Source organism: Triticum aestivum, chromosome 5A, assembly GCF_018294505.1.
Source record: "Triticum aestivum cultivar Chinese Spring chromosome 5A, IWGSC CS RefSeq v2.1, whole genome shotgun sequence".
Taxonomy (NCBI): domain Eukaryota; kingdom Viridiplantae; phylum Streptophyta; class Magnoliopsida; order Poales; family Poaceae; genus Triticum; species Triticum aestivum.
This window is the reverse complement of record NC_057806.1, coordinates 219195820-219339998: the sequence shown is the minus strand read 5'-3', so window position 1 is coordinate 219339998 and position 144179 is coordinate 219195820.

The following is a 144179-nucleotide window of genomic DNA, read 5'->3' as shown; positions in this document are numbered from 1 at the left end:
GCGCAGCTGGGCCTCGGCCCACTCGATGGAGGAGGGAGGCCGGTAGGTCGCGCAGCTGGGCCTCGGTCAACGCGAGCGCTCTCCTCGCTCGCTCGATCTGGCAGCGACGCGAGCAGAGGCACGAAGCAGGGGAAACTCGGCGGCGAGGATGGCAAGAGACCGGATCGGCCTGGTTGACTTGGCGCAGCAGGTCCACACGGCACTCGACAGGGTCAACACGGGGATCGGTCAGAGGAGATGGTTCAAAGATGAAGCAGACAAGGCTGGCGGGCGAGGCAGAGGTGCCTTCAACGCACGGGCGATGCAGGAGTACTTGGCGCTACTCCGGCGAGATGAGGGCTCCGGCGGGACGGCAGGATGGTGAGGGATCGGCACGGGAGCTCGATGGTGTCTGGATCCAGGGGCGAGAGGTTTGTGGCGCTCGAGCAGACGGGAAGGAGCGGGCGTGAGGGCTTCCTCCCTGAACAGATGTGTGAATGCAGAGGCCCGGCGGCAGTGGGACATGGCGAAGACGGGGCATCTCCGGCAAGGCGAGGAAGGAGAGGACGGCCATGGCGAGTCTACGGCGGTGCTGCAGCTTCGAGGCGTCGAAGCTCCCTGTACGAGCAAACAGAGGGAGAGAGATGTGAGGGAGGGGGAAGAAGAATGGAAGGAAGGAGAAAAGATGGGCGCGAGGCACTCATCTCCGGTACGGCGGCGCTCCAAACAGCGGCGGTGGCGCTCCTGCTGGTTGGAGGAGGAGCTGGGTTTAGTTGGGGGTCTCAGGCGGGAGGACGAGGTGGATCTGGAGGAGTGGCTGGTTCTAGTTGGCTGGGTGTGCAATTCGATGAGGGAATTTTTGGATCAGGGATGAACCCGAGGAGGATTTGGAATGCGGCAACGGCGATGGGACAGACTACCGAAAATCTAGGGTTTTGGCTAGATTAGGTGAGATTGGGCTATAAATATAAGGGAAAGAGGGAGTTTGGATCATCCGATCGAAATCGGACGGTTCAAAAAGAATAGGCTAGGGAGTCCAAATAAGAAAACGGTGACGTTTTATAGACGTTTGGGGATGATCCGGATCCAACGGTGACGACTGTCCGGGTCGGGTCCGGGACAACTTTTCGGACACGCGCGCGAGGGGGTTTGATGCACTGAGCAGAGAGGGTTTCGGACCGTGCGATCGCATCGGACAACTCCGGAAGAGAAGAGGGGAAGGAGGATGGACTAGGTGGGTTGTGGCGAGACTGCGAGGGGGAGAAGAGAGAGAGAGGGCCCGACATCTGTTTCCGGAGACCGAAAACGTCCGACGATAGACCGGCTATAATGCCGCTATAGTTTAACGGTTGGGCTATCAAACGAACTCTGAATGCGATGAAACTTGACAGGCGGTCTATCTACACTATAATAAGACCGCATGCCAACTTTCAACCCAATCCGAGAACATTTTCTGGCCACTTATAAAATACTATTTCGGACATGCCGCGGGCGCGTGCAAGTGTGTCTGGGCTCAGAACGGACACGGACGGAACGAGGAGACCGGGACGGATGCAAGTTTTGAAAACATGATGATGCAATGCGTATGATGACATGGCAAGATGCAACACGCAAGCGAAAGACAAGGCAACAACAACGAATAACTGGAAGACACCTGGCGCGTCGGCCTCGGGGCGTCACAACACTCCACCACTATGAGAGGATCTCGTCCCGAGATCTAGAATGGCACCGGAGGGACAAACGGAAGAGAAAAGAGAAGAGGTAAAACTAAGTTGCTTCTTTGACAAACGAGTGAAACCAATGAACCTTGAGAGGTTAAACAATTTGAAAGAAGAATACAACGAGATGAACGAAGTTGAAAACACTCCGTTAGAAAAGAGGAACGAGGAACATTACTAGAATCTTGTAGGTTGAAAGACATAAGAAAAGGGTTACAAAGGACAAGAAGTACATGCAAGCACTCCAGTTAAAATAAGATGTACAAGGAACGATAAAGATCAATTATGATAACACTCCAGTCGAAAAAGGAAGGTAAAGAATATGAGCTTGGCAAAATGAAAGCACTTGGATGAGAGTCCGGTTAGAAGAGGAATGATAGCCACAACACTCCGGTTAAAACGAGATAGAGAAGGAAAAAGAATGATATAATTTGGGCAGCACTCCGACTGTAAATGGAAGGAATTGAACCTGAACTTGACAAGATGAGAGGATACTTGATGAAATCCACAACACACTAACTCCGGAACTATTGAAAGAATGGCACAATGGGTAAAAAGATTTCAGACAGCACTCCGGTTGAAAAGGGAGGCAAAACTTGATAAGATGAGAGAACTTGAAAAGAGGGCATGCTACTCTGGTTAAATGGACAAGCACGAAAAGAACATGATATTTGACAAAACGAGATGATGGGTGAATATAGCAACAATACAAAGCCTCTGGAATGAAATGAAAGAGTGGAATGGAATGAACGGAGGGAAACAAGATCTTGAGATAGCGCGCTTACAACAGATGCTAGAACGGAGTTGTTGGATTATCAACAACGAAAGCATAAGCTTGATGTGGGCTAATGGAAGACATCTCAAAATTATGAGGTGACCACCTGCCACTCACGGGAAAAAGATTTGATTGAGAGCTAGAAAAGATAGAAAGCTTCTCCCACCGAGGTGATAAGAAAAACTTGGATCATAGGTAATCATCACAAAGAGCAACATTCCCAATGGAAGGCTTTAGGTGAAATCTATACCAAGATAACCTCCAACGAAGAAATTGATGGTTTGCAAAGGATGTCATGAACGAATTGAAAATGATGGGTTTAAAATATGTCATTTCGGCCAACTTTTTAATCATGAAACATGAAGGGAGCCGTCAAAATGACATAACACCACCTCAAAAGATAAGATAGAAAGAATTTCACTTCAGAATGCAAGATGAAGAATGCTTGAACTCCTCAAAACAAGACATGTGTTGAACACCATGTTTAATTTTGAGTATAGCTTGGCAGATCATATCATTCGAGAGATATCTTGAAGAGCAATTGAAGAATGAAAAGAATCCTTGATGAACCACCATGTAGCCTCCATGAAGAACTCTGGTAATAAAAGAATGATCAAAAGAAGTGAAGGATGAAGAGAATAAGATCGAAGCCTTGCAATGATTAGATGGAGCTTTGAAATGATATAATTGAAATAACTTGGAGCTCCGGAAAAGAAAGATGGACAACTTGAATCGAGAATTGATACCACGAATGAACTCCGGAGGAAAAGAATAGAATCACCTCAAAGAAAACAAGAATAAGATTTACTGTATGTTTATCCTTCGTCAACTTAACTTGATGACAAGCAACGGATTTGGCATACTACTTATTCTTCTTGAAAAGATTGAAAAGATATAGCCAAACTTGAGGAAGGTCTTCAACGAACCACCGGTAGGACTTGAAAAGAACAAATGAATTGATGTGATAAACAAGGAAGAGAAATCTTGAACGAACCACCGTAAGAATTGAAAAACGAACGAAGTAAAGGGATGAATCACCGGTAAGAATTAGAAAACGAATGAAGATACTTGAGGGGATTTAGATACAACTGAAACGAAGAGATCATGAGCTGATTAGAGAATATTGAATGATGCACCGGTAAGATTTGGAGAATGATAGCTGAAAACTGGAATGAATACTTATGAGATGATGGGCTCTGAAGAATCAAACTGAAAAGACTCCTGAATTGCTCCCGAAAGGATGAAAAGAATTCTCTCAATCGAAGGCAATTATGAGAGGATGGCAACAAGCTAGAACCATGAATCTTGAAGAGAATGAATAAGATTGAGAGAAAAATCTTCTTCGGTCTTCAAATCTGAGAATGACGACGAGAAACACCACCAAATTGTTGAGGCACTCCGGAATGAATAATGGAAAGGTTGAGCCAACGATGAAAAAAAATGAAAAATCTTCGAGAAAGGCATTTGACTGATGACAATTCATTCTTACGTCAAACTTCGAAAATAATTTGAGAATAACTCTAGGAAAATAAGAAGAGTCAGGTAAGATCCTGGGAAAAAGACCTGTGGGTTAGGGCCCACTCAAAAGAAAACACCGTTGATATGATTACTTGAAAAAGGAGATAGCACCGGTTGAATTAAAAGACTTGAATGAGATAACAGACTCGAGATATCTTGAACACTCTGGAACAATTGAATAGCGAGAAGTGGAAGATTATGAGGTGCACCGGCATAAGAAAGCATTTGAAACGAGGAAATGATATGATCGACAAAACTTGAATTGAATCCACCGGAAAAAGAAAAGAATGAAGAATGATGAGCGTGTAGAGCATCTTCACGAGAACCACCGGGTAAGAATATTGACAGAACAGAATGGGAAGACTTCATATCCATAAGATGGATGCTTGATTTAAGAAATCCGAGTCCTTGAAGTCAAAGGGTGGGTGGGCGGGAAAAACAAAGACAATTTGGGACGGATGAAACAAACACCGTTGAGAAGATGTGATAATTGATCTTGCGGAAGTTGAAATGATCGGATCCACTTGAAGAGAAGCACACCGGTTAAAAAGGATTGACATGACAAACTCGATTATCATGAAGGATTAGTATTCACATGAGAACACCGCTTAGGAAAAGGTATGGAATCAACATTTGACTTCGAAGCGACTCGAATCCCACAACTCAAAACAAAACAAAGGATTGGCTTGCAAAATAAGCCAGAACAAACATATGATAGAGATTTCGTCCGAAGTTTTCGTGGTGGGGCCTACACGGGCTCGATCGTACAGCACCATCATGTACAAGGCAGTGCACATGACATACGAAGCGTCCCCGAGTCGGCATAGCCAAGGACTCTTTAAGACACAACGAGACCACTGTAAAACCAACCGTGGATAGGCGGACCACTAGACGTCGAACCCCAATTTCATATCACACATCTGTCGGAAAGATATCCTAAGAGCTACTTGAATTCCCACTTATAAACTCCCGAAACTTTCCGGTTATGCAATCAGGTGTTGGGGATACAGGGGAAGCATAATATCTCACCCAAATCTAGCAAATCCTACATCCAGCTGTATCCATCCTTCAACACATAACCGAGAAACCTTCGGAAATCATTTACCTCAACCTTCGAAAAGCATCCGTTATACGAGTTATGGCAATACTCCCGAACTCCTGCCCCAGTACTGGGTGGCGTCGAGGTTATCTCACCAACAACTACATAAAAGAGATTTTCGATGTCGGCGAAACTAAACTCAGGTATTCCAGAACTGCAACGATAAAATTGTGACGACAACACCTCGGAGCTCAACTCCCCGGGACACTGCCACAACCCCTAAATGTCAGGAGGCACCAAGAACAATGTTCTCGTCACAAAACCATCAGAACGATTCCAAGATACCCGCGTGATCCTAAATTTTTTTAGTGAAATTTGAGAAGAGAAGAGTCAAAACTCTACGTCAGGATGCCTTACCAGAGCGATGAAGGGACTGGGGAGTAAAAAGAATTCCTAACTCTCCGATATATATAATCCTAAATGACTCAAAACATTTTTCTAGACTCAACAACGCCAGCTATTCGATCAGGCAGGGGGCTCCTAAGGTCGGGGAAGGCTCTGATTACCAACTTGTAACGCCCTCGATGCGGCTATATCTCCCACGTGTCGAAGCACGACTTAGAGGCATAACCGCATTGAAAGCAATGTCGCAAGTGAGGTAATCTTCACACAACCCATGTAATACATAAGGGAAAGAGATACATAGTTGGCTTACAATCGCCACTTCACACAATTACATGAATAAAGCATTACATCATCCAGATACAAACAAGGTCCGACTACGGAACCAAAATAAAAGAAGACTACCCCAAATGCTACACAGATCCCCGATCGTCCCGACTGGGCTCCACTACTGATCAACTAGAACGAAACAACATAAAGGACAAGATCTTCCACGAGCTCCTCCTTGAGCTTGGTTGCGTCATCTGCACGGTTCAACGACACCTGCAAGCTGGTTTTTGAAGTATCTGTGAGTCACGGGGACTCAGCAATCTCACACCCTCGCGATCAAGACTATTTAAGCTTATGGGAAAGGTAAAAGGTATGAGGTGGAGCTGCAGCAAGCGACTAGCATATATGGTGGCTAACATACGCAAATGAGAGCGAGAAGAGAAGGCAAAGCACGGACGAGAAACTATGATCAAGAAGTGATCCTAGAACAACTTACGTCAAGCATAACTCCAACGCCGTGTTCACTTCCCGGACCCCGCCGAGAAGAGACCATCACGGCTACACACGCGGTTGATGTATTTTAATTAAGATCAACTTCAGGTTTTCTACAACCGGACATTAACAAATTCCCATCTGCCCATAACCGCGGGCACGCTTTCGAAAGTTCAATCCCTGCAGGGGTGTCCCAACTTAGCCCATCACAAGCTCTCACGGTCAACGAAGGATATTCCTTCTAGCGGGAAGACCCGATCAGGCTCGGAATCCCGGTTACAAGACATTTCGACAATGGTAAAACAAGACCAGCAAAGCCACCCGAATGTGCCGACAAATCCCGATAGGAGCTGCACATATCTCGTTCTCAGGGCACACCGGATTGTCCAAACTTCCGGTAGGCCAGCCCAGAGTTGCCCCTGGTGGCCACCGGCGGCTGACAAGTTGGACCAACACTCAGAGGAGCACTGGCCCGGGGGGTTAAAATAATGATGACCCTCGGGAGTGCGACTCCCAAGGGAAAAGAAAAGGCCAGGTGGAGAATGGTAAAACCAAGGTTGGGCCTTGCTGCAGGAGTTTTATTCAAGGCGAACTGTCAAGGGTTCCCATTATAACCCAACCGCGTAAGGAACGCAAAATCCGGGAACATAACACCGATATGACGGAAACTAGGGCGGCAAGAGTGGAACAAAACACCAGGCATAAGGCCGAGCCTTCAACCCTTTACCAAGTATATAAATGCATTAATTAAATAAGAGATATTGTGATATCCCAACAAAATATCCATGTTCCAAACATGGAACAAGCTCCAATCTTCACCTGCAACTAACAACGCTATAAGAGGGGCTGAGCAAAGCGGTAACATAGCCAAACAACGGTTTGCTAGGACAAGGTGGGTTAGAGGCTTGGTTCAACAATATGGGAGGCATGATAAGCAAGTGGTAGGTATCGCAGCATAGGCATAGCAAAAGAGCGAGCATCTAGCAAGCAAAGATAGAAGTGATTTCGAGGGTATGGTCATCTTGCCTGAAATCCCGCAAGGAAGAAGAACGAGTCCATGAAGAAGACAAACGGACGAAGTCGAACGAAACCTCACAAACGCGACGTTATCGGAACCAACCCGAGCAGCAACACCGGAAAGAAGCAAACAATCATGGTAACAACCATCACATAAGCATGACATGATGCACAACCAAGTATGATGCATGTCCGGTTTAAAGAGGCATGACATGGCAAAATGCACAAACAAAACTACAAGTTAAGTGGAGCTCAATATGCATCGGGATGCATATTGACAAAACACCACATTCCATTATTTAGTTCGATCTCGTTATGTACCCAACAATATTAAATGTTCTTAACATGGCAAGGGGTGAAGCAAATGAAAACTACCTATCTAGGCAAGTTTAAATGAGGCCGGAACAACAAACAACAAGTCTGGAAACTCCTCGTGTGCATATTTTAGGTTTGGTACTGTTCTTCCCTAGTCACAATTTTAGAGTTGTTAAACATGCAAAGTAAAACCACCATGTTAAACTATGAATTTTTCTACCCCATTTACATATAAAGTTTATTTAAAACCGAGCTATGGTTGATTAGTTATGAATTAAATCATTTTAGCATGGCATTAGGTAAATTATGAACAAACATCATTTTAAACATTTTAATCATGGGTGAAAGTGACATATTGTGAAACTAGACACAATTTTAAGCAAGTTTCATATATAAATTGTTTTAATCCGATGCACAGTTGTGGAGATATTAAATGCATGAAGTTAGAGGGTTTTTCTGCAAACAACCGTCTCAGGAATAATAGCTAAATTCCTGGAACCAAAAAAACATCCGCTGGGCGGAAACTGAACTGGCCCAGCAGTAAGAAAAAAAGGAGGGGGCGCTTGGGGGCTGCTCACCGCGGGCCTTGGGCCGGTCGGTGGTTAGGTGAGGCCGGAAGGGGGCGCAGCTGGGCCTCGACCCACTTGATGGAAGAGGGAGGCCGGTAGGTCGCGCAGCTGGGCCTCGGTCAACGCGAGCGCTCTCCTCGCTCGCTCGATCTGGCAGCGATGCGAGCAGAGGCACGAAGCAGGGGAAACTCGGCGGCGAGGATGGCAAGAGACCGGATCGGCCTGGTTGACTTGGCGCAGCAGGTCCACACGGCACTCGACAGGGTCAACACGGGGATCGGTCAGAGGAGATGGTTCAAAGATGAAGCAGACAAGGCTGGCGGGCGAGGCAGAGGTGCCTTCAACGCACGGGCGATGCAGGAGTACTTGGCGCTACTCCGGCGAGATGAGGGCTCCGGCGGGACGGCAGGATGGTGAGGGATCGGCACGGGAGCTCGATGGTGTCTGGATCCAGGGGCGAGAGGTTTGTGGCGCTCGAGCAGACGGGAAGGAGCGGGCGTGAGGGCTTCCTCCCTGGAACACTTTGTGAATGCAGAGGCCTGGCGGCAGTGGGACGGGGCATCTCCGGCAAGGCGAGGAAGGAGAGGACGGCCATGGTGAGTCTACGACAGCGCTGCAGCTTCGAGGTGTCGGAGCTCCCTGTACAAGCAAACAGAGGGAGAGAGATGTGAGGGAGGGGGAAGAAGAATGGAAGGAAGGAGAAAAGATGGGCGCGAGGCACTCATCTTTGGTACGGCGGCGCTCGAAACGGCGGCGGTGGCGCTCGTTCTGGTTGGAGGAGGAGCTGGGTTCAGCTGGGGGTCTCGGGCGCGAGGACGAGGTGGATCAGGAGGAGTGGCTGGTTCTGGTTGGCTGGGTGTGCAATTCGATGAGGGAATTTTTGGATCAGGGATGAACCCGAGGAGGATTTGGAATGTGGCGGCGGCGATGGGACAGACTACCGAAAATCTAGGGTTTTGGCTAGATTAGGTGAGATTGGGATATAAATATAAGGGAAAGAGGGAGTTTGGATCATCCGATCGAAATCGGACGGTTCAGAAAGAATAGGCTAGGGAGTCCAAATAAGAAAACGGTGACGTTTTGTAGACGTTTGGGGATGATCCGGATCCAACGGTGACGACTGTCCGGGTCGGGTCCGGGACAGCTTTTCGGACGCGCGCGCGAGGGGGGTTTGATGCACTGAGCAGAGAGGGTTTCGGACCGTGCGATCGCATCGGACAACTCCGGAAGCGAAGAGGGGAAGGAAGATGGACTAGGTGGGTTGTGGCGAGACTGCGAGGGGGAGAAGAGAGAGAGGGCCCGGCATCTGTTTCCGGAGACCGAAAACGTCCGACGATAGACCGGCTATAATGCCGCTATAGTTTAACAGTTGGGCTATCAAACGAACTCTGAATGCGATGAAACTTGACAGGCAGTCTATCTACACTATAATAAGACCGCACGCCAACTTTCAAGCCAATCCGAGAATATTTTCCGGCCACTTATAAAATACTATTTCGGACATGCCGCGGGCGCGTGCAAGTGTGTCTGGGCTTAGAACAGACACGGACGGAACAAGGAGACCGCGACGGATGCAAGTTTTGAAAACATGATGATGCAATGCAGATGATGACATGGCAAGATGCAACATGCAAGCGAAAGACAAGGAAACAACAACGAATAACTGGAAGACACCCGGCGCGTCGGCCTCGGGGCGTCACACTCTTTTTCCTAGAACAGCACCTACAACACAATCACTAGCATCACACATAATTTCAAAGGGTAAATTCCAATTAGGTGGCTGAACAATAGGTGCAGAAATCAATGCTTTCTTAAGTATTTCAAATGCTTCTACACAATCATCACCAAAGACAAATGGTATATCTTTTTGTAATAAATTAGTCAGAGGCCGAGAAATTTTTGAGAAGTCCTTAATGAACCTCCTATAAAAACCGGCATGACCAAGGAAACTTCTTGTACCTTTGATGTCCTTGGGACATGGCATCTTTTCAATAGCATCAACCTTGGCTTTATCAACTTCAATACCTCTTTCAGAAACATTATGCCCCAAGACAATACCTTCATTAACCATATAGTGACACTTTTCCCAATTCAAGACAAGATTAGTTTCTTCACATCTCTGCAAAACTCGATCAAGGTTGCTCAAGCAATCATCAAAAGAAGATCCATAGATGGAAAAGTCGTCCATGAAAACCTCACAAATCTTTTCACAAAAGTCAAAGAATATAGCCATCATGCATCTTTGAAAGGTAGCAGGTGCATTACATAAACAAAAGGGTTTTTATCATTTATGCCACTAGTTGTGTCCCACTACTTAGTTTTGCCATTAGAAGTTACAACTTCTCAAAAACGCCATCAATCCGTGAGATGCTTGCTTAAAAATGCCATTAGATATCTCAAAAATGCCATCGTTCTATTTGATGTTTGCTCAAAAATGCCATTAGACATTGTTATTTTTACGTCAAAGCTGTTGACCATGCTCTATGACAAAAATAAGTCTAGACCCACATGTCAGTTCTCTCTATCTCACAATGATATGTGTGGCCCCACTTGTCAGGAGTAACCAAGCGAATAATTTTACAGGAAAATAAGAACGCTGTTGGGATCAAGTGGGCCCCATACTTTATTGTAGTGAGATAGAGAGAGAGCTGGCATGTTGGTTCATAGGTATTTATGTCATTATAACATGGCAAAAGAGATTTGAGATCACAATAATGGTGTTTAGTGGCATTTTTGAGCATGTGTCTAATGAAGCGATGGCATTTTTGAGCAGTTGAAATTTCTAGTGGAAAAATTGAGTAGTGGGACACAACCGATGGCATAACTGATAAAAGCAACCAAAAGGCATATGTCTATAAGCAAAAGTACCAAAAGGGCATGTAAAAGTAGTTTCTGATTGATCTTTGGCTGACACATGTATTTGAGAGAAACCAGAATAACCATCTAGAAAGAAAAAATGTGTATGTTTGGACAATCTTTCTAGCATTTGATCGATAAAAGGTAAGGGGTACTGATCTTTTTCAGTAGCCTTATTTAATTGGCGGAAATCAATTACCATCCTATAACCTGTAATAATTCTTTGATGAATCAATTCATCTTTATCATTAGGAACAACAGTAATACCTCCCTTCTTAGGGACACAATGGACAGGGCTTACCCAGTGGCTACCGCAACAGGATAAATTATACCTGCCCCAAGGAGCTTTAGTATCTCCTTTCTTACCACTTTTTTCATTTTAGGATTCAGCCGGCGTTGATGATCACGAACTGGTTTAGCATCTTCTTCCAAATTAATTTTATGTTGACATAGAGTTGGGCTAATGCCCTTAAGATCATCAAGAGTATACCCAATAGCAGCACGGTGCTTCTTCAGAGTTTTCAATAATCTCTCTTCTTCATGCTCCGAAAGGTTAGCACTAATAATAATAGGATATATCTTTTCCTCATCAAGATAAGCATATTTAAGAGTATCAGGCAGCGGTTTAAGCTCAAACACGGGATCACCGTTGGGCGGAGGAGGATCCCCTAGGATTTCAACAGGTAAATTGTTTTTCAGAATAGGTTCCTATTTAAAGAATACTTCATCTAATTCCCTTCTTTCATTCATAAACATATCATTTTCATGGTCTAGCAAGTATTGTTCTAAAGGATCACTAGGAGGTACGGCAATAGAAGCAAGACCAATAATTTCATCCTTACTAAGTAATTATTCTTCACGGTGTTGTCTACTAAATTTAGAAAAATTAAATTCATGAGTCATATCATCTAAACCGACAGTAACAACATCTCTTTTGCAATCTACGGTAGCATTAACAGTGTTTAAGAAGAGTCTACCAAATATAATGGGACAAAAGCTATCTTGTGGGGAACCAAGAGCAAGAAAATCAGCAGGATATTTACTTTTCCCACACAAGACTTCAACATCTCTAACAATTCCCATTGGTGAAATAGTATCTCTATTGGCAAGTTTAATTGTGACATCAATATCTTCCATCTCAGCAGGTGCAATATCATGCATAACTTCTTGGTATAAGGAATAAGGTATTGCACTAGCACTAGCACCCATATCACATAAGCCATGATAACAATGATCTCCTATTTTGACAGAAATAACAGGCATGCCTACCACAGGTCTAGGTTTGTGTTTATCACGGGGTTTAGCAATTCTAGCAGTTTCATCACAGAAATAAATAACATACCCATCAATATTATCAGACAAGAGATCTTTAACAATAGCAATATTAGGTTCAACTTTAACTTGCTCAGGAGGTGTATATGTTTTAATATTGCTTTTACGAACTACAGTTGAAGCTTTAGCATGATCCTTTATCCTAACAGGGAAAGGTGGTTTCTCAACATAAGAAGTAGGAACAACAGGATCATTATAAGTGATAGTCTTTTCTTCAACTTTAATAGGTGCAGCTACTTTTACTTCTATGGGAGGATGATATTTAAACCACTTCTCCTTGGGGATATCAACATAGGTAGCAAAAGATTCACAGAAAGAAGCTACTATCTCAGAGTCAAGTCCATATTTAGTGCTAAATTTACAAAAAATATCGGTATCCATAAAAGATTTAACACAATCAAAACTAGGTGTCATACCTGACTCCTTACCATTGTCGAGGTCCCAATCTTCAGAGTTGCATTTAATTCTTTCCAATAAATCCCATTTAAATTCAATAGTCTTCATCATAAAAGAGCCAGCACAAGAAGTATCAAGCATGGTGCGATTGTTACCAGAAAGCCGAGCATAAAAATTTTGAATAACCATTTCTCTTGAGAGCTCATGATTGGGGCATGAATATAACATTGATTTAAGCCTCCCCCAAGCTTGAGCGATGCTTTCTCCTTCGCGAGGCCAAAAATTATATATATAATTGCGATCACGATGAACAAGATGCATAGGATAAAACTTCTGATGAAATTCCAATTTCAATCGTTTGTAATTCCAAGACCTCATATCATCACATAGCCTATACGATGTCGATGCATCTCCCCTCAAAGATAAAGGGAAGACCTTCTTCTTAACAACATTACACCTGTAAGCTTAAATAATCCACAAACTTCATCCACATATATCAGATGTTCATCAGGAAGTTTTGTTCCATCTCCTAAAAAAAGATTAGCTAGCAGTTTTTCTATCATACCCACAGGAACTTCAAAACAAGCATTTTCATTTTCATTTTCAGTAGGTTTAGTAGGTTGAGGAGCAACTCTTTGCTCTACTGGCCGGGGTGAAGATACCCCGAACAAGCCCCTCAGAGGATTACTTTTCATAGTAACAAATGACAGTAAATTTCAGCACACTATATAAATTTTTCCTTACCAAATTCCACCTACCCAAAAGGCGCTTCACTCCCCGGCAACGCGCCAGAAAAGAGTCCTGATGTCCCACAAGTATAGGGGATCTATCGTAGTCCTTTCGATAAATAAGAGTGTCGAACCCAACAAGGAGCAGAAGGAAATGATAAGCAGTTTCCAGCAAGGTATTCTTTGCAAGTACTAAAATAAGTAGTAACAGATAGTTTTGCGATAAGATAATTTGTAATGAGCAACAAGTAACAAAAGTAAATAAGGTGCAGCAATGTGTCCCAATCCTTTTGTAGCAAAGGAAAAGCCTGGACAAACACTTATATGATGTAAAGCGCTCCCGAGGACACATGGGAATATTGTCAAGCTAGTTTTCATCACGTTCATACGATTCGCGTTCAGTACTTTGATAATTTGGTATGTGGGTGGACCGGTGCTTGGGTGCTGCCCTTACTTGGACAAGCATCCCACTTATGATTAACCTCTATTGGAAGCATCCGCAACTACAACAAAAGTATTAAGGTAAACCTAACCATAGCATGAATCATATGGATCCAAATCGGCCCCTTATGAAGCAACGCATAAACTATGGTTTAAGCTTCTGTCACTCTAGCAACCCATCATCTACTTATTACTTCCTTTGCTACAAATAATGGTGAAGTGTCATGTACTCGACGTTCACATAACACCATTAGAGGAGAGACAACATACATCTCATCAAAATATCGAACGAATACCAAATTCACATGACTACTAATAGCAAGACTTCTCCCATGTCCTCGGGAAAAAAAGTAACTACTCACAAAGCATAAACATATTCATAATCAGAGGGGTATTAATATGCATATAGGATCTGAACATATGATCTTCCACAAATTAAACCAACTAGCATCAACTACAAGGAGTAATTAACACTACTAGCAACCTACTAGCACCAATCCCGTACTCGGAGACAAGAATTGGATACAAGAGATGAACTAGGGTTTTGAGATGAGATGGTGATGATGAAGATGTTGATGGAGATTGCCCTCTCCCGATGAGGGGAGTGTTGGTGATGACCATGGCGATGATTTCCCCCTCCGGGAGGGAAGTTTCACCGGCAGAACAGCTCCGCCACAGCCCTAGATTGGTTCCGCCTCGTGGCGGCGGAGTTTCATCCGAGAAGATGGCTTATGATTTTTTCCCATCGAAAGACTCCATATAGCAGAAGATGGACACCAGGGGGGCCACGAGGTAGGGGGCGCGCCCTAGGGGGTAGGGCGCGCCCCAACCCTCGTGGGCAGGGTGTGGCCCCCCTGGTGAAGTTCTTGCTCTCAGTATTTTTTTTATATATTTGGAAAACATCTTCCATGAAGTTTCAGGACTTTTGGAGTTGTGCATAATAGGTCTCTAATATTTGCTCCTTTTCCAGCCCAGAATCCCAGCTGTCGGCATTCTCCCTCTTTATGTAAACCTTGTAAAATAAGAGAGAATAGGCATAAGTATTGTGACATAATGTGTAATAATAGCCCATAATGCAATAAATATTGATATAAAAGCATGATGCAAAATGAACATATCACCGACAGTCTTCACTTGGCGACCCCTTCTCCATGTCCTCGGTATTTAACTTACCGGCCTGTTTAAAGACCCAACAGCTTCTGTTGGTATGATTGGCGGGTTAATCGGGGGTGTCGTGGAGCTGACATGGTCGATTGAGTAATCGGTCCAAGCTGGATGAGCCCGAATTGTTTCTTTGGAATGGCTTCTTCCGCTGACCAGACTTGGAGCCACTGAATCCGGCGTTGATCGTCGTGTCATCAGTATTGTCACCTTTGTTTCGACGCTTGTGCCTGTCGCGTTGGGGCTTGCCGTTGCTATTTCTGGCTTCGGAGGGGCCAGGTTCGCTTGCAGTGTTGCTGCTACGGGCTAGCCAACTATCTTCGCCCACGCAAAAGCGAGTCATAAGTGCAGCGAGGGCTGCCATGGACATCGGCTTTTCTTGGCCAAGGTGTCGGGCGAGCCATTCGTCACAAATGCTATGCTTGAAGGCCGCTAGGGCTTTTGCATCCGGGTAGTCGACGATCTGGTTCTTTTTAGTTAGGAACCTAGTCCAGAATTTCCTAGCCGACTCTCCGGGCTGTTGAACTGTGTGACTTAGGTCATCGGCGTCTGGAGGTCGGACGTATGTACCCTATAAGTTGTCGCGGAAGGCGTCTTCCAAGTCCTCCCAGCTGCCAATGGAGTTTTTTGGCAAGCTGTTTGACCAGTACCGAGTTGGTCCTTTGAGCTTCAGTGGGAGGTATTTGATGGCGTGAAGATCACCGCCGCGAGCCATATGAATATGGAGAATAAAGTCCTCAATCCATACTGAAGGATCTGTTGTCCATCATATGATTCGATTGATAGAGGTGAGGGTCCCGATCTTTTGTTGAGATGGTGGATATCGTTTTGCAGGAAGTCGACTTTGACGATCCTACTACGAACGTGCGAGGACGTCGCGCCTTAGCAATCGCTAAACCAACTCCGAGAGGTTATTGACCACACCGGAGCACGATCAACCTGACCACGAAGGTCTGTTTTCTACAGGCAAACGAAGAACAAGCAAGAAACTGAGATTGCAATCTGGATATTGCGAATATAAGAGGAAAGCTTTATTGATCAAGGTGGGGGTTCTGTGACACCTTTGTCTGGTTGTTGAACACAAACGAAGTACGTGAAGTTGTAGCTATGGCGAACTTTAATCTAAACAAAACCCGAAGTCTAAATGACACCCTAAGGGCTGTATATATGGAGGAAGAGGGGCGTGGCCCTTGGAGGAGGGGTCCAAAACCAACCCTAACTCTTGTTTTCCAACACATACGTACTCTAAAAACAGCCTATACTTAAGTATTTCGAAGATACATGGGCCTGGCCCAATAATAAGGTGACGCAGCACCTGAAATAGCCTCTGGACGAAATTTATGAAGTGGCATCTTGTATATTTCGTCCAAGGCTTCATGCACTCCTTATGGTCGCTACAAAGTCCTGAAATCATCATGTGTAACTCCGTTCTTGATCCCCTTGCGCATGCCATCATCTCCATGCTTGGTCTTGCTCCAGTGTTCATCCCTCTTATCCAAGCTAGGCCCTTCATTTGTAAGCAAAACAAATGTATCCAATTTAGGCAGCATCATATTCTCATGAACATTAGAATCATTACCAAGAAATGAAAGTACCTGATAATTTAATTGGCGTGCACGAGCTCTAGTAATTGGTCCATTATGTATAGTAGCAGGGGCTGCGGGTGTAACAATGGTATTGATGTCCTCATCATCCTCCCCTTCTTGAAATGAAGTCGTCCTCGACGAAAGCTCATCTTCCGCACCCAAATAAGGCTTCAAATCTGCAATGTTAAAAGTGGGACTAACCCCAAAATCTGCAGGGAGCTCAAGTTTATATGCATTATCATTTAAATTCTCTAACACCTTAAAAGGACCATCAGCACGTGGCATTAGCTTTGATTTGTGCAAATTAGGAAATCTATCCTGACGCAAATGTAACCAAACAAGATCTCCAGGTGCAAACACAACAAGTTTCTACCCTTATCTCCAGCAAGTTTATATTTAGCATTCATACGCTCAATGTTTTCCTTAGTTAACGCATGCATTTTTAAAATCAATTCAGCGCGTTCTTTAGCATCAAAATTAACCTTCTCCGAAGATGGAAGAGGCAACAAATCAATAGGTGCACGAGGTAGGAAACCATACACAATTTCAAAAGGGCACATCTTAGTAGTAGAATGCAATGAACTATTATAAGCAAATTCAATATGAGGCAAGCATTCTTCCCACATTTTCTCATTATTCTTCAAAACAGCCCTAAGCATAGTAGACAATGTTCTATTGACTACTTCAGTTTGTCCATCAGTTTGGGGGTGACAAATAGTACTAAAAAGCAGTTTAGTCCCCAACTTAGCCCATAAACATCTCCAAAAGTGGCTAAGAAATTTAGTATCACAATCTGAAATAATAGTATTTGGCACACCATGCAAGCGGATAATTTCACGAAAGAACAAATCAGCAACATTAACAACATCATTGCTTTTGTGACATGGTATAAAGCGTGCCATTTTCGAGAATCTATCCACGACAACAAATATTCTATCCCTCCCCTTCTTTGTTCGAGGTAAACCTAAAAAAAGTCCATAGATATATCCTCCCAAGGAACACTAGGTACAGGCAAAGGCATATATAAACCATGAGGATTGAGTAGTGACTTAGCTTTTTGACATGTGGTGCAGCGAGCAACAAAACGCTCAACATCCTGTCTCATCTTTGGCCAAAAGAAATGTGTAGCAGGTATATCCTCCGTCTTCTTGATGCCAAAGTGTCCCATTAATCCTCCTCCACGCACCTCCTGCAACAACAAAAGACGAATGGAGCTAGCTGGAATGCATAGCTTGTTAGCATGAAACACAAATCCATCGCAAAGAACGAACTTGTTCCAAGTTCTCCCTTCCTTACAATTCTGCAATACATCTTTAAATTTAGCATCATGCACATATTGATCTTCGATGGTCTCCAAACCAAATATTTTAAAGTCAAGTTGTGAAAGCATAGTATAACGACGAGACAATGCATCAGCAATAACATTTTCTTGACCCTTCTTGTGTTTAATGACATAAGGGAAAGTCTCAATGAAATCAACCCATTTAGCATGTCTACGGTTCAGTTTTGCTTGACTTTTAATGTGTTTCAAAGATTCATGATCAGAATGTATAACAAATTCCTTGGGCCATAAATAATGTTGCCATGTTTCTATGGTCCGAACAAGAGCATATAATTCTTTATCATAAGTAGAATAGTTCAGACTAGGCCCACTCAATTTTTCAGAAAAGTATGCAACAGGTTTGCCATCTTGTAATGACACACCTCCTAATCCAATTCCACTAGCATCACATTCAAGCTCAAAAGTCTTATTAAAATCAGGAAGTTGGAGGAAAGGAGCATGTATCAATTTATCTTTCAATACCGTGAAGGCTTCTTCCTGTCCGGTACGCCAAACAAAAGGCACATCCTTCTTTGTAAGCTTGTTGAGAGGTGCAGCAATGGTGCTGAAATCTCTCACAAAACGCCTATAGAAACCAGTGAGGCCAAGGATACTCCTCACTTGTGTGATCGTTTTGGGCTGTGGCCAACTCTCAATAGCTTTAATCTTGGCTTTATCTATTTAATATAATATTCCAAAATTTATAATTTTGGGATGTTACACCTTTTGGGTTTCCTCTTGATGGAGAAGACTCAATTGGAGTTCAAGTCCTCCTTTGGAGAAGATCCCTACGGATTCAAGACCCCCTTGAGGGAAGGATCTATCTAGATCATCAAGCCCTCATCTCCTTCATAGGATTTGGGATGAACTCTACCATGTATCTTGTTTCCCTTTGATTGTTCATGTACCTTATCGATCTTGTGTGTTTGTTGGTCTAGTGGATGTGTGATTGGACTTGTTCTTGAGTGTTCCTCTTGTTTTCTCTCTTGTGCTCATCTTGTTCTTGGGGATTCCCCCTCCAATTCGTGAAAGATCCCCACTTAGGGTTCCACCCTACAACATCTTGGTATCAGAGGCACGTGATCACAAAATTGGAGCTCCCCTCTTTGTTTTCTAGCCTAATTTTGCTTGCTCTTGCCCAATTTTGAAAATTCCTCACAAAAGAGCCATACCAAATTTTTTGTGATTTGAAGTCTTTGTGAGTTTTTGTTGATTTTGATCCGTGGATCTGATGTATAGCAAGTAGATCTACCCCCTCTTGCATCCCCATACACAAAATTTTCTTCCCCCCCTTGAATTTGACCCAAAAAAAGCGAAATTTCCACCTACCCTGTGCCCACGGGCCCCCTGCATAGTCCTAGGTGAACCTGTGCCCTCGGTATGTGTACCGTGCACACGGGACCCCGTGTCCACGGGCCTTTGACCCCGTGCGCACGGCCCTCCCTGAAACAGCCGCGTGCACTTTATGTTTTCGGTCATAACTTCCACTCCCGAACTCCGATTTGGGTGTTCTTTGGCTCGTTGAAAAGCTAGCGACGTGCCCAAGCTGCTCATCTTGGTTTGACCACCATTTGACTACATAAAATTTTGTCCATTTTAGCCTCTTTTGCTTAGGCCATTCGCCATAACTTTCGCACCACCACATAAAACTTCCGCAAACCAACCCATTTTGGTTCCTTTGGTATTTGTGGTTGTTGGAGTTGTGATTTGAGTCTACTAAGGTGTTTCAATTACTTAGGGACGGTTACATATTCATCCACCACCGGTGACTTATATCGGTCCATCAACTACATCCACCACAAGCTTCCACATCGACGACGACCATCCATCCTTTGAGACCATCTTCAACCGGAAGCAAGGCCTGTTACCCACCGACTTCGTGAAAGGTTAAGTGTGACGAAGGTATCCATTCTGTCATAAACTTTTCCTTCCTTGCCATTACATCTTGATAGCCCCACCATCTATCCGAATACCCTCATACCTATTGAGACTTGCTATCCGAGTATTGCCGGGCTTCGTGAAAACTTGTGCAGCATAGTGATACGGTATAATATTATTGCATCATTGGACATATCATATAGTCCAATTTGCTTGCTCCCGTGCATATCTTGTGATACTTATCTCATGTGTTTGGTTGAGGCTCATTAATCATAGTGGAAAGGAAGAGGAAAGTCCAAGAAAAAATCTTTTAAGCAAGAAAACAAAGATCATAAGCTTATAAGCAAAAGAGAGTTGAGCATGAAGAGAGATACTTGTGCATGAGGATACATGGAATAGGGAACATTTATCTTGCATACATATAGGTTGGTGACAATTGGTGAATCGTGCCAAAGTGTGCAACCAAGCTAGTGCTCTCCTAGTGTTTGTGCAACATGAGCTTAGTCTTCGTTAGGCAATTTTGAAGTGCTCATACCTATAGTTGCACAAGCCCCATTATCCCACCATGTGTGTTTATTTATTGCCCTCCTCTATATTTGTGATCACTTGCTTTGCATTTTGAGTCATTTGGATTTATCTCAACATTTACAACATCTTGGACTTCAATTTGCATGAAATTTGTGCCACTTGTCCTAACCAAGCCACTCGATAAGCTTTACTTTGTAGGTGTGAGTGAACAAGTCCGGTACCAATTCCACTATTCTTTCATTTCACATTGAGTGATACAAGATACATCCTCAACTTTGGGAAAAAGTAGCTTGGTATTGTTTATCTCATGTCCTACTCACCTTTGCTCGAGTCTTGTGATGGATAGGCAAAGCACATCATCTCCGGTCTACAACAACAACGACGAGTTCGATGCTATGAAGAACTTCATCGACGCTAAGATGGAGAAGCGCATGGAGGAGATCAAGGCCCTCGTCAAGAACTGCAAGCGGTCTTCCTCATCTTCGAGAAGACGCTCAAGTGCAAAGACTCCCGAGCTACCATCTCCGGCAAGTACACACAAGCATCGACATCGATGTGACCATGAAGAGCGAGCTTTAGGACACGTGTTGGTTGCTCTGCCAACCCTGTGCACACAGGCCCTCGACCCCTGTGCACACGGCCTCCTGCACCCCCATGCACATGGGCTCTATAGAACCGCGACATCAACTACAAGGCTGTGGCTTCTTCAACACCTTTGGCATCTTCGCCAAGTGACTTCAAGGCATCTTCTCCTTCGGACGTACGACATCTTCGCCTACTCCACGAGCTCAAGTCTACTACTCCCTCGACCCACTATGACTTCGACATCGCGGATGAGATTCCATTCTTTGGGACTAATGACCCCGACGAATACCTTGAGTGGGAGTGCAAGATGGACGACTACCTCAAGCTACATCAAGCACCCTTTGAAGTTCAAGTGAAGTGCGCCACAAGTACCTTCCATGACTACGCATTGATTTGGTGGCTTCACACACCTTCGAGGAGCTTCGACATGAGTTGGTCCAAGACAAAGAAAACGATGTGGCAAGAATTTGTGCCTTCCACCTCCACGGAACATCTTCAACGCCAATTGGAGAACACCATACAAGGATCCAAGTGCCTCGACAAGTACTTCAAGAACATGAAGGAAGCCTTGTGACATGCAGGCGTGGACGACCCCATTTGGATGAAGTTCTACTTCATGATGGGATTGAACAACGACATCTCCAAGACTATCTTCCTCGAGAACTACAAGTCCCTCGACGACAACTACATTAGTGCTCTCAAGGCGGAGCAAGAACTCAAGAAGGCCGAGTCTACTCGACTCCGAGCTCACTTCGCAATGACCACGCTACAAGACGGTGAGAATGATGATGTGCCATCTTCGGCCTTCATCCACGACGAGAGTGATGATGTGCCATCTTCGGCCTTCATCCACGGCGACGACAACGAGATGGTTGAGCATGGGATTTTCCCTTCGACCACGGCGACGTATGATGACTTGAGTGATATTAGCCACCATATTGAGAGTGAGAGTGACTTCACCACTAGCCCCATATATGATGAGTTGCCACAATTCCCATGTGAGGAGAGCCACCACCACCACCACTTGAGTGATTTGAGTGACTCCACCATATGTGACATTGAGTGCACCTACCTAGAGGGAGTGAGTGAGCCACCACCACATAGAGAGAGTTAGGTAGTTGATGAGGCATATGACGCCATTTCGCTTTCTAACAACTTAACCTCTACCTCTATGGTGTCTTCTCCTTTGGTGCTAGGTCCCATATATGATGACGTGCTGATCTTTGAACACTTCGTCCTTCCTTTGGACAAGACGATGGCCATGGTGGAATATGATGCACCCCCCACATGGTTCCATCCCGATGATGACGATGACCACCATTTGGTCTTTCCCACCTCACCTACACCATATGAGTGGAATGAGAAAGGTAACATAGGTGAAGGTGATGCTCTTGTCTCACTAGTGGATGTTCTTTATATTGATTGCTTGCATGATGTTGATCCACCTATTACCATGCTTCATGCTAGTATGATTTGCCCATGCGATGATTTACCCATTTATGATGAGTTTGATGATTTCCATGAGGAGTCTATTAGTTGTCATGCCATGTTACATAGGATTTCTTGTGATAATTCTCTTGGTCATATCATGTTCGACAATCTGCTTTCCTTGTCATATGCTATGCATGAGATCAATCATATATCTTATTTGCAATCTCATCATAGTGACTATGCATATTCTTATTCACCCTAGTACTCTGTCCAGGAGTTGCAAATAGTTTCTGGTGTTTGTAGGTTATGTGTTGGCGGCCGTGCGTAGCGCTAATCCTAGGGGTGGGCTATGTTGCGGTAGATACACCGTGGCACGGTGTACCAAGTCGCCCGTTTGGTGTCTCAAGAACCCTGTTCACATCGTTCGGGGCCGTATGTGGAAACCTCGGCCGGACTCCCTGCGGATGGAACCTGGATAGGCGATACACCTGGACTAGAGACTTGAGTGTTTGGGTAGGCCGTGGCCGACACCCTCGTTGGGCTTCCGCTTGAAGGTTGCCGAGTACATGTCGCGTAAACGGCGGTAAGTGGTGAAAGCGTGTATGAAGAAGTACACCCCTGCATGGTATAAAACTATTTGAATAGCCGCGTCCGCGGTAAAGGACTACTTGGTTGCCTATACAGTTCATAGACAAGTTAATGGTTACTACTAAAAGACTCAAGATAAGTGTGAGTACCGAGGATGGCCCTCTCGTAGGATGACGAGGGAGGATCCCCGGTGGAGTATTGTGTTGGTGAGTAGTGGACTCGTGTGCGAAAACTATTTTACTAGTGGAGTTCCATAGGATAGCCTAGCCAAGAGTCAAAGCTGGCTTGCTGCAATAACCCCACCACCTTCTTGAGAATGAGCATATATAGTAGGTTTTGTTGTAAGACTTGCTGAGTACCTTTGTACTCATGTTTGCTTAATTACTATCTTCAGACGACAACACCGCCCCCTCCGATGGGTTCTACGTAGAGCTTGATGTCGACGAGTGACTAGCCACCCAGGTGGTGATCCTGGCCATGGAGGACCCTATGTAGATAGACAGGCTTCGAAAGCCTTCTTGCTTTCTAGTGTTTGTACCCAGACTATTTACTTCCGCTTGTGCTTGTATGATTGTATGACTTGAGTGTTGGGTCATGTGACCCCTACTTGTATGAACATGTTATGTATGGCTCTCTGGAGCCTTTAAATAAAGTACTTGAGTTGTAGAGTTTTGTTGTGATGCCATATTGTATGTACTCATATCGGGCATATTGTGTGTATGATTGAAATGCTTGGTATGAGTGGGATCCGACAATCTAGTTGTTTATCCTTGGCAGCCTTTCTTATGGGGAAATGTAGTCTAGTGTTCGTCGAGCCATAGTAGTCCGCTACAGCCCGGTTCACCGGAGTCCTGCTAGCCCAGCACTACTGCTCAGGACACTTGACTGGCCGGCATGTGTTTCACTTCGTTCCTATGTCTGTCCCTTCGGGGAAATGTCACGCGGTGACATCCGGAGTCCTGCCTAGCCTGCTACAGCCCGGGTTCCCTAGAGTCCTGTTAGCCCAGTGCTACAGCCCGGAATCACTCGCTGATGACCGACATGCTGGATGTGATTCATGTATGCCTATCTCCATAGGTCTGTGCCGCTTTGGGTTCACGACTAGCCATGTCGGCCCGGGTTCTCTGTCATATGGATGCTAGCGACACTATCATATACGTGAGCCAAAAGGCACAAACGGTCCCGGGCCATGGTAAGGCGACACCCGTGGGATACCGTTCGTGAGGCCGCAATGTGATATGAGGTGTTACCGGCTAGATCGATGTGACTTGGAATCGGGGTCCTAACACCACAAAGAACAAAGAGATAACTCCATTCGAGGAATGGGAGAAGAAAAGGTTAAAACTCTCTTATCTGCGAACATGGGGTTGTGTGGCGAAAGTCAATGCTCCAATTTCAAAGAAGCGGAAGCTTGGACCAAAGACTGTGGATTGTGTTTTCCTGGGATATGCTTTTCATTGCATTGGCTATAGATTCCTGGTTGTAAAATCTGAGGTACCTGACATGCATGTCGGTACGATCATGGAGTCAAATGATGCAACTTTCTTTGAAGATATCTTTCCCATGAAGGATATGGCTACCTCATCTAATCAGGAGATGCCTAATTCATCGAATCAGGAACCAGTTACAATTACCGAACCTACAATTTTGATGGAACACTTTGAAAGTCCTGTGGAGGAGAACAATGAAGTTCCTATTAGGAGCAAGAGACAGAGGACTGCAAAGTCCTTTGGTGATGATTTTCTTGTGTACCTCATAGATGACACTCCCAGTTCTATTTCAGAGGCCTATGCATCTGAAGATGTTGACTACTGGAAGGAAGCGGTTCGTAGCGAGATGGATTCCATCTTGGCAAATGAAACTTGGGAGATAACTGATCGTCCTTATGGGTGCAAACCTATAGGATGCAAATGGGTATTCAAGAAGAAGCTTAGGCCTGATGGTACTATTGAAAAGTACAAGGCTTGGCTCATGGCTAAGGGTTATACACAAAAGAAAGGTGAAGACTTCTTTGATACTTACTCACCTGTGGCTCGACTGACTACTATTCGAGTTCTACTTTCACTAGCTGCCTCGCATGGTCTTCTCGTTCATCAGATGGATGTTAAGACTCCTTTCCGAAATGGAGAGTTCGACGAGGAAATTTATATGGAACAACTAGATGGGTTTGTACTAGATGGTCAGGAAGGGAAAGTGTGCATGTTGCTGAAGTCTTTGTACGGACTTAAGCAAGCACCCAAACAGTGGCATGAGAAGTTTGAAAGAACTTTAACAGCTGCAGGCTTTGTTGTGAATGGAGCTGACAAATGTGTGTACTATCGCCATGGTGGGGGCGAGGGAGTTATCCTGTGCTTGTATGTTGATGACATACTGATTTTCGGAACAAATCTGAATGTTATTAAGGAGGTCAAGATTTCCTATCTCGTTGTTTTGAGATGAAGGATTTAGGAGTGGCTGATGTCATTCTGAACATCAAGTTGTTGAGAGACGATGATGGTGGGATTACATTGCTTCAATCTCACTATGTGGAAAAGATCTTGAGTCGCTTTGGCTATAGTGACTGCAAGCCCTCTCCAACACCATATGATGCTAGTGTGTTGCTTCGAAAGAATCGAAGAATTGCTAGAGACCAATTGAAGTATTCTCAGATTATTGGCTCGCTTATGTACTTAGCCAGTGCTACAAGACCTGACATCTCTTTTGCTGTTAGCAAACTGAGTCGGTTTGTTTCAAAACCAGGAGATGTGCATTGGAAAGCTCTAGAAAGAGTTTTGCGTTATTTGAAAGGCACTGCAAATTATGGAATTCACTACACCGGGCATCCAAAGGTGCTTGAAGGGTATAGTGACTCAAACTGGATCTCAGATGCTGATGAGATAAAGGCCACGAGCGGTTATGTATTCACTCATGGAGGTGGCGCTGTTTCTTGGAAGTCTTGCAAGCAGACCATCTTAACGAGGTCAACAATGGAAGCAGAACTCACAGCACTAGATACAGCTACGGTTGAAGCAGATTGGCTTCGCCGGCTCTTGAATGACTTGCCGGTTGTTGAGAAACCTGTACCGGGTGTCCTTATGAACTGCGACAATCAAACTGTGATCATGAAAGTGAGCAGCTCAAAGGATAACATGAAGTCATCAAGACACGTTCAGAGAAGGTTAAAGTCTGTCAGGAAAATGAAAAACTCCGGAGTTATTGCGTTGGATTATATCCAAACGTCTAAAAATCTGGCAGATCCTTTTACCAAGGGTCTATCACGTAATGTGATAGATAATGCATCGAGGGAGATGGGTATGAGACCCACAATATGAGTTGTTCACAGTGGTAACCTATTCTTTGTGATCGGAGATCCCGTGAATTAGATGTGGAAGACAAGCTGTTGGTCAACTGAGAGGAGAGTATCCTTACTATTCACAATACCACTCCATGAAGATGCAATACTCTCCTAATCTGCATGGCAGGTTGATGTATATCTTAATGTGTTCTAAGTGGCTTATTTAAGCAGAGATGTTATCCTGCAGAATATCTTTCGAAGAACACACCTATATGAGTCTGATTGTCTAACGTCACAATCTATGAGAGTAGGGTTCTCTCTAGTAAACTCATGAAAGGTCACGGAGTATGACGCATAAGCTCCACCCGCGGGGAAGACCCACGGTAGCCACGTATCGGTCAAGGCTTTATGTGAAGCTAGATTCGCAGAAAACTGGCAGTTCAAGGCCCAGTCCACAGTTCAAGTTGCTTACTAGTGTAGCATAGAGTTCTAGGTGAAGTTCAACTTAATAGTCTCGACTGCAGTACCGGTATATAAAACAGTGTTTTCGAACCAAAGGCAAATTTCTGTGTGCCTCTGGGATCTGGTGGGGGATTGCTGGAATTTAGTCTATTTTGGGCAGCCCAATAACTATTTCAGAAATTCCTAATAAATCCTAGAGGCCCACTTAGCCCATTTGTGCAAGGCAAGGGATACTACTAAAGTTTAGTCCGACATAGCTAGTTTAGTGGGAGTTGGACCTCCTTATAAGGGAGGTTCTTTCCCCACTTGTACGAGCATGAGAACAAGAGGGATATCCACGCGCACTCCTCCTCCGCCGCCCGCCTCGTCACGACGCGCCGCGGGTTGCGCGAATGAGCCGAGCCGATATCTAAATTTTTGCCACGCACGACGGGTGTACGAAAGGTCACGTGGGAGTTGAAACGTTTTCTGTAGTGGACACTGAATTCGAACGGCGCGCCTCTTCGGCCGGTGCCTGTTCACTTCATCTGCCTTCGTTGCTTCACCTCCTGCCATAGCCTCTTCGCGTCCTTCTCCTGTGCCTATATAAGAGAGGTCGCTCCTCTCCAGAGACACACAACAGAAGCTCCTCTTCCTCTCACCACAAAGTTCCAACCACTGCGTTGCTGCTAAGTTCTTCCCCATCCCGTCTTGCGGCGTGCACCGCAGGTCGGGACAGTAGGCCTCCAAAACCGCACCTTTTTAGTCCTGTACGGGAGAAGGGTGATAAGGTTTTTGGGGAGCGCTCAGCGCGACTACTGGCTGCTTCATCATGGACGATCCGGTCGCCGACGACTACTTCCCCGATGACGACTTCTTCCCCGACGTCCACGACCTCCTCGACGACATGGCAGGCGAGGACACCGACCCCAAGTTCAGCGCTTCTGCTGCTACTGTCCCGTACATGTTCTTGTCTTTCCTGTTAAAGGTTCTGCCGCAGTTCCTTGTTCTAGTCCTTGTCCTACACATGATAGGTTCTCCTTCATATATGCTACTTGCTATACTGTCTGCTTTAGATATGATAGGCTACGGTTCATATATGCAGAAGTTATTTACCTTCTCTTTGTCAGAACACATGACTTGTTTTATTTCTACTATATTAGTCATGCTTTATCTAGTATTTCTGTTAATAAAATCATTTGGTAAATTGCTCATTTTTTCAACAATCCAAAAACCTTATTATAGGCAATTTACCCCAAGTGGTTTTGCTGCTTCCATGAGACCTCCTATGTTTGAGGGTATCCACTATAAGAGGTGGCGCGTGAGAGTAGTCTTATGGTTTCAAACCATGAGTTGCTATGATGCCACTCTCAGCAAACCTGAAGGAGAGCTTGATGCTCAACAGGCACAAGCTTTTCAGAAAATGGATACTCTGTTTAAGGCTGCTCTCTTGAGTGTTCTTGGTGAGAACATAGTTGATGCTTATGCGTCAATTGATAATGGAAAAGATATGTGGGATGCACTCGAGGCCAAATTTGGGGTCTCGGATGCTGGCACTGAGCTGTACATCATGGAGCAATTCTATGATTACAGGATGACTGAAGAGCGCTCCGTGGTTGAGCAAGCTCATGAGATACAGTCATTTGCTAGAGAACTTGAGCACTTTAGTTGTATGCTACCGGACAAGTTTGTTTCCGTAGGTATCATCACTAAGCTTCCCCCTTCATGGAGGAACTTTGCTACCTTGCTGAAGCATAAGAGGCAGGAGTTTTCCGTCCCGGATCTCATTGGCACTCTTGATGTGGAAGAAAAGGCGAGAGCAAAGGACACACGTGCTCGAGGTATTGAGGGAGGATCTAGTGCCAATGTGGTACAGAAGCAGAACTTCCAGCCCCACGAGTTCAAGAACAAGGGAAAGTTTGATGAAAAAGCAAAGTTTGATGGGAAGAACAAGGCTGTGCAATACACGAACTTCAAGAAGAAGAATGGCAAGAAGAAAGGTGCTTGTCATGTGTGTGGGGATCCTGATCATTGGGCTCCTAGTTGCCCTAATCGCTATGACAAGCGTCATCCTGGGAAAGGCGGCAAGACCGCTAATGTTGTCATTGGAGACACTGACATGAAGGATGCTGGGTATGGTATATTTCCCACTATTCTTTCAGTATGTCATTCTCCTGACTGGTTGATTGACACGGGTGCTAATGTGCATGTATGCGGTGATATTTCCATGTTTTCGTCTTATCAGACCGCAGGGACTTCAACCGTGCTGATGGGCAACGGTTCAAGTGCTTCTGTTCGTGGTGTTGGCACGGTCGATCTGAAGTTTACTTCGGGGAAGATCGTGCGGCTGAAGAACGTGCATTATGTCCCCTCCGTCAATAAAAATCTTGTTAGCGGATCTCTTCTGTGTAGAGATGGCTACAAGCTTGTCTTTGAGTCGAATAAATTTGTAATATCCAAGTATGGAACCTTTGTTGGTAAAGGCTATGAGTCAGGAGGCTTGTTTCGTTTATCCTTATCAGACGTTTGCAATAAAGTTGTTAATCATATTTGCAACAATAGTGAATCCAATGTGTGGCATTCACGTCTTTGTCATGTTAACTTTGGTTGCATGTCGCGACTAGCGAAGTTGAACTTAATCCCTAGTTTCACCACCGTCAAGGGATCTAAGTGTCAAGTGTGTGTGCAAGCTAAGCAACCTCGTAAGTCTCACACGACTGCGGAAATAAGAAATCTTGCACCACTAGAGCTCATACATTCAGATCTATGTGAAATGAATGGTGTGTTGACAAAAGGTGGAAAGAAATATTTCATGACGTTAATTGATGACTCCACTAGATACTGCCGTGTGTATCTTCTGAAATCTAAGGATGAGGCTTTGAACTTTTTCAAGATCTATAAAGCTGAAGTGGAAAACCAACTTGATCGAAAAATCAAGAGGCTTAGGTCCGACCGTGGTGGAGAGTATTTTTCCAATGAGTTTGATGCTTTTTGTGCGGAACATGGTATAATCCATGAGAGGACGCCTCCCTACTCACCTCAGTCAAATGGGGTGGCCGAAAGAAAGAACCGTACTCTAACTGATTTGGTTAACGCCATGTTAGACACATCGGGTCTCTCCAAGGCATGGTGGGGGGAGGCGATATTGACAGCATGTCATGTCCTGAACCGAGTCCCCACAAAGAACAAAGAGATAACTCCATTCGAGGAATGGGAGAAGAAAAGGTTAAAACTCTCTTATCTGCGAACATGGGGTTGTTTGGCGAAAGTCAATGCTCCAATTCCAAAGAAGCGGAAGCTTGGACCAAAGACTGTGGATTGTGTTTTCCTGGGATATGCTTTTCATAGCATTGGCTATAGATTCTTGGTTGTAAAATCTGAGGTACCTGACATGCATGTCGGTACGATCATGGAGTCGAATGATGCGACTTTCTTTGAAGATATCTTTCCCATGAAGGATATGGCTACCTCATCTAATCAGGAGATGCCTAGTTCATCGAATCAGGAACCAGTTACAATTACCGAACCTACAATTTCGATGGAACACTTTGAAAGTCCTGTGGAGGAGAACAATGAAGTTCCTATTAGGAGCAAGAGACAGAGGACTGCAAAGTCCTTTGGTGATGATTTTCTTGTGTACCTCATAGATGACACTCCCAGTTCTATTTCAGAGGCCTATGCATCTGAAGATGCTGACTACTGGAAGGAAGCGGTTCGTAGCGAGATGGATTCCATCTTGGCGAATGAAACTTGGGAGATAACTGATCGTCCTTATGGGTGCAAACCTATAGGATGCAAATGGGTATTCAAGAAGAAGCTTAGGCCTGATGGTACTATTGAAAAGTACAAGGCTCGGCTCGTGGCTAAGGGTTATACCCAAAAGGAAGGTGAAGACTTCTTTGATACTTACTCACCTGTGGCTCGACTGACCACTATTCGAGTTCTACTTTCACTAGCTGCCTCGCATGGTCTTCTCGTTCATCAAATGGATGTTAAGACTGCTTTCCTAAATGGAGAGTTGGACGAGGAAATTTATATGGAACAACCAGATGGGTTTGTACTAGATGGTCAGGAAGGGAAAGTGTGCAAGTTGCTGAAGTCTTTGTACGGACTTAAGCAAGCACCCAAACAGTGGCATGAGAAGTTTGAAAGAACTTTAACAGCTGCAGGCTTTGTTGTGAACGAAGCTGACAAATGTGTGTACTATCGCCATGGTGGGGGCGAGGGAGTTATCCTGTGCTTGTATGTTGATGACATACTGATTTTCGGAACCAATCTGAATGTTATTAAGGAGGTCAAGGATTTCCTATCTCGTTGTTTTGAGATGAAGGATTTAGGAGTGGCTGATGTCATTCTGAACATCAAGTTGTTGAGAGACGATGATGGTGGGATTACATTGCTTCAATCTCACTATGTGGAAAAGATCTTGAGTTGCTTTGGCTATAGTGACTGCAAGCCCTCTCCAACACCATATGATGCTAGTGTGTTGCTTAGAAAGAATCGAAGAATTGCTAGAGACCAATTGAAGTATTCTCAGATTATTGGCTCACTTATGTACTTAGCCAGTGCTACAAGACCTGGCATCTCTTTTGCTGTTAGCAAACCGAGTCGGTTTGTTTCAAAACCAGGAGATGTGCATTGGAAAGCTCTAGACAGGGTTTTGCGTTATTTGAAAGGCACTGCAAATTATGGAATTGACTACACCGGGCATCCAAAGGTGCTTGAAGGGTATAGTGACTCAAACTGGATCTCAGATGCTGATGAGATAAAGGCCACGAGCGGTTATGTATTCAGTCATGGAGGTGGTGCTATTTCTTGGAAGTCTTGCAAGCAGACCATCTTAACGAGGTCAACAATGGAAGAAGAACTCACAGCACTAGATACAGCTATGGTTGAAGCAGATCGGCTTCGTCGGCTCTTGAATGACTTGCCGGTTGTTGAGAAACCTGTATCGGGTGTCCTTATGAACTGAGACAATCAAATTGTGATCACGAAAGTGAGCAGCTCAAAGGATAACATGAAGTCATCAAGACACGTTCAGAGAAGGTTAAAGTCTGTCAGGAAAATGAAAAACTCCGGAGTTATTGCGTTGGATTATATTCAAACATCTAAAAATCTGGCAGATCCTTTTACCAAGGGTCTATCACGTAATGTGATAGATAATGCATCGAGGAAGATGGGTATGAGACCCACAATATGAGTTGTTCACAGTTGTAACCTGTGCTTTGTGATCGGAGATCCCGTGAATTAGATGTGGAAGACAAGTTGTTGGTTAACTGAGAGGAGAGTATCCTTACTATTCACAATACCACTCCATGAAGATGCAATACTCTCCTAATCTGCATGGCAGGTTGATGTATATCTTAATGTGTTCTAAGTGGCTTATTTAAGCAGAGATGTTATCCTGCAGAACATCTTTTGAAGAACACACCTATATGAGTCTGATTGTCAAACATGTCAATCTATGAGAGTAGGGTTCTCTCTAGTAAACTCATGAAAGGTCATGGAGTATGACGCATAAGCTCCACCCGCGGGGAAGATCCACGGTAGCCACGTATCGGTCAAGGCTTTATGTGAAGCTAGATTCGCAGAAAACTTGCAGTTCAAGGCCCAGTCCACTGTTCAAGTTGCTTACTAGTGTAGCATAGAGTTCTAGGTGGAAGTTCAACTTAACAGTCTCCACTGCAGTACCGGTATATAAAACAGTGTTTTCGAACCAAAGGAAAATTTCTGTGTGCCTCTGGGATCTGGTGGGGGATTGCTGGAATTTAGTCTATTTTGGGCAGCCCAATAACTATTTCAGAAATTCCTAATAAATCCTAGAGGCCCACTTAGCCCATTTGTGCAAGGCAAGGGATACTACTAAAGTTTAGTCCCACATTGCTAGTTTAGTGGGTGTTGGACCTCCTTATAAGGGAGGTTCTTTCCCCACTTGTACGAGCATGAGAACAAGAGGGTAATCCACGCGCGCTCCTCCTCCACCGCCCGCCTCGTCACGACGCGCCACGGGTTGCGGGAATGAGCCTAGCCGATATCTTAATTTTTTTCACGCACGACGGGTATACGAAAGGTCATGTGGGAGTTGAAACATTTTCTGTAGTGGACACTGAATTCGAACGGCGCGCCTCTTCGGCCGCTGCCTGTTCGCTTCATCTCCCTTCGTTGCTTCACCTCCTGTCATAGCCTCTTCGCGTCCTTCTCCTGTGCCTATATAAGAGAGGTCACTCCTCTCCAGAGACACACAACATAAGCTCCTCTTCCTCTCGCCACAAACTTCCAACCACTGCGCTGCTGCTACGTTCTTCCCCATCCCGTCTTGCGGCGTGCACCGCAGGTCGGGACAGTAGGCCTCCGAAACCGCACCTTTTGAGTCCTGTACGGGAGAAGGGTGATAAGGTTTTTGGGGAGCGCTCAGCGTGACTACTGGCTGCTTCATCACGGATGATCCGGTCAGCGACGACTACTTCCCCGACGACGACTTCTTCCCCGACATGCACGACCTCCTCGACGACATGGCAGGCGAGGACACCGACCCCAAGTCCAGTGCTTCTGCTGCTGCTGTCCCGTACATGTTCTTGTCTTTCCTGTTAAAGGTTCTGCCGCAGTTCCTTGTTCTAGTCCTTGTCCTACACATGATAGGTTCTACTTCATATATGCTACTTGCTATACTGTCTGCTTTAGATATGATAGGCTACGGTTCATATATGCAGAAGTTATTTACCTTCTCTTTGTCAGAACGCATGACTTGTTTTATTTCTACTATATTAGTCATGCTTTATCTAGTATTTCTGTTAATAAAATCATTTGGTAAATTGCTCATTTTTTCAACAGCGTGCACGCCCGCGAGCCGGCTCCACGCTTGCTGCTGCACCGCCTCGCCCCTACGCGGCCGTGATTCTCCTCTGCTTTCCCAGGAGTGCCTCGTCAGCAGTTGAACATATTGTTTCGACATAAGTGCATAGAGAACACAGCAGAAACACTGGGTCTGGGAGGTGTCGCAATTGATTGTGCTGAATTTCTGAATAATGGTTTGGACTCGTACATGAAGAACCTGATTAGATCGTCTGTTATAAAAGGAGCTGATGTTTGAAGAGATACAAGAAAAGGGGCGTCGTACAAACAGCGTGCCCATGGAAAGAAAATTAGTGGTATTTAATTACCGAATCAATTTCAGAAGCAGTTAGATGCTACAACTAAACAACAAAAGTTAACATTTGATTTAGGACAGAGATTTTGGTGTAACCATGCAGCTAGACCCTCAACAACAGCTTGGTGAGGACTGGCCAGTCTTCCTTGAGAAGCTATGTATATGGCCTTCAGAGGAAAATGACTGACAAATTCAGTTCCAATTTCAAGCTCAAGTCACAATATTGCAGTCACATCATATAAGATGTATATTTGAGGATCAACGCAAACATCCTTTGCATGCTAGAAGGATCAAAAGGAATTCAACAACAATACTAAAAGGGGATTTACTGATGCTACAATCTGTCACTCATGCTAAGATAAGAAGGGAAGTCACTTCTACCTCTTGATTGAGCCAAGATGAAGGATCCAATGGCTGGTGTTTCTTATTTCTATTACCAAAGTACTGGAGTGACCCAATGGGAGTGTCTGCGCGGAACTAAGAATACTGTACAATTTCAAGCTGCTAAATCATTGCTAGCAAATTGGGAGGAAGCGCTTTACAAAATCAACAGGCCAGAAATAGTATTACAAAACAAAGAACACTAGGCAATTGCAATGATAGTATCGTCTATCTAGCACTGCTCTTTTCAAATCGCCGTCGATTCCATACCAGAACTGTAGTGGCCGCGTTGAATCACTCTTATCGCACGTCGAGCCACCCTCGTGCTGACCCATTGTTTGAGCCTACAACGTTACTTTTAAATTGCCTACATCATCTATGCCTCTGCGGTGTTGAGCCGTCGGGAGTCACCGGCCGGTCTACCTGAACCGCCTGTGTTATGATCATCCATCGTCCGAATAAGACATGTGATATTCATCTAAGTTTATTTTATTGACACATATTTTTTTCCAAAGAACAATTATTCTGGTTCGCAATATATTTTTGCAGGACTATGATATATTATAATGGTGGTTCCATGTTGTGCCTATGGAGTATGCGTTAGCATCATCATGCACTGACGTCTGCGCCTGCTTGCTATTGAATAGGTATGTGCAAGCCGCCGCCCATGCAGCTCGATCCACCTCAACTCGCTGGGACCGCGCCCGCGATTGACTCGCTGTCCGCATGGCTCACAACGCCATGGACGACTCGCCCGTCTGCCCTCGCGGCCGGTTCACACGTCCGCACCAGCTTACAACGCTGCTGCCGACTCTCTCGTCCGCACCGGCTTACAATGCCACTGCCGAATCACCCGTCCGCACCAGATTATAATGCCATAGCCGACTCGCCCACCTGATTCAATGGATAGGGCACGCAAGTCTCTTCAACAACCAGCTAGGATGAATTATTGACGCAAATCATACGAGGCAATTCACAACCCGCCACAGTCGACTTTAAGTTTCCATGGATTCACATTGTGTTATCAATGCCAAGGATATACAATGAGTGTTGCGAAGATCATTGACTCGCCACCTTGCTTCCACCTTCAACATATGACAGCGGTCCGCTATTCAGTTATATGCCGGTTTATATTAGGGCCAAGTATGAAGAATCTCAAGCCAACTCCTCGAGTCGTCTTGAGACTCGGGGGCTATGATGACATGACTCAGTAAATGTTGCCAGTTTGAGCAGATTCAAGAACTCCGAGTCATTGGATGGAAGATAACCCAGTCCCGGAGGCTACCGCCATATTGGTGAAAATTTAAAGGCCGTCAAAAAATTTCTGGCTCAAAATGAAGATTCCGGTTCAAAATCCGGCTCAAGGGAAATCTGTCTCACACAAAGCTTTGAAGCTCTCAATATCTGCATTAAAATTCCGGTTCAAAAAGAATCCATTTCTCGTAAAGTTTGAGTTTTCTGGAAAAATTAAAGGTTACCAAAGAGAACTTGCTGCCATGATGCGTGGTTCAAACATGGGTATCCTGCCTTATTGGCTTATCATATCATTGGTCACTTGGGGGCTTCATGCTCACTGAGCATAGCTATGACTATCCTCTTGATCCGGCTATCAAGCCAATATCTCATATCATAAGAGCACAACTCTGGTTACTTTGGTAATTTGCCTATCAAGCCCATACCATAAGAGCACAGCTCTGGTTACCTCAGTAATCCGGCTATCAATCCCATATTATAAGAGCACAGCTCTGTTTACGTCGGTAATCCGGCTATCAAGCCCATATCATAAGAGCACAACTCTGGTTACCTCGGTAATCCGGCTATCAAGCCCATATTATAAGAGAACAACTCTGGTTACTTTGGTAATCCGGCTATCAAGCCAGTATTATAATTTCATAAGAGCATAGCTTTGATTACCTTGGTAATCCGGCTATCAAGACAATATTATAACTTCATATGAGCATAGCTCTGACCTACTTGGAGGCTTAATGCCCGGGTTAAAGGGACCAAAGAGAGTCTGTTGCATAGTACAACACAAACATAGGTATCCGGCCTTGATGGTTCAAAATACATCCCTTGGGGGCTCCCTGATTCACAAAACATAGCTTTGATAACCCCTTCTTTGTTTGAAACGCCAGTATATTTTGGATTGCGCCATTGGAATCCCGCGCTTATAATCATTGGATGTGGCAATGTAAGCCGACAGTATGAGCCAATTCTATAGATAAAGTATTCAAATATTTAATAGCCAAACTTAGCTGGATTTTCATTATGATATTGAATGCTTGAGGTTTTCATACCGGATTATATTATTCAAATCTTGAATATCCAACATGGCTAGATTTTTGCTATGGTTATCAATAACGAGTATTATGATTGGGATTTCCAAAGTCGCTTTCGCGCAATGGCTATTATTTATCAATGGATATGATTTATTCTACAGATGCAAGCAATATTCCCGAGTCAATGCAGGCTTACGACCCGGCACTTGGGGGCTACAATATTCAAATTGAGATTACATCAAATATGCATGTCTCATGTCGCTGCAAGCATGCACCATGACACTTGGGGGCTAATGCAAAGTCATTTTTACTAGCCTTATTGAAGACCCGACTCATCACATCATAATGAGCCGGCCCTTGGGGCCTACTAATTGCTCATGTTGACAAGTCAAGGTACACAAGTTAAATCCATTATATTGAAGGGTCCATCGCTTAGTTGATAAAGCACAAAGCTCTTAACCTTGTGGACGTGGGTTCAAGCCCTACGATGGAGGCTACATTATAAGATGTTATTTTCATGGGAGTATATATCAAGTCCCAGCTCAGTATTACCTTAATGACCTGGCCCTTGGGGGCTACACATCACTGCTCAAATATACATGATTATATTTACAAAGTCCCTGATCATTATTGCATAATGACCAGGCCCTTCGGGGCTACACTTCTTGAAGTTTTTATGAGTATAAGGCAATTACAAGTCCCAGGTTGCTGACAAGCATGACAACCGACACTTGGGGGCTACATATATGGAGTATTTAGTCTTTATTAGTGACTAAGATGAACAACATGGATTTCTTAAAAGTGGCAATATTTATATTGAAGCAAGTCTTAAGTCATCACTTTGTTTCTGCTCAAGACTTGGGGGCTACATGTAATATGGATATAAGGGATAAAATTCTCCAAATTCTCAGTTTTGAGTAAACTAGATTGACCCGGCGTCACCAATAACTATGACCCGGCGTCGGCAACAATTATGACCCGCCGCTATCAATATTTACAAACCGGATATTTTGGCAATGATAAACCGGCAAGTTCTACAAGCCGGCTGAAAGTCAGATAAGTATTTCAAGACCAATATTTTTGAAGCCAGCGCTTTGGAAGACGATTCAAGTGGATTATTTCTTACAATATTTCTCTACAGGAGACCAATGTCAGCAAATTGACTCTGAAGCTGGCCTATTGACACGGATTTCTCAAAAGAAGTATCTGGAATTTTTACATTGACAAAGTCGAAACATATCTGCTAAGGGAGATTTGTTATGAGATCATGGACATGTAGATATCAACAAGGAAATGACAAGGACTTAACGATGATCAGGTGCCGGCTTAGAATTTTTTTTTACCCGAAGCACAACCTGTAAAGTTTGTTCTTGTGTTTATTTTGCAAGATCAGTTTAACATGGATAAATCCAAATTAAACTGGGGGCTAATGTCGGGGATATACCCCGTGGTATGACCCGGCCGGATGTATGACCCGACCGGACTTGGCGACTCACTGGTGACCCGCCCTGACTTGGCGACTCACTAAGTGACCCGCCCGGATCTCTCCACTCACTGATGACCCGGCCGAGCCAGGTGACTCATTGGTGACCTGGTAAGTGGGTTAGAGGAGCGACAAGACCCGGAGGCCTAGTAGGCGGTTCAAGGAAGGCCGGCTTACGTTATGGTAGGCCGTCTTAAGATGAAAGCATTAGGAATATTCCCTTACAAAGGAAGCAAGACTAGGACTCCACTTGTAATAGAGTAATCTTAATCCTAATAAGACTAGTCATGTAAGCCGCCCCTTCAACATATATAAGGAGGGGCAGGGCACCCTAAGAGGGAGAAGTTTGTCAGGTTAGGTTTAAACAAACAAGTCAATAGCTCTCGAGATAGAGCACCCTTGTAATCGTGAGCACCATGATCAATATCAATGAAGCAGGATGTAGGCTTTTACCTCCACCGTGAGGGGCCGAACCTGGGTGAAACCTTACGTCTCTCGACTCCGACCAACCCCTTCAAGCTACTACATAGATGTGTTGGCCTCACGACTAAGTCCTCACACTAGGACATCTGCCGTGATAATTCCACGACATTGCGCCTCAAGTGCTTGAGCTTCACGTAGTTGTTGTTCTTTGCATTGTGCCTCGGCATCTTGTGCATCTTAGTGTAGGTGTGCTCGCTCTTCCTATTCTCGTTGGCGTTGTCATTGCCATTCTTGTGCTTGCTCGAGAGTAGCTTAGTTCTGATGATGTCGATGTTCTTGTGCACGAGCTTGCTGTTGAGAGTCGTTGTCGTGTAGAGGATTGCGGTTTGTGCGACGATCTTGACACGCGGCACAACGAAGAGTGTTCGATGTCGGTGTACTTGAGCTGGATATGGTGTAATCGGAGTGTCAACTTGAGCGGCTCCGTCTTGATGAGGTCGAAGTGGAAGAAGAGCAGTTGAGCAACAAAGCATGAATCTTGTCCATTCTTGCGTCATTCTCTTGCTTTTGGTCGTCGAGCTTGTTGTCGAAATAGTCTCTTGTATGTTTCTCGGGGAGTCGCAATTCGGTGGAGAGGTTGTCGATGCGTTCACTCATTGCTTGTTGCTCTTGATGCAATGCACGTTGTGCTCCAAAGAGGTGGCTCTTTGTGACGTAGGAATACATGTCGTCGTCTTGCTCGATTAAAAGTTGATGCGGACCATCCTACGATCATCCCCATGGACCTACCATTGTCTGATGAAGTGCCAAGAGGACCTATGGCTCGAGCTAGAGCTAGAGCTCTCGAGACCGAGGTGACTTCTCTCCTTAGTGATATTGCATATGATCCCCTCAAGTCATGGCTACTACCTAAGTCCGAGATGTTGGGCATGATTACGTACCAAGAGGACCCTCCCGAAGATGCATGTGAAGACGGTCAAGCCACCAAGTCAACGGATGAAGAGGAACACCGAAAGGAGAAGAAGGCAGCTCCAGGACCCGGACATCCGGCCCCGAGCGCGGACATCCGCTTGCTGGAGACATCAACTACAGCAGCATCCTAGCCACCGAGCATCTACAGGCCCCGGACATCCGGCCCAGCCCGGACATCCGACCCGGCCCAGAAATCCAACCTCACACCGGATATCCGGACACCACCTATCCAGAGAGCAGCAAGGCCAGCGCCTCCAGCCCGGACATCTGGCCACCCCAGCCAAGACATCCGGCCCCTCATGGAAGCCCGGACATCCGGCCCGACGCCCGGATATTCGGCCTCCCCTGTCTGTGCATAGTGTAAGGGCCAAAGGCCCGTGTACCCCTTCGCCCACCTAGACTATGTATACTCTTCTCCTACCTTTTAGGGTTAGCAAAAGTAGTAGCTCATTAGAGATAGAGCTTTGCTCATCCACATCGGATCTACTCCACGAGACAGACCACGGCCCCTCTTCGGAGAAGATCCCTTTGGATTCAAGACCCCCCCTTTGGGCGGCTCCATCAAGACCTCCTCACGGAGAAGGACCGGCTACCTTTGCATCGTCCTTTTTTGACTGTTGATCGTGTGATATCTTATGTACTCAAGGATCTAGCACATGTGTGATCATACTTGTTGGTTTGAGTGTTTCTCTTGTGTTCCCCTTTGTGATTTCCCCGCATGTTTCCCCTCGTGTTCTTTGCGGGTTCCGCTCCTTTCATGAAAGATCTGCCATATAGGGCCACGTTGATCACGATTTCAGAGCCTCCCCGTAGTGTTTCTAGCCTTGTTTTTGTTGATTTTGTCCCTAATTCGAAAATTTACCCACAAAAATAGCCCCAATTTTTTTTGTGATTAATTGGTGTGATAAAGTTTTGTTGGATTTGATCCGTGAATTTCGTGTGTTCCAGGTAGATCTAGCTTTCCATCCACTTTTCCCCAATTTCCATCCACAAATTTCTCCAAATTTTGCCCGGATTTGACCTCTCCATGCGAAAATCTCTGAGTTCGTCCATGGATCCAGAGCCCGGGCGTCTAGCCCGATAGCCCGGACATCCGTTCCCTGGCAGCAACATCTCCATCCACCGCCCCATTTTCCGTCCATATTTCACCAGATTTTGTTCTGGTGCTCGCATACACTTCCGCATACCACCACCACTTCTGCATAGCACCGCCATATACCACATACACCACCATCGTTTACCACCACCAACACCGACAATTTTGTCCCATTTTGTCTTGAGATTTGAGTTGCGGTTTGTAAGTGCATCTAGTGCCACCCCTAGTTGGTTTTGGAGTATTGACAACAAACCTAGTTGAGGGACTAATGTGTTTGTGAGAATTGCAGCATAACACAGGTAGAAGTCCCTCATTGATTCGGTTTTCCTACCAGAGATGACCCCTAAAAATGTATGAAGACATTGAAGTCAAAGGTGGTATATGAAGATGTTCACATTGAAGACTATGACAAGAGAAGACACCACATGAAGCCTATGGAGCTCGAAGACTTAGATCTTTCGTAGTTCTTTTTCTTTTGTGTTGAGTCATAGGAACCACCGTACTGTTAAGTGGGGTCCAAGAGAACCAGTCAGAATGACTGAAGTGATGCCTAACCAAAAAACCTATGTCTTCGAGTGAAGACTATGAGAGCGAATCTTGTCCAGAGTTGGACAAGTCAGCTTTACTTGTAGCCCAGGTAAAGTTGCCGTGTGAGTTTGAAATCTGACTGTTGGAACACGTGTCAGTTCCTTAGTGACCCAGGGTCATTTCGGACAAATCAGGTCGGGTTGCCAAGTGGCTATAAATAGCCCACCCCCCACAACCATAAACGGTTGGCTGCTCAGATTGAGAGTACGGCTTTTGTCGTTTGAGAGCAACCCACCTCGAAGCCTTTGAGAGAAAATTCCTTGCAAGGATAAAGCCCTAACCACCCAGAGCCAGAGAGAATTGGGCATCACTTAAGTCTTCTTGTCTATGTGATCTGAAGACTTATTACACTTGAGGACTGTGCATCCTCCAGCCGGTTAGGCGTCGCGTTCTGAGCATCCAAGAGACATTGTGGATTGCTGGTGAACGAAGTCTGTGAAGGTTGGGGAGTCTACCTTGAAGACTTACCAGAGTGATTGGGCGAGGTCTGTGTGACCTTAGCTCAAGGGGATTACGGTGAGGACTGGGTGTCCTGAGCTACGTGTTCAGGACTGGGTGTCCGGGACTGTGTGTCCTAAGGTTTAAATACCTAGCCGCCCCAGCCAGACGTATAGTTGTCACAACAACTGGAACTGGTCCAACAAATCATTGTCTTCAATGAGTCACTGGTTTCATCTTCCCTTCCCTTTACTTATTGTTGCTCCTTTTGAAGTCATTGTATGTTTGCACTATCTTTTGTCTTCACTCAGTGACTGCATGTTCTGTATGGCTTCATAATATCTTCCTACCTGATCCTTACTACATTGCTGCTATTAAGTCATTGTGCTTTCACTTCATTGAATACTTGACTATGGCTTGCCTAGTGTAGTCTACCTTCCGTTGCATGGTAATAGGTTTATTTCTATCGTTTGTCTTCATAACTTCCACGTTTTGAAGACTTTCGTGAAAATCGCCTATTCACCCCCCCTCTATTCGATATAACGCACTTTCACGGTTCCGTGTCCTATTGTGTTTCGGCTATTTAGGTACGGTTTGACATCAACATCACCGCCTCTCATCTTCGCCATGGATGCGTCATCAACAATGACCATCTCGGCTATATCATCTTGGTATTTGTGCCACCATTTTGAAACCATACCATAAGCAAGAAGCGATAAACTCATCTTGGTATAGTGATACATCATTCTTGCCATTACATTGATAGCCATCATAGCCTTACTCTTTTGCGTCGCTTACCCATCGAGACTAGCCTTTGAGTATTGCCGGCAACGTGACTTGTGCACATTAGTGATCATACTTCCCATAGCATACATACATATCATCAGTGCATATCTTGGTATCATCTCTTGTCTCACAAGGTTGTCATCACATACACAAGTGTTATCTTGGTTCGTGAAGCATTGCGTGAGAAAAGAACTCAAACAACAAAGAGCCAAACAAGATTTTAAGCAAGTGGGGAAGGTAAGCAAAGAGATTTTAAGCAAGAACCATAGCATCATACAACATTAAGATTGTCATACTAGATCATCTTGGATCATACCATCGGAACACCATACATAGAGCATACTTGGGATAGAAGTTGTTGCATTTTTGCTTAGTAGGTTGTCCACAAGTCTTCATATCCGCCTATTATGCAATCGTGCTAGCGTCTCTCTAGTGTTGTGCAACAAGAGCATTTTCGTGGACTCCACATTTTGGCTCATCCCTGGTTGCGTGACCCCACTTATCTCTTTGCGTGTGTGTTTCCGTGTACCTTATTTTGCTTGGTCTACTTGTTGCATTGCAAACTTGCGAATCTCTTCCAACATTATTGAAGCTCACTAACAATTGATCAAATTTTCTGCCACCATCCTAACCAAGCTCCACCATAAGCTTTTACTTGTGTAGGTGTGAGAAACCGACAAGAATTGGTACCAATTGTGATATTTCCTTGTTCCACATTGGAGTGATCTTTGATCCACCTTTAACTTTCGTCAAGGTACATTTGGTATACGTTCTTCTCTTTCTACCACTCACATATTTTCCTTGGAATGATGGATAGGCCAAGTACTTCTACCAACCCACTCTTTCTCGAGCAAGACCATGACATGAGCTCCTACGTCACAAAGAGCCACCTCTTTGGTGCGCAACGTGCTTTGCATCAAGAGCAACAAGCAATAAGTGAATGCATCGACAACCTCTCCACCGACTTGCGACTCTCCGAGCAACATACAAGAGACTACTTTGACCACAAGCTCGACGATCACAAGCAATAGAATGATGCAAGAATGGACAAGATTCATGCTTTGTTGCTCAACCGCTCTTCTTCCACTTGGTCCTCATCAAGAAGGAGTCGTTCAAGTCGACACTCCAACTTCACTCTCTCCGACTCAAGTACACCGACATCGAACACTCTTCGACATGCCGCGCACAATGATCGTCAAGCAAGCCTCAATCCTCTACGCGACAACGACTCTCAAGAGCACCGACACCGTCAAAACCAAGCTACCTTTGCGCAAGCACGAGAACGGCAATGACAACACCAACGAGAAGAGGAAGAGCGAGCACACCTACACAAGATGCACAAGATGCCAAGGCACAACGTCAAGAGCAACAATTGCGAGATGCTCAAGCTCTTGAGGCGCAACAAGCCCTCTGAGATTCAAGTCGAGCCATATCCAACCGAGGCCGACAAGCTCGTGAACAAGAAGCACTTCGTGAAGAAGTTCAAGTGAGGATTTACCAATCACGTGCACATCTTCAAGTTCCTCAAGTTCGTCCTCGAGCTCGACAAGCCCCTCCACAAGCTCCACAAGAACCCCAAGTTCACCAAGAGCATGAAGACAATGGAAATCCTCCACGACAGTAGCAACACGAGGTTGACAACCCTCCTCACCAAGAGCAACATGAGTTTTCCAATCCTCAAAAACATGGGAATCATCATCCTCGACCCCAACACAATGAAGAGCAACGCTACAGCAAGCTAAAGTTCACCATGCCCAAATTTTCCGGAAGCAATGATCCCGAAGAGTACCTATCATGGGAATTGAAGGTTGACAAAATCTTCTGTTTGCACAACTATGACGAAGAGAAGAAGATCGTGATGGCATCCCTTGAGTTCCAAGACTATGTCCTCATTTGGTGGGAACAAGTCATTGAGCGCCGTGAGGCAAGAGGTGAACCACACATCACTACTTGGGCGCAAATGAAGGATGTCATGAGATCACACTTCATGCGTACCTACTACAACCGTGATCTCTTCAAGAAACTCCAACTACTCAAGCAAGGAACCAAGAGCGTTGAAGAGTACTACAAGGAGATGGAGATTGCAATGATACGAGCCAATGTCACGGAAGATGATGAGCAAATTATGGCACGTTTCTTGAATGGACTCAATCATCCTATCAAGAAGATCGCGGACTTCCAACCATACTCGAACCTCATAAAGCTAGTGCATCAACCTACTAAAGCGGAACGTCAAATGCAAGATGACCTCAAGTATGCCAAGTTCTCATCCAAGTCATAGGGCTTCTCCAACACCCAAGATTCAACGACTCCACCATCTTCAACTACCAAAAGTCATCCTCCTACTACAAGCAACTTCAAGCCGAAAGCTTCATCATCATCTACCCCAAATGATGAGACCGTCAAGACTAGTTCCTTCAAATGCTTCACATGCGGCGGCCGAGGCGACAAGTCCTTTGAGTGTACAAACAAGTCACTACAAAAAAAAGACACATCCGTGACATTTTGGGCCGAACGAAAAAATTTTCTGTCATACATATGACACTTCTATGACGATAATTGTGACAAAACCCGGTATCATCATAGATGTGGTGGGCTCCTACTTCTATGACAAAAAATCATGACAGAAAATGGGCTTTTCGTCCTGGGAGGGCCGGAGACGCAGCTGCATGACATTCTTTGGGACGTCCATGACGGAAAAAACCGTGGTAGAAGCGAGGGGGAGGAAAAATTCGGGGAGTTCGCGGTTACGGTGGGAGGTCAGGGGCCGAGCGATGCGCGTTTCTCTCGTACACGTACGCGCGTGTGTGCGAGGCGTTGGCTCTAACTGAACCCGAGCGAGGCGTTGGGCTCTAACTGAACCCGAGCGATTGCACTGCAGGCTATGCGTTACTGAACCCGAGCGATCGATCGATGGCTGTTAACTGAACCCGATCGAGCGATTCCTTGGCTACTGCTGCTAACTGAAGCCGATCGATGGGATGAACAGTGAGCGTTGCGGGGGGGGGGGGGGGGTTGGATGAACAGTGAGCGGTGGCGTTGCCTCTGGATGAACAGGACCCCGTAGTGTGGTGGAGGGCTGGATGAACAGTAGACGGTGGAGGGGTGCCCGTGGAGGGGTGGATGAACAGGACCCCGTGGTGTGGAGGGCAGGATGAACAGTAGACGGTGGAGGGGTGCCCGTGGAGGGGTGGTTGAACAGGACCCCGTGGTGTGGAGGGCTGGATGAACAGTAGACGGTGGAGGGGTGGTTGAATAGTAGCCGATGGAGTAGCGCGCGGTGGAGGCTGGATGAACAGGAGCCCGTGGAGGCTGGAGGAGGTCGACGGTGGATGAACAGTAGCTCGTGGAGGCTGGAGGGGTCGACGGTGGAGATGAACAGTATCCTGTGGAGTCCCGTTTTGCGGTACGCCACACCCCTCCCGATGAACAGGACCCCCGTTTTGACCGTAGCGCTCCAACACAAGTCCGTTTCCTCCATATTGCGGTACGCCACACCCCTCTCGATCAACAGGACCCCCGTTTCGACCGTAGGAGGTCCGTTTCCTCCGTTTTGCGGTACGCCACACCCATCCCGATCAACAGGACCCCCATTTCGACCATAGGAGGTCCGTTTCCTCCGTTGTGAAGTACGCTAGGCCTCGTTTCCATCGCCTCTTCCGTCCAAGCCCTCCCGATGAACACAACCACGCATTCCGTTCCAACCCATGAACACGACGACGGCGCTGTTTCTCCTTTCCGACCCAGCCATGTACACGACCCCTCGCCGTACATATGCGCGAGTAGGCGTTCGAGACCCCGCCCGTATGTACACAAATGTGGCCGTATTTTCTTTCCTGCACCCTGGCCGCTGTACGTATGTGTACATGCTACTGCGCGCCTCTACTACGACACGTGTGCGCCTCTACTACGACACGTGCGCGCCTCTACATCGACCAGTATGTACGTACACGTTCGCGACCAGAATGTCAACACTACGTATGTTTCGACCAGGTGGGTCCCGACTGTCAGGCACTTCCTTGCCTGCGAAGATGTAGCTGGTGGGTCCCAGCAGTCAGGGGGCGAATCATTTTTTTCCTGGACGCACTTCCTTGCGTGCGAAGATGTAGCTGGTGGGTCCCAGCAGTCAGGGGGGCGAATCAATTTGTTTTTTTTGCCCGGACGCACTTCCTTGCGTGCGAAGATGTAGCTGGTGGGTCCCAGCAGTTAGGGGGGCGAATCTTTTTTTTGCCCGGTCGCACTTCCTTGCGTGCGAAGGTGTAGCTGGTGGGTCCCAGCAGTCAGGGGGAAACGTTTTTTCGCAAAATACGGTGGCCCGTCCGGTGGGTCCCTGCTGTCAGGTGGAGGAATCATTATTTTCCGCGTAATAAGGAGGCACTTCCTTGCTGCCGTCGTGGACCCAGCTGTCAGCCTCTCCACGTACAGTCCACGTCCGATGGAAGTCATTCCTTGACCACATTGACCACGCCGTGCCGAGAGGACCAGGGCGGTGGACGACGGCGAGGCCTAGGAAGGGGACGACACGGAGGCAGGGAAGACTCGACAGTTGTTTCCCATGCGGAGGGGAGTATGACTGTACGAGGGTTTACTGGTTCGTCTGCCGTCACCAGAGAATAACAACAGGTGTGGGTGAGTAGAGGGATGGCTAGGCCAGCGATGGGAGTACGGTCGGGCGGTGAGGCCTTTGCGGCAGCACAGCGGGCCGCGTGGAGGAGGGAGCAGGCAGTCTCGCCGGCGCTTGTTTGAGCGGCTGGAGGAGAAAGAGCAGAGATTGAAGAAGCACGACGGCCGTTGGATGGACATCCAACTTTCAGTGCTTGTGCGTCAACCTTTTTTTAGGAAAGCCTCAATTCTGTGGAAAACGACATACATCCCATCTGCTATTATTTCTAATAATTTACAACCCATTTGCTAATTCTTAAGGTTTTCTTTGGAGCCCATATTCTTTTCGTTAGCATTACAACCCATATTGTGGCAACGGTTAAAAAATATACGAAATTTTGCATATTTTGGTGCGGTCCGAACTGTTTTTAATCCCGAAATTTCGACTCACATTCAAACTGATTTTAAAAATAAATGTATATCAATATAAAATCCAACAAATTCTCCACACATAAAAATTAATGTCATTTAAAATCTTGAAATGAAAAAAAGATATTTGAAACTAATTGCCGGTTTGATGTGTTTTAAAAATGTACAACCCATTTCTCATTACTGATGGGCCATTTTCTCAGCCAGCCGAATGAAAGCTCTCCTCGTCTTGAAAGATTTGCAGCCCAACAGGCCTGACAAAGCGACTTACTTGGCAAATCACAAAAAAACTGGGCTGTGGCTGTGGACCCAGCTGTCAGCCTCTCCACGTACAGTACTCTTCCGATGGAAGTCGTTCCTTTACCACGCCACGCGAAGAGCACCACGGCGGTGGAGGACGGCGAGGCCTAGGAAGGGGATGACGCGGCAGTGGAAGCCCGCGCGGAGAGGACTATGAGGGTTCACTGGTTCGGCTGCGGTGTGAGGCTGCCGTCGCCGCAGGGCCTGGCCGGCGGTGGGAATAGTAGGGGGCGGTGAGGCCTCTGCGGCAGCACAGCCGGCCACGGGAGGCAGGAGCATGCGGCACGACCGGCGCTGCTTTGGGCGGCTGGAGCAAGAAGACCAGAGGTTGAAGAAGCACTACGGCCGTTGGATGGACATCGTACGGTCACTGGAGCTAGAATCGTTCATATTGACTAAGTTGACAAACCCTTCGTCCCCGTCAACTTACTAGGCCCACAAGTCAGCCTCCCAGCAAGGTGGGTCCCAGCTAGCCGGGGGACTATTCATTTTTTTTGTGCGTAATAAGGAGGCACTTCCGGTGGGTCCGAGCTGACAGCGAGGGGAACGTTTTTTCGTGAAATACGGTGGCCCGTCCGGTGGGTCCCAGCAGTCAGGGGGAAACAATTTTTTCGCAAAATAATGGTGGCCCGTCTGGTGGGTCCCCGCTGTCAGGTGGAGGAATAATTATTTTCCGCGTAATAAGGAGGCACTTCCTTGCGGCTGTCGTGGACCCGGCTGTCAGCCTCTCCATGTACAGTACTCTTTCGATGGAAGTCGGTCATTGACCACATTGACCACGCCGCGCCAAGAGCACCATGGTGGTGGACGACGACGAGGCCTAGGAAGGGGACAATGCAGAGCCGTGCAAGACGCGGCAGTGGATGTCCACGCCGATAGGAGTACGAGCGTTCACTGGTTCGGCTGCGGTGTGAGGCTGCCGTCGCCGTGGAATAACAGGGCGTGTGGGTGAGTGGAGGGATGGCCTGGCCAGTGGTGGGAGTAGTATGGGGGCGGTGAGGCATCCGCGGTAGCATAGCCGGCCATGGGAGGCAGCAGCAGGCGACACGACTGGCGCTGCTTAGGGCGGCTGGAGCAAGAAGACCAGAGGTTGAAGAAGCACTATGGCCGTTGGATGGACATCATACGGTTACTGGAGTATTGACTAAGTTGACAAAGCTCTCCGTCCCTGTCAACTTAGTAGGCCCACAAGTCAGCCCAACAATATTGTGGGTCCCAGCTAGCAGGGGGTATTCATTTTTTTGGGCGTAATAAGGAGGCACTTCCTTGCGTGCGAAGATATAGCCTGTCAGCAGGGGGAACATTTTTTTCACGAAATACAGAGGCCCTTCCTATGGGTCCTAGCTGTCAGGAGGAGGAATCATTATTTTGTGCGTAATAAGGAGGCATTTCCTTGCGTGCGGCCGTGGACCCAGCTGTCAGCCTCTCCACGTACAGTCCACTTCCGATGGATGTCGTTCATTGACCATGTTGACCAGGCCGCGCCGAGAGCACCAGGGCGGTGGACGACGGCGAGGCCTAGGAAGGGAACGACACAGAGCCAGGGAATACTCGACAGTTGTTTCCCACACGGAGGGGAGTACGACTATACGAGGGTTTACTGGTTCGTCTGCCATCGCCGGAGAATAACAGTAGTTGTGGGTGAGAAGAGGGATGGCTAGGCCAGCGATGGGAGTACGGTCGGGCGGTGAGGCCTGCGCGGCAGCACAGCCGGCCGCGCGGAGGAGGGAGCAGGTAGTCCCGCCGGCGCTTGTTTGAGCGGCTTGAGCATGAAGAGCAGAGATTGAAGAAGCACGACAGCCGTTGGATGGACATCCAACAGTCACTTCTCTCGTGTGTTGACTAAGTTGACAGGGCGTTGCGTGTGCGTCAACCTTTTTTTTATGAAAGCATACGCGTCAACCTGTAGTAGGCGCACAAGTCAGCCTCAAATCTATGGAAAACAGCATACAACCCATCTGCCATTATTTCTAATAATGTACAGCCCATTTGCTAATTCTTAAGTATTTTTTTGGAGCCCATTTTCTTTTTGTTAGCATCACACCCCATATTGTGGCCACGGTTAAAAAGTATACGAAATTTTGCATATTTCGGTGCGGTCAACTGTTTTTAATCCAGAAATATCGATTCACATTCAAACTATTTTGAAAAATAATTTATATAAATATAAAATCCAAATAATTGTCCACGCATAAAAATCAATGGAATTTAAGATCTTGTAATGAAAAAAATTGAAACTAATTCCCGGTTTGATGTGTTTTAAAAATGTACATCCCATTTCTGGGCAAACCGAATGAAACTCTCCTCGTCTTGAAAGATTTGCAGCCCAGCAGGGCCGATAAAGCAAGTAGGCCTTGTTTGGGTATTTCTTTTAAAAAAATAGAACTGGGCTAGCCATTTTCAGCAAGAAAAAAACACAACTGGGCTCATGATGTGGTAAACATAAATAAAACCCTGGCTAGACGGGCCACAGCCCCCGCACAGCCCCGTTGTTACCCTGATCCGTCGCTAAAACTAGTATAAATAACAACTGCTTGTTCCTCAAAAAAAACTGCGTGACTTGCTGGGTCCCTGGTGTCAGCCGCTCGTAGTGTAATTCTCTCGTTTATTGACTACGTTGACAATGGCGTGAGCCCCAGATGTCCAGCCTTTCCTATGAAAATTTAGAGCCCATTTGATGTGCTAGTTCGAAATAAGTTTGTGGGTGCTGGTGGGGGCTAATCACTTGGCTTCTGTAATGCACAGTGAGCTCAAGCAGCCGGCGAGAGTGATGTTATTTCCCATGGTTTGGATTTGTTACAATATTTCACTCTAAATTAAACGAATGGCAAGCCATTTGCCTTGTTTCAAAGAAAATATGACAGTCACAGCCGAGTTGAAAAGGGCAGGAACATCTAACTCCAGCTTACAAACTGTACAAAAGCACGAGGGTTAATTGTTCATCAGGTTTACAAAAAAGCTAGATTGAAAAGGGCAACAACATCTAATTCCAGCACTATTTTCGGCAGTCATAGTCAAATGCATCGGTCAGGTCCATAGAATGAACATCCTGGGTCGTATAATTTACTGGATTATGACCACAATATGTTGTAAATAGAAGCCCGGCACGTTCAGAAGCTCTTTTGCCCACCTGAAACTCCTTTTTTTCTCTTCGACATACCCATCCGTCAAAACCATGCTGCTGATAAACTTAAGCCTGATGGACAATAGTAACCTCGCATTCAGCAGGAAGAATGTGACAAATCTTGTGTTTGCACGGTTGGCTACATATCGTTCTAGCGTTATTGTCTTCAATCGAATCTCATGAGAAGTGAGAAAATCCCGATGCTTACGAATCCACCGATTGGTTATAACTTTCTTACCCCGTCCTGTTGCCTAAATAGACATGAAGATTGAAAACAGTTAAGGTCTAAAAGAAGAGTGTCGAAAGAGCAACAGCTGAACGGTTAATTCTAGTACACTATATGCGGGCTTCCAATGTGCGTGAAACTATCACCTTTATATACAACTTCTCCAGACATGGAAAGCATTGCAGCAAGCCAATAATCTTGTTCAGATCAAAACTATTCATTTGGATATATAAGATCTTGACAGAATCCAGCACCATTGATAGGCCATCAATGGAGAAACTCTTCATTGAGCATACAACATAATATTAGTACAAAATGTGTACTCCAAGATGATATATAAATTATGCGCAGAAATTTAAAATGCAATTTATGGTTACAAGTGTAGATGATAATATAAAGTACCTGAAGAACTGTGGAGCCAAACACCATATTGAAATGAGCACAGAGATCATGTATTACACCCAAGGTCTCCAGTTTAGGTGCAGAGAGGACGGTTATTTGCAACAGTGAATAACTAGAATCAAGGATCAACCTTTGAAGTGAAGGGGCATCTTGGATGATGAGCTGCCTTCCGTCAAAAGAAATTCCAATTCTTACAAGGTTAGGCGACTTTATTTGGATACAACCGATTCTAACTGTGAAAACAAGCACCAAGCACTCCAGCGCAGGGTAACTGGAGTGGATGATGCTGTGCAATGAGGCCTCCGATATACTAACCCGCACAAGTGAAATTTTCTTGAGAAATGGGAGTCGAAGGTTTAGTACCAGATTGTCTGGTAGGTAGCACTGCGCAAAGGTGGTGGTGTGGAGAGAGGACGAAAACCCCGAGACGGACATTGGTGCTGAGGGCACAAGTTCATGGCGTTCGGTATGTGGTATGTGATTTCCAGGGGAATAGTAGAACTCAAGCAGTTGTAGTTCTATGAATTTAGGGGATTCCAGCCAGGCGTCCACCATGCAGGGCATGGTATGCTTGCTCCGGTAGCATGACGGGATGCAGAGGCTTTGAACGGAGCCCTGGTGGGCGGAGATGATGGCTCTGGGGATTTCAAAATCATTGAAGAGAGATAGCTGACGAGAGTCGTGATTAAGGGGAACGGCGCGCCATAGAGGGCACCACCGAATTGAGAGGATTTGGGTGCGCAGCAATCCTTGGTGGGGAGAAGCGAGATGATCTCCCCAAGGATGGCGCCCGGGAGATCGCTGATGCGGTCCACCCGGGATTCTACGGGTTCCTGGGATCCGGTGGGGGTGGGGTCGCCGCTTCTCCCCGCGCTGTCGGGTGCGGGATCTACAACAGGCGTCGCCGCTGGCGGGAGCCTCATCTTCTTGGCGCTGGGGTCAGCCGACTCCATTTTCCTCGAGGGCGTCGCGTCGCGCTCACGGATTTGAGCAGAGTAACGAATGACGAGCCTAGTTGTAGTGCGAGCGAAGACGAAGGGGAGCTGGGGGTTTTCTGTAGGAGTGAGGAAGAAGGGGAGCTAGGGTTTTCTGTAGGATCAAGGAAGAAGAAGAGCACCCAGGTTTTTTTGGGGAGGGGGGCGGTGTGCTGGGTGTGGGTAGCGCATATCATTCAGTAAATATATGGGTTTTTGAATTGATTTTACTATTTACTAGTGTGGATGGGCTGTTTTGTCTTGGGACCCGAGAAACAATTACTACTAGTACAATGGATAAACTCTACAACTACCCAGAAAAACAATTACTACTAGTACAGTGGAGACACTCTACCGCTTCTGGCTCCCTCTACTGAATGTCGTTATACTTTTGTTCACCGACATTCGGGCCATGCAGCGCGTGGGCCCAAATGCCATCCACCAAATTAGAAGGCAGTATGTAGGCGGAGAGTCACCCCGGTCGTAGCGTGGCAGTAACAAACCGTCGTATCACAAATCCCCACCTCCCTGCAGTCTAAGTTTGACGGACGAACCAACCATCATTTTACTCTTCGCTGAATCCCCTTCTCCCTCACCGTCTTCAAGAAATGCAACACTTGCATCTGCCACTGTTCTTCTCTCCGAACGAAGGGAAGGTAAGCGGATCCGTGATGTTGGTATATTTTCGTTTAGAGGAAAAAAAGGACTTTTGTAAAGCAGTAACCGATCCTCACTCTCTTTTTTGTTTCATTGTCATTGCGATTGTGTTTTCCTTTCAGTGGTCTCCTAGTATTCATCATTTTCATGATGGACCAAGGAGAACCAGTCAAAGATCTACCGATATTGGAGCAGACGTGGGAGGCTGATCCCCATGAGACAGAGAGCTCCAAGAAGATGGAGGCAACTACCGAGGCGACCCCAGATACTGAGATGGTCAACGCCCCGTTTGAGGTTACAGCCCCCATGGCACTTCAGGAGCAGTTTTCCCCCTTCGAGGATGTGTCCCCCCCCCCTCCGCTGAGCTGCCCAAGGTGATTTCCTTCTTTGCCGATCTCGATTGTGGTTAGAAAAGGAAGTATGTGGTGATTAATAATGCAAAATTTTATTAGCTTCGATGCCATGGTATACGTAGTGGTTTAAATAACTTATGTTTCTTATACTAAAAAGTAATTCAGAATTTGTTTGTGTTTCAATTAGAGCCCTGATGCAGACAAGGATTGTGTGGTTATACATGTCACTCGCTATGAGGCGGACGACCTGAATATACGCACTGGGAAAACAGAGTTCTTAGGCTGTTGGATCCTAGAAGCCATTTGCGGTTATACCAATGAAGAGTTGTATTCCAGCCTCACTGTTGTCAGGCGTGTTGTCCAGGGTGTACTGAAGCACAAGAAGTTCAAAGCTACTCCTTCGTTTGTGAGGAATACTGTTCTTGTCAAGCTTACGTAGGAAGATGACGTGGCATGCCTCCACAAACAAGTTTATCAGTGGCAAGGCCACAAGGTTGTCTTCATGAAGGTTCACATGATTGTGCTGCTGCGGGACGTCCTCGATGATGTTCATGGCAAGGTCCGTCTTGTGTCCAGCCGAAATTAGATCGAGGCATGAAGTAGTTGCCCCAGCTAGTGTTTAATAGTAGTAGTTTGGATTGTGTCTAATTATCCGAACCTTGCATGTTATCGACCCCTCTGGGGCTAGTACTCTGTTTGAATCCGTCTATGGGAACTGCTGCTACTTTTGTGTGCCCGTGAATCATGTGAGAACCATCTTAATTGTTGCCGAAACAGATGCGTCATCACTAGTTTTTTCATGAATATGGCATGGTAAGACATAAGTTATCACGGTTTATCATACGAGCAGTGTGTGTTTTGATGAAATAGAGAACTCGTTTGAGAACCGTGTGCCGACGTATACATAAGTACTTGTAAACACTGTTGGTGCTACCCCACTTGTAAGCAGTTGTGCAAAACACGGCACATTGGATCAGCTCGCTTCAACACTAGGCTATCGACCAGCTAACAATCAACAATTTGCTATCTGACATATAAGCAACTATGTATCTTGTTACAGTGGTTCATGCAGTTAATTGAGGCCACAATGTAATAAATTCCAAACGTTCACACGCTAGTCCAGCGCTCATGTGGAACACTCACATTAAACTCGTCTTCATAAAAAACATGAAAAGCATAAGTTCAACAATTTTATACATCTCGATGATTCATAGAACATATCAAACATATACTAGTTCACAGCAAAAGACAAAGTTGTGAGAAGTTTTACAAATCAGGAAAAAACAAGCAAGGCTTCTCTCTGAGCAAAGGGCCTCCCAGCAGGCTTAAATTTCCTGGAGTTCACTCTGGTTTTTGCTTGTTGCCACCATTCAGGGTTAGGTTCCCTCATTCCAGAATAACCAATTATAATTGTGGTCTCAACTGGAATGCTGAACTGAACCATGCAGTGTACTGACCAGGTGAAATTCTTGTGTATTCCACTAAATTTAAGCACCGCTATTTGCAAAAATAAGCAGACCACAATGCCTCTTGTCCGTGCACCTGTCCAAAAAACCGCCGTCCAGCCGTGCCAGCTAGTCCTCGGTCCATGGATGAACTGGTAGAAAGTGCATTTCGCACTAGGATGCAGTTGTTTTCACTCGTCCCTGCACTGCAATCAGGAAGTAAAACGTACGAATCAGCTTCTTTTAGATTGTGTTGGTCATTCTACCTTAGTTACTACCAATGTAAGGATACCTTGAAGACGGGAGGTTAGACGACGGCAACGAGGGATAGCCATCTCATTTTGCGCAGTTGTACTAAAACTGAGGTGTGTGCTTTTGATTGCACAGATAGAAACGATACAGAGATAGACATCCCGAAACGATACGGACACAGACATCCCTATTTGCGCAAATAAGAACTATGGTTATTTAAACAGTGACAGATATTACTACTTTCCCCCGTTTCCTCTAAGAACCAAGTCCTAGATTCATGCTAGAGCTTTCCCACTTTCTTCCTTGTTTGAACCAACGCTTTGAGTCGACTGTATGAAATAGCTTTACTTCTAATAATAGTAGAAGTCTAGGTGGCTTTGGAATAGCGGACGGAAGTAGAAAAGGATCCACACGAAGGGAGCTGGGGGCAGTAGAGCAAGGGAGGTTTCAAAGGAATATATACCTGAGGGTCGTCGGATGTCGCAAAGACGGCGTCGGGAGGCCGCATCTTGGCCACAATAGCGCAGGGAGGAAGAAGGGGTCGGAGGCCCTCCCAAGCCGGCGCTCTCTCGGAGAGAACGTTACGGCCGCTGATCGGGACGCGCGGGCAGCCGTTGGGTGCGACGTGCGAGTCTTTGAGAGGACTCGGGAGAGTCGTGACTCGTGAGGGTGCGTGTGCATGAGAGAGAGGGGGGCACGTATCAATGCAATGCATGTGTCCGTAAATCATTATCCGACAAACGTTCGCCACAAGCCTTTTCCTGACGAACGCCGTAAGAACCGTTAGATCAGCATCCGACAATGTCAGTTTTGCCATGTCATTTAACAGAACAGCCACTCCTCCTACATACAAATCTTCCACGTGAGTGTTAGCAACTGCCGTATGCTCCATCCGTTCCGAAATGCAGTGCATATAGCTTTATTGAAAATTTGAACCTCGCAAACTTTTACCGAGTTTTTGTGTACCAAATTGCACATGTAGAATACCATGTATATGTCATCTCATTCATCTTCGAGAGGTAACTATAAAGTTGGGTGAGGAGTCTACAAAGAAAGACCATCGTATCACCCGCAGCAATTTCAAGCATCCTTTAGTGCCGAGGAATATCATAGGAACTCTATATGATATGATTTTTATAGGATTTTTTCCTTTAGAGCCAATTGGTTCATAGGAATATATTCATATAATCCACATTTCAAAGGAAATAAACATGATATCATTTCTATAGCTTTAGAGCCACTTGGTTCATATGAATGGATTCCTATACTCCCTTAATTTCAAAGGAAAATAAACATTAGCATATATTCAATAGAAAAGTTCCTATGATATGAACCAAATTACATCTCTTTTCTAATCCCTCCTCATAGGAATTGAGATACATGTCATCTCTAGATTCAATAGAAAAGTTCCTATGATGTGAACCAAATGACATCTCTTTTCCAATCCCTACTCATAGGAATTGAGATGCTCCATGTCATCTCTTTCCCTACAACTTCCATGTATACATCTTCTATTCCTAAATAGATAGTACAACCCACTAGTAGATTTTTTCTAAAACATGCAACAATGGCACAAGAACTATATAGTGTGCCAATGACTTTGAAAGATGGTCGCTGGATGAAGCTAACCCGACAGTGCAGAGATAGGCAAATCCAAGCACTACTGGCCGTTGGATATCATGAACATTCCACCAGATCTGCCACATGTACAATTTGGAAGACTCCATGATTGAACTTAAGCATAATGCACAAAACTCAAAACCCAAGCACTTCTCCTTTGTTCTAGAATCTTCTATATCATAATTGATTATTTTTTGTAAATTAATTGCCATTATTTGTTTTTTACTTTATGATTTACTCCCTCCGTTCAAAAATAGATGACCCAACTTTGCACTAACTCAAAGTTAGTGCAAAGTTGGGTCATCTATTTTGGAACGGAGGGAGTACAATGCACAACCCCATGAATCTTAACATTTTTATAAAACTTATTGATTTTGAATGAGATGAACTATAAGAACTAAACGAACATCTATAGTGTGTATTTATTCATAATTTGGTTTCGAAATCTCATGCGTTCAATACATGTGTACTCCCTCCGTCCGCGAATAAGTGTACTTCTAGCCTTTGTTCTAAGTCAAAGTATTAAAATTTTGACCAAATATATACAAAAGAGTACTAACATATATGACATAAAATTGATATATTATGAAATTACAATTCAAAACGAATCTAGTGATAGTAATTTAGTGTCATAAATGCTGCTACTTTTCCCTATAAAGTTGGTCAAAGTTTTAAAACTTTGACTTAAGACAAAATCTAGAAGTACACTTATTCATGGACGGAGGGAGTACCTTACTAGTAGTTTTGAGTAGAGTAGCAAATTTCACGTGGCCCCAGGTATATCAAAATGCAGGGCCCATGCATCATTGCCTTTCGGTCGAACCTACGTCCACAATTTTTTGTACGTACTATATCTCCACTGGTCCCTGAACCCAAAATGCTGCCTCCTTCCTGTAAAACCAAGCGGCCCACACATATTTAAGGCATCGGCTCGAACCCGTTTACTACAACGTGGCCCCGCACGCCGTAGTACTCCTACAAACCCCACCGCCGCACTCATCATCGGTTTTCTTCAAGAGGACGAGGGAGAAGCCGATTTGTAATGGAGGCGCTTTCAAAAAAAAGGATCTGCAGTGGAGACCCCTACCCTAGGCTGCCCTAGGTAGCTGCCGCACGCATCGTTGTTTTCTCTTTTCTTTATGCTCTTGTGCCCTAGAGTGAAATGATGGTTGCTTTGTCCGTCCAGCTCAATGCGGGAAAGGTGGGGCTTTGTGATTTGACCCCTCCTCGCTCATTTTCTACTACTGCGGCGCTACGACCGGGGTGCGTCCAATTCCAACCGCTACTCTGAACTGTAATTTGGTGCATCGCACGTGGAACAAGACGGTGGATGAGCCACATGTCGGCCAAAGGGGTCCTGTTAAGTGTGTCACCATTTCGTGTGCGGACTGACCCTGCTTGAGTTGCTACGCCAACACGACAGGAGCAGCCTACCACTTGGTTTTGCTCCTTGGTGAATCCCGACTATATTGATCTAAAAAGATACGTGCTGAACTACCCTCTCCGTCTCGGTTTTTTATTTTTAAGCGCCTCGGTTTATAGGGCCTGCACGTAGTTCTAGGTCATCCATTTGACTAACTAAATAGGAGTTACTATGTGACAAAAAGTATATCATTGGATTCTTAAGCGGATGTAGTTGTATTTAAAAGTCGAGGGCGGGGCTTTTCCTGCGCGGTAGGTGGCAGGGCAGTTCCGCCTAGTGGGTTCGACAGAGACACGAGAAGACGAGGGAGTAGCTGCTGCAAACGTAGGGCTGTGTGATTTGACAGCGAGTTACTGCTGGTAGGTGGGGCCCCATGATTTGACTTGCCATTATCATTTTAACTGCGGCGCTACAACCGGCGTGAGTCTCCCAAATTCGTGACCACCTCCATACAGGTGCCTCTCCCAATGCTCCACCATGTAGTAGAGGCTGGCTCTTGCATGAGAGCCCACTTCTCCACTTTTTCCTTGCCTCTCTTTCCTCCACATATGCAAAAATGCCATGTAAAGCGCACTATTGTACTTACTTTTACTTGCTCCTACATGTGCTTAAGCTTGCCACATAGGCATAAAGTCTGATGTGGCAAGTTAATCAAGAAGAGAGAGACTAGTTTGGTGACCCAAGGAAGAAACGGTGCTAAGCGCGTGTACCTAGGTGAAAAGACAATTTTGAGTCTATAGCTAATTAAATGAAGCAAACTTAGCAACACCATTTCATTGGAAGAGGTCACTCCTTGGCAAATGCAATAAATACACGCGCTTACTAGCACCCTTTCTTCCTTGAGTATGAAGAAAGAGATAGAGAGGAGTAACAAAAAATACACTTATAGCCAACCTTGTTGTAGTATGAGTGACTAAGTGATGACTATGTATGACATGCCAACATCAGATAGCCTAATGCGCCGTGTTAAATCTCCAAGGGCGCGACTGCGCGAGCGACGCAACGGTCGTGGTAGGTGCGACCATGATACGGGTTGCTGGCAGCCCTTGGATCTGAGATCAAACGGTCGCATGCTAAGTTGCTGAAAATTTACAGAATAACCCTCCAGGATAGGATATTCACCCATAGGTCTAGAATCACGACATGCAACCGTTCAATCTCAGATCCAAGGGCTCTCGGAAGCCCGTATCATGGGAGAATGGAATGCCACTACCCTGCCATTCGCACGCTGGCAGTTCGCTCCTACTCGTCCCCACACGTCCTTCAATACTACAGCGGTTCGCTCGTAGTCGTCCCGTCCATTCACATTACGACAGTTCCACTAATCCTAACCCACCTCCCAAATCCATGGCGTCCCAAATCTCCATGATCGGCGGTGAGTACAAGGTTAGAACCATCACCGGCGATGAGTTCGACGTCATCTACACCCGTTCTTCCGCGACGGTGAAAGGATGCCTTTCTTGCTTCAGACGCATGTTCAAAAACTCAGATGATGAGTGGGTCACTGGGCTAGATGTTGAGTACACCACAGTCCTGGGACGAGAGAAGGATCTAAAGGACGAAGAGAGGAAGAAGCACGGCGTGATCCAGGTTTGTGTGCATGACTTTTGCTTGGTCTACCACATATGCCATGCCGACGTTGAGTGCCAGGATTTTAAGGACTTCCTCAGGAGCAACCTAGTCAAATTCGTTACTGTAGACTTTGGTAACGACAAAGAAATCCTGCGTCAGATAGGCCTCGTTGTAGGCAACCCCTTCGACCTCCAGAAGAATCGGCTGGTGCCCTCTCATCAGCCTTTAATGCTGACCCTGGCAGGAGCCATGGTTCATCCTTCATATGGTAAACTGGTGAAACCTCCATACACGTTTCATCCTCATGCATGGCAGCGGAATTTACTAGATATAGACCACATCCACTACGCTGCAATGGATGGCTACCTTTGCTTCAATATCTACAAGGGTTGGATGAAGAGCAACAGCCAAGTGTGCGGTTCAAGCAAAGAAGTATCGGCCAAGAGGAATAGGGACAAGGATGAAGTCGAGGACGTGGACGAGGACTCTGAGTAAGGTGGCAGTGTCGTTTCTCATGGTGGTTCTAGACTTCTACTTCAGTGTCTACCGGATTAGTTGCATAGTTTAATTTCAGGCGTGCTTAGTTTAATTTGAGGGGTGTGTTGTGCTGAGCCCCCAGCAGAACTATGTTATGTTTCTTCTCGTTACTTTAACTCTTCAGTATGTACATACTACTAGTATTTATTTAATTGAATTTAGCATCCCAATTAAGCATGTACTAGCTTTTTTAATAGTACTATATGCATAATTTGGCGACGAGCGCTCTCTATATGTACCACCTTTTTTTAATTTCAAGTTTTGCTCCATGGCGCAATCCATCGATAGTACTACTATACAAAAGTATACATTTTTAAAAGGCTAGAGAACTGTTCATCACATATATAGCCAGTTAAATTCTCAACCTAGAACGACGTGCATGCCATGTAGTAAACCGATACAGAGGAAGTATAGTAAAAATGAGGTGATTTTACCGAGCGATCGGCGGGGGAGCATGGCCTGTCATGCGGTCCCACGTGTCATGATGTACCAAGGCGATGCGCGTGTCCCTCTTGAGGCAGAAGCGATACTAGTACGTGGTTTGAGATGATGGCGAACCGAAGTGTGAAATAAGGGTTGCTTCATCCGCCTGGGAAAGTGCGGCATTGTGATTTGACGTCTCATTGCTCTTTACTACTACTGGCCCGGTACGAGTGGGGTGCGTCCCCCCTGCTGTTCTGCACTGTTATTTGGTGCTTCACACGTCGACCCGGTTGCTATATGTCCCACATGTCGGCGACAGGAAGTACATAATTCATGAAAGGGAGCATCGATGGAGGAGTATACTACTACAGAATTCATGAAAGGGAGCGAGTTAGTTTTGGAAAATTCTGTTTTTACGGAGTACGTACCCACTAGGGTTTATAGGGCTCATCTAAAAAACATTCGTTTTTCCGTTTGATAAGTCTCAATTCTACTCCCTCCGTCCCAAAATATAAGAACGTTTTTAACACTAACATAGTATAAAAAATGTTCTTATATTCTGGGATAGAGGGAGTACTATACTAGTAGTAGTACCATTACAAGTTGGATTTCGAGGTGCGTTAGATCACCCGACGCAAGCAGTGTCAACAGGAAACTAACCAATGAATGTACAAGTTCATGTAAATTTAGTGGGCATTCATGCATTTGTTCTAATTAATGCCTCGGTAAACACAACTTCTTGAGAAAATCGAGCGTACTAATTACTAGTGCAAACTACGAAATTAATTCGACCACTCACTGTCTACCTTGGTTGGAGAGATTTTGAAATTGAGCCATAAACTGGAAAGGAGGGAGTAGTAACTTTTGTCTCGATTACTATTTGTGGCCTTGTATAGATGCAAAATGTATTTTTTTATAGTGGCCTTGTATAAGTAAATGAAGGGAGTACTAACCAAAGTACGTAGTAGGGACGAGGAGTAAACGGAGGGAGTAGTAAAATTTTCTCCTCGGGCTGCGAGCCACCGCGCGCGTGGGCGAGGGAGCGGGCGTAAGGCGTGGTAAGCAAGCTTCACCTCATCCTGCGAGCCACCGTGCCCGTGGGCGGGGGAGACGGCGTACTAAGCAAGCTTCTCCTCGTTCTGCGAGTTGACGGGACACATCAAAAGTACTCCAGTGTATAGAGCCTTGCCTCTAAGGTAGGCCCCACATGGTTTGCCTCTTTTTTCACTTAACATAACGCGTCAAGTCGCAATTTGTTTGTTCACCCGTGGTAGACGATCCTCCCTCCACCAAGTGGAAAACCAGTACACGTGCCAAATTACCACGTGGGCTGCCTTTTTCGTACAGAAATGAGCTCCACCGTGTACATGTGCGGGTGTGGTTGGGAAAGAGATGGGAGTACGTGCGCCGTGCGTGCACCTCTTCTCTTCGTGCACGTCCCCCACCTACGTGGGTGTGTGTGAGAGAGAGATACAAACCTAGACATAATGTGTCGTCCATCCCCATGCCTCCGCCCAGTCCGACCACCAGTCACCACCACGCCCCACTCCTCCTCGCCTAATCTCTCATCTTTCTCCCTCCATTTTTATATACAAGGGGCCACTATCAAAATTACAATTTGCAGATATACAAGGCCACTAACACTAATCGATGCAATATTAATGGTGTTTGGCTCGTGGTACTAGCAAAGGAGGACATTAATTATCCCTTGCATGCATGCAGGAGTTTGTAAAAAAATGCATCTTGATGTCCCGTGCAATGCACGGGCATCTTGCTAGTCCATGAAAACAACACATGGCAAAATTCCACGATGAACGAGGGATTTGAATCTGTTGGGAGGGGTTGTTTGGATCTTGCCCGGGGTAGCCAAAATATTGGCGACTACTTCGCCATGGCCGGCACCGGCTCAAGTTCATCCTAACATTGCCCTCTTCTGTGGAGCCCATGCGGGGTCGACGAAGGTCCTCGCAACAAAAGGATCTAGCAAGACACCTGCTGTGTACGCCGGCGTCGCCTCCGCGGTGGCCTTCATGGGACCCAAGCGGCGGCGACCTCCCATGTTCTACTTCTCCTCGATGATGGCGGCGGACGCGGAGGCACTGGCCACTGACTCGCCACTCTCCGCGCACCCTGGTTCTGTCGTTGCTTGCATGGCGCAGTCGCCGGCATGGGAGTCTCGGCCACAGAAACGGGAGACGCGGTACGAGCCGGCGGCGTGGACGGCAGAAACGACGCCCGTGCGCCGCTCCTCGTCGAGCTGGCCTGGAGCGGTGAGTTGCTGAACCGCGCGCTAGCTTGGGGCGGCAACTGGCTCCGTCGGGCGAGGGGAGGGAGGTGGATCAGTGAGCTGCGTAGCTCGTATCCGGCGGGCTACCCAGCCGGCTTGGATGCGGAATAACTACTCTTCGTAAGCCATTGTAAGAGTGGACAAAATGGTGGAGGAGATAGGGGAGCGGCGGAGGTGTGCGATTCTTGCCCGGCGTTTGGTCTCGTTTAAATAGGAGATTAAATAGACGACGGACAGGAGGAGCTCGGCCGGCGTTGCGTTTAACGCCGGCCCGGTCATGAACGGACGTGTGTCCAGAGTGGGTTTCTCGGCTTCCACACGGGCGGGTTTCATGGAGGCATTTGAATGCGGCACGGAGGCGTGTTCAGCCGGGCGTGCCGCGAGTGGCGTGCTCGACTCTGACCTAGGACACCACGCCATTCTTCCACTGACGTGTGGGCTCTTTGGGTGCATGGCTTGCATGTTAGTGACCCAACGCAGGCAGCGCATAGCAGAGGAACCTTTGGTGGTCCAGGGCGGTCAGAAGTGGGCATTTCATAAACCGATGATTGTTGATTGAGTGTGACATCATCTTTTTCATGTAGATAAGCCTACTATGTTGATAGCTCGTTCGATACGTTGTGATTCATAAAGACCGCTGCAAACATCAATGTTCTGCTTATCACAGATAAGATTTATTAATACCCGTAACAATCCATGTCCTTAACAAAGGGTTCATGCACGTATAGGTTGAACGTGTGTCTTGCGTCGTGTGTTGTGTGCATGTAGGCGTGCGAGTGTTGCGTGCGTGCAAGGATACGTTTCAGTGTTGCATGCATGGGTGCGTACGTGCGTGTGTTCGTGAGTGCATGTGTACGTGCCAGTGTTTCACGCCAGCATGCGTGCGTGTGTACGTGTCAGTGTTGCACCCCTACATGCATGCGTGTCTTGCGTGCATGCATGTGTACGTGCGGGGTGAGGCTACACGTCAGTCGACTGACTTTTTCATCTCTGGTCATTAGATTTTCCAGTCGTTGGATACGAAATCAAGGGCCTCCAGTTTATCATCAAACTCCACCCCTCAGAGCTGTCAGCCACCACCGGCGGAACCGCCAGCCCTCGCCGCCCGCGGCCGGCCCGCCCTCCCCGAAACCACTCCCCACCGCCGGTCCGCCATCCCTCTACCCCCCCCCCCCGCCGAGCTTTTTCTCCTGGGATCCCCATCCCACCGCCGAATGAACGCTCCCAACCGCCGATGACTGCCAACCAGAGGTCTCAAGACTTCAAATACCCGCCGACCACTAATTTATTACCATTTCTGTCCTTCATATACGCGCTGACGGGTGGGCCCTATGGTAATGTGTGCTGCTGAGTGTGGATCGTTTGACTGGTCAATTGATCGTGTTATCAACAAATTACGGAGCTGTATGGTGAGCCAGTGACCGTACGACCACCCTAAAATGTACTCCTATTTTATTAACACAGTACAGACTCAAACTACCATTTCTTTCTTTCATATACGGGCTGACAGGTAGGCCCCACGGTTACGCGTCCCGATGGTGCAACACTAGTTGCGTCGCGTGTAACGTTTGACTGGTCAATTGATTGTGTCATCAACAAAATATGGAGTTGTACGGGTGAGCCAGTGACCGTAAAATCATGATATGTATTTGTTTAACACGATACAGACGCAAGGGCTCATATATACGTGCAAGCACTCACCGCTATAAGCGCACACACGCGAACCCGACCCCTATGAGCACCTTCGAGAGAGTGGGCCAACATATATGATCTTGAGATTTTATGAAGTCACCATAGGTGCCTCGTAGTCGAGTGGAGCGTCTCCTCCCACTGAACGTACGTCGCCGGAAAATACTGAAATTAACACAAGATAAATGCGAGCACCGGGACGTTAACCTTGGTGGGCTCGAGAAACCACTGTCCTCTAACCATCCAACCACATGTTGGTTAGCACGACAAAATGTATGCGGTGACCGTGATGAGCTTATTCTGATGTCCAGTGACCATATCGTGCTTTCGCTTCAAATACAATGACCGTAAGTGTCGTCAACAAAATACGGAGCACGCATCAAATGCAAAGTCCGTCAGTGTCATCAACAAAATATGGAGACGTATCGTGAGCTAGATACCGTTGTACTATTGTATATGCTTATTCTCTTAGTGGCCAATTGCGTGTGTGGTGTGGTGGGCACATCATTTCTAGTTGTGGTGGGTCAACATGAAGACTCATGGGTCGGTTCCATCCTGCGCCACATATAGGTTGGACCGAGACGTGTTATATGAAGACCCATGTGGAGGACTCGGCGTACAACACGAAGCTACCAGAGTCGCGGAGGACTCTATCCCCACTGGTGATAAGCCGACTATATATGATTTGTAACCCTAGGCCCTTAGTATGTTATACAAGCTTGGGGGCTAGTTCGTCGATAGTATCCACACACGCACAATGCCTGGTATTCACGTGTACTTTGTACACACCCCTATCACTAATATACAGTACCAGGAGTAGGCTCTTTCTTCAACTGCAATTGAATTCTAGCATGTGCATGTGTTTATTTCATATTATCGATCCATAGAGTGAGAGCGGTTTGAAATACAGGCAATGGATGCTTTTGCAATTCATATATAAACATTAATTAGTGCACTCCATGTTGTTAGTGTGAAGAACTTTATACATTTGTCACTTGCATGGATACATTCCAAATTGCTAGCTACGAAATAGAATACATGTCGAATTCAACATAAAGGGGGTTTCGAAGATTCGAATTCATAGGAAGTGCATTCATCTATTTGAACCCGAGATAATGGCATTTGTAAATCAGATGTAAAAGGGGGCATCAATCTTTGTTGTGAGTTTGAACATGCTATATATATATTCATACGCATATCTAACTTTTTTTGCAACCAAGGAGATTATATCTGGAACCATGCATGAACTGAGGTAAGTTGCATATTTTTTAATATATACTCGTGTACAATGTATATTCAAATGTACCCCCTCCATTCCAAAATAATCGTAGCTTTAGGATTTTCAAGAGTAAAGATTTGTGAAGTTTGACAAATCCTGAAAGTTCAATTCAAGAGAACCGAAAACGTTAATGCTTCTGCTCCCAAATATTGAACGAAGCGCCAAATAGGCCTCTGGTCACCCGAAACCGCGCGAGACTAATGTTTTGGTGGTAGGAAATTACTGTACTGACTTTGGCCCGTGTAGCCTATCGGCCCGATGTCCAAAGGTCTAAACCGGGGTAGGTTTGTAACTTCACCAAGACGCCAGAGAAGCATTCATACGCCATGGGCGCCTACCCATTCGCTCGGCCGAAATCTATCCCGCCCACATTTGGGACACCTGACATGACTGTCCTACCCCCAACCCGCAATATGTCTGAAATTTTAGATGCGAGGAAAGTTTGTAACTTTCCCCAAATTTCAAACAAGCGCGTCTCAAACCAAAACATTGTTCCCCCTTAGTTCCCCGCCTCTCTCCGTTTCCCCATTCATACTCTATGGGCGCGAAAACGCCCTCTCCACCAGCCGCGAAACCCCAATCTCCTCCGTCCTCCACCCCATAGCGACCAATCCACTACCGCCCTCCTCCATCACCCCAGAGCCGGTACCCCAATGTCGTCGTCCAACGCAACCGCAACCGCAACGCCCTCAAGGACTTAGCAGCTGAAGCCGAGGCAGAGCTGCCTCCACGACGCCGACGCTGACGTGCGCCATACCAGAACCACTCCGACCACGCCGTCCTGCGCCTCACTACTGCGGCTCCACTGTAGCAACCGTCCACCGCACCGGAGATGTTCCCGCTACGCCGTCGTTCGCCGCCTCAGATCTGCTTCCCCGCGCCGACAGACGGCCACCGCACCACACTCAACAACTTGGCCATGGGTTTGTCCAAGGCTGCACTGTCCTCCACAACTTCTGGTTTCCGGCGAACAACAAGAAGATCGTCGGAAAAACAGAAGGAGGACACAGCACTGCCAGCAGAAAGAGGTACTCCTCTTCCCATATTCGTGCAAAACTTACGTCTCCGCTCACACCGTATTCATCCCACAAAAGAAACTAGTTGAGCGCTTCTTACTGCATGTTCTTCGTGATACTAAATGCACAAGGTTTCCTCCCTTTTACTATTTCACCTTTGCTAGAGGTCAGTAGCCTGCCTGGATTTCAATTCAGGGTCAGTCGAACCGCAATTAAAAGAAGCAGCACCCGCTTAGGCGCGCGGAGCACCTAGTCCTCCTGCTCCCCGGGGAAGCGGGGTGTGGGGCGCAGGAGCTGCTTGCGCCTGATTTGGAGGTCGGCGGGGCATGAATGGATGTCCGGGGGGCGGTGCCAAGCACGGCGGTGCGGTGAGGTCGAGGGGAGGGCGCAGGCAGGGGAGGAATACTGGGCCGATGGTCGCTGGCGTTTCGAGGAAGATCGTCAACACTGACTGGCTGGAGGTAGATGAAGGCGATCTTCCCATTCTTTGTACATCGGACGGTGCAGAAAAAATGGACTGGCCTATTTGCTTTCAGTCGACTGTTATTTTCATAGAATCCTATAGTAATTTAGTGTGCCATGCATGTTGTAGAGCTATCATATGTCTCCCGTCATTTATTTCTCACCGACCTGCTATCTGCTACCTTTACACTGTACTAATTGTGCACACACTTCACCCATACTCACACTATTGTTTTTTATGCATGTGTATTTCAGACTCTGAGCAGTGTTGATGAATGCAGAAAAGAAAAAGTCGCTCTAGTGTAATTCGAAGATAATAACTAAGCGTTCCAATGCTCTAACAGGTGCAGTGTCAGCAGTTGGAGACCGTAAACATAGCTCTGCACTTGATGATCTCAATTTCCACAAACAACCATCCCAGGTGCTTGCTTTAACTTCGCGCTGTCAAATGTGGTTGCATGTTGCATATGGTGTCTAGCTTGTATTGCTTCCAATTTGGTTAAATTGCATCTGCTTACTTTACACATTATACCTTTGATAATGACATGCCTTCCTATTTTCGATACATACTACATATGTCTATTAACCATGTTCGTACATCAAACTAATGCTCTTTTGTATCCCTCATCAATTACTTATGATGAGACAGTCACCCGGGTGGGTTACTGTGAGACCCCATACTCATTTAAAGAGTGCAGTGTCATCCTCCCCACATGATTCTCAAGAAACAGCAAGGCTAAATGAAGATAGTCAACGTAGCTCTCTAGTTGATCACTGCAATTCCCCCACACCACCATCGCAGGTGCTTGCTCTTACTTGACAGTGTGATATGTGGTTGCATGTTGCATACGTGTCTAACTTCTAATGCTTCTAATTAGGGTAAATTGCATCTGCTTATTTTACACACTATACCTGTGAATATGACATGCCTTCCTATTTTTGGTACACACTACATCTATGTGTTAACCTTGTTCTTACATGAAACTACCTCTCTTCTGTATCCTGCATCAATCACTTACAATGAGTCACCTTTATTCGTTGCATATTGCATATTATTTCTAGCCTGTTGCCATGTATTGCTTCTAATTTGGTCAAATACATTTGTTAGGGCACCCTTTTAATTTGGCAGAGTGATATTGGTTCCATCTTTCATATGGTTTCTAGCTTGCATCGATTCTAACAAGTTCAAGCACCTTGTGCTTAGTTTACACTTTATACATCATACATGTCAATATGTCACGCAGTCGTGTTTTTCATACATATTCCATCCTCCTATCATGCGGCTACCTTACATGAAAGTAGTGTTCATCAGTATCATGCATCAATGAGTTCTGAAGAGCAAATTTTATTCCTTTTTCTTGTGGGTTTGACTTGACAAGGCAAAATCAAGAAAGAGGAAGGAAAAGAGTAAGGAAGGCGATGATGGTGGTCCTCTGCAGCAACGTAAACGGAGCATCTGTACCGATTCTCCTTGTACTAATAGTGCATTACAAGGTCCAAGTCTCCGCTCCCCTACTCCACCATCCAAGGTGCTTGCTCTAACTTGGCAGTGTGATATCTGGTTGCATGTTGCATATGGTGTCTAGCTCATATTTCTCCTAATTAGTGTAAACTGCATCTGCTTAGCTTACACATGATACATGTGAATATGACACGCTTTCCTGTTTTTGGTACATACTATATCTTATGATAAGGCACCTTTAAGTCGCCACTGTGATATTGGTTGTGTCTTGCATATGATTTCTAGCATGTACTACTTCTAATTTGTTGAAACGCCATACAGTTTGAACTTGGCAGAGTGATATTGGTTGCATCTTTCATATGGTGTCTAGCTTGCAGTGCTTCTAATTTGTTGAAGTGCCTTCTTCTTAGTTACCACATCATAGGTGTGAATATGTCACACCATCCTGTTTTTCATACATATTCCATCCTCGCATCATGTGTTTGCCTTTCATCCGAGTAGTGTTCATCAGTATCATGCATGAATGAGTTCTGAAGAGCGAATTTTATTCCTTTTTCTTATCGGTTTGACTTCACAATGCAAAATCATTACAGCTGAAGGAAATTAGTCCGGCAGTGGATGATGGTGGTCCTTCGGAGCAACTCAAACTGGGGGTCTCTACAGATTCTACTCCTCCATCCTCCCAACAAGATTCGCAAGACAACACAAGGTTGGACAGTCAACATAGCTGTGTAGATGATGAGCACATCTCCCCTACTCCACCATCACATGTGCTTGCTCTAACTTGACACTATTATATGTGGTTGCATGTTACGTATGATGTCTAGCTTGTATTGCTTCTAACTTGAATTGCATCTGTTTACTTTACACATAATGCCTGTGAATATGACACGTGTTACTTATTCTAGAACATACGTGTACATGATGAGCACATCTCCCCTACTCCACCATCACAGGTGCTTGCTCTTACTTGGAACTGTTATACGTGGTTGCGTTTTCCGCATGATGTCTAGTTTGTATTGCTTCTGATTATGTTGAATTGCATCTGCGTAGCTTACAACTTATACCTGCAACGATCACTTACCCATAAGACACATTTAACTTGGGACTGTGATGTAGGTTTCATCTTGCATTGTCTTCTAGCTTGTACTGCTTCTAATTTCTTGAAATGGCACTTACGACGAGACACTTATGATGTATCATGATACCAAGATGAGGTTACCATTTGATGTTGGTTGTTTGTAAGCAAGAATGGATGATGGTGTCAAAATGGTGAGGTGGTCGTTGTCGATGACGAATCTGTGGCAAAGATGAGCGGCAGTGATGTTGATGTCTAACCGTACCTAAATAGCCGAAACACAATAGGACATGGAACCACAACTCAAATTCTCAAAGCACAATGTGGCAAAAACATATCGGAGTGCGAAATGAGTAAGTAATGTTGTTTGCGGAAAGTGGTGGTGGTATGGGATGCATATGCGGAAGTGGGGCGGTGGCTAAAATTTTCGGGGGGGGGGGAAATTCAGGTTCGTCGAGGTATTACGGACGTCCGGGGATTTATGGTCGTCCGATCATCGAACGTCCGGAGGCTGTCGGACCTCCGGTGCCTGTGCGACTTTCGGGCACGGGATGAACAACTAGGGTTCATGGTGGAGAGGTCAAAATCCGTAGAATCCCGCCGATTCTGCGAATGGAAATGGTGGAGAGGACGGGGGAAAGCTAGATCCACTCAAGGCAAAGCAAATCCATGGATCAAATCCAACAAAATTCCATCAAACCAAAAATTCACAAAAAAAATTGGGGCTATTTTTGTGGGGAATTTTCGAATTAGGGACAAAATCAACAAAAGAAGGCTAGAAGACAAAACGGGGAGGCTCCGAAATCGTGATCAACGTAGCTCTAGATACCAAGATGATGTAGGGTAGAACCCTAGATGGCCGATCTTTCACGAAATGAGCGGATCCCGCAAAGAACACGAAGAACACAAGGGGAAACATGAGAGAAACTCAAAAACCAACAAGAATGATCACACATGCGCTAGATCCTCGAACACAAAAGAGATACAAGATCCATAGTTAACTAGGGATGATACAAGTAGCACGATCTTCTCTGTGCGGAGGTCTTGAGGTTCTTCCCATGAAGGGGTCTTGAATCCACTTGGGGGATCTTCTCCGAGGAGGCGCGATCTCCGAGGAGAAGGTAAGCAAGTGGATGAGCAAAGCTCTCACACAAAATGAGCCAATATGTTGCTAACCCTGGCTAGGAGGAGGGGGAGGTATATTTATAGTCGTAGTACAGAAAGGGGGTAAAGTGAAGGGGTACATGGGCCTCAGCCCGCAACTGGACACAGCCAGGGGCCGGACGTCTGGTGGGCGTCGCACATCCGGAGGCTCGCGACGGTCTGGACGTCCATAGATCTTCGAACTTTCGTAGATTACGCTCGATTGCCGTGGCGTCGGACATCCTTAGGGGACTGGTCATACGGTCGTCGGTCGTCCGGTCTTCCTGGGACTTCCGTTGTTTCAGTTCGGTTGCAGGGGCGCCGGTCGTCCAGAGATGGTCGGTCGTCCAGAGCCTAGGATGTGTCGGACGATCCGACTACGAACGTGCGAGACGTCACGCCTTAGCGATTGCTAAACCAACTCCCGAGGATTATTGACCACGCTCGAGCATGATCAACCTGACAACAAGGGTCTATTTCCTGCAAGCAAACGAAGACCAAGCAAGAAACTGAGATTGCAATCTAGATATTACGAATATAAGAGGGAAGCTTTATTGATGAAAGTAGGGTTCTGTGACGTCTTTGTGTGGTCGTTGAACACAAACAAAGTATGTGAGTTGCGCCTATGGTGAACTTTAATCTAAACAAAACCCAAGGTATAAACGATGCCCTAAGGATTGTATATATGGAGCAATAGGGGGGAATTTCATGACCCCTTGGAGGAGGGGCCGAAACCAATCCTAACTATGTTTCCCCACACATACGGACTCTAAAAACAGCCTATAGTAAAGTGTTTCGAAATTACATGGGCCTGCCCCAATAATAAGGTGACACATCACCTATAATAGCCTCTGGACGAAATTTATGAAGTAGCATCTTGTATATTTCGTCCAAGCCTTCATGCACTCATTATGGTGGCTTCGAAGTCCTGAAATCATCACTTGAAACTCTATTCTTGTTCCCCTAGTGCATGCCATTATCTCCATGCTTGTTCTTTCCCCAATGTTCATCCTTCTTGTCCAAGCTAAACCCTTCATTTGTAAGCAAAACAAATGTATCCAATTTAGGCAGCATCATATTCTCATGAACATTAGAATCGTTACGAAGAAACGGAAGTACCTGATAATTTAATTGGCATGCGCAAGCTCTAGTAATTGGTCCTGTATATGTAACAGTAGGGGTTGTGGGTGTAACTTTGTTAGTGATGTCCTCATCATCATACAAGACAATCAATACAATAACATGCAGGATATAGGGTATTACCTCACCTCGAGGGCCTGAATCTGGGTAAATCCGCATCTTATGTGTACCTATTCTGACCCTCTATGTGCACTCCACCCCATGAAGAACCCTATTCAGGGATCAGACGGTATTTCACACCCTCAGCAGCGCCATGGTGAGCGCACAAAGGAGGAGGATGGGAACGAACTAGAGCCGGGGAAGACATGGTAGTGTAGCAGGTGGAGGGGAGGACGCGTTCATTATGGGTTGGTGGGTCTGTCGTTGCCTGAGAATAAAAGAAGATGTGGGGGAGTAGATGGATGACCCGGCCAGCACCATTTGCTAGGATGGGACATCGAGGGATGCACAGCAGCGCCACCTACCGATGTAGGCGGGAGCAGGCAGTCCTGGTGGCTCTGGTTTGATTCTTTTGTATGGAGAAAGAGGATGGACTATTGAACAAGAACATAGGATATTATTTGGTACAATATCTTGTCTATTGTGGACTAAAAACTTGTTTAGGGTGGAGCCTCATGCTTCCCAAATGTCAGTCTCCAAATCTCTGGCGAACATATATCCCCTTTTTTCCATCTCTATTTCTCGACCGGCTGAAAATAAGTCTGAACTTACTTCAATTTCTCGTGTTGAAAGATTTTGAACTGTGTTGGCTAAAAAGTAGTAGATTTGGGCTGCACATTCTTCTTGAGAAACTAAAGCTCTGTTGGGTTTTTCTCTCAAGAAACAAAATAAAGCTGGGCTGGGCTCTCCAAATTAAGTAAATCAATGTGCATCCTAACATGTTGTCGTCGTTTGTGAACAAAGATGAACACCCTGAGTAAAATTCTCTGATAGTCAAGGCAAAACGTATTAATCAACACATTTCTAGACAGCGCAACCTATAGAAAACCGCACTGCAAAAAATAGATCTACCTGTTTATTTGAGAAATATGTTGGATTCCCATCAGCATGTTGTGGGCTATGGATATCCTGAGAAAAACAAACTAGGCTGGGCAGGCCACAACCCAGTTGATATCCTCTCGACCTCAAAAAAATATGTATGAAACATGGCAGCCCAGTGAACTAGTACTACTATATTGACTCAAGCAACCAGGTTCATGGGTACTTACACTATATATGAAGGAAACCGACCAGATGACGTTGCCAGATTCTCGCGAAATGAACTATGATAGAAGCTCCAAAACATGAGTTGGTTCTGCTACATACATGTGAACACGCTGTCCAAGACAAGCATGGCCACGTATAAGTCTTACAACAAAACACTACCGAGTTCAGGTGGGGAACTATCATTGAGGATATTTAAGTCCTTGCATAAGTCTTGCTCTGAAGAGGGAACTTCTTCTCCTTGAACAAATCAATCAATGGCTTGTTGTGCTAGGAAACACATATGGAATGGAGGCGGTCAACCTATCAAACCATAGAGTACTTCGCACATAGGCGTGACTAACTTCGAACGAATCTAGAGAAAACAAAAACAATCTTTCTCGGATCCACGACGGCAATTTAAATCAAGTGCACGTGAATTAGACGAAGTCTCTTCTTCCATCAAAACATATAACTCATGAGCGGAACACGAAGGCAATGCTTACAAAATTTCCAAGGCTAGCTCTAATGTTCAACATGAATCATGGAGAAGGTAAAATGTTGTTGATGGGCTCACAACAATTCATCGAGGTTTTCATATAAATGGAATTCCACAATTAAGTGAACACGGTGATAGCATTGGTCAGACCAAAATAATATAATGGTGTATGCTCGACGAGACAACCACGAGTAAAACAACATTACAAAATTCGTTGGTATTGATTTGATTTGACGATAGCCCACACTCAAATCAAAGTTTGCACAAGAAAATAGATCCAACAACTGATCACGAAGATCAATCGATGAAGATATCGTCTTTCTTCAACACACACACAACTAATATCCCTTTAATGAACTAAGTTAGGTAAAGCGTTTATCTTCCAACTCTCGAAGTTGTTGTTTAGCTAACTAGATCAGGGGTACCAACACAGATTCTTGGAGAAGGGGTGGTTTATAGTGATAAACCAACTTGATCGCGAGCTAAACATAACGGTCAGCGAACAACCTGGTAATACTTCTGAGAAGACATTCAGAAAATCATGAACCACCAATATGTTATTAAGCTTGAGAACAATCTTACTTTTTAGGACAAGATGATATAATCAAAAGAGCGAAGGATTGACACAATCCTAACTCATTGATCAAACAGTGCACCAAAAATAAGGATTAGATAGAATTATTGATATTAGAGTGGTGATTCCATAGCCAACACGCTAAAGATGATAATATTGTCCTTTAACTACCAAGCAACGAGGTTGCTAGGAGTATTTAATTCACACATCATAGTTCACTTGTCCGCATTCCGGTTGCAACAACACAGGACAGAGGAATGAATGATGATGGTAGGAAGTATCACTACAACAAGAATTCACAAGAGATGGTGCAATTCTCATGACATTCCTGACATAAAGGTGGTAATACTCTAGGGTAGAACATAACAAAAGATGGATTGCATCTTGATATGTGGAACACAACTACTTTGACCCAATCCTACAAACGCATAAGGTACTAGAGTTTGTTTCTCCTAGTTATTCTAGAGTAGAATGGCTTGACGGACCACAAGAACAATAGGCATCGATGAACACAGATGCACAACTACTCCTGACTATCAACTGATAGACGATGGTCGGAATACAACTAAAGAGGAACAACTCAAAGGAACATACGATTTTTTCAGTTTTGGATGCATACATTATCTTGTCGAACAAGTTCAACATATTTCTTCTGGATAACCCATGCAGAAAGATAGGACTAGCAGAGTCAAAACATAGAATCGAGAACTCATCAAGAGAGCTCTTATTGTGATCTTTTGGTTCGAAAGAACTTCTAGCAAGTATGGTTCATGGTATTTGGAAGAATGATATACCACGGACCTCGAGGACTATCACAAAGGTTACTAGTATCCTAGAGGAATGAGCAAACACTATCAACAGGAAGTAAACAAAGTGAATCTTGGGTTCAAGAACCCGGATATAGAATACCTACCAACTAAATAACATCATGAGATGCTTTCGAGAATGGTGGCCAGAATCATCACATTGAGAACACGACACACGGTTGGTTACTAGGTGGTCCTCTAAGATACCCTTGTGTCATAATAATTGCTTTAACATATATATCGAGGAAAGGGAGTACCTCAACACACTAGTTAGCATGGTTAATCTGGCCAAAAGGAACATCAAGAACAGGAAGAGGGGATTTGCAAATGCGTCGGACTATTTAGAAACCTGGGATGACTCGGACAACATAACGATTGTGAAAATGCTCAAAAAGATTTGAGACATCCTATAAAAATGGTGGAATAACCACTCAACATCACAAAAACAAGGTTCCCAGACCAACTTTCAACACATGAAAGTAGTAGGAACTGAACTGAAGCTTGAATCCATCAATCCTATAACTCTACGGATTAGTAACACGTGATCCTGATAGAAAGATGAGAAGCCTAATTCTTAATCCCCGTAGGAAAGAAGAGGGTGACCCATATCAGAAAGACATTAAGTAAAGGAGCAAAAATAGCCTTACGTTCCCTTCCACAATCAATTCCCTTATATAACTAAAGCATTTCTAGATTTGACTTCAACCGGTTTGGCTTGGTAATCCTACAGGCGGTCAGGCTCTAATACCAAAGCTGTCAGGACCATGTTCCAAGTCACATCGATCTAGCATGTAACACCAAATATCACTTTGCGGCCTCATGTACGGTATCCCCACGGGTGCCACCTTACCTGGCCCGGGACCTTTTGCGCCTTTTGGCTCACGTATATGATAGTGTCGCTAGCATCCATATGATAGAGAACCTGAGTCGACATGACTAGTCGTAAACCCAAAGTGGCACTAACTTACAGGGATATGCATACATGACCCAGTAATGCACGTGTCAGTTAACAGCTAGTGAATCCGGGAAGTAGCAAGCTAACATGACTCCGGTAGACACTTCGTGACATTTCCCCGAGGGGACAGACACAGGATCAATGATGAGTACATGACTACCTTGGATACGACCAAAAATATTGCATATATGTATATTTGTGAGGTGATTTCTAATGCAAACTATGCAATAATTTATTTATGTCATCGAGGGCAAAAAATACTTCAGAGACTTGTGTGCCATGTTTAATTGTAGGTGTATGGGACATTTGTACAATCCACATATGAAGATAAGAGGAAAAGAGAAGTTTAGGTGATGTTCGAAAAGTCCACTCACGTCACTTTTGGGCCAAGAGAAGATAGAGTCCAAGTCTCTCACATTTTGGATTCAGATTCGGACTACACACACATACCTGACTCAAAATGCCAACAACTTTTTCATACGGACTCCGAATTGGGTGATTCTTTTTTTGTTTGAAAGTAGATTTCATGCTCTTTCTAACACAGTAGGATTCACCATCAAATTTGTTAGGAGCGTTGAGTTATGAATGAAACAATCTGACCTTGCAACAGATTCCGAGTCAAACTACAAGCCCAAAGGTGTTGCATCACCTCCACTTGGCCCATGAGCCTTGTAGGACCTAGGGTTAGTTTTAGGCTGCCTTGGGACGTCCTCCCATCTCCTTGGCCGCCACCCTTTGCTCCTATATAAGTAGATCCATCTACTAGCTTTTTCCTTGGGATTTGTTTAGTACAGTTAATTAGCCATTGCAACTTCGTGTACTTCGTTTGTGTCCAACGACCAGACCAAGACCACTTACGGATCCCCACCATTATCAATAATTCATATATATTCACCATATTAAGATTGCTTTATCGTATTCTTTCTCGTTCTTCGATTGTTTGCCAGAATAGACCTTCGTGGTCAGGTTGACCGTGCTTCCGACATCATCAGTAACCTCAGGAGATTGGTTTAGCGATTGCTAAGCCACAACGTCGTGCACGTTTGTAGTCGGATCATCAAAGTCATCTCCACCAAATCGATAATTATCATCTCATTGAAAGATTGGGACACCCCCGCCTCTATCAAGCAAAGAGGGAGATATGCCAATTATCCCATGTGTTCCGGAGCAGTAGCAAGCTACCATGGCTCAGTGGAAGCACTAGGAGACATTTCCCCGTAAGAGAGGCTACAAAGAATAAACAACTAGGTTGTCAGATCCAACACATACCAAGCATTCCGAAAGCATACACACAATATGCTTGATATGTCTGAATACAACATGGCATCACAACAAAAGTCTATGACTCAAATTATCTATTTAGAAGGATCCAAAGAGCCATACATAGTAAGAATTACAATCATGGGTCACACGAGCCAACATACAGAGCATACAGGCAACGGAAGCATAAACATGTCTGGGTACAGACATCTAAAAAGGAGGAAGGCTGAGAAGCCTGACTATGTACAAGACCCTTCCAATGGTACAAGATCGTAGCTAAGGTAACAAGCTAAACATCGAAGTCCACGCGAAACTACTAGTGAGACTGAAGTCTCTCTGCAAAAACATAGATTAAGAAAACGTGAGTACAAATGTACCCAGTAAGACTTACATCAGAACTAGCTACATATGAATCAGTATCAACAAAGGGGTGGTGGAGTTTAACTGCAGCAAGCCAGCTTTGACTCAGTGGCTATCATGTATTATGACTACCAGTATTTTTCTTTGGGGTGAGAAAGCGCACATGAGTCCACATATTCACCATGTCAATACACCACTATGGATCCGCTCCCGTCACCCTATGAGAAGGCCATCCATAGCAATCATACTTATCTTGCGCAATTTATTGTATCCACTTCACTTGTCTATGAACAATGTAAGCATTCCAAGTAGTCCATATCTGCGGACGCGCCTATTTGCATAGATCACATATAACCCTGCAGGGGTGTACTTCTTCACACACGCTCTCACCACTTACCGTTGTTTACATGACATGTACTCGGCATCCTTCAAGCCGAAGCCCAGCGAGGGTTTCAGCCACGACATGAATAACCACACAAGTCCTAGCCAGGTTTATCGACAATTTGGGTTCCAGCCGCAAGGAGATCCGGCCGGGGTTTCCACTACAGCCCCAAATGATGTGTGCATGGTTCCCGAGTTACCAAATGGGCATCTCGGTACACCAGGCCTCTTGCGTGCTGCATCACAGCCCACCCCTAAGGTCAGCGTTGCACACAACCTCCAGCATACTACAAACACCAGAAACTACTTGCAACTCATGGACAGAGAACAAGGCGATTAATAAAATGAGAGGGTCCATTGGTTTCAGGCCCAACGCGTGGTAGTAACTGTTCTTGGATCACAAACACGGAACTTAGTTCCTGAGGATGGTTTCAATGAGACAACCCACCATGTACTCCTACATGGCCTCTCATCGCTACCTTTACCAAATCGTGTACACATACTTAGCTCCCAACAGTAGGACATGTTCACACCACTCCAATCCATCCCAAATGAATCAGACCTAACACAACTCTATGCATAGTAGGCATAACAAGCAAGCATAAATGAGTAGGCACATCATGGCTTAAAAAACTCCTACTCATGCTAGTGTGTTTCAACTATTTACTATGGCAATGACAAGTCATGAAGAGGAAAGGGGTTCAACTACCGCAGCATGTAACAATTGAAACGTTGTTGTCCTGATGCGGTAATAGAGAGCAAGAGTGAGAGAGTGGGATTGTATCGGAATGTCCAATGGGGGTTGTGTCATGGACTTAACACGACAAATGTCCTAGCGAGAGGACTTAGATGTGGAGCCATCACGACTAGGTTAGCTTAAAGGGGTTAATCGGGACAAAGGACACAGAGAGTTTATGATGTAGGGTGGAACCCTAGACGGCCGATCTTTCATGAAAGGAGCGGATCCCGCGAAGAATGCGAGGAACACGAGGGGAAAACACAAAGGGAAACACAAGAGAAACACTCAAACAAACTACATTCGGTCACACATGTGCTAGATTCTCGAAACACAAAGGGTGATACACAATCCAAAGTCAACAAGGGACGATACAAGGGGTAACCGGTTCTTCTCCGTGAGGAGGTCTTGATGGGGCCGCTCGAAAGGGGGTCTTGAATCCAAGGTGGATCTTCTTCGTAGAGGCGCCACTGTCTCTCTCAAGGAGTAGATCCGATATGGATGAGCGAGGCTCTATCTCTCAAATGAGGTATCACAACACTGACCCTAAAACATTGGTAGAAGAAGAGTATATATAGTCTAGGTGGGCGATGGGGTACACGGGCCTCAGGCCCTTACATTTTGCACGGACAGGGGAGACCGGACGTCCGGGCTACGGGCTGGCTGTCAGGGCGTTTGTGAAGGGCCGGATGTCCGGGCTGGAGAGGCTGGATGTCCGGGCTGGCGGGGGCGGTCTTGCTGCCTTCTGGATCAGGGGTGTCCGGATTTCGCGGGCTGATGGCCGGATTTCTGGGTCGGGGCCGGATGTATGGGCCCTGAAGACTTGCCCGCTGGTCCGTTGCTGCAGGTGACACCTCCAGGGGCCGGATGTCCGCGGTGCTGGCCGGATGTCCGGGTCCTGGGGGCTGTTCTTGGCTCCTTCCATTGGATCTCTTCATCCATGGACTCGGGGACTTGTTCATCTTCACGTGCATCTTCAGGAGGGTCCTCTTGGTACCTGATCATGCACAACATCTCAGATTTAGGTAGTAGCCATGTCTCAAGAGGATCATATTGTGATGCCCCGAGACCGACGCGCCAGGTGTCCTCCAGTTATTCGATGTTGTTACCTTGTATTTTTCTTGCGTGTCGCATCTTGCCATGTCATCATGTGCATTGCATCTTCATGTTTTCTAAACTTGCATCCATCCGGGTTCCCCAGTTTCGTCTGTTGCCCGTTCTGAGCCCAACCACACTTGCACGCGCCCGCGACACGTCCGAAATATTATTTTATAAGTGGCCGGAAAATGTTCTCGGAATGGGTTGAAAGTTGGCATGCGTTCTTGTTATGTTGTAGGTAGACCGCCTGCCACGTTTCATCGCCTTCGGAGCTCGTTTGATAGCCCAACCGTTAAACTATAGCGGCATTATAACTGGTCATTCGTCTGACGTTTTCGGTCTCCGGAAACAGTCGCCGAGCCTCTCTCTCTCCTCTCTTCTCTCAGCTCGAGCCTTCTGCACAGCCCACTACCACTCACCCGCAGCCCACCTAGTCTTTCTTTGTCCGGAGCCGCAAGATCGCGATCCGAGGGTCCAAAAACCCCCTAACCCTAACCCTTTTCCCTATATAAACACACCCCTTCCAAATTTGGGCATCCCCTAGCCTCTACCTACCTTCAAGCCTTCCCCTCGGGCTCCCCGCAGCCGCCAACCCCCTCCATCCTCGTTTTCAGCGCCGGCGCACTCCCCCGCCGCCACTTGTCGTCGTGCCAGCGGGTAGCCGCGAGTGGCTGTGCCGCCGCCAGCCGTCCCCTGTGGCCTCTCTCGCGCCCCACTTCACCGTGGCCCACCTAAGCCCACGCGGAGCCCGTCCCGGGCCGAGATGGGCCCGAGCCGCCACCGCCCGCCCAGCGCCCTGGCTCCCTCGCCTGCTCCAGTGTGTGCGCCGCCGCCTCCGATCCGGATCCTGAGAGCCCCGATCCCCTCCCTCGCGTTCCTACCGTTTCCGCCGCCTGGCCTCCCGTCGGCGACCACCGCTGCCACGGTGAGCCCTGACCTCGCCGTCCTTCTTCTCCCCTACCTACCGAGCTCATCGCTCTCTCTCTCCCTCCCATTCTGCAGGATGCCATGGTGCCACCGGAGTCCGCCGCTAACGCCAGGAATGGAGAGTCAGCTCCAGATCCGGCCTCTGGAGCTCGGCCTCAGCCTCCTCCTTGCCTCCTCGACCACCCGGCGACCCACCTTGCCAAGCAGCCACTGCCACCATTGCCCTTCTCGGGCTCGAGCTGTACAGCGGCTCGATTCCCTGCCTCCCCTGCTTCGTGGTCGATTTGACCAAGGCCCAGCCTCCCCTTGGCCCATTCACGCAAACCCACCGGTCGCGCCAGATCCGCTAGTCGAGCCGGCCTGCTAAGGCTCGTGGTGAGCAGCCCAGTTTTCTCAGGTTCAGCCCATAGTTGTTTTTTTTCGTGCGCTGCGAATTTGTCCATTTATGCAGAAGACTGCATATTTACAGGAAGCCCCCTAGACTTCATGCATTTAATAACTCTCAAACCGTGCATCACATCTAAATAAATTATAAATGTAACTTGACTAGAATTTCCTCTAGTTTCATAATATGCCACTTTCATGCATGTTTAAAATGTTTACAATGATGATTGATTAAATTTGCTTAATTGCCATGTTAAAATGATTTAATTCATATATAAATAACCGTAGCTCCAAACTTAACAAACTTTACATGTAAATGGGGTGGAAAAATGCCTAGTTTAACATGGTGGCATCACTTTGCATGTTTAATAACTCTAAAATATGGTTTAGGTCAGAACAGTGCCAAATCTAAAATATGCTCATTAGGTTTTCTCCGGACTTGTTTCTTGTTGTTCCGGCCTCATTTAAACTTTCCTAGATACGTAGTTTTCATTTGCTTCACCTCTTGCCATGTTTAACAACATTTAATATTGTTGGGTACATAAACGAGAGAGAACTAAATAATGGATGTGGTGTTTTCTTCAATATGCAACATATTGAGCTCCACTTAATTTATAGGATTGTTTGTGCATATTGCCATGCCATGCCCCACTAAACCGGACATGCATCATACTTGGATGTTGTAACATCCCAAATTTTTAATTTGGAATGTTATACATTAGGTCATCATGCATATCATATTTTATTTTGCTTTTGGTTTTGATCCTAGAAAAATCCTAAGCAACTCAAGGACCCACGGAGAGAGCTGGGGATTTCGTTATTTACATATTTGAGTTTTCTCAAATTATGTAAACAGGATCATTTGATTTTATTTATTTTATCATCAATTATTTCTATTACAAAAATATAAGAGAGGGAATAAAATGACTTTCCCAAAATATAGAAATATTAAGGATTTAATAAAAAAATCAAATAAGATTTATTTCGGAGTTTTTCGGTATTTTTATTTGAAGTTAGGAAAAATGCGCGTTTTTCGAAGTTGTAGTTTGGGCCCAGATAAATGTTCACTTTATCGAGCTTGATTTTAGGAACCCGGCAAAATTTATTTCGTGATTTTTGGAGTCCGTTTAGTATTTCTTTTTATTTTTCTTCCAAGCGGATTTAAAAAAACGCAAACCGACTACGGGCCGTAACCGGCCAGGACTCCCTGGCCCGGGGCCTTTATATAGCGCCCGAAGGCCCGCGAGAGGAGAGCCCCGCCGAAACCCTAACCCTAGCTCCTGTCCCGCCGCCGCCGCCGCCCGCCGCCGCCGTCGCCGGAGCGCGCCGCCCGAGGTTCGCCGCCGCCGCCTCGTTCTCCGGGCAGTTTTTTTAAAAAAAAAAATTCTGTTCGCCGTTTTCTTTTTCGTCGGATTTTCCGCGGTTATTTTCTGATCGCGATTTCTGATCCGATTTTCGTTTTAGTATAACTTTTCGCTCGTTTATCGGAATCAGGCGATTCAAGCGCCTGGAGTTTCGCCTCGAAACCCTCTTTCCGAATAATCAACTTAAACATGTTTTTGCTACAGTAAAATTTGCCCTAGATCCAGATTACTAGAACGAAGTTGTTTTCTTTCGCCGTTTGATTTCTTTTGCTTCTTTTGATTTGTTTCTTTTTGCCAACCAGGGTTCTTAAGTTGAACTTTCTGGTTAGATCTTCTATTTGAGTTTTACATGTGCATTAGATGAGTACTTATTGTATGCTTGTTTGTTTGTCTGCGATAGAATACCCGGAGTGCGCCGCCTGTTACGTTGAATCTCTAGGTTACGCGGATCATCAGCAAGGCAAGTAACACTTTGATCATACCTTTTCTACAACCCAGTTTTTTTGCATTAGATCAATCCTCACACATTGCATGATTAGGATCTAATTAAATTTTGGGATGGGAAGTAGATGAGGTACTACCTATTACCTGTTTATTATCAAACCTTTGGGAGTTACTTCTACGTTTGCTTATTATGCCATGCTATGCTAGTAGACGTGGATTGGGTGAGTGATATCCATGACAGATGTGAGATTGTTAATTAATGGTTTATCTAAGGTGGCAACCTAACACACATCTGGGTGGATTGAGGCACCTGGAGTTCCCAGGACTTGCCTGTTTTTATTGGACCGCCACCCAGGCCCAAAGGGATCATGAGATTACTCATACTAGAAACTTCCGTGTGCAGCCACAAGCCATTATGGGCTCTGGCATAGTTGACTAAGTTGTGCGAACTCTTATAGTGGTGGACTAGCAGATGTAGGGGTTGTAGGTGGTACGGTCTACCCGATCGTAAGGTGCTAGCGCTTCTGAAAGACTATGTCTCGGTCATCCATCTTCTCAAACACCCTGTAGTGCGAGAAACCAAACGGAGGCGATCGAGTCTTGTGGGGAAAAGTGCGCAAACCTCTACAGAGTGTATAAACTAATCATGGTTAGTCGTGTCCCCGATTATGGAATCTTGAGTATCTAGTACTTGGATTTTCATGTGAATCTCAACATGTTACTCTAAATTAATTTTGATGGGTTTTAATGATGTTACTTTAATTGGGATTGAGAATGCTGTCAACCATTCTCAATGTTTAACAACCACCATGATAGTAATTAATTTCATTCCTTTGAAGTAGGGAAAAATTGGCTTTACGCAAAAACTGTAACCATAGAGCTTTCCACCAGCCAAATATGCATATAGTATAGATGTTGCATTCCCTTATTCTCTATGTGTTACCTTGCCAGCATATTCCATGTGCTGACCCGTTTTCGGGCTGCAACGTTAATGTTGCAAACCTTTCAGACGACGATTAAGGAGTCTTTAGGTCGTGGTTCTATACTCAGTGATGCCGTTGGAGTTGATGGACTCACTTATCTTCCAAGCCTTCCGCTGTTTTCGACACTAGATGGCCTTAAGCCATATTTATTGTAATAAGTTCTCTTTTGAGACACTCGATGTAATAAGTGTGTGATTGCTACTCTGCTATAAATCCTCCGAGTACTGTGTGGTGTCAGCATTACTGATCCAGGGATGACACCAGAGCACAGAGATCAGACTGTTTGAGGTCTGGTCGCTACAGAGAGGGTATCAGAGCACACGCTGACTGTAGGACACGACCACTAAGAAAAAGACCTAGATCACTCTCTTCTCTTCTGACTTCTCATTTTTTCTACTCTTTAGGATGGCGGATGCAAGGAACAAGTTCACACAACCGGATGAAGATACACCCTTTGGACGCCACTTGAAGGAAGTCACTAGATACCTGAACATAGGAATACCAAGCTTCACGGGAACCTACAACGTCACTTTACCCGAAGAAGAGCGCTGGATGATTCAAGTTCAAGTTTCAGGAAGGACGTTCATGCCAGTCACTGAGCCCATAGAGTTTTCTTTTGATGCACCAACTTGGAGTCTAGGAAAGAGTATGGCAGCTCATATCGCCATGGGACGCATTGGAGAAGTCTACCGCAAGGATCTCAAGGATACTATCTACCAGATTTGTGGGCCCCAAGATGAACACTGGGAGATGATCAGCACCAGGAAAGATAGATCCATAGCATATTTTATTCAGGAGTTAAACCAGCACATTCGACGACAGGAGAATCAGATGTGCGCTGACATGATAGATCTGAAGAAGGCTAAGACTAGAATCGATGAACTGGAGGAAGAACTCAAGGCTACACGCGAAGGTTATGAAGAAGAAATTGAAGTATTGGTGGAGAAGAATGCCGACCTAACAAAGAAGATTGGCATATTTATGGGAGGCCCAACACCAATAGATGAAGACGAAGAACCCAAGGAGATTAGCCCGGAGGACTACATCATCATTGACGACACCGACTCGGAACAAGATAGTAGTGATGATGACTATGTGGATGAAGCAGGAGCAGCTATCATGGAGTCTACAACCGTAGAATATTTCTAGTAGACCACCTCATCAGTAGTAGTAGTCCACCATGTAAAAATAGTAGTCCGAGCACTTTTGCGATATTTAGATCGATTGTATGCCTTTGTTTGATTGATTGAAGTGAATTGTGTGCTTTTGCCTCATGTGCATATGGGTAGTGTTTTCCCTTTAGACCCCCTCTATTCTTATATCTCATCTATTCTAAACCCTCAAATGCCTCCGAGACGTGACCCCGGATTTTCCTTTCCGCCGGAGCTCACCCAGTTGATCCAGCAGCAGAACACCTTGATGTAGTTGCTAGTTCAGAATCAGAATCAGGGGAACAACAACAACAACCCACCACCACCACCACCACCACCTGTTGACCACTTAGCCCGTTTTCTTAGGCTGAATCCGCCGGTGTTTTCCAGTAGCACCGAGCCGATAGTAGCAGATGATTGGCTCCGCAAGATAGCTAGGGAGTTGACCACCGTAGGATGCACAGATGTGGAGAAGGTTAAGTTTGCCGCACATCAGTTAGAAGGACCCGCAGCATCTTGGTGGGAGAATTTCACAGCCACCTTCCCAGTCGACACTGTCACATGGGACCAGTTTCAGCAAGCTTTTCGTACTGCCCATGTTTCAGCAGGAGCAATGGCCATGAAGAAGCATGAGTTTCGTAACTTGCGCCAAGGAGGACGGACAGTTGGCCAGTATGTGGAGGAGTTTAGTAAGTTAGCATGTTATGCCCCAGATGACGTTGCTACAGATGCAGCTAAGCAGGAGAAATTCCTGGAAGGACTGGATGATGAGTTGAGTATGCAGTTGATGGTAGCCACCTTCAACAACTACCAGGAGTTGGTAGATCATGCTCTTATGATTGAAGGGAAGCAGCAGCAAATTGAGAACCGCAAGAGGAAGTATGGACAAGGAAAGTATAATTCAGGAGCTCAGCAGAAGCCTCGTTTTACCCCTAGACCAGGAGGACATTTTCAGCATACCCATGGAGTAGGTAGCTCGCACAATCACAATGGCACCAAGAATGGTAATGGGAATGGAGGAAGTAATGGATAGAACCGTAGCACCCCATCCACCCCAGCCAAGAAGGATTTGAGCCATGTCACTTGCTATAAGTGTTCGAAGTCAGGACATTATGTAAATGACTGTCCTGAAGGACAAAACGGCAATGGAAGTTCTGGAAAGAAGCCGAACCCTTTCCATAGGGGACAGGTGAACCATGTTAATGTGGAGGAGGTTGAAGCTCAGCCTGATGCAGTAATAGGTAAGTTTTTGGTTAAGTCATTTACTGCACCCGTTCTTTTTGATACGGGTGCATCGCATTCATACATCTCAAGGGGATTTGTGGATAAGTATAACCTACCAACCCAAGCCCTTAGGTCACATGTTAGTAACCTCGCCAGGCGCAGAGTGTGTGGCAAGTTTATGGTGTGATCGGTTACCATTAAGGATTGGTAACTATGTTTATCCCTCAGACCTAATAGTATTGGAATCTCAAGGATTGGATGTGACATTAGGCATGGATTGGTTATCAAAGTATAAAGGGAATATTGAGTGTGCTAGTAAGTCTACGTGTCCCCACCAGCCTGGTAAAACTCACTTATCTTCCAAGCGCCGTAATCTATGGCGCGATTGGGTTACCCAGGCCCGTATTAATGAGAATCCCAGAATAAGGGGACACGATCTTTGCTTTAACAAGACATGCCAAGGAAGCCGCCTCGCATAACGCGCTGAGATGGGACAGTAAAACGGTTCGAATAAAAGCTTGGCTGTGGTGTGATGTCACACTACGGAATACGTCAGCAGATTAGATTTGTGTAAATATTATTCTCTCTATGGCAATATGTGGAAACTTATTTTGCAGAGCCGGACACTATCTTTGTGTTCAAAATCTTCTATGAAGTACTTGGAGGAGGAACCCGCCTTGCAATGTCGAAGACAATTTGCGCGCCAGACTCATCGTCATTGAAGCCTGGTTCAGGGGCTACTGAGGGAGTCCTGGATTAGGGGGTGTTCGGATAGCCGAACTATACCTTCAGCCGGACTCCTGGACTATGAAGATACAAGATTGAAGACTTCGTCTCGTGTCCGGAAGGGACTTTCCTTGGCGTGGAAGGCAAGCTTGGCGATACGGATATTCAGATCTCCTACCATTGTAACTGACTCTATGTAACCCTAACCCTATCCGGTGTCTATATAAACCGGAGGGTTTTAGTCCATAGGAGAACATACACATCAATAATCATACCAAAGGCTAGCTTCTAGGGTTTAGCCTCTCTGATCTCGTGGTAGATCTACTCTTGTACTACCCTTATCATCAATATTAATCAAGCAGGACATAGGGTTTTACATCCATCGAGAGGGCCCGAACCTGGGTAAAACTTCGTGTCCCTTGCCTCCTGTTACCATCCGGCCTAGACGCACAGTTCGGGACCCACTACCCGAGATCCGCCGGTTTTGACACCGACACTAACAGTCCGGCCAAAGGATATAGTCCGGCTGTCCGGAGACCCCCCTAATCCTGGACTCCCTCAGTAGCCCCTGAACCAGGCTTCAATGACGATGAGTCCGGCGCGCAATATTGTCTTCGGCATTGCAAGGCGGGTTCCTCCTCCGAATACTTCATAGAAGATTTTGAACACGAGGATCATGTCCGACCCTGCAAAATAAATTCCACATACCACCAAAGAGAGAATAATATTTCCACAAATCTTAATCTGCTAACACGTTTTGGCAACATGGCATCATGCCATGGCTCGGTGATTATTCGAACCATTTTTCTTCAACCAGCTCCACACATAACACGAGGCGGTTTCTTGACACGTCTTGTCAAAGCTGAGACCATGTTCCCCAAATTACGGGATTCTCATCAATACGGTCATGGGTAACCCAACCGGGCCTAGGACTCCTAGATTTTAGGCAAGTCCCAAACGGCCACCAGGAGGACGCTTGATATTCACCCTCTTTATAAAGGGAAAAGGCTTTTACTTTTTTCCCTCCCGTGCTCAATCAAATCCTTCCCCCGCCTCGAGTTCTATCACCCAAAGCCCAGGTTAGGTTCTCTGGACTTTCAATCATGTCCGGATCTAGCCTTCAAGGCCGGTGGATGCCCTCCTCCGTTACGGAAGAGGATATCAAGAAGTTGAGGGAGGCCAGATACCTGACCGCCCAGGTTTCGCATCGGCTGCCTGCCCGAGGGCAGGTCGTGCCTACTCTCGAACCCAACGAGAACGTTGTGTTCATCTCCCACTTCCTCCGAGGTCTAGGCCTCACTCTGGATCCCTTCGTTAGGGGTTTGATGTTCTATTACGGGCTAGATTTCCACGATCTAGCCCCGGAATCCTTTCTCCACATCTCGGCATTTATTGTCGTATGTGAGGCCTTCCTCTGCGTTACCCCTCACTTCGGCCTATGGCTCAAGACCTTTGACGTGAAGCCGAAGATGGTCGAGGGGCAGCATGTAGCATGCGGAGGCGCATTAATAAGCAAGATCGCTGGAGCTCCATGGCCAAAGGGTTCCTTTCCAGAGGTGTACGGATTATGGCAACGGGAGTGGTTTTACATCACAGTTCCCAGAAGTGCCAAGTGGGTGGCTGCCCCTGCTTTCCGCTCGGGCCCTCCACCACAACTGATGTGATGGATTAGCAGAGGGCTGAGCTGGGGTCCAGCCAAGGACGTGCCTATACTGCAGAGCCGCATTCAAGATCTCTTTGAGGCAGGACCGCGCACTATTCAGAATTTCCTCAGCCTGACGCATGAGGAGATGTATAAATCATTCTTCGGACCCCAAATAGAGTGTCCGGATACTACCGAGAATGTGGGCCTGAGCAGCAACCGCACCGCCGACCAAGTAAGTAATCCTCTAGCCGAACACATCGTCTTTCATTTATCATGACGTCATTCTGAGAAATTGCTCTTTGACCAGGACTGGCTAACAAAGGCGAAGATGATTCGGTGTTTGGCCCCCCTTCCTAAGGGTTTCGACAATCCGGTACTAGAAATGATGCTCGAGGTAGCACCTTGCCCAGAGCCCTCAAAGGAAGATAAAGGGGGGAATAATGAGGGCGAAAGCGGGCCCCCATCGCTACCAATTCCAACCGAGGGAATGAGCGCCTCCGTGAAGGAGGATAACCAGGGGAAGAATCTGACCTTCTCTCGCTCCGGGGAAGGAAGAGGACTGCCTCTGAAGATCCAGAAACTAAGGCTTCCAAACGGGAGAAGAAGTCTCCACCAGAGGGTCCTGCCTCGGAGGGCGCTTTTGCCGCACAAAGTCCGCGCGGGGATCAGCCCTCTAACGAGCTGTAAGTAATCAAAAAGTACTTTAATAGTAAAAATATACTACCTTACCTCTGAGGAAAATAACCGAAGCATTTATCTTGCAGTTCGGATCTTAGCCCTTCTCAACAGAGCTCGTCTTCGGGGGATCTTCTTCCGGAGATGATGGAGAGCGAAATGCCTCCCCCGAACTCCCCCGCTCAAGAAGCGGGCGACCTTGAAGTGTCATCACGAAGGGCCTCACCGGATCAGGTGAGGCCAGAAGATAATCCTATGGTCGCCCGAAGTCCCCAGTATCCGGCTCTTGAAGAGAGCAACCAAAAGAATCCGGCACTGTCTGCAATGCGGTCGGATGCACTGAGGGAACTGCTAGAGCGAGCAACTATCTCAGAAGAACACCGTACATTGACGGGTACGGTGATTGAAAGGATTTCGTCCGTCGAATGCGGGTTGCATGAAGCCTTTATGAGTCTACTGATAGGTTTTGAGGTACGCGAAATGATGTACATTTGTGATAGTACCGCACATTCTTAGGTGTGCCCTGTGTAGATAGTAGCCCCTGAGACTCTGGTTGTCGCCGAGAACGGCAGCAAACAGAGGATCATAGTCCCAGGTAATAACCATACCGCTTTTATGTGCAGGTGGTGGAAGCTCCGGTGGCTAGCCGGACTAATGAGTTTGCCGAACTAAAGCGGCAACTAGATCCGGCAAATGCCGACATCGAGCTTGTTAACAAGCGGCTTGACGAGGCACAGGGTAAGTGATGTTTTCTGGTGAATGTCACATAGTAAGAGCAGCATGATGCCAGTATCTTTAATATGTTGTGACTGCAGATGGAGCTGCCACCGTGGAGACCCTTCGGGCGGAACTTGCCCGAGCCAAAGAACAAGCAAGGAGTAGTAATGCGGCTGCTTTGAAGGCGGCCGAAGAGTTAAGAGCCGAGAAGGCCGTGCATTGCGAGAGCAAAGAGAAGATGGCTAAGATGGCTGTAAAGTTAAAAGACAATGCCGACCGTTGCCAGTTTCTTGAAGAAGAGAACCGAGTGAAGGCGATGGACCTCGAAAAGGACACGATGGCGGCCAAAGACACCCGCTCTGCCATTAGGGCAAAGAAGGAAGAGCTGCATGTAGCTGGTGATATTGTGGTTGGGAAGCCCTTTTTACTGCGGAGGAAGTTCAGAGATCCGCGGTATGCCCCTCTGTATCGGCTATGGAGTTCGGCAGACGCATATCTGGATTTGAAGGCGAGTGTTGTCGATGCGGCCGAATACTTCCGAGATCAAACAGATCGTGAAGTGGACAAGCTATTCTGGTCGCAGTTTAACGTTCCAGAGCGTCCGCTTCCACTAACTGATCAGCTTGCCAAATGGGCCAAACTCAATAGATTGTCCGGACTTGCCATGAGGTCCGTCGTAGATCATCTATGGCCGGAGAAGCCGAAGCCGAACAACTATTTGAGCTTAGTGCAACAGTTCCTTGGAGCGGTGTCGCGCATCAATGCGATAAAGAGGTCGGCGTGCATAGAAGGCTCACGGATGGCCCTTGCCTGTGTCAAAGCATACTGGGCGGAGATGGATGGTACCACTGTTGTGGCGCAGGGTTCGGCCATAGGCCGAGTGGCTGCCGAGCACTATTTTGAAGAAGTTCTTGAGGGTGCTCGTTTGATGGAGGCCCAGTGCTCGAAGAATATTATGTTTGAGTGACATGTATTCCCATTGAAAAAACAATGTTTTATTGAATTTATCAAGGCTGTATTTATACTTGTGCCCGAAAATATTGTGATGCCTCCTGTGCGGCCATTTATGTATCCATGTAAATGACCTAAAAGATTGCAGTCGTCGGCTTCAACCACCACGCATATAATGCGGGGGTGTTCGCAGAAGACGCATATTCACACTTAATCCAACGTATTGGTCCTAATAAGGAGGTGATAGCGCAGCGAACTAGAAAACCGGACTATAATGCTTTAACACTTTCACTTAGCCATAGGAGTTTGACAGTGGGGCTACAATATAGCCCCTGGTGGCTCCGCACTCACCCGCATTCGATGTGCATACATGCCTGGCCGGGAAACGGCCTTTCGTTAAGGCGGAGGAATTCTAAGATTCTGATAGGTCATCGAGTGGTTGACCAGTCTCGCGCTATATCATGACAGTCAGTTTTTGGCTTTCTCTACTGATGTGCTCTTCCGGATGAACCAAGGCACAATCGCAGTAGTTCTCCTGGTGCTGCCTTAGCCGATAGAGCAGAACATAAGGCAGCAAAACACAGGAGCCGGGAAAACCCAACATTTGACCAAAGACATGATTCGGAGCTGATGCATATAAGGCCAAACTCGCGACGCCGAACACTCCCTAAGGTATTCGGTCTTTATGGTGTAAACCGGGCCTAAACAGTGCCCTTTGTAAGAAGCCCCTGGTGTCCAGGTACGTGCATTGTTCTAGCGTGGCCACATGCCAAGACGCCAGCATCCTTCTCAATTGTACTGAGAATCCGAGGGATGTGTATCAACAAGAGACAGTAAAAAAGGTTGACACAGGGTCTTAATCTAAAAAGAATCCTTGGAACGGGTCCCTGCTGCACGTCTGCACCTGTGTCTCCGTTGTGTCGTATCCTGGACGGGTGTAGCACGATGGCCATCTGTAAAAGAGAGGAACTTAGGTGAAAAGTTGTCGTGCAAAAAGGTAGGTTTTATAGAAACCATGTATAGTTCAAGATGAGTAAAAAATGCCACGTGTCTGCGCGCGTTGAGCCCCTTGTATTTGTAATAGGGGTGTGGTCATCAAACCTGTATGAATTACATATAGCTACGCCGGACTCGTCTAACCGTGTCCGTGGTCTTGACGACCTATCGAATGTTTTAGTTGGTGAGGCCGTTTTAGCGTGCAGCTGCCAAGGCCGCCGCACTCTCTTCGGCGCGTAGGGATTGCTCAATATTTCTATTTACTGTAATGATGCCACGTGGAACGGGCATCTTAAGAGTGAGGGAAGCGTAATGTCGTACTGCATTAAAGCGAGCGAAAGCTTCACGTCCAAGTAGTGCTTGATAGCCACTTTGGAATGGCGCAATGTGGAAGGTTAAATTTTCGCTACGGAAGTTATCGGGGAAGCCGAATATAACCTCTAGTAGGAGGGAGCCCGTGCAATGAGCCCCTAGGCCTGGCGTTACTCCTTTAAAGGTAGTATTTCTGTAGCAAATTTTCGTTGGGTCTATCCCCATTTTGCGGACTGTGTCCTGATATATCAGGTTTAGACTGCTGCCACCATCCATCAGGACTCGTGTGAAGTGTTATCCATCAATTATTGGATCTAATACCAAGGCAGCCCATCCTGCACGCCGGATACTTGCCAAGTAATCCTGATGGTCGAAGGTGATTGGTTGAGACGGCCAGTGGCAGAACTCCGTGGTGATAGGCCATTGGGCATATTTATCTGGGAGTGCCGCTTTGTTTCTCCCCTTTATCATGTGTAACACGTTTACTGTTTTGACTTCTGGTGGAAATTTCTTCTGTTCCCCAGTGCTTTGCTTGCGAGGCTCATCCTCATCTTTGCTTGGTGTATCCTTCCCCTTGTGTTTGGCGTTGAGCTTGCCAGAGTGCTTGAAGACCCAACATTCTTTATGGGTATGATTTGCAGGTTTATCGGGGGTGCTATGGATCTGACATATTTGGTCCAGAATTTTGTTTAGGCTGGACAGTTCATCTCTGGCGCCTTTAGAGGACGGCTTTTGCTGTCCTGGCCGAGAGCTTCTAAATCCGGCATTTACCGCCGTGGTCTTCGGGATGTATTCCTTATTTCGGCGCTTATTATTTTTGCTGCATTGTTATTTCCTGTTTCCATCTCTAACTTCAGATGTACTTGGGTCGCTGGTGCTGCATTGGGCTAGCCAGTTGTCCTCGCCCGCGCAAAAGCGGGTCATGAGGCTTGTTAATGCTGCCATTGTTCTCGGCTTTTCTTGGCCGAGGTGTCTGGCAAGCCATTCGTCTCGGACGCTGTGCTTAAAAGCTTCCAAGGCTTCGGTGTCCGGACAATCGACTATTTGGTTCTTTTTAGTAAGAAACTTGTTCCAAAGCTTTCGGGCTAACTCTCTAGGCTGTTGAGTTATATGACTCAAATCGTCCGCATCCGGAGGTCGGACATAAGTCCCTTGAAAATTTTCCCGAAAAGCGTCTTCGAGCTCTTCCCAGCTTCCAATGGAGCTTTCGGGGAGGCTTTTAAGCCAGTGCCGAGCTGGCCCTTTGAGCTTGAGGGGTAAGTACTTGATGGTGTGGAGATCATCTCCTCGAGCCAAATGGATATGGAGGATATAGTCCTCAATCCAGACCCCAGGGTCTATTGTTCCGTCATATGCCTCTATGTTTACGGGTTTGAATCCCTCTAGAAATTCATTGTCCAGCACCTCATCGGTGAAACATAGGGGGTGTGCGGCACCCCTGTATCTGGGTGTACCGTGGTGTTCGGATGTTTGTTGTGTTGCATCGTATGCTGGAGTGCGCGTGCGTGGTCCATAAATGGATCTGGTTGCGCCGTCCTTTTGATGCGAGCCCTCGCGTGGATCGCGTATTGGCTTATGTGCGGTGTTGTTTGCCGCTCTATGTTTGCCGTGAGGTCGTCTATCCGGCCGGATGGCCGTTTTAATGTTTGGTTGCGGGGGATCTAAGGCCTCCTCATCGAATTCAGGTAGCAACTTCTGCTTCGGGTAGCTCTTGGAGTGGCGATTACCGCCGTACTTCGCTGCTGTGTTGAGTACATTACTCCATCTGATTCTGAGTGTGTCTTGCGCAGCCTTGAGCCTTTGCTTCTGCTTTTTTAGACTCCTCGTGGTGGCAACAAGCCTTTGATGGGCATTCTATTGATCCAGGTGTCTGTCCGGTGTGATGTCGTCCGGACTATTATCTTTGACAGAGTCGGGTTGTTTGGTTTGATTCTCCGTGTTGCCGTGGTCCGGCGATGGTTCACCCTGCTCTAACCCTGGGTCCATATGATCGTTGTTTCTGCCGAGGCGGGATTTGGAGCGGCGCTTACGCCGCCGCTTTGACTGCTTCTCGAGGGGACAACCCTTCGTTGCGTCCTTCCATTCCTCGTCGTCGTCTTGTTTTGGTGTGTCCACCATGTATACGTCATGTGATGAAGTGGGCGTCCAGTGCTCTGTGGGCAGTGGCTCCTCTTCGTCTCCCGCATCGTCGTCCATACCGTCGATGTCTTCGGAGTCGAAGTCGAGCGTGTCGGTTAAGTCGTCGACAGTGGCTACTAAGTGGGTGGTGGGTGGGCAGCCAATTTCTTCATCATCCGCATCCCAATCCTGCCGGACATAGTTCGGTGTCACACCCAGATTTTCATGCCACAACACTTAAGCTAATAAATCATGATAAAATGTGGTTTGACAAAAACTTTTGAGTGTTTTGTCTTAGCTTTGATTGAATGTTTGACTATTGTTTGCAAGTGCTCTAAAAATCAAATAAATCCTCCAACTCTTATACTCCTTCTCCTTGATCCAAAACCTTTTCCCAATGATCATACCATGTGTATAGAACAATATAGTATTTTCTTACAAAAATAATTTGGCCAAATAGTATTTTCAAAAATTAGTTTTCCAAAAACCCCTGAATTGAGGTTTGCACTGCAAGTACTTAATTAAGGGCAGTAAAAATCTTTCCAAAAATATGTTTGACTCCTATTAGATATAGGACACCCAGAAACCACAAAAATATAATTTTGAAAATTAGTTTCCTATTTTATTTAAAGGCTTTTTCTTTAGTCTAGAGATGGTCTTTAATAGGTTAAAATTATTTTAAAGCTTCAAAAATATTTGAGAAAAATCAGGGAAGCTCAGTGGACATATATTGTCCATGTATATGAGTTTAAACACATGGTCATGATCAAAATATTGGACAAAACCCTCCAGAACAATTTCAGCTCATTTCAAATATTTGAAATATTTCTATAAGAAATATTTTCAAATAAATCCAGGAAAATTCTAGCAAGTCACATATTCATAATGTGATGATCTTGCAAAGTTTCATATCAATCAAAATAACTATGGTTCACAAAAGTGCCCCAAAACCCTCTCTGTCCAGATCCAAGTTTGAACAACTCTACATTGCCAAGTGTGTCTTGACCTCAACTTTTGTGGACATGTTCAGAGCCTCAAATGATGACACTACACTAAGTGGTGCATCACGGAGAATAGATTTGCATGACTAGATCTCGAAAAGTCCATTTCTGCTAATTTCTAGGGTTTACAAAAATTGCATTGGCAACTTTGTCCAAATAAGCTCAAAATTGGTGGAAGACCCTAATTATATCTGTTATTCCACCCTGTGGAGTCTCATGGCAAATGGAAACCATCTACTTGCCCAAACTAGCATCAAACACCTTCTGCCACTTTACAAAAATCCCATTTTTGGCCTCTTCCACTAATCTCCGTAGGCTCAGCTTTCAACCACGACCCCTCCTAGTCCCCCTCAAGCACCTGTGTGCTTTGCTGCCCGAAGAAGCAATGATGAGGGGGGGAGAACCCCATTTTTCTTCTCTGGACAGTGGATTCCTCTCTCTCTCTCTCAGCCTCCCTCTCTCCTCTCAGCCTTCCAGAGCATCCAAGGCACTCCCCAGCTTCTGCCCATGCCCCCTTCAGCTGCCAAACGCAAGTGGACGTGCGTGGACGCGGGAAAGACGTGGATGCCAGCCAAAGTCGCACTCTGGAGCGCCTGACAGGGCACCCGACCGTTGACGCCGCGCCTCCCGGCAACCTCTAGCCTCCCCCGCGCGCCAGTCGATGTCCCTCGACGTCCGCTCCACGCCAGCAGGTCGCCCACTTGCTCCCGCGCCCTCCTCTCTCTCCTGCAGCTCGCTCCAGAACGCCGCCCCATTTGGCCAATGCTCGCGCCACTCCTATGGCCCGCCTACAGCTCGCCCCACTCCTCCTCTCTCTCCCTGGCACCCTATACCACTCTCACGAACACCCCCGAGCCCTCCATTCCCTCTCGAACGGACACCCGAGCCAATCCCGCGGGCACCCGTAGGCCGCGCCTAAGGTGGACCTCGGCCATCCTATAAAAGGCGACCCCGAGCCTCTCTATCACTCCCTGTCGCTCCCCCACACTCCTAATCCACCTCCCGCACCACCCATTTGTCCCCAGAGCCGCTCGAGCTCGAGATCGAGCTCGAGCTCCGCCGCCTGGGCTTGTCGGCGTTCGCGCGGTACATGCCTCCTCCGCCCCCGTTCTCTCTCGATCTGGAACCACGCAACACCACTGACCCCTTCCCCTCTCTTTCCCCACTCTTTTGCAGCCGGGAACGGCCGGAACCATCGACGCTCGAAGCACCTCCGCCGCGTGACCTCGTCGCCGGTGAACCAGGCTGCTCCGGTGTCCAACTCCACCTCCACCCGAACGGCGACATGATGCTGAGCCCATCCGTGCCCTCGCCCGACCTCGCCGTGCCCTGAATCATTGCCGGTGAGCTCGCCGCCCTCCCTGGCCCAGGGTTGACGACGATGGCCGTGGGGCCCGTCCGTCCGCCTCACGTCCTGACGCCTCGGCCCCGCCCGTCAGGTTTAAATCTGGCGCGCGCGCGTGCACCAGTGTGCCGGGCTGCCTCTCTGGCTGGGCCTGCTATGCTGCGCCTGTTCTGGCCCAGCAGGCATAGAGCCCTTTTTTTTTATTTTTCTTTTTATTTTTCTTTTTTCTGTAAACTTGTAAAATCCACAAATAATTCAAATGATATCCAAATTTGATGATTCAAATTTCTAGGGGATCCACAAATCATGATCTATCACATGGTGTTATTTGCACATTTTTCCAGAAACCTTCTCCTTAGAAATATTTATCAAAATCCCATTTTCCATTTCTGTGATGAAATTTAGAAAATCACAGAGAGCTCAAATTTGATCCAAATGCCATGATTCAGATTCCTGGATGTTTCTAAGTTCATAACTTAGTTTATGAACATTTTTCTTAATACTTTCCGTACCCCACAAAATAATGAGCCATTTCTTCATGTTTGTCAACTTTGCAAATCCATAGAATATTCATTTGAACTCCAAATCCAGTGAAACCAACTCCTAGATGCTTCTAAAATCATGGTTTGTTAAATGGGTGCCTTTGCTCATTTTTCAAAAATATATTTCTATACACTTCTTGCAAACCCATAAACCCCTTGATTCCATCATATCAAAATGTTTAGAAATATCCACTGACCCAATTCCAATGAAACCACTCTGGTTATTTTTCATATAACCAGAGATGTCCTAGAAAAGTCAAATTAATATTTTAGAGCACTTTTATTTCCTGCCTTGTTATGTTGCTTATTATGGTTGCTTTCGACGATAGTTGACGAAGTAGACGAAATGCTCGGAGTTGGACCAGAGGTATTTGAAGACCTCGAAGAGTTTGTTAAAATAGGCAAGCAGCCCTTTGACCATGTCTTTGAAACCCTTTTTATGCATTTCATATAGCACTTTATTATTGTTGCATCGGAATCATGATGAGATGGTATCCACTTTGGTGGGTTGCCTCCATTTCCTCCTTGTTGATACTTGCATTGTGCATGACCCTGCCTTCTTATGAGGGTTATGCCGGTGGAGTAGATAGGATGCTAAAGTAGTTGCTACGCAAAAAGGGACGGGAATGTGCATGGTGATGGAGACAAGGTATTTTCAAAAGACTTTTCAAAAAACCCGTCGGGTGCCACTTATGCCCGGGGGAGATAATGAGATGGGTAACCACTTGATGACGAAGTGGTATACAAAGGCAAGTGTGTGTGTTGTTTTCAAAAATGGATTAGATTTAAGATTTGTCGATTGTCCCAACCTTAGATGCGCAACCACTCTACCCTTGTATGGGAAAGGGCATTATTGATTACCTAGGCCGATACTAGCTTGGAGCTCGCATTACTAGTGACAGGAGAGTTGTTGGTGCGCTCTCTCGGGGCGGGGTCGTGCCAGGTAGGGAGGCCAAGAACATTTTTATGGGGCACCGGACACACCGTTGGTACCCCGTGCCAGTGGTATTGATGAATATGGGAGCGAGGCTCCACCATTTTTAAAGTTGTGAAATGTTGGGCACGGGGGTTACTACCAATCGAGTGGACTCCATGTTAGTGTCGTCTAGGGGAAGATAGTGATCGGGTGCTTACCCCGATACTTGAGGTACCGCGGGTCGTGGATGACACGGAAGCTCCCCGGATCTTGTGGGTAAAGTGTGCAACCTCTGCAGAGTGTAAAACTATTCGAATAGCCGTGTCCACGGTCAAGGACAGTTGGGCGGTGCTTCTTAAACTACGTCCACATGTTTACAAACCAGTGTATGTGTTTGGATAAGTGGGAAGAACTACTTGGGTCAAGTCAAAGGACTTGACATGAATTAATTGGGTTGGTGCCCACTCTATTTATGTTGATATCTGTAACCGTCCTTATGGTTACTTGAATTCTCCCGATGCATGTCTTACAAGTTGTTGAACATTTCATTGCACTCAAAACTAGATTTCTGCAAAAAATTACCTATATCATGCATTGATGTATCTTGAGCCAAAACATGGGTTGCTTACGAGTACATTCAAAGTACTCATTGGCTTGCCACTGGTTATTTTATTGGCCAGGCATGAAAGAACAAGATATAATGAAGAATACTTCGGCGACGAACATGCAAGCTAGGATGCTTCCCAGTCAGAATGCCTGTAGGGTTAAGGCAGATGGCATGGGTCCAAGTTGTTATTGAAGATTTCCGCTGCGATGATACACTCAAGACTTGACCATAATGGTCCTACTTGTGTAGAACGGTATGTATGGATGTAAGACTCTTGTTATTCAGCTTATGTGTGTTCAGTGAGCATTGATCTCTAGGATCATTGTACACATGCATTCGGTGATCTCGACTTATGAGTCAGGGTCCCCACAGAGCTGGTATCAGAGCCATCCTGACTGTAGGAAGCGTTAGTTAGCATGGTCGTTAGTTAGGGTAAAACTATTTCCAAAACTATTACATGTTTTCAAAACTATCTATACTTCTCTTCCCTTCTAAGTTTTTCTGAAAAACTAAGGTATACTTTCCCCATCGATCTCTTCCCTTCAAAACCTTTGGTCGCTAGAACCCTTATGCCCTTGACCACTGGAAATTGGGATAATCTAGAAGGAAGATGCCTTGCCAGACATTCACCCACCTCTTCTGAACCCAAGATTGGCAACACCACAACAAGACGATGCCAACAGAAGATATGCCTTTGAAGAATGAGGACATGAAGACCCAGAGGATGGTGACACCTTTGAATTTGCCCCAGGATGATGCAACCTTGCCCTATGACGATCAGGGGGTAAGATATGCAAGACCATGATATAAATTGCTATTAGAGCAATCCTGTCCTTACCGTTGTTGTATCGGCAACCACCGGTGGATGAGAACCTCGCCATTTGGTCCACCTCACTATAGTGAGCAGGAAAACAGTTCTCTTCATCCCCCGCTCTTGGTGTTGATGTTGTCATCAACGTAACCAACATGTTGGACCTCTACCATGCCTTGCCAATATCAGTGCATAAAGGATTGCCCGCCTGGTACCGTCAATGCCTTAGAAGGCAAAAGGGATCGTCATGATTAAGAAGACAAGAGAAGAACAAGTCAATGCCAGCTACGAAGAGCCACCTTCACCCCATCACTTCAACAGGCGAGAAGTTGTTGAAGACTCTTCAGGCTCAACCCAGATCATTTCATCAAACAACTACAAGAGACGTAGAAACACCTGAGGAAATCTCAGAAGACTGCATGAGGCACAAGGCACGACTATTGAATCCGAGAACCCCTAGGGTAGGATGAGTCGTGTACCCCCTATGCGCAGTCGAGTCTGTATGATGGTTCGAATAGAACCATGATTGTGTGTTTCTTGTTTTTATTTGTTTGTGTTTTGATGTAGGTCGCACTTTTGCCCTAGGCAACAAGTATGCGACTATATCACCTTCCTTACCCTATTTCTATTGTTTGGCCCTTTTGGCACCCGTTTGTTTGCACCTGCACTATAGAACCCCCTTTAGGCATTCCCCTCCTCTATGCTACTTCTCCCTCTCATCTCTCTCATAAACTGAAGGCTAGCAAGACAAGATGCACCAAGAATTCCACCTCGACAGCCAACTAGCACTAAAGACTTTTGCTACAACCTCCTAGACCAAGTGCAGCCCCGTAGAGTTATGGTTGCCCCTCAAGACTAGAAACCCATTCCTAGACCCTTCGAGACTTCACAAGATACCCCAGCTCAAATCCTTAACCATGTGCTTAACCCACAAAATTGCAAGAAAACAAGTTAAGCTACAGAAGTCCTTGCTTATCACTGGGTTCATTATGGAACTAATGGGCATAGTGAACGAGCACATTATCATCCTAAGGTAGCACCAGAACTGATGATGCCATAGGGAAGACAAATTGAGGATATAGGAATAGAGGACAAATGACTTGATGAGTTTATATCAGTGACCTAGAGGGATTTATCTGAGACTATTTGGTGGATTGTGAGGCTTTCATGTTGGTAGGTGAACTCGGTGGGAACATGTTAATATGGAAGCATAGCTTTCATTACCCCTGAGTAAATTGGATTTAGTAGGACAATTATGGTCACAAGCTGAAATTCTTGGACGCATGAGGATTAGACATAGCCAAGGGATATTGATAGGAGATACTTGGCATTACGATGATAACTTGAGGGAAACATGTAGGAATTCTCGTTGGACATGAGATTTGGATTTAAGCAGGTTATTCTAGTTGAAGATAGATGCTGAGTAAGTCTACATGGTTCAGAGTAAATTGGATTTAGACTGATGATCTCGATCGCGATACCATGTTTCTCGACGGGCGATAAACTAGGAGATTGGATTAATTGTCGGAGTTGATATAAGCTTGACCTTGGAGTTTACTTGACCATGGTAATGGAAATTGGTGGACTGACTATAGTAGATATAGCCTTTTCAAGTATTTTGGGATTGTAGGACTTTATGAGATCATGTGGAACACCATAGACACTGGATTTGTAGAATTAAAGGATTATGTAGTGATTAGTGGTAGTTAACGGGTTGTTGGAGTTGATTCATAGGAAGGAAACAAGATTTTGGAGTGGCATGTGACGTGTTTCCTTAGGATAGAGGTGCTTTATCTTAGACCTTGGAAGAATAGGCTGAGCACTTTGATTGTCACGTTCAATCTTAGCGGCTTATATTCTCTACCCATGGATTTTTAGGGGTAGCCATACATATGAGTTTGGGGATCGTAGACATATATGATTTTGTTAGACCTCCCCTTGGGAGTCACGAGCATATGGATCACAGGAGTGATGATTGGATTTGGCCTATACGAGATGATGCTTTCGGTGGTATAAGGTTATTTATTTGAAGGACTAGATAGACTATTGGCATCTCAGGAAATGTGCTTAAGGATAAGATAATAAACGTTCACCCACACACTAGAATCCTTGAAACCCTTAAGCCCTACCAAGCCACTACATGGTCGGATTATGACCATGAGCTTGGGCTGTAGGTCAAGTAGACCTTGACCAACACTCAACCATGATCACCACCACTCCCTAGCCTACTTTATGTATCCCATGAACAAGTCTCCATGGAGTACCTAGACAAGATAGTTGTCATCATTATTGGGTAACCTACTTGTCTACCCGAAGACGGAAGAAGAGTCGTTCAGTTGGTTAAGGAACATCTAAAGACCGCCATGTCAAGGCGGAAGAACTAAACCAACCGCCATCGTGAAGAAGTAAACTCCGGCGTCGAAGACCATGTGCACCAACGCGTCACTCCTCTTAGAAGAACCAAGCATTTCCATGTCAAAAGGAAGCTCACACCAAGATTTAACAACCCCCACTGAGATCGTCACAAGATGAAGAGAAGACAGTTACCAGATGGAGTTACCACCTGAGTTACCCACTGTGCGTAATGTGTCAACATGACAGAACTCCGGAAGTGTTTTCGACTTCTTAGCTAGCCCGATCACTAGCAAGGACATCGATCACCGAGCCATCGACCTCCAGCCCAATATGACCTACGCGAGAGACCCCAATTGCAATCTGGATCAAGCAGGACGACAAACACGAAGCCACGCCATCGAGTACTTCGAGGTTCAATGGAGCACCAAACGGAAGCAGAAGTAGTATGAGGACGTGAAGACTACCCCAAATCCAAGTTTCCGTATTTCTTCCCGCACCTAGTTTGGGAATCTCGGGGACGAGATTCTTGTAAGGGGGGTAGGTCTGTCACACCCTGATTTTCATGCCACAACACTTAAGCTAATAAATCATGATAAAATGTGGTTTGACAAAAACTTTTTAGTGTTTTGTCTTAGCTTTGATTGAATGTTTGACTATTGTTTGCAAGTGCTCTAAAAATCAAATAAATCCTCCAACTCTTATACTCCTTCTCCTTGATCCAAAACCTTTTGCCAATGATCATACGATGTGTATAGAAAAATATAGTATTTTCTTACAAAAATAATTTGGCCAAATAGTATTTTCAAAAATTAGTTTTCCAAAAACCCCTGAATTGAGGTTTGCACTGCAAGTACTTAATTAAAAGCAGTAAAAATCTTTCGAAAAATATGTTTGACTCCTATTAGATATAGGACACCCAGAAACCACAAAAATATAATTTTGAAAGTTATTTTCCTATTTTATTTAAAGGCTTTTTCTTTAGGCCAGAGATGGTCTTTAATAGGTTAAAATTATTTTAAAGCTTCAAAAATATTTGAGAAAAATCAGGGAAGCTCAGTGGACATATATTGTCCATATATATGAGTTTAAACACATGGTCATGATCAAAATATTGGACAAAACCCTCCAGAACCATTTCAGCTCATTTCAAATATTTGAAATATTTCGATAAGAAATATTTTCAAATAAATCCAGGAAAATTCTAGCAAGTCACATATTCATAATGTGATGATCTTGCAAAGTTTCATATCAATCAAAATAACTATGGTTCACAAAAGTGCCCCAAAACCCTCTCTGTCTAGATCCAAGTTTGAACAACTCTACATTGCCAAGTGTGTCCTTTTGACCTCAACTTTTGTGCACATGTTCAGAGCCTCAAATGATGACACTACACTAAGTGGTGCATCAAGGAGAATAGATTTTCATGACTAAATCTTGAAAAGTCCATTTCTGCTAATTTCTAGGGTTTACAAAAATTGCATTGGCAACTTTGTCCAAATAAGCTCAAAATTGGTGGAAGGCCCTAATTATATCTTTCATTCCACCCTGTGGAGTCTCATGGCAAATGGAAACCATCTACTTGCCCGAACCAGCATCAAACACCTTCTGCCACTTTACAAAAATCCCATTTTTGGCCTCTTCCACTAATCTCCGTAGGCTCAACTTTCTACCACGACCCATCCTAGTCCACCTCAAGCACCTGTGTGCTTTGATGCCCGAGGAAGCAATGATGAAGGGGGGAGAACCCCATTTTTCTTCTCTGGACAGTGGATTCCTCTCTCTCTCTCTCTCTCTCTCTCTCTCAGCCTCCCTCTCTCCTCTCAGCCTTCCAGAGCATCCAAGGCACTCCCCAGCTTTTGCCCATGCCCCCTTCAGCTGCCAGACGCAAGTGGACGCGCGCGGACGCGCGAAAGCTGCGGATGCCGGCCAAAGTCGCGCTCTAGAGCGCCTGACAGGGCACCCGACCATTCACGCCGCGCCTCCCGGCCACCTCGAGCCTCCCCGCGCGCCAGTCGATGCCCCTCGACGTCCGCTCCACGCCAGCAGGACGCCCACTTGCTCCCGCGCCCTCCTCTCTCTCCTGCAGCTCGCGCCAGAACGCCGCCCCATTCGGCCAATGCTCGCGCCGCTCCTATGGCCCGCCTGCAGCTCGCCCCACTCCTCCTCTCTCTCCCTGGCACCCTAGACCACTCTCACAAACACCCCCGAGCCCTCCATTCCCTCTCTAACGGACACCCGAGCCGATCCCGCGGGCACCCGTAGGCCGCGCCTATAGTGGACCTCTGCCTGCCTATAAAAGGCAACCCCGAGCATCTCTATCACTCCCTGTCGCTCCCCCACACTCCTAATCCACCTCCCGCACCACCCATTTGTCCCTAGAGCCGCTCGAGATTGAGCTCGAGCTCCGCCGCCTCGGCTCGTCGGCGTTCACGTGGTACAGGCCTCCTCCGGGCCCGTTCTCTCACGATCTGGAACCACACGGCACCACTGACCCCGTCCCTTCTCTTTCCCCACTCTTTTGCAGCTGGGAACGGCCGGAACCATCGACGCCCGGAGCACCTCCGCCGCGTGACCTCGTCGCCGGCGAACCAGGCTGCTCTGGTGTCCAACTCCACGTCCACCCGAACGGCGACACGACGCTGAGCCCAGCCGAGCCCTCGCCCTACCTCGCCGTGCCCTGCATCATCGCCGGTGAGCTCGCCGCCCTCTCTGACCCAGGTTTGACGACGACGGCGTGGGGCCCGTCCGTTAGCCTCACATCCTGACGCCTGGGCCCCGCCCGTCAGGTTTAAATCTGGCGCGCGCGCGTGCACCAGTGCGCCAGGCCACCTCTCTGGCTGGGCCTGCTGCGCTGCGCCTGTTCTGGCCCAGCAGGCATAGAGCCCTTTTCTTTTTCTTTTTCTTTTTTCTGTAAACTTGTAAAATCCACAAATAATTCAAATGATATCCAAATTTGATGATTCAAATTTCTAGGGGATCCACAAATCATGATCTATCACATGGTGCTATTTGCACGTTTTTCCAGAAACTTTCTCCTTAGAAATATTTATCAAAATCCCATTTTCCATTTCTGTGATGAACTTTAGAAAATCACAGAGAGCTCAAATTTAATCCAAATGCCATGATTCCAATTCCTAGATGTTTCTATGTTCATAACTTAGTTTATGAACATTTTTCTTAATACTTTCTGTACCCCACAAAATAATGAGCCATTTCTTCATGTTTGTCAACTTTGCAAATCCATAGAATATTCATTTGAACTCCAAATCCAGTGAAACCAACTCCTAGATGCTTCTAAAATCATGGTTTGTTAAATTGGTGCCTTTGCTCATTTTTCAAAAATATATTTCTATACACTTCTTGCAAACCCATAAACCCCTTGATTCCATCATATCAAAATGTTTAGAAATATCCACTGACCCAATTCCAATGAAACCACTCTGGTTATTTTTCATATAACCAGAGATGTCCTAGAAAAGTCAAATTAATATTTTTAGAGCACTTTTATTTCCTGCCTTGTTATGTTGCTTATTATGGTTGCTTTCGACGATAGTTGAGGAAGTAGACGAAATGCTCGGAGTTGGACCATAGGTATTTGAAGACCTCGAAGACTTTGTTAAAACGTGCAAGCAGCCCTTTGACCATGTCTATGAAATCCTTTTTATGCATTTCATATAGCACTTTATTATTGTTGCATCGGAATCATGATGAGATGGTAGCCACTTTTGTGGGTTGCCTCCATTTCCTCCTTGTTGATACTTGCATTGTGCATGACCCTACCTTCTTATGAGGGTTATGCCGGTGGAGTAGATAGGATGCTAAAGTAGTTGCTACGCAAAAAGGGACGGGAATGTGCATGGTGATGGAGACAAGGTATTTTCAAAAGACTTTTCAAAAACCCCGTCGGGTGCCACTTATGCCCGGGGGAGATAATGAGATGGGTAACCACTTGATGACGAAGTGGTATACCGAGGCAATTGTGTGTGTTGTTTTCAAAAACGGATTAGATTTAAGATTTGTCGACTGTCCCAACCTTACATGCGCAACCACTCTACCCTTGTATGGGAAAGGGCATTATTGATTACCTAGGTCGATACTAGCTTGGAGCCCGCAATACTAGTGACGGGAGAGTTGTTGGTGCACTCTCTCGGGACGGGGTCGTGCCAGGTAGGGCGGCCAAGAACATTTTAATGGGGCACCGGACACACCGTTGGTACCCCGTGCTAGTGGTATGTGATGAATATGGGAGCGAGGCTCCACCATTTTTAAAGTTGTGAAATGTTGGGCACGGGGGTTACTACCAATTGAGTGGACTCCATGTTAGTGTCGTCTAGGGAAAGATAGTGATCGGGTGCTTACCCCGGGTACTTGAGGTACCGCGGGTCGTGGATGACACGGAAGCTCCCCGGATCTTGTGGGTAAAGTGTGCAACCTCTACAAAGTGTAAAACTATTCGAATAGCCGTGTCCACGGTCAAGGACAGTTGGGCGGTGCTGCTTAAACTGCGTCCACATGTTTACAAACCAGTGTATGTGTTTGGATAAGTGGGAAGAACTACTTGGCTCAAGTCAAAGGACTTGACATGATTGAATTGGGTTGGTTGTAACGCCCTCGATGCGGCTATATATCCCACGTGTCGAAGCACGACTTAGAGGCATAACCGCATTGAAAGCAATGTCGCAAGTGAGGTAATCTTCACACAACCCATGTAATACATAAGGGAAAGAGTAACATAGTTGGCTTACAATCGCCACTTCACACAATACATGAATAAAGCATTGCATTCATCCAAATACAATCAAGGTCTGACTACGGAACCAAAATAAAAGAAGACTACCCCAAAAGCTACACAGATCCCCGATCGTCCCAACTGGGCTCCACTACTGAACAACTAGAACGAAACAACACAAAGGACAAGATCTTCATCGAGCTCCTCCTGAGCTTGGTTGCGTCATCTGCACAGTCTCATCGGCACCTGCAAGCTGGTTTTGGAAGTATCTGTGAGCCACGGGGACTCAGCAATCTCGCACCCTCGCGATCAAGACTATTTAAGCTTATAGGTAAGGTAAAAGGTATGAGGTGGAGCTGCAGCAAGCGACTAGCATATATGGTGGCTAACATACGCAAATGAGAGCGAGAAGAGAAGGCAAAGCACGGTCGATAAAAGTATGATCAAGAAGTGATCCTAAAACAACCTACGTTAAGCATAACTCCAACACCGTGTTCACTTCCTGGACTCCGTCAGAAAGAGACCATCACGGTAACACATGCGGTTGATGCAATTTAATTAAGTTCAACTTCAGGTTTTCTACAACCGGACATTAACAAATTCCCATCTGCCCATGACCGCGGGCATGGCTTTCGAAAGTTCAAAACCCTGCAGGGGTGTCCCAACTTAGCCCATCACAAGCTCTCACGGTCAACGAAGGATATTCCTTCTAGCGGGGAGACCCGATCAGACTCGGAATCCCGGTTACAAGACATTTCGACAATGGTAAAACAAGACCAGCAAAGCCACCCAGATGTGCCGACAAATCCCGATAGGAGCAGCACATATCTCGTTCTTAGGGCACACCGGATGAGCAAGACATCGGGTGGGCCAACCCAGAGTTGCCCCTGGTAGCTCTGGACATTGCTCAGTTGGACCAACACTCAGAGGAGCACTGGCCCGGGGGGGTTAAAATAAAGATGACCCTTGGCCTGGCCTAACCCAAGGGAAAGAAGAGGCTAGGTGGTGAATGGTAAAACTAATGTTGGGCCTTGCTGGAGGAGTATTATTCAAGGTGAACTGTCAAGAGGTTCCCATTATAACCCAACCGCGTAAGGAACGCAAAATCCGGGAACATAACACCGATATGACGGAAACTAGGGCGGCAAGAGTGGAACAAAACACCAGGCATAAGGCCGAGCCTTCCACCCTTTACCAAGTATATAGATGCATTAATTAAATAAGATATATTGTGATATCCCAACAAGTAAACATGTTCCAACAAGGAACAACATCTCCATGTTCCAACAAGGAACAAACTTCAATCTTCACCTGCAACTAACAACGCTATAAGAGGGGCTGAGCAAAGCGGTAACATAGCCAAACAACGGTTTGCTAGGACAAGGTGGGTTAGAGGCTTGGTTCAACAATATGGGAGGCATGATAAGCAAGTGGTAGGTATCGCAGCATAGGCATAGCAAAAGAGCGAGCAACTAGCAAGCAAGGATAGAAGTGATTTCGAGGGTATGGTCATCTTGCCTGAAATCCCGCAAGGAAGAAGAACGAGTCCATGAAGAAGACAAACGGACGTAGAAGAACGGGTCCTCACAAATGCGACGTTACCGGAACCAACCCGAAGAAGCAAACACTGGAAAGAAGCACACAACATAGTAAACAACCAACACATGTACATGATATGATATGCGGGATGCGGTATGCGATGCATATGCATGATTTGACAAGGAATGATTGAACCTGGCCTCAGGAGGGGCCGGGATGGCTCGGAGCGGTGCGACAAGGCGCGGAAACCGGAGCGGGCGGCGACCTGCGCGTGCGGCGCGGTGGCGCGCTGGCGGGGCGAGGCCGGGGCAGCGCCGGCGAGGCGGCGGAGATGCTCGCCGGCGGGGAGGCAGGCGGCGGCGCTGAGGCATGGGGCGGCGGGGCGGAAAAAGGCGGCGGCCGGTGACGCGTGCTGGTGACTTGGGCCCGGAGCGGCTCAAGCGGGCCGGTTTCGGGCCGTGCGGGCCGCGGTGGCTGGCGCAGTGGAGGAGTGGCCGGGGTGGCGATGTGGCGGCGCTTGAGTGGCTGAGGCAGAGGAGGCGATGATGTGGCAGCTCCTGATAGGTCGGAGCGAAGTGGCGGCAGGGTGGACGCTTCAGCCGGCGGGCGGACATGTCCGGCGGCGCGGGAGGAGCGGGGGTTAGGGTTTGGACTGCGCGAAAAAATTGGGGAGAGCCACATATTTATAGGTAGAGGGAGTTAGGAGAGTCCATATGAGGTGCAGTTTTTGGCCACGCGATCGTAATCGAATGACCGAGATGATGGAGGAGGTTTAGGTGGGTTTTGGGTCACTTTGGAGAGGTGTTGGGCTGCAACACACACGAGGCCTTCTCGGTCCCTCGGTTAACCGTTGGAGTATCAAACAAAGTCCAAATGGTACGAAACTTGACAGGCGGTCTACCGGTAGTAAACCAAGGCCGCTTGACAAGTCTCGGTCCAGTCCGGAAATGTTTAACCCCCACACATGAAAGGAAGGTAAAAATGACCACAGGAGGAGAACGGAACACCGGAATGCAAAACGGACAATGGGGAAAATGCTCGGATGCATGAGACGAACATGTATGCAAATGAAATGCACATGATGACATGATATGTAATGCATGACACGCAAGCAATGACAAGGCAATAACAGCGAATAACTGGAGGACAACTGGCACATCGGTCCTTGTAATGATTTAGATGGATCTCCGTGATTATATAATTGAAAGAGGCTGGACTCCGGGAAAAAGAGAAGATGAAACAAATGAAGCCGAGAGTTTGAAGGGCCTCTGGAATAAGAATTAATCATTAGGATGAAACAAGAATAAGAATCACATTATGTGTATCCTTCACAAATTTAAATTGATGACAAACAACGGATCGCAAACAACTTATTCCCGTTGGAAGGATTAAGAGAGATATAGCGCAAACTTGAGAAGGTATTGAACGCACCACCGGAAGGTTTGAAAACAACGAATAAATTGATATGATAAGAAAGAAGAAGAAATCTTGAACGACCCACCATAAGAATTGAAAATGAACGAATAAAAGATAATGAATCACCGGGAAGAATTTGCAGATGAACAAAGATGCTAGAGAGAAACTAGGTACATGAGAATGAAGGGATCACGAACTGATTAGAGAAAACTTGAACGAAGCACCGGTAAGATTGGAGAATGATAACTGAAAGCTGGGAATGAATAATTATGAGGCGATGGGCTCTGAAGAATCAAACTGAAAATACCCTGAGTTACTCCGGATGGGTGAAAAGAAATCTCACAATCGAAAACAATTATGAGAGGATGGCGTAACGCTAGAACCATAAATCTTGAAGAGCAAGGAGCAAGATTTAGAGGAAAATCTTCTTCGGGCTTCAAATCCGAGAATGACAATGAGAAACACCAACAAAAATTGTTGAGGCACTCCGGAATGAAGAATAGAAAGGTTGAGCCAACGATGAAAAGAATTTGAAAGGTCTTGGAGAAAGACATTTGACTGATGATAGCTCATTCTTACGTCAAACTTCGAAAAGAATTTGAGAATAACTCCGGGAAAATAAGAAGAGTCAGCTAAGATCCTGGGAAAAGACCTGTTGGTTAGGGCCCACTCAAAAGAAACACCATTGAAATGATTTAAAAGAGAGGTTGCACCAGTTGAATTAAAAGACTTGAATGAGATAACAGACTAGAGATATCTTGAACACTCCGGAACAATTGAATAGCGAGAAATGGATGATTATAAGGTGCACCGGCATGAGAAAGCATTTGAAACAAGGAAAAAGGATATGATCAACACCAAATCTTAATTTGAATCCACCAGAGAAGAAAAGAATGAAGAATGATGAACTAGTAGAACATCTTCATGAGAAACACCGGGTAAAAACATGAAGGAAAAAGAATGGAGAGAATTCTCATGAATAAAAGGATGCTTGATTAAGAAATATGAGTCCTTGAAGAAAAGGGGTGGGGGTGGGAAAACAAAGACAACTTGGAGATGGATGAAACAAACACCGTTGACCAAAATTTGAGTTGATCTTGCGGATGTTGTAAATGATTGGATCCACTTGAAGAGAAACACACCGGTGAAAAGGAGTGATATGACAATCTCGATTATCGAGAAGGATTAGTATTCACATCGGAGTATAAGAACACCATTTAGGAAAGGTATGGAATCAACATTTGACTTTGAAGCAACTTGAATACCACAACTCAAAAACAAAAACAAAGGATTGGCTTGCAGAATAAGCCGGAACAAACATATGATAGAGATTTCGTCCGAAGTTTTTGTGGTGGGGCCTACACGGGCTCGATCGTAAAGCACCATCATGTCCAAGGCAGTGCACATGACATACGAAGCGTCCCCGAGTCGGCATAGCCCAGGACTCTTTAAGACACAACGAGACCACTGTAAAACCGACCGTGGATAGGCGGACCACTAGACGTCGAACCCCAATTTCATATCATACATCCGTCGGAAAGATATTCTAAGAGCTACTTGAATTCCCACTTATAAACTCCCAAAATTTTCCAGTTATGCAATCAGGTGTTGGGGATACAGGGGAAGCATAATATCTCACCCAAACTAACAAATCCTACATCCAGCTGTATCCAGCCTTCAACACATAACCAAGAAACCTTTGGAAATCATCTACCTCAACCTTCGAAAAGCATCCGTCCCACAAGTTATGGCAATACTCCCGAACTCCCGCCCCAGTAATGGGTAGCGTCGAGGTTATCTCACCAACAACTGCATAAAAGAGATTTTCGATGTCGGCGAAACTAATCTCAGGTATTCAAGAACTGCAACGATAAAATTGTGATGACAACACCTCGGAGCTCAACTCCCCGGGACACTGCCACAACCCCTAAAGACAGGAGGCACCAAGAACAATGTTCTCGTCACAAAACCATCGGAATGCTTCCAAGATACCCGCGTGAACCTAAATTTTTTTTAGTGAAATTTGAGAAGAGAAGAGTCAAAACTCTACGTCAGGATGCCTTACCAGAGCGATGAGGAGACTGGGGAGTAAAAAGAATTCCTAAACTCTCCGATATATAATTCCTAAGTGACTCAAAACATTTTTCTAGACTCAACAACGGCTGCTAAAAACGATCAAGCGGTGAGGGCTCCTAAGGTCGGGGAAGGCTCTGATACCAACTTGTAACGCCCTCAATGCGGCTATATCTCCCACATGTCAAAGCACGACTTAGAGGCATTAGTGCATTGAAAGCAATGTCGCAAGTGAGGTAATCTTCACACAACCCATGTAATACATAAGGGAAAGAGTAACATAGTTGGCTTACAATCGCCACTTCACACAATACATGAATAAAGCACTACATTCACCCAAATACAAATAAGGTCCGACTACGGAACCAAAATAAAAGAAGACTACCCCAAAAGCTACACAGATCCCCGATCGTCCCAACTGGGCTCCACTTCTGAACAACTAGAACAAAACAACACAAAGGACAATATCTTCATCGAGCTCCTCCTGAGCTTGGTTGCGTCATCTGCACGGTCTCATCGGCACCTGCAAGCTTGTTTTGGAAGTATCTGTGAGCCACGGGGACTCAGCAATCTCGCACCCTCGCGATCAAGACTATTTAAGCTTATAGGTAAGGTAAAAGGTATGAGGTGGAGCTGAAGCAAGCGACTAGCATATATGGTGGCTAACATACGCAAATGAGAGCGAGAAGAGAAGGCAAAGCACGGTCGATAAAAGTATGATCAAGAAGTGATCCTAAAACAACCTACGTCAAGCATAACTCCAACACTGTGTTCACTTCCCGGACTCCGCAGGAAAGAGACCATCACGGTAACACACGCGGTTGAGGCATTTTAATTAAGTTCAACTTTAGGTTTTCTACAACCGGACATTAACAAATTCCCATCTGCCCATAACCGCGGGCACGGCTTTCGAAAGTTCAAAACCCTGCAGGGGTGTCCCAACTTAGCCCATCACAAGCTCTCACGGTCAACGAAGGATATTCCTTCTAGCGAGGAGACCCGGTCAGGCTCGGAATCCCGGTTACAAGACATTTCGACAATGGTAAAACAAGACCAGCAAAGCCACCCAGATGTGCCGACAAATCCCGATAGGAGCTGCACATATCTCGTTCTCAAGGCACACCGGATGAGCAAGACATCGGGTGGGCCAGCCCAGAGTTGCCCCTGGTAGCTCCGGACATCACTCAGTTGGACCAACACTCAGAGGAGCACTGGCCCGGGGGGGTTAAAATAAAGATGACCCTTGGGCTGGCCTAACCCAAGGGAAAGAAGAGGCTAGGTGGCGAATGGTAAAACCAATGTTGGGCCTTGATGGAGGAGTTTTATTCAAGGCGAACTGTCAAGGGGTTCCCATTATAACCCAACCGCGTAAGGAACGCAAAATCCGGGAACATAACACCGATATGACGGAAACTAGGGCGGCAAGAGTGGAACAAGACACCAGGCATAAGGCCGAGCCTTCCACCCTTTACCATGTATATAGATGCATTAATTAAATAAGATATATTGTGATATCCCAACAAGTAAACATGTTCCAACAAGGAACAACATCTCCATGTTCCAACAAGGAACAAACTTCAATCTTCACCTGCAACTAATAACGCTATAAGAGGGGCTTTGCAAAGCGGTAACATAGCCAAACAACGGTTTGCTAGGACAAGGTGGGTTAGAGGCTTGGTTCAATAATATGGGAGGCACGATAAGCAAGTGGTAGGTATCGCAGCATAGGCATAGCAAAAGAGCGAGCAACTAGCAAGCAAAGATAGAAGTGATTACGAGGGTATGGTCATCTTGCCTGAAATCCCGTAAGGAAGAAGAACGAGTCAATGAAGAAGACAAACGGACGTAGACGAACGTGTCCTAAAAAACGCGACGTTACCGGAACCCACCCGAAGAAGCAAACACCGGAAAGAAGCACACAACATAGTAAACAACCAACACATGTACATGATATGATATGCGGGATGCGGGATGCGATGCCTATGCATGACTTTACAAGGAATGATTGAACCTGGCCTCAACTTGGAAATCCAAGCGTGCCACTGGAAAGGGGAGATGATTTCGGTTGAAATCGATATAAAGAACGCCCGAATCAGATGCATGGTTTGGAAATGGCAAGCAAAACAATTATGGCACCGGTCTAGATGCATCAAGATACTCATGCTACAGCACTCAAACATGGCAACAAAATACATGGCAGGGATCCACTCATGTTACTTATCAAAAGAAGAACACTGAGCTACGGCCAATTCATCCATTAACAGCTTCAGACAAGCATGGCAAAAGTGCAAACGGTAAACAGATTTCAGACAGTGAAATTAACACAAGCCTGGAATTTCAGATCAAGTAGCACACTTTGGAGCATGAAAACTATATGCTACAGGACCTGAACATGGCAAATTAAAGCATGACATGGAGCTACTCAAAGAGCTTAACAAAAGTCCCTTAGTGACCTTGAGCCAAAAGGGATCAGAAAATACATTTGCAAGCATGTGAACATGGCCAAAACATAATCAGATCACAGACTTAGTGAAAAACTGGAGCATGCAAAACAGATATCAAGTAGGCATGTTTACGATCTCGATGCACTCACTACAGAGCAAGTCATGACAATCAAAGCATACACCCATCAAGAATAGACATTATACAAGCTAGACATGGCAAGAGCAACAACATAGCATGCACGGATCAACTACAACAACCTCGGCAAAATCGCTAACAAGTAGACAATCTGCCCACATTCACGAAATAGCAAAAGTAGAGCTCGATTGACTCAAGCTAGGTTGTTCCATAATTGCAAACAAATACATGGATGGATAGAGCACTACAAGATTAACAAAACATCCTTACCGATCATCCTCAAAAGAGGCACAGATCACTAGGAAACAACATGAACATATGGCATATTGAAATAAACAGATCAAGGACTTAGTGGAAATGCTAAGTCCCTGAAATCAATATTAATGAATGCACCACTTTGCAAGCTTGTGCTAGTCACCCCACACATCACAAAAATACATGGGTTGCACCTCTAGAAAGATGGCAAAGCATATGACAAAACACATGTAGAGCTCAGGGGCATATCATGCACAAAATAATCATGGCAAAAATGACAAATATCTAATTGGAGCAGCAGATCTGACAATTATCTCAAATAGCTCTCTTCCAACAGCATTTCGGGCACCAAGATGAGCTCAAATGAAAATGATGCAATGAGATGAAATGATGCACTCTCTGAGATGAACATTTTGATATGCTACATGCGCAAAACGGAGTTACGGATGCAGAGTTACGGCATGTCAAAGATTGCATAGAAATTAGGGTTTCGGATAGAAAGTCAACCCGAGGGGATCCAGATCCAGATCCGGATCTCGCACTGTAGCTGCACGAACTTCGAGGATGGCCGCGCCAGAGTTACTGTAGCTGCCGGAGAAGAAGAGGTGGCCGGCGGGGGCGCGCTCGTCGAGGAGCTCACCGGAGAGGAAAAGCTCGCCGGCTCGGAGCGGCGCGACAAGGCGCGGAAACCGGACCGGGCAGCGACCTGCGCGGGCGGCGCGGTGGCGCGCCGGCGGGGCGAGGCCGGGGCAGCGCCGGCGAGGCGGCGGAGATGCTCGCTGGCGGGGAGGCAGGCGGCGGCGCTGAGGCCTGGGGCGGCGGGGCGGACGAAGGCGGCGGCCGGCGACGCGTGCTGGTGACTCGGGCCCGGAGCGGCTCAGGCGGGCCGGCTTCGGGCCGGGCGGGCCGTGGCGGCTGGCGCAGTGGAGGAGGGGCCGGGGTGGCAACGTAGCGGCGCTTGAGTAGCTGAGGCGGAGGAGGCGATGATGTGCCAGCTCCTGATAGGTCGGAGCGACATGGCAGCGGGGTGGACGCGTCAGCCGGCGGACGGACATTTCCGGCAGCGCGGGAGGAGCGGGGGTTAGGGTTTGGACTGTGCGAAAAAATCGGGGAGAGCCACATATTTATAGGTAGAGGGAGCTAGGAGAGTCCAAATGAGGTGCGGTTTTCGGCCACACGATCGTGATCGAACGGCCGAGATGATGGAGGAGGTTTAGGTGGGTTTTGGGCCACTTTGGAGAGGTGTTGGGCTGCAACACACACGAGGCCTTCTCGGTTCCTCGGTTAACAGTTGGAGTATCAAACGAAGTCCAAATGGTACGGAACTTGACAAGCGGTCTACCGGTAGTAAACCAAGGCCGCTTGGCAAGTCTCGGTCTAGTCCGGAAATGTTTAACCCCCACACACGAAAGGAAGGTAAAAATGACTACCGGAGGAGAACGGAATGCCGGAATGCAAAACGGACAACGGGGAAAATGCTCGGATGCATGAGACAAACATGTATGCAAATGAAATGCAGATGATGACATGATATGTAATGCATGACACGCAAGCAATGACAAGGCAATAACAGCGAATAACTGTAGGACAACTGGCACATCGGTCCTTGTAATGATTTAGATGGATCTTCGTGATGATATAATTGAAAGAGGTTGGACTCCGGAAAAAGAGAAGATGAAACAAATGAAGCCGAGAGTTTGAAGGGCCTCTGGAATAAGAATTAATCATTAGGATGACACAAGAATAAGAATTACATTATGTGTATCCTTCACAAATTTAAATTGATGACAAACAACGGATTGCAAACAACTTATTCCCGTTGGAAGGATTAAGAGAGATATAGCGCAAACTTGAGAAGGTATTGAACGCACCACCGGAAGGGTTGAAAACAACGAATAAATTGATATGATAAGAAAGAAGAAGAAATCTTGAACGACCCACCGTAAGAATTGAAAATGAACGAATAAAAGATAATGAATCACCGAGAAGAATTTGCAGATGAACGAAGATGCTAGAGAGAAACTAGGTACATGAGAATGAAGGGATCACGAACTGATTAGAGAAAACTTGAACGAAGCACCGGTAAGATTGGAGAATGATAACTGAAAGCTGGGAATGAATAATTATGAGGCGATGGGCTCCGAAGAATCAAACTGAAAATACCCTGAGTTACTCCAGATGGGTGAAAAGAAATCTCACAATCAAAAACAATTATGAGAGGATGGAGTAACGCTAGAACAATGAATCATGAAGAGAAAGGAGCAAGATTTAGAGGAAAATCTTCTTCGGGCTTCAAATCCGAGAATGACGATGAGAAACACCAACAAAAATTGTTGAGGCACTCCGGAATGAAGAATAGAAAGGTTGAGCCAACGATGAAAAGAATTTGAAAGGTCTTGGAGAAAGACATTTGACTGATGATAGCTCATTCTTACGTCAAACTTCAAAAAGAATTTGAGAATAACTCCGGGAAAATAAGAAGAGTCAGGTAAGATCCTGGGGAAAGACCTGTGGGTTAGGGCCCACTCAAAAGAAACACCGTTGAAATGATTTAAAAGAGAGGTTGCACCGGTTGAATTAAAAGACTTGAATGAGATAACAGACTCGAGATATCTTGAACACCCCGAAACAATTGAATAGCGAGAAGTGGATGATTACGAGGTGCACTGGCATGAGAAAGCATTTGAAACAAGGAAAAAGGATATGATCAACACCAAATCTTAATTTGAATCCACCGGAGAAGAAAAGAACGAAGAATGATGAACTAGTAGGACATCTTCATGAGAAACACCGGGTAAAAACATGAAGGAAAAAGAATGGAGAGAATTCTCATGAATAAAAGGATGCTTGATTAAGAAATCTGAGTCCTTGAAGAAAAGGGGTGGGAGGGTGGGAAAACAAAGACAACTTGGAGATGGATGAAACAAACACCGTTGACCAAAATTTGAGTTGATCTTGCGGATGTTGAAAATGATTGGATCCACTTGAAGAGAAACACATCGGTGAAAAGGAGTGATATGACAATCTTGATTATCGAGAAAGATTAGTATTCACATCGGAGTATAAGAACACCATTTAGGAAAGGTATGGAATCAACATTTGACTTTGAAGCAACTCGAATACCACAACTCAAAAACAAAAACAAAGGATTGGCTTGCAGAATAAGCCGGAACAAACATATGATAGAGATTTCGTCCGAAGTTTTCGTGGTGGGGCCTACACGGGCTCGATCATACACCACCATCATGTACAAGGCAGTGCACATGACATACGAAGTGTCCTCGAGTCGGCATAGCCAAGGACTCTTTAAGACACAACGAGACCACTGTAAAACCGACCGTGGATAGGCGGACCACTAGACGTCGAACCCCAATTTCATATCATACATCTGTCGAAAAGATATCCTAAGATCTACTTGAATTCGCACTTATAAACTCCCGAAATTTTCCAGTTATGCAATCAGGTGTTGGGGATACAGAGGAAGCATAATATCTCACCCAAACTAACAAATCCTACATCCAGCTGTATCCATCCTTCAACACATAACCAAGAAACCTTCGGAAATCATCTACCTCAACCTTCGAAAAGCATCCGTTATACAAGTTATGGCAATACTCCCAAACTCCCGCCCCAGTACTGGGTGGCGTCGAGGTTATCTCACCAACAACTGCATAAAAGAGATTTTCGATGTCGGCGAAACTAATATCAGGTATTCCAGAACTGCAACGATAAAATTGTGACGACAACACCTCGGAGCTCAACTCCCCGGGACACTTCCACAACCCCTAAAGACAGGAGGCACCAAGAACAATGTTCTCGTCACAAAACCATCGAAACGATTCCAAGATACTCGCGCGAACCTAAATTTTTTTTAGTGAAATTTGAGAAGAGAAGAGTCAAAACTCTACGTTAGGATGCCTTACCAGAGCGATGAGGAGACTAGGGAGTAAAAAGAATTCCTAAACTCTCTAATATATAATTCCTAAATGACTCAAAACATCTTTCTAGACTCAACAACGGCTGCTAAAAACGATCAAGCAGTGGGGGCTCCTAAGGTCGGGGAAGGCTCTGATACCAACTTGTAACGCCCTCGATGCGGCTATACCTCCCACGTGTCGAAGCACGACTTAGAGGCATAACCGCATTGAAATCAATGTCGCAAGTGAGGTAATCTTCACACAACCCATGTAATACATAAGGGAAAGAGTAACATAGTTGGCTTACAATCGCCGCTTCACACAATACATGAATAAAGCATTACATTCATCCAAATACAATCAAGGTCCGACTAAGGAACCAAAATAAAAGAAGACTACCCCAAAAGCTACACAGATCCCCAATTGTCCCAACTGGGCTCCACTACTGAACAACTAGAACGAAACAACACAAAGGACAAGATCTTCATCGAGCTCCTCCTGAGCTTGGTTGCGTCATCTGCACGGTCTCATCGACACCTGCAAGCTGGTTTTGGAATTATCTGTGAGCCACGGGGACTCAGCAATCTCGCACCCTCGTGATCAAGACTATTTAAGCTTATAGGTAAGGTAAAAGGTATGAGGTGGAGCTGCAGCAAGCGACTAGTATATATGGTGGCTAACATACGCAAATGAGAGCGAGAAGAGAAGGAAAAGCACGGTCGATAAAAGTATGATCAAGAAGTGATCCGAAAACAACCTACGTCAAGCATAACTCTAACAACGTGTTCACTTCCCGGACTCCGCTGGAAAGAGACCATCACGGTAACACACGCGGTTGATGCATTTTAATTAAATTCAACTTCAGGTTTTCTACAACCGGACATTAACACATTCCCATCTGCCCATAACCGTGGGCACGGCTTTCGAAAGTTCAAAACCCTGCAGGGGTGTCCCAACTTAGCCCATCACAAGCTCACACGGTCAACGAAGGATATTCCTTCTAGCGGGGAGACCCGATCATACTCGGAATCCCGGTTACAAGACATTTCGACAATGGTAAAACAAGACCAGCAAAGCCACCCAGATGTGCCGACAAATCCCGATAGGAGCTGCACATATCTCGTTCTCAGGGCACACCGGATGAGCAAGACGTCGGGTGGGCCAGCCCAGAGTTGCCCCTGGTAGCTCTGGACATCGCTCAGTTGGACCAACACTCAGAGGAGCACTGGCCCGGGGGGTTAAAATAAAGATGACCCTTGGCTGGCCTAACCCAAGGGAAAGAAGAGGCTAGGTGGCGAATGGTAAAACCAATGTTGGGCCTTGCTGGAGGAGTTTTATTCAAGGCGAACTATCAAGGGGTTCCCATTATAACCCAACCGTGTCAGGAACGCAAAATCCGGGAACATAACACCGATATGACGGAAACTAGGGCGGCAAGAGTGGAACAAAACACCAGGCATAAGGCCGAGCCTTCCACCCTTTACCAAGTATATAGATGCATTAATTAAATAAGATATATTGTGATATCCCAACAAGTAAACATGTTCCAACAAGGAACAACATCTCCATGTTCCAACAAGGAACAAACTTCAATCTTCACCTGCACCTAACAACGCTATAAGAGGGGCTGAGCAAAGCGGTAACATAGCCAAACAACGGTTTGCTAGGACAAGGTGGGTTAGAGGCTTGGTTCAACAATATGGGAGGCATGATAAGCAAGTGGTAGGTATCGCAGCATAGGCATAGCAAAAGAGCGAGCAACTAGCAAGCAAAGATAGAAGTGATTTCGAGGGTATGGTCATCTTGCCTGAAATCCCGCAAGGAATAAGAACGAGTCCATGAAGAAGACAAACGGATGTAGACGAACGGGTCCTCACAAATGCACGTTACCGGAACCAACCCGAAGAAGCAAACACCGGAAAGAAGCACACAACATAGTAAACAACCAACACATGTACATGATATGATATGCGGGATGCGGTATGCGATGCATATGCATGATTTGACAAGGAATGATTGAACCTGGCCTCAACATGGAAATCCAAGTGTGACACTGGAAAGGGGAGATGATTTCGGTTGAAATCGATATAAAGAATGCCGAAATCGGATGCACGGTTTGGAAATGGCAAGCAAAACAATTATGGCACCGGTCTGCGATAAACAACAAGTAGCCATCTAGATGCATCAAGATACTCATGCTACAACACTCAAACATGGCAACAAAATACATGGCAGGGATCCACTCATGATGCTTAACAAAAGATGAACATTGAGCTATGGCCAATTCATCCATTAACAGGTTGAGACAAGCATGGCAAAAGTGCAAACGGTAAACAGATTTCAGACAGTGAAATTAACACAAGCCTGGAATTTCAGATCAGGTAGCACACTTTGGAGCATGAAAACTATATGCTATAGGACCTGAACATGGCAAAGTAAAGCATGGCATGGAGCTACTCAAAGAGCTTAACAAAAGTCCCTTAGTGACCTTGAGCCAAAAGGGATCAGAAAATACATTTGCAAGCATGTGAACATGGCAAAAACATAATCAGATCACAGACTTGGTGAAAAACTGGAGCATGCAAAACAGATATCAAGTAGGCATGTTTACGAGCTCGATGCACTCACTATAGAGCAAGTCATGACAATCAAAGCATACACCCATCAAGAATACACATTATACAAGCTAGACATGGCAAGAGCAACAACATAGCATGCACGGATCAACTACAACATCCTCGGCAATATCGCTAACAAGTAGATAATCTGCCCAGATTCACGAAATAGCAAAAGTAGAGCTCGATTGACTCAAGTTAGGGTGCTCCATAATTGCAAACAAAGACATGGATGGATAGATCACTACAAGATTAACAAAACATCCTTACTGATCATCCTCAAAAGAGGCACGGATCACTAGGAAACAACATGAACATATGGCATATTAAAATAAACAGATCAAGGACTTGGTGGAAATGCTAAGTCCCTGAAATCAGCATTAACGAATGGACCACTTTGCAAGCTTGTGCTAGTCACCCCACACATCACAAAAATACATGGGTTGCACCTCTGGAAAGATGGCAAAGCATATGACAAAACACATGTAGAGCTCAGGGGCTTATCATGCACACAATAATCATGGCAAAAATGACAAATATCTAATTGGAGCAGCAGATCTGACAATTATCTCAAATAGCTCTCTTCCAACAGCATTTCGGGCATCAAGATGAGCTCAAATGAAAATGATGCAGTGAGATGAAATGATGCACTCTCTGAGATGAACATTTTGATATGCTACATGTGCAAAACAGAGTTACGGATGCAGAGTTACGGCATGTCAAAGATTGCATGGAAATTAGGGTTTGGGAGAGAAAGTTAACCCGAGGGGATCCAGATCCTGATCCGGATCTCGCACTGTAGCTGCACGAACTTCGAGGATGGCCGCGCTGGAGTTACTGTAGCTACCGGAGAAGAAGAGGTGGCCGTCGGGGGCACGCTCATCGAGGAGCTCGCCGGAGAGGAAAAGCTCGCCGGCTCGGAGCGGCACGACAAGGCGCGGAAACCGGAGCGGGCGGCGACCTGCGCGGGCGACGCGGTGGCGCGCCTGCGGGACGAGGCCGGGGCAGCGCCGGCGAGGCGGCGGAGATGCTCGCCGGCGGGGAGGCAGGCGGCGGCGCTGAGGCATGGGGCGGCGGGGCGGACGAAGGCGGTGGCCGGCGACGCGTGCTGGTGACTCGGGCCCGGAGCGGCTCGGGTGGGCCGGCTTCGGGCCGGGCGGGCCGCGGCGGCTGGCGGAGTGTAGGAGGGGCCGGGATGGCGACGTGGCGGCGCTTGAGTGGCTGAGGCGGAGGAGGCGATGATGTGGCAGCTCCTGATAGGTCGGGGCGACATTGCGGCGGGGTGGACGCGTCCGCCGGCGGGCGGACATGTCCGGCGGCGCGGGAGGAGCGGGGGTTAGGGTTTGGACTGCGCGAAAAAATCGGGGAGAGCCACATATTTATAGGTAGAGGGAGCTAGGAGAGTCCAAATGAGGTGCGGTTTTCGGCCACACGATCGTGATCGAACGACCGAGATGATGGAGGAGGTTTAGGTGGGTTTTGGGCCACTTTTTAGAGGTGTTGGGCCGCAACACACACGAGGCCTTCTCGGTCCCTCGGTTAACCGTTGGAGTATCAAACGAAGTCCAAATGGTACGAAACTTGACAGGCGGTCTACCGGTAGTAAACCAAGGCCGCTTGGCAAGTCTTGGTCCAGTCCGGAAATGTTTAACCCCCATACACGAAAGGAAGGTAAAAATTGACCACCGGAGGAGAACGGAACGCCGGAATGCAAAACGGACAACGGGGAAAATGCTCGGATGCATGAGACGAACATGTATGCAAATGAAATGCACATGATGACATGATATGTAATGCATGACACGCAAGCAATGACAAGGCAATAATAGCGAATAACTGGAGGACAACTGGCACATCGGTCTCGGGGCGTTACATTGGTGCCCACTCTATTTATGTTGATATCTTTAACCGTCCTTATGGTTACTTGAATTCTCCTGATGCATGTCTTACAAGTTGTTGAACATGTCATTGCACTCAAAACTAGCTTTCTGCAAAAATTTACCTATATCATGCATTGATGTATCTTGAGACAAAACATGGTTGCTTGTGAGTACATTCAAAGTACTCATTGGCTTGCCACTGGTTATTTTATTGGCCAGGCATGAAAGAACAAGATATAATGAAGAATAATTCGGCGACGAACATGCGAGCTAGGACGCTTCTCAGTCAGAATTCCTGTAGGGTTAAGGCAGATGGCATGGGTCGAAGTTGTTATTGAAGATTTCCGCTGCGATGATACACTCAAGACTTGACCATAATGGTCCTACTTGTGTAGAACGGTATGTATGGATGTAAGACTCTTGTTATTCAGCTTCTGTGTGTTCAGTGAGCATTGATCTCTGGGATCACTGTACACGTGCATTCGGTGATCTCGACTTATGAGTCGGGGTCCCCACATTCGGCCAGGATCCTCCTTACAAGGAGAGAGACCTTAATGAGTTCAGTATGTCGCCAAAGGGCGAGTGCTGAAAAATATCTGCGGAGGTAAACTCCATGATCGGCACCCTACCGGATTCGATAGGAACGGGCGCAGGCGGTTCGCAGTCCGTGGCCGGAGAAGAATCCGGCAGTTTAGCAACACGGCTCTCGTGAAGGGTAAGGTCGATATTCGGCTCGATCGTCGTTGGGGATACGGCCTCTGTGGCGGGGTCTATCCACCCGTCCATGGGAGGCGCAACTGGCTACGAATTAAGGGTCGGAGCGGCTGCCGGGGTGGTTTCTTGAACACTCTCCGATGGCAAAGCTAAATCGTACTCATCGTGACCGCATGGCGCACAAGGCATGGGCTCGAATCCGTCGAATATCAAGTCTCCGCGGATATCGGCCTTGTAGTTTAAGCTTCCAAAACTGACCTGACGACCAGGGGCATAACTTTTGATCTGCTCCAGATGGCCAAGCGAGTTGGCCCGCAGTGCGAAGCCGCCGAACACAAAGATTTGTCCGGGAAGAAATGTCTCGCTCTAGACTGCATCGCTATCGATGTAGTGGGAGCCATCAAGCCTAACGGCGACGACACAGAGGAACTTTCAATGAAAGCACCAATGTCGGTGTCAAAACCGGCAGATCTCGGGTAGGGGGTCCCGAACTATGCGTCTAAGGCGGATGGTAACAGGAGGCAGGGGACACGATGTTTTACCCAGGTTCGGGCCCTCTTGATGGAGGTAAAACACTACATCCTGCTTGATTTATTCTTGATGATATGGGTATTACAAGAGTTGATCTACCACGACATCGGAGAGGCTAAACCCTAAAAGGTAGCCTATGGTATGATTGTCTGTTGTCCTACGGACTAAAACCCTCCGGTTTATATAGACACCAGAAAGGGCTAGGGTTACACAAGGTCGGTTACAAAGGAGGAGATATTCATATCCCTATTTTCTAGCTTGCCTTCCACACCAAGTAGAGTCCCATCCGGACACGAGACGAATTCTTCAATCTTGTATCTTCATAGTCTAATAGTCCGGCCAAAGGATATAGTCCGGCTGTCTGAAGACCACCTAATCCAGGACTCCCTCAACTGGCCATCTCTCAGATTTGGTAAATAGTCGCCCAGAAGGTAATATTTTCAATTCGAACATGCGTTGCATAGCGCACATGAACAAGTTTTCATAATATAGGATCACACGAGCGAGTTCATTCAAAAATTACATCCTTCCACACTCGTCCACCACAAGACGGGCACCCTTCAGGATACCCTCATAATACATTTTGGGATGGCGATGCTCCTTGCCCTGCGGCGGCCCTCCTTCACCAGCTTCTCGACGTCCATATTGGCCCAGTGCACCTTCGCACGGTCAAAATCCCGGCGTGCACCTTCGATGCAGACGGACCAATTTATGACTTCCAGCCGTGGGCAGGCATCCACAAGCCGCCTCACCAGGCCGAAGTAGCTGTTGGGAAGGGAGTCGCCAGGCCACATCCGGACTATAAGGCCCCTCATGGCCTATTCGGCCGCCTTGTACAGCTCGACTAGTTGCTTCAGCTAGTCGCTCACAGGCATCGGGTGTTCGGTCCCAGTATACTGAGACCAGAACAACTTCTCCGTCGAGCTTCCCTCCTCGACCTGGTAATACTTCGCGGCATCCGACATGCTGCGGGGAAAATTTGTGAATGCTCCTGGAGAGCTCCGGACTGGGGTAAGTAACAAGTAATTTACTTTCACATGCTTGCTTTTCATATTGAATGCCTTACCCGCCGCTATCTTCCTCATCACCTCAATCTCTTGGAGGGCCTTTTGGGCATCAGCCTTGGCATGCTTTGTGCTCTCGAGGGCCGCGGAAAGCTCGGACTCTCGCGTCTTCGAGTCAAGCTCCAAAGCCTCGTGCTTCTTCACGAGAGCCTGGAGCTCTTGCTGCACCTCGCCCACCCATGTCTCTTGTTTCTCCTGCTCGGTGCGCTCCTTGGCCGCTTTGTTTTTGGCCTCGGACAGCGCTTGCTTCAGGATCGCCACTTCGGTCGTGGCCCCTGGCACATCCATGATGATCCTATCATTTTGCAACCGCATCTTATATATATATATATATATACACACACACACACACACATAAACACTATTCTGATCACGGGATCAGAATAATATTCTGATCACAACCTGACCTGCCTCGCTAGTAGTACGCTAAACTTCCCTGTGAACTACGTTGAACTTCTACCAACATTGCCCAAACGGGGCTTGCGATATACCATTAGAAAGCTATGAACATCAGTATCATGACCCAAGTTAAATTTTTGGCAAGATATAAGCGGGTTAAGAGCAGTTTTGAAAACTGTTTTTTGTTCACACAAAAAATGTGAATCGTATTTTTGATCGCATTTCTAAACCGTTTGTCGGAATGAGGCATATAATATGGCGTTGGAAAGCTGCTGCAAAACCGCTCCTTCCACATTATGAAAGTTTTCTCTAGTTCCCTATGGTTAAAGTGTAATTTGAAAAAAGTATAATTTCGTAAACCGAACAGCTGAGCTAGTTTTTTCGATGTCATTTCTAAATGGCTAATCCAATGGAGGCATATGATATGGCGTTGGAAAGCTTATGAAAATGCGCTACTTTTTAATCTTAAAAGTTTTTTTCTAATTTTGAATGGTTTAAGAGTAATTTAGAAAATGGTCCAAGTCCTACCGAGTTCGTATTTTTTAGCTAATTTTTTAACCGTGCGTCCGAATGCAGCAAATGATATGGCATTGGAAAGCTTGAACAAATGAGAAACTTTTGGTATGTATTGTTTCTCCAAATTCTTTATGGTTTTAAGTCAGTTTCGAAAATGGCGAAAAATGTATTTTCGCCATAATTTCTACAAACTTTATAGGCAAATAATATACCATTGAAAAGCTACGGAAAATGCGAAACTTTTTCATGCTGATGGTTTTCTCTGATTCCTAGCCGTTTTCAAGTAATTTCAAAAACGGCGGGATCGTTCGTTCTGCCTCTATCGCGAAACAGATTCTTCGAAAATGCACCGCGTGAAGAACCTGAATTTCTCAGTGCGTGTTCCTGAACTTCACTCTGTTTTTCACGTGATTTTTTTGCTAGTAGATCTTCATCCACTGCTCGTAGCTCTCCATCCACTCATGGGAATTGAGCGGGTGATATAACGATGGAAAGCTGCTGTAAACACGCAACTTTCCTGTATTAATCATTTTTTCATACTCGCGACAATTTTAAAAGTTTTTCATTTGAAATTCATATTCTGTAGTAGTTGAACTTCCTGTTGTTTTCACGTTGAACTTCTATGACATATTTTCGTTTGTAATTTTCTCATCCAATCGTCAATGTTACACAAATGATATTTCTTTTGTACAAACCTCTCTCACAAATTTTTTTTTAACTTTCTCCAACCGAGGACTTGAACTTACACAAATAATATTCCTGCTATTTTGAGGTAAATTAGAAAATGGCGAGATCATGATTTCTGCGTTCATCGCGAACGGAAATGCACTCCGTGAAGTTGTAGAACTTCTGGGGCATGTTTGTTTGAACTTCGCTTTGTTTTTGACGTGCTGTTTTTTGCACTGCATGAAGTAGTTGAACTTCTGGGGCATGTCTGTTTGAACTTCACTTTGTTTCACTTTATTTGTATTTATTAATTATATGAAATACACACCATGTAGTACGTGAACTTCGGTTGTTATCACTTTGAAGCTTCTCTCTAGTTTGCGAAAATTATTTTGAAACACAAAAAACAACATATTTTTTTATGTATTTTGGACATCTAAATACACCGTGGACCTCTCTCACAAGAATATTTTGAACTTTTCCTCGCTGAGCACTCGAACTTCTAGCAACCATTTTTTTGTTTATGAGTTGTTTTTAAAAGTGCAAAAAATGGTGTTGTGTTTTATTTTTTTGAATAGGTAAATCCTAGGTTTTATTAAACTCCGAAACTTCTCTGTTATTTCAATTTGAACTTCACCTTTTTATATTTTGAGTAAAGAATTGTATTCGATTTTTATACAGAAATAATCTTTTGTAATAAACATTATACAACTTCTTCGATATTTCAAACTGAACTTCTTGGTTTATTCAGCAACGGGAAAATTTCAATTTTTTGTGATAAATATTGAACTGCTCCATTTTTTGAAATTGATCTTCTTGGTTTATTATTTAGTATCGAGGAAATCTGAGTTTTTCATATACATTGAGCTATTGTATTTTTTAAAATTGAACTTCTTGGTTTTTTCAATTTGGACTTCTTGGTGTTATTCATTTTGTATCTATTACTATTTTGGTGCTATTCAATGTACTATTTTATTTTTATATTATATTGAGCTGCTTTTTTCTAGCAAACCGCTGGTAAACAACTTTTTGGATTGTTGTAATACACATAGAGAACTAAATTCTTTTCACACACTAAAACCAAAAAAGTCACAGGATGTAATTTTTTTATTTCTTTTAGAACCAAGGAAACGTGAGTTTTGTTTTTATAACTAACGACTTCTCTATTTTTTAAATTTGGACTTCTTGCTTTTATTTCTTTAATAACAAAAAAGTTCCAGTTTTTTAATAAACATCGAGCCACTCAGTTTTTATATTTGAACTTCTAGATTTTTTAAAATGGAAAAAACCCTTTTTTATATAAATTGTTTTGAGATGCTTTGTTTTTTTTTCATTTGACCTTCTTTGGGTTTTGTAACAAATATTGAACTTCTTCGTATTTTAAATTTGAACCTCTAGGTTTTTTTCTAGAAATGGGAAAATCCTTTTTTTATAATTTTTGAAATGCAATTTTTGAGTTTGAACTTCAGTGTACTGGTATCGCATAAAAGAATGAACATGTATCTCTCAACTCAATAAATGATTCGAATAAATGTTTATAGTGTGATATATCTAGAACAATAACACCAGGAACTAGTGCTCTAGCACATTAAGCCATACTAATATAACAAATGGTGGGCACTTTACCAGAAATCCTACCTACTACGATGTTACTTCCAGATAAGCAGCAACTAAAAGCTAAAATGGCCGCGGGCATGTAACACGTATTTGTCAGACCATCACAAAGTGACCTTCCAGCGTACATGGAGAAGGGACCCTCCCTTGGCAGCGTTGCACACTTCAACACTATATTTAGTAGCATATAATGAACTCAGAAAGTTCAGACATGAAGACTGAAGAAAATATAATATAGGTTTAGAGAATTCCAAACTTCTAATTTCACTCTCACCTAAATGTTTTCACAAAATACTTGAGAACTTAAACTACATACACAGGCGAATCTGGACTGAAATACTACAACATAGGCTAGCAAATAACAAAAGCTTCACCCAGCAAAAGGGCACAACACATAACAACAGTAGTAGTGTAGCGGCCAGATTGGTCTTCATCTAGTAGCAGATTTACATGGAGGAGCAGCAAGAATTCACACGTTCAAGCAAAAGACAATGGGAAGGTCGATCAGATGCGCCAAAGAAGGCCACCTGCGATGGATGCTTAGGCAGGGAAGGAGGCCCTGCCGACAGCGCAATGCCCCTGAGGCAACAGCTTTCGGGAGAAGGGGCACTGGAGCAGGGGCCCGATGGATCATGGGGAACAGGGCGACGGAGCTCGGGAGGTGGATGACGGAGCTTGCAGGGGGCCGAGGCAGTCAGGCGATGATGGGATCCGTGGAATCATGCACGGGGTGCTGGTGGGTGGTGGCGGTGGATCCGTGCCGGCGCGCCACGGGGTGTGGGGGACGTCCCACTCCGTTGGAGGTAGAAGGGAGGAGGTGGCTGGCTGAGGCGCGCCGAGCTGCTCCTGGTGCCAGCGCCCCTGTTCTGCTCCTCCCAGTGCTGGTGCCTCTTCCTTGTGTTCCTCCGTCCCGGGGGAGCTCGGGCAAGAACGGTTCCGCACACAGATAGGATATCCCGGGGGTGGTGAACGGCGGCGCGATGGGTTGTCGTGGCTAGCTCCGCCGCTGGGATTCGGTAGGAGGCGGCGGCGCCCAGATCGGGTGGAGGAACTTGGTCGTGCGGGATGGCGGGTTGGATTGGAATCCAGGCGACGTGGTGGACCGGTTGCCCAGCAAGGTTGAACTGAGCGACAGGAGAGTGGGTGGCCGGTCCTGCGGAGTGCGGTGGTGGTGCGGCGGCGGACGGGCCTCGCGCGGCGGCGGGAAGATGTCGCCCAACGGCGACGGTATCTCGCGCGGCGGCGGGAAGATGTCACCCAACGGCGCGATCCGCGCGGCAGCGCGATGGTGGTAGGTGGCCGGAGTTAGGTGGAGGCGGGAAGCACGCCGGAGCCATGGGGCAGCGGCGGGAGGCGCGCCGGAGCCAGGTAGGCGGCGGCGGGAGGTTGGTCGGGGAGGATCATGGGAGGATGCGGGGGAAGTGGATAAGATGGGCGCGGAGGGATTTTTTGAAGTTCGGGTGGGCTGCCTTTACAGATCCAGCGACGTCTCCGCGCGCGCCCTTACAGGGCCGACCGTGATCCGAATAACTATTCTGATCCTGGGATCAGAATAGTGCTATTTTATATATATATGTATATATATGGGTATATATATATAGACAAGGCATTACCTAGCTTTGTTCTTCTCGAGCTGCCTCTTAGCAAGACCGAGCTCTTTCTCGGACCTCTCGAGGTTCTGCTTCAGCATGGCGACCTCTGTAGTCAGTGCGGCAGAGGTCAGCAGCGAAGCCTGCATACGCATACAAACATACTTATATTAGACTCCTGCAGATATTATTTGATCCTCTATTCAGCTTTTCTTTGTGAACACCAAACAGAGCATCAAGGGCTACTGTCTATGCGGTAATATCTTTCCTATATTTAAATACTTACCTCAAAGCATGTTAGAAGGCTCGCACAGGCTTCAGTCAGTCCGCTCTTGGCGGACTGAACCTTCTTGATCACCGCACTCATAATAGTGTGGTGCTCTTCGTCGATGGAAGCGCCGCGAAGCGCTCCCAGTAGGTCATCCGGTGCCTCTGGATGGACAAAGGTCGCCGGCACGGATGGCTTGCCCCTTTTGGAAGGGGGCCGCTTGCCCGAGTCCGGAACCACTGGAGGTTCCAGCGCGGTGTTCGGCTGAGGGCCGAACTTGGAGCCCCTAGGAGCCTTGCTCCCTTAGCTCCTGGAGTCCGGAAGGTCGCCTTGAGGCGCCTCCGGGACTATCTTCCCCCGACTCGGTGCCCCTTGAGACAATACCTCGTCATTGTCCGTAGGGCAAGAGGAGGAGGCGGTTGGAAGTGTATCACTATTCATGTCCGACGAGTCCAAGGAATCGTCCGACGAGGATACGTCGATACGGGCTCGGAGTTAGGAGAAGCAGTGCAACAAAAGTATGCTATGACTTACTCTGGTATCCGAATACTTACGACTTCGCTAGGGGCTTGGCCCTGAGCAGCCACTCGTCCTCGCCGTCGACGGCGGTGGTGGAGCAGTCCGGAAGGAGAGTCCTTCCCTTCTTGGACCCTTCGGCCTCCCCGGTTGGGGCGGGCTTCCTTTTCTTGTCTCCCCCGGCTGGATGGGGAGAATCTTCATCTTCCTTCTCCTCATTTTCACGGGAGGAGTGCGTCTTGGAGTTATCGGATGATGTGTCCGATACCACCTGGCGCCGGGAACTCTTTCGGGTTCCCGTGGCCTTCTTCTTGCTCTTCTCCGGCACCTCATAAGGAGCCAGAGTCCGCATCTCCGTCAGGAGAGCGTTTGCAGGGTCTTTGGGCAGAGGGGCCGGACAATTAATCTGCTCCGATGTCTCCACCCAGTCCTGTCAAAGGCATGGGATCTCAGACCCTGCACATGGTTAAGCTATGGGAAATAAGTACCCTACCAGATGTACAGAACTTACCTGATTCGCAGGGCGCTTCGCGGCCCGCGTTCCTCGGTAAGAGAAGGGGGGACCTCAGCACCCTTGAACATCACCTTCCAGACGTCCTTATGCGTCGTGTCGAAGAGCTCGTGTAGAGTCTGGTGCTATGCCGGGTCGAACTCCCATAAATTGAAAGCCCGTTGTTGACACGGGAGGATCCGGCGGAAGAGCATGACCTGGACTATGTTGACAAGCTTAAATTTCTTGCTTATCATGTTCCGGATACACTTCTGGAGTCCGTCCAGCTCCACTGATGAGCCCCAGGACAGGTCCTTCTCCTTACAGGAAGTGAGCCACGTGGGGATTCCGGATCGAAACTCAAGGGCCACCACCCAGTTTGTGTCGCGCGGCTCGATGATGTAGAACCACCCTGATTGCCACCCCTTTATTGTCTCTACGAAGGAGCCCTCGAGCCATGTAACGTTGGGAATTTTTCCCACCATGGCTCCGCCGAATTCCGCTTGTTGGCCGCCAACCACCTTCGGCATGATATTGAAGGTCTTCAACCACAGGCCGAAGTGGGGCCGGATGCGGAGGAAGGCCTCGCACACGACGATGAACGCTGAGATGTTGAGGATGAAATTCGGGGCCAGATCATGAAAGTCCAGCCCATAATAGAACATAAGGCCGTGGACGAATGGATGGAGGGGAAACCCCAGTACGCGGATGAAGTGGGGGAGGAAAACCACACTTTCATGAGGTTTCGGGGTAGGGACGATCTGCCCCGCGGCTGGCAGCCGGTGCGCGATATCCACGGCTAAACATCTGGCCTCACGTAGTTTTTTGATGTGTCCCTCCGTGATGGAGGAGACCATCCACTTGCCTCCCGCTCCGGACATGTTTGAGGAGAGTTGAGGAGAAGGATGTGGACTTGGGCGCTGGAGCTCGAGTGCGCGAGAATGGATGAGCAAGGAGGAAGAAAGCGTGGGTAGAAAAAGGTGAAACCTTATCCCTTTATAAAGGCGGACGAAACTATGCGCCCCCACCAGCCTGGTAAAACTCGCTTATCCCCCAAGCTCCATAATTGATGGCGCGGTTGGGTTACCCACGTCCGTATTGATGGGAATCCCGTAAAAAGGGGACATGATCTCTGCTTCGACAAGACGTGTCAAGGAAACCTCCTCACGAAACACGCTGAGATAGGTTATGAAAAATGATTCGAATAAAGACCTGGTTGTGGTGTGATGCCACGCTACGGGGTACATCGGCAGATCAGATTTGTGGAAATATTATTCTCTCTACGGTGGTATGTGGAACTTGTTTTGCAGAGCCGGACATGATCCTCGTGTTCAAAATCTTCTATGAAGTATTAGGAGGAGGAACCCGTCTTGCAATGTCGAAGACAATCTGTGCACCGGACTTATCGTTATTGAAGCCTGGTTCAGGGGCTACTGAGGGAGTCCTGGATTAGGGGGTATCCAGACAACCGGATTATATCCTTTCGCCGGACTGTTGGACTATGAAGATACAAGATTGAAGACTTCGTCCCGTGTCCGGATGGGACTCTCCTTGGCATGGAAGGCAAGCTTGGCAATACGGATATGTAGATCTCCTTCCTTGTAACCAACTCCGTGTAACCCTAGCCCCCTCCGGTGTCTATATAAACCGGAGGGTTTTAGTCTGTAGGACAACATACAATCATACGATAGGCTAGCTTCTAGGGTTTAGCCTCTCCGATCTCGTGGTAGATCAACTCTTGTACTACTCATATTATCAAGAATAATCAAGCAGGACGTAAGGTTTTACCTCCATCAATAGGGCCCAAACCTGGTGTGACGCCCCAAGACCGGAGCTTCATATGCCTTCCAGGGTTTCCAGGTTTTGTCGTGTGATTTGTTTTGGTTCTTTGCATTCATCATTGCATCATGTGCATTGCATCATGTCATCATGCCATCATGCCATTTATTTTTTCTTAACTCAACTAAACAAATGGCATGGATCTTTGATCCATTTAAATCGAGGGAATTCACATGGTGATTCTCTTAACAACTGATCCTCTCAATATTTAGAGAGCTATAGTAATATTCCATTCTTATGGAATCACCTAAAACACACTTGCAAATATTTCCCCATGCCTTTGTTATCCCACTTCTTGACCTCGAACTTGGTTCATAAAATCCTTTCGGCATGTTCCTGAGCTCCACCAAATTTCCCAACATTTTTGGACTCTTCAAAACCTTGAACTTACTCAATCATTTGAATTAAATTCAAATGGATGTGAATCCAGCTCTTTCAATCATGCCACTTTTATTTCCGAGATCGAGCTCATTTTTTTTGTGAGTCCGGGAGATAATCCCCATGCTCTTATTCTTGTCCACTCATTTTTCTCTCTCTCTTTTCTTTATTTTGCTTTTTCTGTTTTTGGAAGAGTCTAAAGGAGGGAGAGTGAAAGAGGCCCAGCAACCATCCAGCCAGCAGGCCTCCTGGCCTTCTTTTTTCCTCTCCGCACCTCCCAAGGCCTAGGTGCAGCCCCCGTCTCTACTGGGCCGGCCTCCCAAGGCCCAGCTCTAACCCTACCATCTCCCCTCGACCCCTCCTCCTCATGCCCTTCCATCCAGCGCCGCCAGGAGCCTCGCTCCCCTTCTTTCCCTGCGCCCGATTCCCCATCTCCCATCTCTCCCTCCTTGTGCTCTCCTTGCAACGCACCAGAGGAGGATCCCCGCGCTCGATGCCCCTGCCGCCGCCTCCTCTCTTGATTCCTTCGTCCCTCTCCCGATCCACTTCTTCCCCTTCTCTCAACTGCTCCTCCTCTGCCCAGCGTCGCCCAGGCACCGCAGCTCCTTCCTCGTGCGCCTCTTCTGCTACTACACGTCGTTGCCTCGCCGGGACGCCGCACCCGACCTCCCGCGCCGCCACTGGAGGCCACCTTGTCTCGCCCACCAGTGATCCCCTACTCCGGCGAGCCCCCTTACTCTGCTCGCCCGCCTTGCCTCGCGTGCCTTGCCCTATCGCGGCGCTGTCCATTAGGTCCGGCCGCCAAGCTTTTGCCGCGAGCGCCCGGTTCCCCTGCCTTGTCCTCCTCCACCTTGTCGGACTCCTTCCTCCCGCGCGCATTCCCGGTGCCTCTGGACCGCTGCTTCGTTCATCCTCTCGCAAGCCGTCTTGGCAGGCAGGAACCATGGCTCCTCTTGCAGCCGATGTGCCCTCCCTAGGCCTCCTGTTCATGTTGACCAGAGGACCGCAAGAGATCTCTCCGTCGCCTATATGCATTGTCGGTCAACAGATTGATGCATGCCGAGTACTAGTTCAAGGAGGACCGCCAAGTTCGTCTTTCGATGTCATTGAAATCGCCAAGTACCACGACGTCAAGTACCCTGTGGATGCTTCAAGTGCCATGACGTCGCACTAATTTCTTCTTGAACGTGTATGACCACGCGGATTCGCCAAGCACCACGACGTTCGGAGGCATAGGATCCGTCAAGTTTCACTACCGCCGTGAACAACTACCGTCGCCGAGATCGCGAGAACCTCTACTTCCTCCTCGAAACGTGAACGACCACCGTCGACCCCAAGTGACTCGGTTTGTCAAGTCCTTCTACAAAAACGCGTACCACTAGAGTCGCGACTACCTCTACCGTCGTCGTGTACCCCCTACTTCCACCACGTCCCGAGAATGTATACTTCCTCTACTTGGCACCGAACGAGAACCGGCCCATTTGCACACTTCGAAGGTATAACCATCGAGATGACGCCCATGAACGAATGCATTTGTGATGTATGAGTTGCTCGTGTTGGCTCCATGCTCGAATTGTTTGTGCACGTTGCCCCTCTTTTGCCTTGTCACCATCGTCAACTCATGGGACACCCGGAATCTGGGATCACCCCACCATCTTTTGCATGCTCCCGTCATTTTCCTTTTGCACCGGTATTTCCATGAGCTACCGGAACCGTTATCGTTGCCGTGGCACCCCTTTCTTTCCACCACGGTGACAAATGCTTCATAATGCTCTTGTCAACTTTTAATAAAAATTGCATAAAACTTGCTCATGTCATGCGCATCATGATAATAACATTTAAATGTTTAAAATTGTTGTTGCACCAAGTTGATAAATGCATATGGGGATTTACCGTGTTTGTTGTTTATTATATCCGGCCCCATTGAAATTGTTTAGGTGGTTTAGTCTTGTTATGTTTCACCTCTTGCCATGTTAACCAACATTTAATATTGTTGAGTACCTAAACAAGAGAGAAGTAAATAAGTCATGTAGTGTTCTGTCAATATGCAACTATTTGCATATTGAGCTCCACTTAATTTGTAGCTTTGTTTTGTGCATTTTGCCATGCCATGTTTCTTTAAACCGGACATGCATCATACTTGGTTGTGCATCATGCCATGATTATGTGGTGGTTGTTTACTATGTTGCTTGTTTCGTTCCGGTGTTGCTTCCTCGGGTTAGTTCCGATAACGTCGCGTTTGTGAGGATTCGTTCGACTACGTCTGTTTGTCTTCTTCATGGACTCGTTCTTCTTCCTTGCGGGATCTCAGGCAAGATGACCATACCCTTGAAATCACTTCTATCTTTGCTTGCTAGTTGCTCGCTCTTTTGCTATGCCTATGCTGCGATACCTACCACTTGCTTATCATGCCTCCCATATTGTTGAACCAAGCCTTTAACCCACCTTGTCCTAGCAAACCGTTGTTTGGCTATGTTACCGCTTTGCTCAGCCCCTCTTATAGCGTTGTTAGGTGCAGGTGAAGATTGAAGTTTGTTCCTTGTTGGAACATGGAGATGTTGTTCCTTGTTGGAACATGTTTACTTGTTGGGATATCACAATATCTCTTATCTAATTAATGCATCTATATACTTGGTAAAGGGTGGAAGGCTCGGCCTTATGCCTGGTGTTTTGTTCCACTCTTGCCGCCCTAGTTTCCGTCATATCGGTGTTATGTTCCTGGATTTTGCGTTCCTTACGCGGTTGGGTCATAATGGGAACCCCTTGACAGTTCGCCTTGAATAAAACTCCTCCAGCAAGGCCCAACATTGGTTTTACCATTTGCCACCTAGCCTTTTTCTTTCCCTTGAGTCGGCTGGCTCAAGGGTCATCTTATTTTAACCCCCCGGGCCAGTGCTTCTCTAAGTGTTGGTCCAACTAAGTGATGTCCGAGGCTACCAGGGGCAACTCTGGGCTGGCCCACCCGACGTCTTGCTCATCCGGTGTGCCCTGAGAACGAGATATGTGCAGCTCCTATCGGAATTTGTCGGCACATCTGGGTGGCTTTGCTGGACTTGTTTTACCATTGTCGAAATGTCTTGTAACCGGGATTCCGAGCCTGATCGGGTTTTCCTGCTAGAAGGAATATCCTTTGTTGACCGTTAGAGCTTGTGATGGGCTAAGTTGGGACACCCCTACAGGGATTTGAACTTTTGAAAGCCGTGCCCGTGGTTATGGGCAGATGGGAATTTGTTAATGTCTGGTGGTAGAAACCCTGAAGTTTATCTTAATTAAAATACATCAACCGCGTGTGTTACCGTGATGGTCTCTTTCCGGCGGAGTCCGGGAAGTGAGCACGGTGTTGGAGTAATGCTTGACATAGGTTATTCTAGGATCACTTCTTGATCATAGTTTCTCGACCGTGCTTTGCCCTCTCTTCTCGCTCTCATTTGCGTATGTTAGCCACCATATATGCTAGTCGCTTGCTGCAGCTCCACCTCATACCTTTACCTTACCCATGAGCTTAAATAGTCTTGATCGCGAGGGTGTGAGATTGCTGAGTCCCCGTGACTTAGAGATACTTCCAAAACCAGTTTGCAGGTGCTGAGGTTACCCTGCAGATGACGCAACCAAGGTCAAGGAGGAGCTCGATGAAGATCTTGTCCTTTGTGTTGTTTCGTTCTAGTTGATCAGTAGTGGAGCCCAGTTGGGGTCGATCGGGGATCTGTGTAGCATTTGGGGCAGTCTTCTTTTATTTTGGTTCCGTAGTCGGACCTTGTTTGTATCTGGATGATGTAATGCTTTATTCATGTATTGTGTGAAGTGGCGATTGTAAGCCAACTATGTATCTCTTTCCCTTATGTATTACATGGGTTGTGTGAAGATTACCTCACTTGCAACATTGCTTTCAATGCGGTTATGCCTCTAAGTCGTGCACCGACACGTGGGAGATATAGCCACATCGAGGGCGTTACAAGTTGGTAATCAGAGCCTTCCCCGACCTTAGGAGCCCCCCTGCTTGATCGAATAGCTGGCGTTGTTGAGTCTAGAAAAATGTTTTGAGTCATTTAGGATTATATATATCGGAGAGTTAGGAATTCTTTTTACTCCTCAGTCCCTTCGTCGCTCTGGTGAGGCCTCCTGACGTAGAGTTTTGACTCTTCTCTTCTCAAATTTCACTAAAACAAATTTTAGGATCACGCGGGTATCTTGGAATCGTTCCGATGGTTTTGTGATGAGAACATTGTTCTTGGTGCCTCCTGTCATTTAGGGATTGTGGCAGTGTCCCGGGGAGTTGAGCTCCGAGGTGTTGTCGTCACAATTTTATCGTTGCAGTTCTGGAATACCTGAGTTTAGTTTCGCTGACATCGAAAATCTCTTTTATGCAGTTGTTGGTGAGATAACCTCGACGCCACCCAGTACTGGGGCGGGAGTTCCGGAGTATTGCCATAACTCGTATAACAGATGCTTTTTGAAGGTTGAGGTAGACGGTCCGAAGGTTTCTTGGTTATGTGTTGAAGGATGGATACAGCTGGATGTAGGATTTGTTAGTTTGGGTGAGATATTATGCTTCCCCTGTATCCCCAACACCTGATTGCATAACGGGAAAGTTTTGGGAGTTTATAAGTGGGAATTCAAGTAGCTCTTAGGATATCTTTCCGATGGATGTATGATATGAAATTGGGGTTCGATGTCTAGTGGTCCGCCTATTCACGGTTGGTTTTACAGTGGTCTCGTTGTGTCTTAAAGAGTCCTTGGCTATGCCGACTCGGGGACACTTCGTATGTCATGTGCACTGCCTTGTACATGATGGTGTTGTACGATCGAGCCCGTGTAGGCCCCACCACAAAAACTTCAGACGAAATCTCTATCATATGTTTGTTCCGGCTTATTTTGCAAGTCAATCCTTTGTTTTGTTTTGAGTTGTGGTATTCGAGTTGCTTCAAAGTCAAATGTTGATTCCATATATTTCTTAAACGGTGTTCTCACACTCCGATGTGAACACTAATCCTTCTCGATCACCGAGTTTGTCATGTCAATCCTTTTAACCGGTGTGCTTCTCTTCAAGTGGATCCGATCATTGCAACATTCGCAAGATCAAGTATCAGTTCTTCTCAACGGTGTTTGTTTCATCCGTTTCCAAGTTGTCTTTCTTTTCCCGCCCACCTAACCTTGTTTCTTCAAGGACTCGGATTTCTTAATCACTATCCACTTTATTCATGGGAATTCTCTCCATTCTTTTTCCTTCATGTTATTACCCGGTGTTTCTCATGAAGATGCTCTACTCGTTCATCATTCTCCATTCTTTTCTTCTCCAGTGGATTCAATTCAAGCTTTTGGTGTTGATCATATCCCTTTCCTTGTTTCAAATGCTTTCCCATGCCGGTGCACCTCTTTATCTTTCACTTCTCGCTATTCTTTTGTTTGGGAGTGCTATAGATATCTCAGAAGGTTCGTCTTGTCTTTCAAGATCAGTTCAACCTATTTCGAGATTGTTATCTCATTCAAGCCTTTTTATTCAACCGGTGCAATCTTTCTTTTAAATCATTTCAACGGTGTATCTTTTGAGTGGGCCCTAACCCACAAGTCTTTTTCCAGGATCTTACCTAACTCTTCTAATTCTCCCAGAGATTTCCTTAAAAACTCTTTTCGAAGTTTGACGTAAGAATGAATTGTCATCAGTCAAATGCCTTTCTCCAAGATCTTTCATTTCTTTTCATCATTGGCTCAACCTTTCCATTCTTCATTCCGAAGTGCCTCAATAATTCATGGTGGTGTTTCTCGTCGTCATTCTCGGATTTTGATGACCGAAGAAGAGTTTTTTCCCTCCATACCTGTTCCGCTCTCTCAGAGATTCATGATGCTAGCTTACCGCCATCCTCTCATCATTGTATTCGATTGTGTGAATTCTTTTCACCTATCCGGAGCAATTCAAGAGTCTTCTCAGTTTGTTATCCGGAGTCCATCAATTCAGGTTTTTTCATTCCCAGCTGTCAGTTATCATTCTCCAATCTTACCGATGCATTGTTCAAGTGATCTCTAATCAGTTCATGATCCCTTCATTCTCATGGATCTAAATTCTCTCAAGCATCTTCGTTTATTTGCTAATTCTTACCGGTGATTCATCCCTTACTTCTTTCATTTTCAATTCTTACGGTGGTTCGTTCAAGAATTCTCTTCCTTCTTTATCATATCAATTTATTCGTTGTTTCATCCTACCAGTGGTTCATGGAAGACATTTTCAAGTTTGCGCTATATCTCTCTTAATCTTTTCTACGAGAATAAGTAGTATGCCAAATACGTTGATTGTCATCAATTTAAATTGGTGAAGGACATGCATAACATAATTCTTATTCTTGTTTCATCGAGTAAATTCAATTCCTGCTTTCCGGGGTGGTTCATCTTATGAATTCTCGGTTCGAGATGCTTTATCTTTTCTTTTCCAAGAGTTCCAAGCTTTTTTAATTATATCACCACGGAGATTCATCTAAATCATTACAAGGTTTCACCTTGTGTTTTTCTATTTCTCTTACTTTTCGTTATCCTTTTAGTTACCGAAGTTCTTCATGGAGGCGCTACATGATGTTTCATAAAGGATTTAATTCCTTCTCGGAGTGTTCATCAAGATTATTTTCAGAGGAGTTCAAGCATTCTTCATCTTGCTATCCGGAGTGCAATTCTTTCTACCGTATCATCGGAGGTGGTATTATGTCATTCTTGATAATTTGAGTTCATGTTTCATGATTCACATGTTGTTAAGAATGAGGTATTTTAAATCCATCAACCTCTTCGTTGGAGTTATCTTGGGTTATATTTCACCTTAAGCTTTCTCTAAGGATTGTTGCTATTATGGTGTTTACAAATGACCCAAGTTCTTCATTTATCCTCCCGGTGAAATAAGTTTCTTGTCTCCTTGTTCATATCAATCCAATTCTTTTTCCCGTCAGTGGCAGAATTTCACCTCAAATTTTAAGATGTCTTCCATAAGCCCACATCAAGCTTATCCTTTCGTTGTTGGTTTTTCCAACAACTCCGTTCGACCCTTCTCCTAAGGACGCCTTTTCAAGCTCTTTATGGCAGAAGTTGGCATTTTTCTTCTCCATTCGTTCATTCAAATTATCTATCTTATATTCTTTCATTTCTTACGGAGGCATTGTGATGTTGCTCTCTTCGACCCATCAGCTTGTTTTTGTCAAGATCATGTTCTTTTCGTGCTTATCCATTTAACCGGAGTGTTGTGCCCTCTGTTCAAATTCTTTTCATCTTATCATGTTTCATATCACTTTTCAACCGGAGTGCTGCCCGAGTTTGTTCTCCATTCTTCCTCCTTCCTAACGAAGTGCTCTCAACTTTGTTTATCTCCATTGTATTCTTTTCTCAAAATGGCTTAACCTTTCAAGGTTCTTTGGTCTCACTCGTTTGTCAAAGAAGCAACTTAGTTTTACCTCTTTTCTTTCTCTTCCGTTTTTCCCTCTGGTGCCATTCTAGATCTCGGGACGAGATCCTCTCGTAGTGGTGGAGTGTTGTGACGCCCCAAGACCGGAGCTTCAGATGCCTTCCAGGGTTTCCAGGTTTCGTCGTGTGATTTGTTTTTGTCTTTGCATTCATCATTGCATCATGTGCATTGCATCATGTCATCATGCCATCATGCCATTTATTTTTTCTTAACTCAACTAAACAAATGGCATGGATCTTTGATCCATTTAAATCGAGGGAATTCACATGGTGAGTCTCTTTACAACTTATCCTCTCGATATTTAGAGAGCTATAGTAATATTCCATTCTTATGGAATCACCTAAAACACACTTGCAAATATTTCCCCATGCCTTTGTTATCCCGCTTCTTGACCTCGAACTTGGTACATAAAATCCTTTCGGCATGTTCCCGAGCTCCACCAAATTTCCCAACATGTTTGGACTCTTCAAAACCTTGAACTTACTCAACCATTTGAATTAAATTCAAATGGATGTGAATCCAGCTCTTTCAATCATGCCACTTTTATTTCCGGGACCGAGCTCATTTTTTGCGAGTCCGGGAGATAATCCCCATGCTCTAATTCTTGTCCACTCATTTTTCTCTCTCTCTTTTCTGTATTTTGCTTTTTCTGTTTTTGGAAGAGTCTAAAGGAGGGAGAGTGAAAGAGGCCCAGCAGCCATCCAGCCAGCAGGCCTCCTGGCCTTTTTTTCCTCTCCCCACCTCCCAAGGCCTAGGCGCAGCCCCCGTCTCTACTGGGCCGGCCTCCCAAGGCCCAGCTCTAACCCTACCATCTCCCCTCGACCCCTCCTCCTCATGCCCTTCCATCCAGCGCCTCCAGGAGCCTCGCTCCCCTTCTTTCCCTGCGCCCGATTCCCCATCTCCCATCTCCCATCTCTCCCTCCTCTCGCTCTCCTCGCAACGCACCAGAGGAGGATCCCCGCGCTCGATGCCCCTGCCACCGCCTCCTCTCTCGATTCCTTCGTCCCTCTCCCAATCCACTTCTTCCCCTTCTCTCAACTGCTCCTCCTCTGCCCAGCGTCGTCCAGGCACCGTAGCTCCTTCCTCGTGCGCCTCTTCTGCTACTGCACATCGTTGCCTCGCCGGGACGCCGCATCCGACCTCCTGCTCCGCCACTTGAGGCCACCTTGTCTCGCCCATCGGTGATCCCCTACTCCGGCGAGCCCCCTTACTCTGCTCGCCCGCCTTGCCTCGTGTGCCTTGCCCTATCGCAACACTATCCATCAGGTCGGGCCGCCAAGCTTTTGCCGCGAGCGCCCGGTTCCCCTGCCTTGTCCTCCTCCACCTCGCCGTACTCCTTCCTCCTGCACCCATTCGCGGTGCCGCTGGACCGCTGCTTCGTTCATCCTCTTGCAAGCCGTCTTGGTAGGCAGGAACCATGGCTCCTCTTGTAGCCGACGTGCCCTGCCTAGGCCTTCTGTTCATGTTGACCGGAGGACCACAAGAGACCTCTCTGTCGCCTATATGCATTGTTGGACAACAGATTGATGCATGCCGAGTACTAGTTCAAGGAGGACCGCGAAGTTCGTCTTTCGATGTGTTTGAAATCGCCAAGTACCACGACGTCAAGTACCCTGTGGATGTGTCAAGTACCATGACGTTGCACTAATTTATTCTTGAACGTGTACGACCTCGCGGATTCGCCAAGCACCATGACGTCCGGAGGCATCGGATCCGTCAAGTTCCACTACCGCCATGAACAACTACCGTCGCCGAGATCGCGAGAACCTCTACTTCCTCCTCGAAACGTGAACGACTACCGTCGACCCCAAGTGACTCGGTTTCGTCAAGTCCTTCTACGAAAATGCGTACCACTACAGTCGCGAGTACCTCTATCGTCGTCGTGTACCCCCTACTTCCACCACGTCCCGAGAACATATACTTCCTCTACTTGGCACCGAACGAGAACCGACCCGTTTGCACACTTCGAAGGTATAACCATCGAGACGACGCCCGTGAACGAATGCATGTGTGATGTATGAGTTGCTCGTGTTGGCTCCATGCTCGAATTGTTTGTGCACGTTGCCCCTCTTTTGCCTTGTCACCATCGTCAACTCATGGGACACCCGGAATCCGGGATCACCCCACCATCTTTTGCACGCTCCCATCATTTTCCTTTTGCACCGGTATTTCCATGAGCTACCGGAACCATTATCGTTGCCGTGGCACCCCATTCTTTCCACCACAGTGACAAATGCTTCATAATGCTCTTGTCAACTTTTAATAAAAATTGCATAAAAATTGCTCATGTCATGCGCATCATGATAATAACATTTAAATGTTTAAAATTGTTGTTGCACCAATTTGATAAATGCATATGGGGATTTACCGGCTTTGTTGTTTATTATATCCGGCCCCATTTAAATTGTTTAGGTGGTTTAGTCTTGTTATGTTTCACCTCTTGCCATGTTAACCAACATTTAATATTGTTGAATACCTAAACAAGAGAGAAGTAAATAAGTCATGTGGTGTTCTGTCAATATGCAACTAGTTGCATATTGAGCTCCACTTAATTTGTAGATTTGTTTTGTGCATTTTGCCATGCCATGTTTCTTTAAACCGGACATGCATCATACTTGGTTGTGTATCATGCCATGATTATGTGGTGGTTGTTTACTATGTTGTTTGTTTCTTTCCGGTGTTGCTTCCTCGGGTTAATTCGGATAACGTCGCGTTTGTGAGGATTCGTTCGGCTACGTCTGTTTGTCTTCTTCATGGACTCGTTCTTCTTCCTTGCGGGATCTCAGGCAAGATGACCATACCCTCGAAATCACTTCTATCTTTGCTTGCTAGTTGCTCGCCCTTTTGCTATGCCTATGCTGCGATACCTACCACTTGCTTATCATGCTTCCCATATTGTTGAACCAAGCCTCTAACCCACCTTGTCCTAGCAAACCGTTGTTTGGCTATGTTACCGCTTTGCTCAGCCCCTCTTATAGCGTTG